This window comes from Pipra filicauda, unplaced genomic scaffold (assembly GCF_003945595.2).
Source record: "Pipra filicauda isolate LSUMZ 115617 unplaced genomic scaffold, ASM394559v2 scaffold119_size3216105_pilon, whole genome shotgun sequence".
Classification (NCBI taxonomy): Eukaryota; Metazoa; Chordata; class Aves; order Passeriformes; family Pipridae; genus Pipra; species Pipra filicauda.
In genome coordinates, this window is record NW_024103651.1 from 850,436 (window position 1) to 991,465 (window position 141,030).

General features: G+C 44.7%; 5 protein-coding genes and 2 long non-coding RNA genes across 16 annotated transcripts in view; 3 read left to right on the forward strand and 4 right to left on the reverse strand.

Moving 5' to 3' along the window:
- Nucleotides 1–4,649: 4,649 nt before the first annotated feature.
- On the reverse strand, nucleotides 4,650–13,943 carry LOC113988674. Its single transcript, XR_003540994.2, has 3 exons — nucleotides 13,914–13,943; nucleotides 6,348–6,658; nucleotides 4,650–5,211 (listed from the first exon to the last, which is right to left on the reverse strand). It is a non-coding gene; the product is annotated as an uncharacterized LOC113988674 (long non-coding RNA).
- On the forward strand, nucleotides 13,374–37,212 carry SEPHS1 (selenophosphate synthetase 1). 2 transcript variants are annotated; one of them, XM_027722495.2, is made up of 9 exons: nucleotides 13,374–13,430; nucleotides 16,536–16,797; nucleotides 19,867–19,970; nucleotides 24,222–24,329; nucleotides 25,207–25,361; nucleotides 26,174–26,264; nucleotides 29,494–29,593; nucleotides 31,099–31,311; nucleotides 35,861–37,212. In XM_027722495.2, the coding sequence occupies exons 2-9, from the start codon at nucleotides 16,605–16,607 to the stop codon at nucleotides 36,073–36,075; spliced, it is 1,179 nt and encodes a 392-aa protein (XP_027578296.1). In that variant the 5' UTR covers nucleotides 13,374–13,430; nucleotides 16,536–16,604; the 3' UTR covers nucleotides 36,076–37,212. The 2 variants fall into 2 exon arrangements, with proteins under 2 accessions (XP_027578296.1, XP_027578297.1); XM_027722496.2 differs by lacking the exon at nucleotides 13,374–13,430 and adding an exon at nucleotides 13,814–14,220.
- A 6,319-nt stretch (nucleotides 37,213–43,531) lies between these two features.
- On the forward strand, nucleotides 43,532–53,842 carry PHYH (phytanoyl-CoA 2-hydroxylase). 2 transcript variants are annotated; one of them, XM_027722501.2, is made up of 9 exons: nucleotides 43,532–43,644; nucleotides 47,027–47,082; nucleotides 47,241–47,351; nucleotides 47,468–47,633; nucleotides 47,928–48,009; nucleotides 48,998–49,179; nucleotides 49,930–50,079; nucleotides 51,076–51,207; nucleotides 52,832–53,842. In XM_027722501.2, the coding sequence occupies exons 1-9, from the start codon at nucleotides 43,558–43,560 to the stop codon at nucleotides 52,883–52,885; spliced, it is 1,020 nt and encodes a 339-aa protein (XP_027578302.1). In that variant the 5' UTR covers nucleotides 43,532–43,557; the 3' UTR covers nucleotides 52,886–53,842. The 2 variants fall into 2 exon arrangements, with proteins under 2 accessions (XP_027578302.1, XP_039242063.1); XM_039386129.1 differs by lacking the exons at nucleotides 43,532–43,644; nucleotides 47,027–47,082 and adding an exon at nucleotides 44,444–46,770.
- A 5,409-nt stretch (nucleotides 53,843–59,251) lies between these two features.
- MCM10 (minichromosome maintenance 10 replication initiation factor) lies at nucleotides 59,252–79,025 on the reverse strand. 3 transcript variants are annotated; one of them, XM_027722497.2, is made up of 20 exons: nucleotides 79,003–79,025; nucleotides 78,129–78,181; nucleotides 77,035–77,355; nucleotides 76,152–76,256; nucleotides 75,424–75,558; nucleotides 75,047–75,215; nucleotides 74,173–74,338; nucleotides 73,275–73,442; nucleotides 71,513–71,629; nucleotides 70,285–70,484; nucleotides 69,242–69,342; nucleotides 68,115–68,216; nucleotides 67,883–68,000; nucleotides 66,738–66,969; nucleotides 65,701–65,860; nucleotides 64,925–65,043; nucleotides 63,967–64,080; nucleotides 62,765–62,910; nucleotides 62,509–62,551; nucleotides 59,252–62,132 (listed from the first exon to the last, which is right to left on the reverse strand). In XM_027722497.2, exons 2-20 carry the CDS (start codon nucleotides 78,133–78,135, stop codon nucleotides 62,049–62,051), a joined length of 2,607 nt encoding a protein of 868 aa, XP_027578298.1. In that variant the 5' UTR covers nucleotides 78,136–78,181; nucleotides 79,003–79,025; the 3' UTR covers nucleotides 59,252–62,048. The 3 variants fall into 3 exon arrangements, with proteins under 3 accessions (XP_027578298.1, XP_027578299.1, XP_039242072.1); XM_027722498.2 differs by lacking the exon at nucleotides 79,003–79,025 and adding an exon at nucleotides 78,715–78,779; XM_039386138.1 differs by lacking the exon at nucleotides 79,003–79,025 and having other exon boundaries at nucleotides 78,129–78,222.
- A 4,228-nt stretch (nucleotides 79,026–83,253) lies between these two features.
- On the reverse strand, nucleotides 83,254–100,057 carry OPTN (optineurin). Of its 6 annotated transcripts, none has more exons than XM_027722483.2 (14): nucleotides 99,984–100,057; nucleotides 99,131–99,310; nucleotides 97,229–97,431; nucleotides 94,955–95,110; nucleotides 93,767–93,843; nucleotides 91,594–91,728; nucleotides 90,397–90,478; nucleotides 88,740–88,855; nucleotides 87,923–88,072; nucleotides 86,858–86,951; nucleotides 86,029–86,187; nucleotides 85,211–85,341; nucleotides 84,385–84,464; nucleotides 83,254–84,216 (listed from the first exon to the last, which is right to left on the reverse strand). In XM_027722483.2, the coding sequence occupies exons 2-14, from the start codon at nucleotides 99,294–99,296 to the stop codon at nucleotides 84,095–84,097; spliced, it is 1,671 nt and encodes a 556-aa protein (XP_027578284.2). In that variant the 5' UTR covers nucleotides 99,297–99,310; nucleotides 99,984–100,057; the 3' UTR covers nucleotides 83,254–84,094. The 6 variants fall into 6 exon arrangements, with proteins under 6 accessions (XP_027578284.2, XP_039242095.1, XP_027578285.2 ...); XM_039386161.1 differs by lacking the exon at nucleotides 99,984–100,057 and adding an exon at nucleotides 99,892–99,908 and having other exon boundaries at nucleotides 99,131–99,307; XM_027722484.2 differs by lacking the exon at nucleotides 99,984–100,057 and adding an exon at nucleotides 99,892–99,907.
- Nucleotides 100,058–115,704: 15,647 nt separating this feature from the next.
- Nucleotides 115,705–120,736, reverse strand: LOC113988667. The gene is made up of 3 exons (XR_003540990.2): nucleotides 120,612–120,736; nucleotides 117,994–118,113; nucleotides 115,705–115,941 (listed from the first exon to the last, which is right to left on the reverse strand). It is a non-coding gene; the product is annotated as an uncharacterized LOC113988667 (long non-coding RNA).
- A 7,188-nt stretch (nucleotides 120,737–127,924) lies between these two features.
- Nucleotides 127,925–141,030, forward strand: part of CCDC3 (coiled-coil domain containing 3) — a 37,655-nt gene continuing 24,549 nt past the window's right edge. Inside the window, exons 1-2 of the mRNA XM_027722486.2 lie at nucleotides 127,925–128,731; nucleotides 129,709–129,883. Of these exons, the coding sequence (XP_027578287.1) occupies nucleotides 128,319–128,731; nucleotides 129,709–129,883 (588 nt within the window). The 5' untranslated portion in view covers nucleotides 127,925–128,318. The remainder of the gene's footprint in view (nucleotides 128,732–129,708; nucleotides 129,884–141,030) is intronic.

Here is a 141,030-nt window from a genome sequence, read left to right on the forward strand (position 1 = left end):
CCTCTGTGTTTCTCTGCTGCAGTCCACCCATCCCACATCCACTGCTCACGCTCTCACATCCACAGCAGCTTTTGCAGAGCCACACAGATTAAACTAACCCACAAGTAAAAGGGAAAACCCCCATTTTTTCGAGCCCACATCTATTCCCTGACCCATCACTTACACCACAGACACAGACAGTGCTAAGAATATTAGTCATAGTAAGGTTTGGCTCTACAGCTTGGATTAAATAAAAAAACTGAGTTAAAAACAACACTCAGACTTGGCTCTTCTATGACTCCTTTGGGCTCCACAGGCATCACTCAAGCAAGCAGCGGACAGGGCTTGGGGCAATGCTTTGCCTTTGGGAAAAGCAGCTCTTTCCTGCTGGTTCACTCTCTGGAGTGGAGTTGCATTGGGGCAGGTGTTAATTGCATTTCTGGAAATCAAAGCAGCCACTGCTGAGGCTGTTTGTTGGTCTTTGCTTTGCTGCTCCCCCAAGCACCTTTGCTTTCCCATCTGCATGGGAAAATACTTCACCCAGAGGGATGCCTCTCCCCAGGGATCCCCAAGCCGCTCCAAGCATTTGCCCCCTTCCATGGCCCTATCCCACTACCCCAGTGTGAGGTCCTGCAAAGGTGCATGTTACTGTAGAGAGTTTACTTAATGCCAATCCTGGGCACAAATCCTGGGAAAACATACTTGAAACTGGTTGCACAGGGAGAAAGGGGGGTGGTGGGAAAGGAAACAGTTGCAGGGGATGAGAAATAAATGGAGAAATTGGAAGATTTGATGGGTGATCATTGCTCTCCCTATCTGTTTTGGTGTTTTTTTCTTTTAAATGCTGGAAAAAAAATCCTTTAGGATGATGTGGAGCACCACCCTACAGTGCTTCCCACTACTGCTGGTCTCGTCTGCTGAGCACAGGGCTGAATTTGGGGGTACAGAGGCTGCTTCACCCTCCTCCATCCACCCCCACGTCCCAGCCAGTCCCACCAGAGGGGTCTCACCTCCTGGCAGTTCCAATATCAGTCATTCCAGTGAAACAGCCTTTGCATCTCTTGGTGCATATAAATCAGGGGCTTTCCAGGTGTTTCTTGGGGGAGCCGCTGCCTGCGGGCTCGGCTCTGCAAACCCCACTCTCCCTGCTGGCTGGACGAGATGCAGGACAGATGTTTATGTTCCTCCTCTGTTATGAGACTCTTATGGCAACATGCTCACATCCAACCCCTCAAGGACAGCAAACCACCAAGGCGTTTGGGTTTGGTTTATTTTTGCTTTTCCAAAGGGAAAAATACACCACTGCACAGTGGTTATCCCTGAGGAGATGAGTGGTTGCATCGGGTACACCTGGGCTCTTCCAGGGCACCTCACCTGCAGCCCTGAGAGTGCTTTGATGATGTTACACCTGTTTCCCAACAATTAGGTGTATAAACCTAATAGCTTTTCCTCATTTGCTCAAGTTTGGGTGCCTAGCTGGCACATTTCCAGGTGGGATCCAGCTCTGTTTCGGCAGACAACAATTCAAGTGTGTTTATTGGATCCGGATTAGATGCTCATCTAATGGGTACTGCTGGGGTGGAAGAAGGACCGGGGGCAGGGACAGACCTGGAGGGCTGTGTGTCACTCTATGGAGGGGAAAGGGAAGCTGGGGGCAGCAGCACCCATTACTCCCACCCCCTTCCTTTCCCACAGGCAGAACAGGCAGGGTTGCTGAGGTCATTTTGATCCTTGCAACAGCTACCTGTTTTCCTTGGGAGCTGCTTGTTTCTCTGCTCCTGTGTCCAACCAGCCTCAGTTCAGCATCAATGCTTCAAAACCCAAGCACCTAAAGCAAGACAGAATCCAAGCTGAGGCCTTCAGCCTATCAGTGCTGGAGGAGAGGAGCATGTCCCACTTGCATCTTGATGGGATCTGGGCAAACTCCTCTGGATGAAACCCCAGTGCCACTGCATCAGTCCTGCTGCCAGATCTGAGAGGTCTTTTAAGCTGAAAGAGAGTAAATTGAGATTGGACACAAGGAAGATGTTTTCTGTGATGAGGGTGGTGGGGCACAGGAACAGGCTGCCCAGGGAAGCAGTGGATGTCCCATCTCTAGAAGTATTCAAGGCCAGGTTGGATGGGGCTTTGAGAAACCTGCTGTAGTGAAAGTTGTCGCTGTCCATGGCGGGGGGATTGGACTAGAAGAATTTTAAAGGTCCCTTCCAACCCAAATCAGTCTGTGATTCTACAATTTCATGGTTTAAACAGCACATTTCCCTCTTCTGTGCTTTGGCAGCAGGACATTTCCCCCATGGATCCACCTAAACTCCCACCCACCTCCCTCCACCAGCAACAGCATAGGGCTGGCAGTGGTGAGAGGCACAAAAATCCTGGATGGAGAGCAAGAGAGGATTCCTTGCCAAAGAAATTATCTGAAACAGGTGGTTCCAGCTCGGAAGAACTCAATTTATATTCCCAAATGACATGCCGGGAGCTGCTCACAGCTCCATCAACAGGCACGATGCAGGCAAGGCAGATGTTTCAGCGAGTGCCAGCAGCTGGAATAGGATTGCTGGCTCAGCTCGGCTGCACCCATCATTCCAGACAGTAATTTGGGAAGTCAGTGTTCAAGGCTTATCCCAAGGGAGCCTGTATCGGGTGGCTGCAGGTCTGGCTGGCGGGATCGCACGCTCGTTGTGAAACAAAGCGGGGTGGCAGCGTGTGGAGCCGAGCAGGAGGTGAGACTCCTGGATTATTTATAGGCTGCAGCCTTGGCAAGAATCTTGGCACAGGAAAGCACAGGGTGTATGGGCTGTGCATGGGGCTGAAGCAGCCCCGTGCTGGTGATAATGGGGTTGTGCCAGTGCCATCCACGTGGCAGGAGCGGCTCTGCCCAGGGCATGTCCCAGCCACAGGAAGAGGCAAATTTTTGGGGATGCCCAGGCGCAGTGAGATGGGATGTGTCTTGGGGAAACAAAGCCTTACAAAGGGTGAGGGGCACAAGGAGAGTGCTAGCAGGCAGTGCGAGGCACGAGGCTTGTCCGCCAAAGCAGGTGTTGTCGGCACAGGTGAAATTCCAGGTCTGGAGGGGGAAGGAGGTGGTTCCTTTGAGGGCTGGGCAGCAGTGCTGAGGGGAGCGTGGCAGAGGCTGCTGCATCAACCAGCCCTGTGTGCTTGTTTTATTTTCCATGTGGTGATCAGTAAGAAACAGCAGCTCTTCTGTGTCTGCTGCTGCCCCAGCCTGGCAAAAGAAAGGGTGTTGATGAAATGTTCCCCAGGTGTGACATGGCAAGGTGTCAAACATGCCAAGACAGCAAAGGCAGGGGTGGGAATACCAAATCCAATGTAATTAAGGAGAGATGTGGGTAAGGCCAAGGGGGATTCAGCAGAAGTAACCCCTGATGCTGCAAGAGGCCATGGGAGAGCACACGGGCACATCCCAGCCACAAAGTGCCACCTTCCCAAATTGCCCACAAGGCTTCCCGGAGCCAGGCACACTCTCACCTAAGGTGCAATGCAGTCTGCCTGCCCCGGGGAGAGCCCTCACCACTCCAGCCCAGGGCTGATGGCTGTTCATATGAACCATGTATATGCCCAGGTAAATAAATAGGTAGAAACTGGGATGTGGACTTTCCCTTGGGGTTTTCAGGGTGGCTGAGTGCAGGAGCAAAGTATGAAATGCTGCAAAAGGGATGAGGAAGGGAAGGACATAGCGAGGGTGTCTCTTCATAGGAAGGGTTAGAGCAGATTTACAGCACCACAGCATTTAACTGCTGGTGCAAAAGCACCCAGTGGCTCCTGGCCATGCACACAGCAAGAGGAGAACAAGCACCAAGACCCCAGCAGCATTTGTGTACACACCGCTCTCCCCACCTCACATCAGCAATCTCTGGGAAACGGGGTCCAGGTGAGTCTTGTCAGACCCCATTGATCATTCATAGCATCACCCTGTTTGAGTGGTTTGTGGTGCAGGTTGGTTAGGGCTCCGTGCTGGAGCAGCATCCAGGACACAGCCCTGGACAGGACCTCTGTCCATGGGTGCTCCCTCCACGGCGGATGCTCACCTGGCTGCAGGGGATAAATACCACCTGCAAAAAGACAGAGGAAACTGGACTTCCTTAAATTGCTGTAAAACACGATGGGAACGTTTAATAAAAGCTAAGAGGCGGATATCCTTTACTTGGCTTGTGATAAAATCTCACATTAGAGGCTATTTAAGGCACCTTATCAAAGGTTAAAGGGGCAAAGTCCCCATTTGGAGACAGAAAACAAAGACAGACAACATCTGCTCCTGGAAGCAAAAGGGAGCAGACACCAAGGCACAGCAGAGGTCACTACTGGCATCATTATTATTTAATACCACTTGTATATTAATGAGATTCAGGAAAAAGACAAAAACAAGGCAAAGAGAGCCAACAATAGCCCAAACTTGCTTTGCTTTGTCAAAACAGAAAGAGGTGGGGGAAAAGCTGTGATGTGAGACGTGTTTCACATGAGAAATTAAATTGTCACGCTACAGTTAAGAGTTTTCGTATCAAAAGCGTATGACCAGCCCCACATGCCAGTGGAAGTAGTTTCAGTGCATTAAACCTTGTATTCAGCCCAAGTGGAGCTGATCCAGCTGGTCCCATTTTACCAGCCACTTCATTGTGATTCTGCAATGAAAAAAAAATCACAAACACTTTCACTGTCATTTCTTACCCTGGTTTTAATCAGCGATATTTCCTCATGCTCTTGTGATGCCACAGTTTCTTGGTTACAAACATTGCATTGTTTATTAAAAGAAAAAAAAGTTTCTGCTGACATTTAAGGAAAAGAACAGGAGAGTTCAAATGTTGATCATTTTGTAAACACCGAAGACGCAGAACCAAGTCAGAAGCCTACATGGATCAGAAATATTGCTTAGATTTAACCCGGATGTGTACACAACAAAGCACTGTGGCCAAAGAAATCCGAGCTGCTAATAATCCATGCTCCAAGTCACCCAAGGAAAAAAGACCGATGAAATGCAGGCCCTGCACCTGTAAAGGCTACAGACATCTGTCACATCCTCAGGTCAGCACAGGAGGCAGCTGCCTTTGATGAGTGATCAGGCTCACAGAGAGCTCACAGAAAGCTCTACCCTCTTCTCTTTCTCCTTTTTGCACGGCCTAAGGTGTGCAGAGCAGATCGTTCTCATGGCATGGGACGAAATCACTCCAGATCTTGGAATTTCTGCTGGAGATTCTGCACACAGATGGCAAAAAAAGCCTTTGGGGAGAAAAAAAAAAAAAAAAGCAATTTGATAAATTTTCAGAAAACCATTACTTAACTCTAGGAAAATGTTCCATGAAGCAGGTGGTTCCAGCAGTGTGGGCTCTGCCCAGGGCTGTTGGATCCATCACTACTTTGTTAGGGTTTTGCTTATGATCCTGCATCAAAAGGACATTCCCTGGGTGCACAGGATTCCCCTTCTGATCCCACACGTCCTCCAGCAGCTGTTTCAAGCGTGGGGCCCCTGCAGAAGCACGGGGTACATGTGTGCTGGTGTCACAACACCGACCTGAAGCTTCAGTGGAGATGTGGCTGCTCCCTCTTGGCTTGGTTTTTTTGACAAAGCTGCTTTCCTGCCCACCACCTGCCCATGCACAGCCTCAGCCCAGCACAGGCAGGAGGGACTGGGGCACATGTCCACTGGGACGCGTGCAGATCCATCTGAGGATGCTCCATCATCGCCCATGCCAAGAAGTTGCTTTTAATAATCAGGGCAGTCAGTTATGCACAGTGCCCATCTCCATACCCCGGTCCTGTTTAGCTTTAGCTCACATCCACACAGGTACTAAAGGGCTGCATGGATACCCCTCCACGTGTTTTCCTTCTTGGAGACTCTTTCCTACAACTCTGTCTTCAGATGTGACCATCCCACCCCCAGAAACCATGGAGAAGGACAGGGGCAGCCACTGGCATGGCATCCACAATGCAAGTGCCTCTCTCCCACTCCTGAGTGTAACACAGGACACATGGCAGCATTGCCAGACTTCACCACCTTGGCATGAATTCCATGTATTCATATTTTCTTTCAGTCATGTTACCACTTGGAAATCTCAATTTATTTTTTTCCCCTCTCTATTAAAGAAATGTCTAGTCCTCATGGATGTGGGGCAAAAAAAAGATGAAAATATGATCCAATTCCCTCTCCCCTACAAATACATCAGAACAAAAAAACCTGTAAGTCAGGGCTTAAAATCAGCAACATTCATCTTTTCTTTTATCTCATGGTTTTTCTTATGTTTCATGATTTTTTTTTTAATTTTTTTTTTAATGAGGTGCTGGTGGTAGAGGCAATGGCTAAATGCTGGAGAAATGTGAGATCAGAGCATCTGATTTCCAGCTCTCAGGATACTCACAGGCTTTTTTTCAGACTGAAATCATCTCTCAAAGAGCATACAGACACAATACAAGGCCAGTGCTCAGCAAATCAGCTGGATCGATGGCAACCAGAAGATCCTGAGATCTTCCACCTCCCCTCCATCCCTCTGGGAGGAGGGAGAGGCACCAAAGAGTTCAAATTCCAGGTCATGACTGCGGATGCCACGTCCTTGATTCATCTCTGCTGCCTGCTGTCGAAACCACCAGCCAAATGCCCCACAGCTGCTCATGGAGAAACAGCTTCTGTGTGTCGAGCTTGAAATGCTTGTGGAGAGCAACATGGAGGAGTCTGAAAAGCAATTAATTATACAAATATTAGTGACTTCCTAAATATGCTCAGTGCCAGGAGCTCCCGTACACCTCTGGTCCTCTGCACCACGATCCAGGGGCACTACGTTCACTGGGAGATAAAAAGAGTAATTAAAATTAGGCAAGAAAAGCAACATTTTAATTTTTTCTCTTTCTGCTTGCTTTTAGGCAGCACTTTTTCAAAGCCAGTTGCACAAAAAGCAGTCTTTGAATTAACAAGCAATTACCTAATTAGGTACTTAACTGCAAATTACATGAAGCAAAGTGCCTGTTTATCTATTTGGAAACGTAAAACTGGGCCCTGTGCTATCCCTAACATGGAAATTCCCTCCTTTGTGGGGAAAACTTGTCTGGCATGTAAATCAAGACAAGTCTTGAGTGAGAATCATCTGACTTAAATCAGTTGGGGAAAGGGTCTTTAGAAGCACACAAAGCACTTTCAGAGAGGAAAATGAACTGAGAAGACACTGGAAATCAGACTTGTTAAAGATATGTCAGGTTCCAGTGATTTATATATTAAATGCATATGAAAAAACGGGATGCTTTGTAAATCAATGGTGGAAAAAGGTTGACTTGAGCAAATTCTCTGGGGCAAGGGATGCCCTGGCTATTAGGTACTGAAACACAGCACGGCTTTTATAGTTGTGCTGAACTCATCACCACCTGCTGCAAAACAAGAGTATGTTTTTTTCTGAAGCATGCTCAAAAACAGATTTTGGTTAACAAAAGTCACCACTTGATGCAACTCAGCCAGGTTGCAACACTCCTGATGTAGTACGCACAGCCCTCCATGGGCCACACATCAATGGAGACCTTTGGAGGTGACACCTGAGGGAACCTCTGGCTTCCTGGGGTGAGGAGAATGAGAAATCCGATTGGGAAAGATTTCAGGCGTGGAGAGACATTTATGGAGCCTGAATGGACTGTCATTCTACCGGACTGATCTGTTATCCCCCATTTTAATACCAGTTTCATACCCAGTTTAGTGTACCCTAATGTTATTCCGCTTGGTCCCTCAGATTTTCCCTCCAAAAGTTTATTCCCCTGTTGTCCCCTGCTTTTCCACTCCTCTGTCACTGGTTGGCTGAGAGTTGCCGCAGTGGAGAGTGAGCCCCCATTGGTCCCTTCCCCTGGATACCCATAAGTTACACCCACCTTTCCCATCTCCCAATCCTGTCTCACCCTTGGTTGTCAGTCCCATGCAGCTCCCCAGTTATGAATCCTCCCCTCAGACTTACCCTATATAAGTCCCTGTGTTCTCTTAATAAACTGGCATTGCACCCAGACCCTCAGCTGCATCTGAACCCTTTTGTGTGGTGCCCGTCCCCTTCCCTTTTCCCCTCGGGCCGTGGCAGATGGCGCCCAACGTGGGGCACAGTTGAAGGTCTCTCATATTGAGAGAACTCCTGCGTCCTCACTTGGGCTCAGAGGTCATCAGGAGTGGTGATCATCCCTCTGGTCCCCCCCAGCTGGATTTCTTCAGGACCTGCGCAAAGTAAATGAAGTCCTAGAGCCAGTGGGAGCCCTCCAGCAGGGAATGCCTTCTCCATCTATGCTCCCTGCTGAATGGCCCCTAGCGGTACTTGATATAAAGGACTGTTTTTTTCATATATATCTCAATCTGGATGATTCAGCTAAATTCGCGTTCTCAGTCCCGGCCATCAACGCTTGTGAACCCCATCGCAGGTTCCAATGGAGATTGCTTCCCCAGGGGATGAAAAATTCTCCTACACTATGCCAGATGTTTGTGGCAAAAGTGTTGGAGCCAATTCGGAAAAGATTCCCGCAGTCAATCATCTTCCATTATATGGATGATGTATTGATCAGTATCAAAACAAAATTGGCAGTTGAGCAAACTTTAAATTCAACAATTTCGGCTTTAAATTCTAAAGGATTGGAGGTATCCCCTGAAAAAGTGCAAAGGGAAGCACCATGGAGGTATCTCAGACTCCAAATTATTTCAAAAACTATTAAACCTCAGTCAGTGGTAATTGACAAGAAAGTCCGAACTTTAAATGACCTCCAGAAACTGCTGGGAGCAATCAATTGGATCCGACCAGTGCTGGGGATCACAACTGGTGATTTGCACCCCTTGTTTGAATTTCTCAAAGGAGATGCAGACTTGTCCTCCCCCAGATTTTTAACATCAGAAGCAGAACAAGCCCTTTCCACAGTTGAAAACAAAATCTCAGAGAGACAATCTTACAGAAAGATGGAGGGACTGCCATCTTCCCTAGTTATCGTCAGGGAACAACAATAACCACTGGCCATACTGGGCCAATTTACAAGTGATACAAAGGACTTCTGTTTGTGGGAGTGGAAATCCTCCCACATCAATTTTCAAAAACTATTGTTACATTGGCTGAAATGATTAGCAAATTAATTTTTAAAGGATGCACCAGGTGTTTGGAACTCAGTGGAGAGGAGCCAGGTTGCATTTACCTCCCACTGACTTCAGAACACCTGGAACAACTGATGCAGAATTCCATGGATTTTCAGATTGCCATTGGAGGCTACCCGGGAGAAGTCAAATTTCACCTCCCGGCATGCCAATTTTTGCAGAATTTATCCCAATTCCATTAAAATTAAAAATTATGCAATCAGACCTTCCAATAAAGAATGCCAAAACTATTTTCACCGATGGATCTGGGAGACCCGGAAATGAGGTAATTGTTTGGCGAGAAAAGGGCAATTGGCGACAGAATATTCATAAAGCTCAGGGTTCTCCACAAATCGTGGAATTGTCAGCAGTTGTTTGCGCCTTCGAAATTTTCAACAGTGAACCAATTAATATCGTATCAGATTCGGCATACATTGTGGGCATTGTCAAAAGAATCGAAAATTCGTATTTGAAAGAAGTATCTAATGAAAAACTTTTTAATTTGTTAAAAAATTTGCTATTCTTCATTCAAGACAGGAAATTTGGCTACTATCTTGTCCACACAAGGTCTCACACTACTTTGCCAGGTCCTGTGGCGGAGGGGAACCAGATTGCTGACCATCTAGCAGGTATGGTTGTTACCCCCAATTTATATCAGCAAGCGAAAATCTCCCACAAATTTTTTCACCAGAATGCGTGGTCTCTACAAAAGCAATTCGGCTTAAAACTGGCTCAAGCAAAAGAAATTTTAAAAGCGTGCCCTGACTGCCAAATGGTCGCTCCACTAGTTCCAGAAGGAACTAACCCCAGAGGATTAACCGCGTTGGAGATTTGGCAGTCAGATGTCACGCACATACCAGAATTTGGTAAATTAAAATATGTGCATGTGTCTATTGACACATTTTCAAAAATGATCGTAGTCACCACGCATCCTGGTGATAAAAGCAGGGACGTGAAAAGACATTTCTTATCTGCATTTGCTAGGATGGGTGTCCCTAAGCAAATAAAAACCGACAGTGGGCCCTCCTATGTATCTGCAGACACCAGAAAATTTTTTGAAGAATGGGGGATACACCATACCACTGGGGTCCCACACAATCCCACAGGGCAGGGCATAGTAGAGAGAGCACATCAAAACATAAAAAATTTACTCAAACAACAAAGAAGGGGGAGTACAGGTATGACTCCCCAAGAAAGACTGGAAAAAGTGATGTATGTTCTAAATTTTTTAAATTTATTGGAGGAATCAGAAACTCACACAAACAGAAGTCCTGTTGACAAGCACTTTAAATCAGATATCATGCAAGGAACTCAGAAAGCAAAAGTAATGTACAGAGACCCTATAACAGAAATCTGGACAGGCCCTTTTCCCCTAATCACATGGGGGAAAGGGTACACCTGTATTGCAGGTGACACAGGACCTAAGTGGGTCCCAGCGAGAAGGGTACGGATACATCAGGACTCGAACACGAGATGTGGACCTTCCACACCTGTGTCATCTTCATCATCACCTTAGAACTGACTCACAACATGTCTACCTCATCTCCTTTGAGAGAATGGATGAAGCAGCCGACCGAGAACCTGTGGGTAATGCTGGCCAAGGCCGCTGGAACAGACACTTTGTGCTTGGCCTTGTCCAGCACCGGTAACCCTTTTCAAACATGCCTGATGGGTATTCCTGTGACTCCGGGAGAGGAAAGGAACACCTTTGTATCACAAAATCGGAGTCTGGGATCCCTGCCACTAAATTCTGCTACACTAGCAAAGGTTGTTTCCTGTCAGGTTTTCACTGCGGATCCACCCCAAGAAATTGACCTCCATGGTTCTCTCCCCACTAATAATTGTATCTTATTTCATGGTTACACAGAACCAAACCTATTCACACCCCTTAATTATCCGCTAACAAGCCAATTTACCAGGAAACCCCTTCGCTATGATGTAACAACTCGATTGCAACCACAGTAGCTACAGAACATGTGCCGAGAAACATGAGACTTCCCAAAGGATTTTTCCTTCTGTGCGGGGATCGGGCATGGCAGGGTACTCCTGCCTACCCAGAAGGGGGTCCCTGCACAGTAGGAAAATTGGCACTTTTTAACCCAGCGAAATTCAAATTATTGGATCAATCTTCTACCCCTAAGAATCGAGTTAAAAGATCCCTATCCTTTGCAATGGGCGCACCGCTTAGATTTCCTAAGCCAAAGAAAACAACACCACCCACTACCAGCCCAAAACCAAAAATTACTAATCCCCTTACCATTGCGGCATCACGTGTGGATGCTGGAATTGTCACTCTGCCACCTCCCTTACCCTTCCCTGCGGATTGCGATTCCAACATCCACATCTGGTCCCGCATGAAAAACTTCTGGGCTTCCTTCCCGATCCCGGGGATAGGAACAGCCCATGCCCTATCCCTATTGACCCACCTTGGTTGCTGGCTGACCAAGGAAGCCAATGCCACCACCATAATGATTGAAGGCCTGCTAGCGGATACTCAAAAATTAAAAGAAAACAGTTTACAAAATCGTGCAGCCATTGACTTCTTACTCCTGGCACACAGACATGGGAAGGCATGTGCTGCATGAACTTTTCAGATCATGCGCAGTCGATTCATCAAAGTATCAATCAATTAAAGAATTTAGTTCAAGGTATCCACCAATCCCGCAGTGAGGGGTTGGATGCATTGTTTGATTGGCTAAACCTTCCCTCACTTCCCAAATGGTCAAGAAAGATACTAATCTGAACCCTTTTGTGTGGTGCCGAGTCCCCTTCCCTTTTCCCCTCGGGCCGTGGCACTGGGGCCACAGTCTTGCCTCTGCATGCAGAAAAACCTAATGTTGGCCAAATTTTGCCCATTGTCAAGTCCTCTTGATTCCTGTGGTTTCCTTCTTGACCAGTTTATGGTTACTACATGGATCAAATGAGACTTTCTGTCCAGTTTCTGGGCAAAATTCAGCACAGGTGCGCACAGCTGTGCAGAGTCTACTCTGCTCCAGCTAAATTCCAGCCCAAATTGCTCCCAATCCCAACATTTTCATTATTGAAGGAGGCCATCCCAGAGCAATGAACTCTACAGGCAGACTCGTAATCTTCAGAGGAAACCTCAGAGTTTGGGCAGCAGGCTTTGTCCATCCCAGGAGCTCACATCCCACACACGCACCAAGCACTCCACAAGTGGAATGCAATGAGGACCTGTGGGAACAGCCCCCGTCCTTGCTCCCACAACACTAAAATCTCTTCTGAACCCACTTAAACCCCGCTCTGCACCCTGGAGTGGGTGACCACTCTCTGTGAGCAGGATTTGTTCTCCCACACATGCTCAGACCTGTGGGGTTCTCGTGGCTTACCACCCCCCCACACACACACCTTGCAAGGAATGAGGGAGCTGGGAGTGTTTAACCTGGAGAAGAGGAGGGTCAGGGGTGACCTATTTGGTCTCTACACTCCCTGACAGGACGTTGTAGCCGGGGGGGGGTCAGTCTCTTCTCCCAGGCAACCAGTGACAGGACAAGAGAACACAGTCTTAAGCTGCGCCAGGAGAGGTTTACATTGGACATTAGGAAGAATTTCTTCACGGGAAGGGTGATTAGACATTGGAAGGGTGATTAGAAATTGGAATGCAATGCCCAGGGCAGTTGTGGTGTCACTGTCCCTGGAAGTGTTTAAGGAAAGACTGTTGCCCTGGTCTGGTTGACAAGGTGGTGTTCAGTCACAGGTTGGACTCCATGATCTTGAAGATCTTTTCCAACCTAATTGATTTTGTGATTCTGTGGCTGGAGCAAATGTCCTTAACCTGAGACTGGAGATTCAAATCAGATATGAGAAAAAAATTTTTTCACTGTTAGGGTGGTCGGGCACTGGAATAGAGTGGGGGAGTCACGATCCCTGGAAGTGTTTAAGAGGCATCTGGATCTGGCACTGGGTGATGTGATTTAGGGGTTACAGCGGTGGTGATGGGTTGGACTGGATATTAAAGGTCTCGTCCAACCGTGATGATTCAGTATGAAGGGACCAGACCCCCACACACACCCACACGTGCAGAATGGGTGGTGGTGGGGGGGAATCTGTGTCGCGACAATCGCGCCGCAGCAGCGCGCGCGCCCGCGCGGAACGCGCGTGGGATGCGGTGTTTGGGGGGGGCGCAGGAGGGGGGGGAAGCGGGAGGGGGCGGGAAGCGCGGAGAGGAGAGGCGGGTGGGGAAAAGGAGGGAAAAGGGAGGAAAAGGGGGGGGTTAACCCCCCCGTGCCCGGCGGCGGCGGCATTTTCTATTCAGGCGGCGCTGAGGGAGCCCGGCGCGCCCGGTGCATTGTGGGACCGCGCTGGGAGTCCCGTTCGCGGGAGGAGGCGGAGGGCGAGGAGGCGGCGAGAGCCGGTGAGAGGGAGACCTGAGGAGGGAGGAGGAGGAGGAGGAGGGGGGGGGGGGGGGGGTGCAAGGCGGGGAGATTTAAAGGGGAATTCGCCTCCGCCGTTCCCGCGCGGCCGGGCGCGGGTGCCCGCCCGGCCCGGGCCCCGCCGCCCTCCCTCGGCCCGGCCCCGGGGGAAGGGCGGAGGAAGGAGCGGGAAGGCGGGGGGGGGGGGGGGGGGTTTGGGGGAGCGCCTCACCGCGATGCGGCCGCTTTAAAAAAATCTGGACGCCGGCAGCGGACGGGTTAAATTTTTCGCCCGCCGACATATTTTTTTTTTTTTTTTTCCCCTTTTCCCTCCTTTCTTCCCCCCCCCTCCTGCTCCCCCCGGCTTTTCTCCCTCCCCATCACGGAGCGGCGGCGGCGGGGGGGGGGCGCGGTGTAGGGGTGCCCGACATCCCACCGGCCGCCCCCGGCAGCGAGGGGCGAACCCCGCCCCGGTGACACCGTACCTGCACGTGGGGACACGGGGGACACGGCGGGGCCGGGCACCCGCGGGAAGGGGCCGCCGCCGCCGCTCCGCTCCGCGCAGCTCCTTCCTCCTCCTCCTCTTCCCCCGCCGCCTCCTCTCCGTCTGCACAAAGAGAGCGGCAGCGAAGGCCCCGGGTTCGCCTCTCAAGGCAGCGGCTGGAAATTTAAGGTGTCCCGGAGCCATGCCCGCCCGCAGCCGCGCTCCCCGGGTCGATGGGTGTCGCGGCTCCGCGCCTCGCGTGTCCCGGGCGGTCGGGCTGGCGGCGGGTGCTCGGGGGGTTGCGTTGGGTATGTACCTGGATCCACTTCTTCCTTCTTCCCCCCCACCCCGTCTCCTTTTTTTTTTTGCTCCTATGCTCTCCTCAGACTGCTCTTTAGGGAGGCAAGGGTTAAACTTTAGCTTTTAATATTTATTATGCCGCTCTTTTAAAAGTAAGGAACGTCTGGGTAACGGGGTGATTCCTCCTGCGGGGGAGGGATGATTGTCGCTCGCATCGCGTTTTGCTTGGACTGCCGGAATCGCAGGATATTCCAAGTTGGAAGGGACTCACAAGGATCATCGAGCCCAGCTTCTGGCCCTGCACAGGGCAGCCCCGAGAATCACACCATGTGCCTGAGAGCGTTGTCCAGACGCTTCCAGAGCTCTGACAGGCTCGGTGCTGTGACCACCGAAGTCACCAAACTTCGTCCTACAGGGGAGGTTGCTCCCCTGGCAGTCTGCAAAATACCCAACTGCATGCAACTTTAATCAGATCTGCATTAAGAAGTTACTACGTTCTTGCACTGCGGGTGTTTGCCATTAAATGAAATCGACTTGTTTGTTTCAAGATTTGTTTTCGAATGAGGGAACTGTGTCTTTGCAGTTCTCAAGGCTGCAGAAAAGTTCCTGGTGGGCTGTGGCCTCCGCATCCATCCCTGTGTAGGTAGACAGGGGGTGCTAAGCTTTTTGCAATTACTAGTTAGATGAGGGAAGATGTTTTCCTTGTGGGGCAAGCTGCTTTTTATAAATTGCTGGAATTAATTAGAACGAAGTGTTAAAAAAGAATGGAGGGAAAAAAAAATCCCCCTCCTCGAAAAGCTTTTGTCTCCTTTTTCTGTTGACAGGTTGTTTTCCAGACACTTCTTTTTTTTTTTTTTTCTGGTTGCAAGTGCTTAGTGTCTTGCATTGGAAGACAACAGCTAGGAACTGAATTCATTGCTCATCCAAGACACGTTCTTGTAACTAGAGTTTGGATTAATGCCCGAGCCTGGGCTTTGGAAGATTTGTTTTAAATAAATGCCACACCTCCTGGGGAAGGAGGGAAAGCACTGTAAGGGGGAGTTGGGCTCCACATCAAAAGTTCTCAGGGAGCTTAAAACTTCAGCTCCTACGAATAATAATAAATTAGTAGACTTGAAGGTTTATGGAACAGATGTACTTGTTAATAAGTGCTGTATAGGGGAGATACATCACAGTCTGCAGATTTACTTTTCATTTAGCAAACTTGAACTTGGCAAATACCAATCACTTGCATTTGTTTTTTTCTTTTCAGCTTAACCTTGTTAGGATGTGACTGTTGGTATCAGATTTTGCCAGTGATGCCGCTGATCTCTGTTGCTGTGAGGCAGGATCCTTGCTTTCTAAGAAAATACCTCAGGTTGTTTTTAGTAATTCCTGAAAACTTCTCTGAGAAAGATGAATTGCATTTTATCACAGCTATTCCTGTTTAGAAGTCAGTGTCTCGGTTTAGGCCTCTTATTAGTTTTGGAGTGTGGTGGGATGTGAGTCAGAGTGGAAAAACGTTCTAAAATTAGACATGCATTGTTAAGAATTTTATTAAATGAGTTGCATCAGTGTCTTTTTACATTACCATTTTAATGGGCAATTCTCTGTATTCTCAGTATCATTAGTTGACTAAAAAAGGGCTGGAGAGGCAAGAAACTTTTCAGCATTTTTATGTCTGCGGACATGCCGAAAGGTAAACCGGTGTGTTTGTAGGCGGACCAGTCTGCTTAAATACGGCCTCTTTGTTCTTCTGTTACCTGTACTAACAGAACACCAGGATTGTGTTTTCCCCCAAGGAGAACAGGTGTATTATGGACTTTCAGCTTCTTACATCAGGACTGAAGCAGAGCCAGTATTTGAAAAGCATCTTGTTTTGGAGATTAATATCTTAGGGGCTAAAGTTGTGACCCCTCACTGAGCGAGTACAAGTAGATGTGTCTGCTGAGCGTGTTGCAAGATCAAGGCCCAGGCTGCCTTTTGGAAGCTGGCCTCTGTGCTCTGGGAACTAGTCTTTCTTTTGTAACCTCTGTGTTAAATGAGGTTGGTAAGTGTGTTAGATTCTTTTTTTAATGAAAACCTTATGCAGCATATCTGGAAAAAAATTTAATTCTCTGATTCTGGCACAGTTATAGTTCTAAATGTCAGAAGGTAGGGTGAGGAGTCATTCCTTTGTAGTCTTAGGGAAATGAGTTGTGTGAGATGTGCACACCTGTCTTAACAGGTGAACAACGGTATCGAGTGCTTTCTCTTTTTTGCTCCACGTGGAAAACCTGTTGTCTCGCAGGTCCTAGGAATTTCTAATGGTCCCAATTTTTTTTTTATTTTATTTTTTAATAAGACTGATCAGCAGAGAAACTGATCCCGTTGCTGTGGGGTGGGAAAGGCCGGCAGTCTGTGGGAGAGAACCATGTCTGTCCGGGAGTCGTTTAACCCAGAAAGTTACGAACTGGACAAGAGCTTCCGCCTGACCCGATTCACTGAACTGAAAGGCACAGGCTGCAAAGTGCCGCAGGATGTCTTACAGAAACTGCTCGAATCTCTACAAGAAAACCATTTTCAGGAAGATGAACAGTTCTTGGGGGCAGTTATGCCCAGGTTGGGTAAGTAGCTGCTGTTCCTGACGTGTGCGGTCCTTCTGTTTGGTGTGCCTAGTGACACGGTCTCATTTGTGGCTTGTTTAATCAGTTTGAAAACTGTATGTTGTGTAATGCATGCACAGCATCCAGAAAGCTGAAGGATGAATCTCATGCTGTCACTTGTTGGCATCTGGGATACAGGAATATTATTTTACTTGTTTAACATCCTGCAGTGCACTCAACTACAAAAGAAATACACTCAGGAGTGGCCATCATGATAGGCACGTGCTTAGGTGTTAATCTGCTCCTCCCTTTCCCCAGTAGATGCTGTGCAAACTGAAGTCCTTTCAGTTAATTTCTGGAATTTTATATTGATACATTTGGAAATTTATGCAATGAATGCAATGACTTTTATGCAATTAGATGACTTGCAGGTGAAGTTCCCCTCTTCCTCCCCTCTCCTCTGTTCCTGGGTCACAAAAAGTGAACAAGAGAAAAAATTCCTTGCTTCAGCTGACTGGGAGCAAATTGTTTCACAGTTGTCATTATTCCTTTCAGTCCTTTCATTGTTCCCCACTCTAACTCTTTTGCTCACCTGTAGAAGCTGCCTGGGAAAGGCTGCCTTTCCAAGACCTCTGTGTTCTTGCCAGCTTCACTTTCTCTTTGATATTTGCACAATGATGCAAGCAATAAGGGAAAACAACCTGCACAAGCCACCTACATGGGGAACAGGGCAAACGTAGGTATTTTGATACCAGCTACTGTACCTAATATTGATATAGATAAATTAATGTCGATAATGTGTTTAATGACACTTTTAATTCTGTCTGTCTGTTTACTCAGCCCTGCATATTCAATCTCTATTTTGCAGTGCAGAATGATTTTTTTTTTTCCTTCATTTTAGGAATATCAATGGAGCATTTATTCTGAGGTTATTTAATTATCAATTTAGTGTTCAATAACCTTATTTAAAATTATTTTAACATTGCTGTTTGTCTATTAGCAGGCTGACAAGTCTCAGACAATTATTCTGTTCGAGATTGAATTCAGTGAGAGATTAGTAAGGGACCCATGTTCTTGCTTAAACAATGGGGATCTTTGTAAGAAATATCTAAGCAGCAATTGTGTGTGAAGCTGGGGTGGCACTATAATTTAATAGTCTCTGCTGAAGGACACTTCCAGCTTCTTTTATCCCCAAATTGCTGTTTATATGTATTTTTCTAAATTAAATAAATTGTTCACAGCAGCGTTTCAATTTGGCAGTTTTCTAAAATCAGTAATAGTTTGATTTGGATTTTTTTTCTCTTACAAACTTACAAGCTCTAAACAGTAATGGAACTGCTAATACATTTTTCTTCTCCAGCTATATGAAAAGGTAAAAAAGTAGATTTATGCCATCAGTATGTGAGTGTGATACTATGTAACAGGAAATCTGTTAGTAATAGAAGGTGGAGATCTCAGGTCTCTTAAAAATATGCTCTTGTGGGGAGTATCCCTTTCACAAATGTGTCTTTGGATAAGTTTGGTGTGATTTGCCTTTGATACCTTGTGTTTAAAAGGTATAGACAGATAACTTTACCACCTGTGCATATGCACCATGCTTTTGAGATGCAGTCAGGAGGGAAGTTGCCAATAGCAGGCTCAAGATCACTCCTTTTTAGTTCTGCAAGTGATGTTACCCAGAGCAATCTTAAATGTGGCTGTAAGTAAAAAACTGTTTAGTTAGACCTGTCTTGGTGGAACATCAGTGTAGCCTCAGAAAGACCATCATAGCTCCTTGGGCTGTCTGTCAAGCAGCACTTCTGCTGCAGTTGTGGAAAAATGCACAAGTGAAGTCAGTCTTGCAGCATTATGGCATGAACAGGTGAACTGAGGGCAAAACAGCTCCTGTACATGGGCCACTTCTCTGTAACTGTGTATGTGCCCTTCCCTGGAGACACTGGACATCACACAGAGTGGCTTGGGATCTTCTGTGGAGGATAAGCAGCCCTAAGTTACTGCTCATGAGCTTCTGTCAGTATGTGTTCTCTTCCAAGGCAAGATCTCCTACCTCTGTAGGCAGGAGAAGCAAGAACCTCTCCACCTGTATACTGACTGCCTGACACACCTTCCCTGTCTCCTTAGTAAAACCTCAAGTGACAGCAGATAGTATGTTTGCATAGGAAAGGCTCCTAAGTGACATCTGCTTCCTAAAAACAGGCTGTTTTGAAGACTCTTGCCCTGTGAGGTATGCAGAGTAATTCCAGGTGGCTTGCTGCCATCTCAGGTTGGAGATAAACTACCTGCCATTGCTACAAGGATACCCACAGGGAGTGTGGCTCAGCCAGCATGTTGTGATCTGTCACCTGCCCCTTTACTGTGGGTTTTTCCATCACAGCAAACGCTGGGAGGTTTTTAATATCGCTTACTCTGTTTGAAATACCCATTGTCAGGGCAAAGGGTGTGTGCTCAGAGTTGTGGTTTTCTCAAAGAAGTTCTGTGTCTATCAGGTTGTCTGCCACCTTCGAGCCTCACAGGCATAAGGCGAGGTTAACACAGTTGCAAGAGCTCCAAGTGTCTGAATCATCTCTCACCAAGGGCTGTGACTTGTGGCTGTGTTCTTCCTCTTGAAGTGAGGGAATAATGTCCTTTATGAGAGGCTGTGTCCTTTTAAAGCTGTCACTGTGTTTTTATTGAGATCAGAGTGACAGGAAAACTATTTACTTTTGACAATATCAATGCACGTCGTTCCTCTTAACTTTAAATGTTTAAATGTACTTACATGCAAGCACAGATGTTCTTGATGCGCTGTTATTCTGCTGCAAGAGAATAAAGAACATTGTAGTTTACTTCCATTGTAGTTCTTGCCTTCAGCTATTTATGCTTATGTTCATTGCCAGCCAGGAACTTGGTTTTTCCTCTTATTTGCTTGGTTGCTTGGTTTTTCCTCTTATTTGTGCTGTGTGCTTTCTCTAAGGAAGGAATTTGCCATGTCTGTTTAGAAAGTGTTGCAAGTTGTATTTCACAGACATGTTTTATAAGTAGTCTTGTTAAGAGCAACAGATAATTAAAGGCACAGTTACTCGCCTCACTCATGGATTTCTGTCTTTGCAGGAATTGGGATGGACACTTGTGTTATTCCATTAAGACACGGAGGTTTGTCATTGGTCCAGACGACAGATTATATTTATCCTATTGTGGATGACCCTTATATGATGGTAAGTTGGCTAAACTTAACTCTTGTCTCTGTTGCTGATTTCAGCTTCTCACCAATCCACTGGCAGTTCTGACTGTTTCTTCTAGATGTGCAGTGCTAATTGTGTGATTAGTTGCATTCAGAGGCTTTCCTAAATAGGCTTGAAGAGAGAAAGGCATCATTTCATCCTGTAGTCTTCCATGTTGGCTGGGAATTCTGCAGTGCTGCTTTCTATAGGTGAAAGCTGGGAGAACTGCCACCTTCAATTCAAATTTCCCTTCATCTCTTGTTCTGTGGAATTTGGCTTGTAAAGTCCAAAAGGGGGAAAAAGAGACGCCTGTGAAGCAACAGAGAGTAAATTCCACTTATGAGCAGAACCACATTGTAATTGGCCTTTTTTGAGGTACTGAAGTAACCAGGTAACATGTTAGAACTGGAAATACCTAAATATCTGTAGCTGCCAATAGCACCTGGCAACTTCAGAGTGCCTTTGAACACCAGCCTTCCTGTTGCACTACCCCCACTTGAACATGGATACATTGAAATGACTTGTTGGAAGTTGGGTGCACTTCGGCTTCAGTTGCTTCTGTGTCCCTATTTCATTCAGTCTGTCCCAGTAGAGATTGCTGTGTGGAGGTATGTGTGGCAGTGATCAGTATTAACTTGAAGAGAAGATCACGGAGAAACAAATTAATTTAAAAAAAAAGACTTAATAAAGCTGTAAGGAAATGTTAAATGAAAGTTAAGAAGTGCTAGAATTCATGGTTCCTGTGATTTGGATGTGACTCCTTTGCATGTTTTTACTGCTGTTGGGGTGCCTGCATGCTTTATTTGCTACTGTGGGTTTGTTGTTTGCTCTGTGAGACCTGTCTGGTAGGTTTTGGACACGCAGTTTGAGATTGGGACCAACTTTTTTCTTTTTTTAGCATGCTTGACCAGGTGGTGTGCACATATGCAAGCGTAGCTCCTTTGATTTCTGTTCCAGAAGAGCTCTTTGCAAACTGAGCAGCCAAAATCTCAGGCTGGCCTCTGGAGTATTGGGCTGTTGAGCTCTCCTGAGAAATTTGATTCAAGTGGGTTGCCTCAATATCATGTGGCAACTCGTCAGGGACCAGAGGGGGGAAAAAAATGTTGGAGATCTGTGTTCAAGTTCATCATCTGAGAAGCTTTTTTTTTTCTCACCTTGTAACAAAAACTCACGAGGGACAGTGGTAGAGGCTGTGGTGAAGGGGGAGGGTTGCTTTGCTTGGAGATACAAAGGGTTTGAGATGCCGCAGGAGTAGATAGATGAGCCTGTGCCCAGATAAGGTTTAGGCCTGTGTGGTTGGAGTGAAATGTAAATTTGGCCTTAGGCCAGCTTCAGTGTTTGCATCATAGTCACAGTCTATGCTGTGATCCACATGCACCAGCAGCTGTAACTTTGGTGCTGTCTAACTCTCAAGTCCTTCACTTTTCATTCCTGAAGGCATTCATTTTAATCTGGTGACTGGCCACTTTCTAATCTGTTTACAGATGTGTATTTCTTCCTAAAAGCTCACTGAGAACAGGGATTCTGTCACAAGCCTTCTTGCTGGTACTGGCAGTGATGATCCAGCAGGATTAATGCTGCTGGACCCTCTACTCAGACCTCTCTCTCTTGAGGGCTAGAGTACCTCAGGGGGCAGTATATATGTTTTCTTGTGTGGACCAGCATTAGTTAGAGGACAGTCAAATACAACCAGCCACAGGGTTTATGGATGGTTGTTACAAACAGAGGAATGGTGAGATGTGGGAAGTTTGAGTTTGTGTCCAGGCTGTATAAAGGAGTGTGCTGTGGACTCCTCTGTTCAAGACAGGCTGCTGCTGACCTGCTTCTCCAACTGCTTCTTTCCCTCATTTAAGTCTGGATGTCCCCTGACCCATGCCTGTTGTTACTACTCTGTGACCATTATCACTCGTGTGCAGTCCACACTTTCCTTGCCCTTCCCCTCAGTCTCCTTACCAGGTCAGTTCTAGTCTGGTTTTGAGCAGGTATTCCCTGTTTTAGAGCCTCTTCCTTTCTCTGTGCACAGGGCTTACCTGCAGCTCCTTGTCTGCTCTCTCTTCCTAGTTGAAGGAGAGGGAGCAAAGAGGGAAATCCAGAAGTGCAGATGAACTCTAAGCTGGGTGCTGTGACAGAAGGGATTAGTAAACAGCTGAGGGAAGCAAAACTGTGTGTGGACTCAGCTGAACTTCCGAATTCTGCTTCAGAAAACAGATTTCTCTCACTCTGTCACTGCCTATTTTAAAACTAAGTTCTGCAGTTATACGCAAAATCATTCTTCCTTCTTTTTCCCCTTTCTCTTTCTATTTGTCTTTGAAAACACTCAATCCATGTGCAGAATTATCCCTAGGATGTACACCTGTAAAATCCATATCCAGGAGAGGATTTATTCAGCTTAAATGGTTTATTAGAAAAGTTACAAGCAATTGAAAATAGGTTTCATAATAAGTATCAATCCACTGGGAATAGGATTGGTTCTGGCTTCTGTTGTGGCACTGTGGAGACACCTGTTTGAATACAGGAGCAGGGAACTGTATAGTTTGAGAGAGCATGCCCTTCCCCTTCCATTCCAGGAACCTTTTTGTTGCTCTTTTAAGAAGAACCTTCGCTTAGGACTGGAGATGGGTGTCTGATTCTTCATCCTTTGCCCTTATAAATAGTTCTTAGTACTGCACATAGTCCCCCTGAAACACAAATACCCGAGCAAGCAGGCGGGTAGCCTGCAGGACTGACCCTGTTTGTGAGTCCTGTGGTGTTTGTCAGTGTTCACAAGCTGTGTATTGTTCTCTCTGCTGCTTCAGACTTGAGACTTGTACTGAATTTTTTTCCACAGTGGTTTTGGCAGTTGGCAAAAGGGTTGTTAAGACTGACCTCTGACTATCAGAGCTGTTGTCACTGTTGTTTTAAAAACTTATCTCTTGGTTCCTAACAGGGCATAAACCAGCAGCTTGCTTGGTAAATACTGAAGATAACACAGAATGGTTTTAGTTCCCTTCCAGAGAAGGGGAATGGTAGGCATCTAGAAATTTAACAGCCAATATCCATCAAACCATGCAATACCCAGCTCACTCTTTTCTTAATAGTTTAAGATATAAATGACTAATCCATATTCCAGTTCCAAATGTAAGAGATTCCCCTGGTGCTACTGGAAGCTCTTGAATGTATGAAAAACTGGATTATATTTAATTGTGTTTTGAACATGTTATTTTATGTCATCAGCAAGTGAGGTAACTGCCTGAAAATAGTACTTTTTTGTGAATTGTGCAAATTTTGTCAAATAAGCATGCTGTTGTTTTTTATCACGGTGGTGTTGCCTGTGAACCCGATTTAAAATCATAAAACCAGATATTGGTTACCATTCTGCAGCTGTAAACCTAAAACAATTTTCATAGGATGCATGGAGTTTTCCAGGGTAACACAACAGGATTTGTCCTGTATTTTGAAATATCTTGCTGTCCCCTGGGGCACATCCTCTGTCAGGAAGTTCTGCATCTTCATCAGGAAACTGGATGTCTCATCTGTGCTGGGTCCATACCCCAGAAGCTCTGACTCAGAACCATTAATTTAGTAAAATTAGAGTAGCTAATTTCATGTGACACAAGTGATGGCTTCTCAGTGCTGTCAGCTTCCTGACTTCTTGGCTGTATCCTCCGGGAAGAGAAGTACTCTCCTAAAAACTGAAGAGTGTAGACATGGCCTTCAGGGTAGTGCAGAGGACAAACAGCTTTCTCATCAAGGTCCCTGTCTCCTGTGCATTCTAATGCAGAAGAGGTACAGCAATACAGCATTTTGGATTGGCTTCCTATCAGTTGTGAATTCCATGCTATGGTCATCTCCATCGGGATGTACAGTTTTGTGCTGGAATAAAGTTAACAGGAATGTATCAGATGAAGTAAATTGAGCTTGTTAGCAAAGACAGACTGTCGAGCTTAACTTCAGCCTCTCAGACTGGACATTCAGTCTGAACTCTGGGATTCCTACACAGTCAGTGAGAGAGAATGCTGAGAAAGACAGCTGGGATGAATTCTCCCTGTTCCTGTAAAAGGAGCAGATCCTGGACTTTTAGATGGACACGTAGCATGAAATGGATCGTCCTACATCTGTGGCTGGGTTTCTTAATGCTGGAGCCTGTGGAATAAGCAGCTGTGTCAGAGTGCAAACCCATACTGGAAGCTTTGTTCCTGGCAGGTGTTTAAACATTCACCTACAGTCCTGCAGACTTTTTTTCTTTTGTCTTTCTTTCTCTTTCAGGGCCGGATAGCGTGTGCCAACGTCCTAAGTGACCTTTATGCCATGGGGGTCACAGAATGTGACAACATGTTGATGCTCCTTGGAATCAGCAATAAAATGACAGATAGGGTAAGATTTTTGATACTTTCTTTTGATGGAAGACCTGAACAGCTAAGTGTGCTTAGAACGTATTTACCTTTAGTGTGTTTTCTCCCCAAAGTTTGAACCCTTTTAAAGAAGAGATGGTTTTGTTGAATAGCTCAGTTCATAGTATGGCTCTTGCCTCATGAACATTCTGAGGTCAGGTGCTAAAAGTTCAGTTTCCTGTGGCATTGTAATCTGCTGCCTTCATCCCCACCAAAATGAAGTCCTTCCTTCTGTCACTTCAGGACAATACTGCTCCAAGGCCAGCATTTGATTGCCAATTCATAGATAATCCTTGGTTGGTTTTGCTTTCTTTTTATTTTTTATTGGGTTTTTTTGGGTTTTTTTTTTTGTTTGTTTGTTTGTTGGTGGGGTTTTGGGGTTTTTTTTTTGTTTTTTTTTTTAGTGGAAGCGACCAGCATGTATGTTTGTTTTGCTGTAGCAAAAAAAAGGATGTATATTCTTAGAAGGATGTAAGTTGAAACTTTGCTGGTTAGTAGAGGCCAAATGTATCTTGATTTAACTTGGCCTGATTGCACCGGGCTGCTATGGCTGTGCCCGATTAGAGCAGATGGATACTTTGTCCTGAGTTCCCAGAAGTCTGGTTACTTTTACATGACCTTTTGAAGAATGTTTCCTCAGTGTTAAGTGTCTTTCCACCTCTTTCACGTGGAGCTGTAAAACCATAACTGTATGGGATAACATGCAGGTTTCAGGAGGCCAGACTCTTCCTAAGGCTGGCTTGTCTGTCTTGAACTATTTGCCATGAGGGCATTTGGCTTGAGTGATTAAAGCCCTGCACGAGTCTTGAAATGAAGAGCACTGCTGTGTATGGAACTCTGACTTCTGTTTTGATCTCTAGGAAAGAGACAAAGTGATGCCTCTAATTATCCAGGGTTTCAAAGATGCAGCAGAAGAGGCAGGAACATCTGTTACTGGTGGGCAAACAGTGTTAAATCCCTGGATTGTTCTAGGAGGAGTGGCCACGACAGTCTGTCAGCCTAATGAATTTATAATGTAAGTTAATCACTAAACAACCAAAGGCACTGGTCTGAAGGGGTACAGTAAAAACCCTGTAAGCACCGTGTTGTGATGTTGTGGTGTGTCTCTGATGAATAAAGCAGTGCCTTCTCCTGCTTGCATTTGTCCTCAGCACTCAACAGGTGCCACAACTCTTTTGTCCTATTTGCTTTTTTTAGATAGGATGTCCTCTTACTTCTCCCCAACCCCCAGTACCTTTTGATCCTATTCTCCTTTTGACAGGAGACTTAAGCTTCTAATTTTCAAAGATATTGGAGACTGTTTTGAACATAAATTTCTGTCACATTTATACATAAGTTTCTAAGCCATCTCCCAATTATCCTGTTAATGGCTGTAGAAAACTACAGAATTCTCGTATTTACAGCACTCTGTCCATTTAACAGAAGCTGATCTTCAATGTCCCTCTGTGGCATGTTATACTATACAAATGAGTTTGTTCATGATCCTAGTATTGGGTATCTTACACCCTGGGTAACAAAGGCCAATTTTTCCCCCATCCTCATTTATGTCTCCAGTAAATTGACAGAAAAGATGTAATTTGGTGTATGTCTGACTGCAAGCATTGTTCTATTCTGAGAAAGAAGGATTAGCACTTTTAAATAAGTTTGCAGCACTTTGCTCAATAATATTGCATGGCAGTGAATCCCCAAGGGTAATTCTGCAATTAGTCAGTTTTTTAACTGTGCAACAAGATACATGGGTCTGTGAAAACGTAATTATCAGCACTTGTTCCTAATGACGTTTGTGAATCTTTCTATGTAATTAATGTACGAATTCTTTGTTTTCAGGCCAGACAATGCAGTGCCAGGAGATGTGCTTGTATTAACTAAACCCTTGGGAACACAAGTGGCTGTAGCTGTGCACCAGTGGCTAGATATTGTGAGTACACTACAAAAAAAGAAACAGGGAAGAGAGTTGTGAGTTAAAGGTGACCTCCCTTATTCCTTCAAAATGACAAAGTTCAGCTCATGTGGGAGTGATCTATCACCTCTCATCCTTCCTCCTTGGTGTCTCAACTTTCCCTGCTTACATGCAAAACTATCAGAATCAAGGCAGTTTAATATTTTGTGCTTAGTGAGCCCTTCTTAATTGCACCTAATTCTTAGTTATTTCTCAGGCATTGCTGTAATAAAATTGTTTACTAATGGAACAACAGACTAGCACCCTGGGTAAAATTATTCCCTACTCCACCTGCCAAAGTAATTGGCAACACTTATTGATGGCAATTAGGCCAAGAGTGCTGTCTGTGCTCTTGGGCTTTCTGCTTGTGTACATGGAAATATATCTATGTTTCACATGTATTGCCCTGTGCATTCAATAAGAATATTTCTAGCAGCATTATGTATGTAGATATACTTCCATCTGTTTCTTCAAGCAAAAATATAACTACTGAACTGAAAAGTGATTGCAAAATTGGCATCTGCTTATGTTGTCTGGCTCTCACTATGTGTCTTCAAAATTATAACTGCTCAGTTTACACTTCAAAAAGATGCATCTTTTCTACTTTTGGGACTACTGAGCCAATAGACTGGCAGAGGAGTGAGTTGGAATCTACTTTGGTTTGGCTGTTGGCCACTGCATTGTCAGATGAATTCTAATTACTCAGCTAGTGTTAGAAAAGTGGGAGAGAACCAGCTTAAACTTTCGTTGGAGTCTGAAGCGTGAGCAACAAGAGAAAAATATTTTTCTCCTTCTGTACAGGATCTGGCCTAGTTCTGACCCCTTCAGAATCCTGTGTTTTTTCCAAACAGCTATAAGGATCAGGGCCTCAGATAATCTTGATATGAAAATGGAGTGAAACAAGACACCAATTTTATAGTATGTTTTCTGGCCATAATCTTACTTCTTAACTTATTTGTTATTGTACTGACGAGCAGACTTGAAAATTAAGGATATTCTGAATTTCTACATATTTCAAATACTACTAATTTCCTTGACTGTCAAACAGAAACACTTTCAGTCTGAAAAACAAGGACAGCAAGGAAATCAATCCTCCTATTATGTGTAAACAGAATATAACTTCAGTTGTGTTAGGAAAATTTCTGAGCAGCTGTGCTGCCTTTTCTTTAGATTTGTTTTATGAAAAAGTAGGGAAAGGGAAACTAGAATTACCCATCACAAATCCATCTGTAAATGAAATTTTGGTAGGGAATTGGACTTTGTATGACAAAGTGTGTGGGAGAAGCTATAGTACATCAGGTTTATGCATAAGGAAGAAAGGAAAAGTGGAGTGTAGAGATATGTGACTGAAACATAAATTTTAAAAAAGCCCAACAACCTAAAAGCTGAGGTATTTAAACGGGGCAGAAGTGAGCAAGTTCCTGGTGACAAGTGAAAGGAAGATCCAAATGAAGGTGAAATTTGTCCTTCTTGCTTGGTTGCTGCCAGCGCTGCTGCAGCCAGTCCCAGCTGTGTTTCTGGGAAGAGACTGCAGAGCCTGCAGGGAGCTGGGCTCCATGGGCCCCAAGATCAGGTCAGGGATGTGCCAGGGGTGATGGAGCCATTGGCTGTGGCTCTGGCAGCCAGGCTGGTCCACAGCTGGGAACTGCAATCCTTTGCTTTTTCTCTTTTAAATGCATGAAAGCAGTTGCTCTGGTGTGCCCCTTCAGAGAGGGTTTTCTGGCCTTGGTGTTATATACAGACCCTTCAATTTGGAAATCTAAGCTTGCTTTTAAAACTTTTTTGGGAGTTTTTGTGAACTTTTCTGCCTTTGTTCCCTGTTGACTAACCCCGGTATTTGATTACTGTAGTGGAGAGGAATTTGCCTCTTTGTAAGCTACCTGTGTTTGTGGCTCTTACAGCCTCAACCTTGAGTTCTGCTTCCTCATAGTTCCTGATTTCCATTCCCATCATCTGACTGGTTTCCATCCCATGATCAGCCTCAGAACTTCGTTTTTGAAAACTAAAGCAGAGTGATTGCTCAAGTTTTTCAGTCATACCCAGAGTAAGAATAATCACTGTTCTGTCACCTCTGTAACAGACTCATTTTATTTTTTGACAAGGTCTCTCATTTATGTAAGCAAAAATGCTTTTCTTAATTAATTAGTAGATCCAGTTCAACCTAACTTCAGAAACTCTGATCCCACTGCCATCATTCCTTGCTCTTTCCAAATTTATTTATTTCAGCTGACCAGTCTTTCCCCATTTTGCCATTTCTGGATTCTCTCTAACACCCCTTGAAGTCAGTGTCCATTTGTTAAGACAAGATCCTCCACCAGTGCAGCATCATGTATTGATTCTTAGTACTTTTTGCACCTTTGGTTTAGTAAGAGGTTTGTTCTGTGCATTTACTCTATGGAATGGCAGTGTAGGCATTGTGGCTTCAGAAAATCCTATGTTTGTTTACTTTCAGTTCTCTGTAATTTTTTTTCATTGAAAAGAAGTAAATTAGTTTGTAATGTTGCTCTTAACAGTTAAATAGTTGCTTTGTTTCATTCTGGATCTGGAATCCCTTCAGCTTGGAATGAAGCAATTGCTCTTTATAAAGGTACCACTTGCTAAATTGTTCTGAAACCCTTCTGGGATAAAAAGCATTACTTGGAATGTGATGAAGAAATGAGTGCATACAAGACACTGGAGAATGGGTGGAAGGGGATGCTGATATTAAACTGTAAAGCAGACTAATGAAACTGCCTTAATCCTAAACCAGAGTGATAATATCCTACTTTAGCATAAATTCCTCTGACTTGGACTGGTGAATATCAGTGGTGTTTCCTGATCAAGGTGTCCAGGTGTGAAATCAAGAATTTTTTCTCTTAAAAAAAAGAAGAAACCAGAGATTACAAATCTCAACTTCCAGCAAACAAGTTCTGTTTATTTGGCTGTGGGGATTCAATCCAGAGAGTTGCCTTGAAGGAGTTTTTGCCCTGGGGTAGTTTATTCCACTCCACTAAGCTGCTGACAGCAGGATTTGAAGTGCCTAATAGATCCTGGGTACAGCAGAGTAAGGCACACACCTCTGACTGTCGACCCTTTTGCCTCACTTTAACTGAGCTTTTTAAAAAGTACATTTTTGATTAGGGATTTTTTTTTTAAAAAAAGGGGTAAGGGTATGCTTTAAAATATAAAGCTGAAAATCTAAAAGAATCATCTTTATTTCATCCAATAGCCTGAAAAGTGGAATAAAATCAAGCTTGTGGTAACGCAAGAGGATGTAGAACTCGCATACCAGGAGGCAATGATGAACATGGCACGGCTGAACAGAACAGGTAAGAAGGGGAAGGGGGTTGTGGGTTTTTCCAGTTCCATACCAAATTTCATTTCACTGCCATGGGGAAGTGTGACACAACCGCTTTATCCTTTCCTTCTGCCCCATCTTTTTGCTTGATCAGTGTTGGTGAAATAAGCAAATTTAAATCAAATGCCCTCCTTTAATTACACAGCAAAACCACAAAGCTGCTGGATGCGATTATGACTCGTGTGAGTAACATCCCAGAGAGTTAGAGGATGCTTTAAAGGGACATATATTGGATTTGTTCCTTATCTTCTGTGCATAGAGAAGGCCTGACACTGATAAGGTTAAAAGAATTTGAAATAGAATAAGAAAGGAAAAGCTCTTATGTTATGTAAGCTTCAATTTAAATTTTGGGTTTTTTTAATTCAGTCATGTTCTGTGCTTCCCAAAGTGTGGAATGTGTAACACATGGTCTCTTTTTTGTTTGTTTGTCTTGTTCCTGTTTTTGTGTGTTGGTTTGCATTTTTTTCTTCTTAATTTTGGTCGAGGGAAGGTTCTGCTCTTACACTAGAAATTTTATTTCATGATTTCCCTTATTTGTTCAAAGTATCTTTGACAGAGTAGAGAATTGAATTATGTGTTTTCTTACTTACTTCTCACTTGAAGAAACGGGGATAGTTAAATATCTCTTTTTCCATTCAGCTTTCATTTCTTATGTCATCCCACTGTTTTGGTTTTTTTTTGTTATGTCACAAAGCCTTCCAGGAAAAATAAATGACCAGGGATTGTCTTATGGAAAAAAATTCAGTCCTGCTCGTGTATTGGGAAGCACCAGAGAAGTGCAAAGCATTCTTGGTTTTGTTTTTTTTCCACTCTCTCATCAGGCACCTTTAACAACACTTAAATATTCTTAACTGGGCTATTGTCCTGCATGCTGAGGTGCCCTTTTTCCCATCCAGAAGTTCCAAATGTGCAGGAATTTCATGAATGCATAGGTGGGGAGGCTGGGACCCTTCCCCCACAGCCTGCAGGCTTTGTTCTTAAGCTCTTAAACTTTGAGTGTCCAGCAATTAATTTGTGATGTCACCAATTCCCAAGTGGTAGAGGAAGAGATGTGAGAAAACTGACCTGTGTCTGGTCCTTGCCCTTAGTAAAGCAAAGCTGAGCTCAGAACCTCTCTGGCCCTCAGCTAGATTTGAATCTGAAGCAAACCCCTGTTTCTCAGACTGCCAGTATAAATTAGTAGCACATGTCTAATAGAGCATGCCCATAAATGCAGCTTTGATGACAGATTTTCAGCATGATTTAATATCTTAAATACAAGTTGATTTTTTTTTAAGTGTTACATGCAGTATTGGTGAATTCCAGTTCTCTTTAAGCATGATTTTATTTATTTTATTAGTTTAACCCAACCCTATTTGGATTAAAGGTATTCAGCTTCATTCAGACTGTTAACAATACTGCTGAAGCATTGCTTTTCCTCATAATTTGTTTTTTTTTCTGATTTGGTATTTTTTTTCCCCCCTCCCTCTATTGTAGCTGCTGGACTCATGCACACTTTCAATGCACATGCAGCTACAGACATCACAGGATTTGGGATCCTGGGGCATGCACAGAACCTTGCCAAGCAGCAGCGAAACGAGGTGTCCTTCGTGATCCATAACCTTCCCGTTCTTGCCAAGATGGCTGCTGTCAGCAAGGCTTGTGGAAACATGTTTGGCCTCATGCACGGGACTTGTCCAGAGACTTCAGGTAGGTGACAGTTGTGCCACCCTCTTCCTTCCCTGCACCCCCACCTTAGAATTTAATATCAAATGTACAAATCGTGTGCCTTGTGCATTCAGCAGCACGGTTGGCTTGGCAGGTAGCCAGGCTAATGAGCATCAGCCACACAGCTGTTCACAACTGACTTCTTCAGCCTAACTTCCAAACCACCATCCTGTTCTGAATGCCTTCTACTTCCATATGGAACACTGTTGTAGAAACCCTGGGTTTGCAGTTAGAAGTTTGTGATGGTTTTAGGTTTGTTACTATGAAAATCTGTGAAGTTGAGTGATGAATGGGCCAGTCTTTGTGAGTGAGGCTTTATCTGTCCCCAGCATACAGACATCCAAGAATATAGATTTTCTCCCTTACTTTTATGAAATTGGACTATAAGGGACTATGACTAGCAGAAAAAAAAAATTGGTCTCTGACCCTTTCATTACTTGAGTTGTCTGCTTAATAAAGCTGCCACTTGCAGTGACAGTGAATACAACAGACTGTACAGAGGATCTGGCTGTGGACAAACATTTACAGAGTTGTTAAGTTGCTTTTTAAGAGTAGGCCACTTCTCTGATGAGCACAATCACTGTCCTCTGCTAGAAGTCTTTCTACTTCACTTTCCCCTTGAATCTTCTGTCCTGTTCTGTTATGTTTTTTCTAATTTAATCTGACTTCTGTTTCTCTTTGGGAAATGGAGAAAATGTAGCACCAAATCTGTCTTTTTCCTCTTACCTCATTTCTCCACCCTCTTCTGGCTCTCCAAAAGTATTATCCAAGTTCTCTGCAGTTCACAACGGAGAGGGCCCCTTGAAGCTAAACAGTCTGAAGATCTGGAAAGAAGCATCACAGTGAGAGCCATAAACTTTTCCCCTGGTGAATACACAACTTACCCCGATCTGAATTGTCCCTTGGCCATCTGTGTTTGAGCAGACACTCTGTCCTACATAGACTGTGTGGCTCAGATGATGTGTAATAAGATATGGGATGTAAAGCCTTTGAAGAGTTCAAGAATCCAGCATCAGTAAGAAGGGACCAGAAATACCTGGTGGCAGCTTGGCAAGATGTGTCAGTAAGGTTGGTAGCACCAGACAGATTCTCACTACCCAGAGCCCACCTAGCCAGAGTGCTGGTAGCATTTGTTATCAGTTGGAAAGAGTCCAAAAAGTAGCTGGGACACAGAGCTGGAACTGCAAGGTGCTCTTTCGGGTCAGTGGCTATAGCAGAGGTTTGAATAGCAGTTGGTGTGGGAATGGTTTAGCTGCAAAGTCTTCGGAGCTGCCCATACTGCTCCCTGGGGATACCCAATTCTGCCTTTTCACTGAGGGAATGTGAAGCAGTGCAGATGGATGCACTGCTGGGAAGTGGGAAACGCTTGACTTCAGAATCTCTTTTGGGACTTGAGAGCAAGAACTGTCTTTGAAATGCTGAGCAGCCTGTGTTTGGCAGAGATGGATGATGATGGAAAAACCAGCGAGGCTTATCTGGCTGGCTGTGAGCTGTGGGTGCCTCAGAGCTTGTCTGTTTGATTTCATCACAGCACTGGGTTTCTCACATTAGAGGTGGCCACAGGGATTTGTGAGAGGGCAGTGTCTGCCAGATATTCAAAAGATCTGTAGCCACGTGGACACACCAGCCCTGCCCTGAAAGCTGTGTAACCACAGTCACACAGGCTTTGGGCTTGCACTGCACAGCCTGACGTGTCTCAGCAGTGTGTGAGCTCGGGCAGGCTGTGCTGGGATGGCTCCTTCAGACCCAGGCTGTCTGCACACCTCGAGTCCTGGAGTTGATTTATGTGAAGGCATGGCTCTGCCTCCCTGTGCCTGATACCCAGCTGTGAGGAAGCCTGTTGGGGGCTGCTCAGGGCTGTTCATACTGTAATACAGACACTCTCCTTCTCTGTTGGCTTAAACTTCCAGACACGCTCTGTCTGTCGCTTCTTCATCTGTGAACAGATGTTTTTCAGCAGACTGGGCAGGCAATGAGAAATTTACTGGAAAACTATTTGAATGGATTTTAAGGTTATTATGGGATTTTTTTCCCCGTGTGCATTTGCTGGCCACCTGTTGACAAAAGTCAGCGTTGAAAAGATCTGTTACATCATCTCTTCCATCTTCCAGGCACTCTTGCTTATGGTGTATTTTCTTAAAATTGCACTTTACATGATTTTGTGCTTTCTATTAGGTAATTCTTTGCTGGTGGTTAAAGTTGCAGTCAGGCAGTTGGTTTCCAAAGAATTAACTCTGTTAGAGTGGCTGCTTGCAGAGATAAGTCACAGAGTTACTCTGTATGGGACGCTTATGCATGTGTGTATTTTTGCCATCCTCTTCTAATAACTTTTGAACCTGCTGGCTGGTGTCAGATGACTTTTTTAGCTGTAGTAGAGGTATCTCAGCATCTTGGTGTTTGTGCACATTTGGTGGAAATTGGCAGATGGGTAGAAAAGAAGGGCTGTGTCAGTGCCTGATTAGAGGCAGGGCTAATGATCTCATCCAAGTCATTGTGGGAGAAAGCCATTAGCAGGGGAAAGGACACTTGCTTTTGATTCATGAACTGTTTGTATCTCTGCTCTTAATTGCAAAGCTTTGTCTAGCCTGCTTTTGAAGTGTTCTATGTCCACTTCTCTGCTTGCAATACTCTTAAAACAACAACACTGTTCAAAACCTCTTACCAAAAAAAAAAAGCCTTTTATTTTTAAAAAGATAAGCCAGGACAGATACCAAGTATCTGCATCCTTTCAACTCCCCAAAACCAGAGCAGCTGGGAATACCAATAACAAACTGGACTAGAATAAACAGTAGGGAACCTTAAGGACTTACCCAAGGCTTAATGAGACTGGTCAGTCTAGCAGAGAAATAAATATAATCCCTGCATAGAGGAAACCTACTGTTGGCTGAGAGTAGCCCATAGCATTTATTAAGGGTTATTGATTAAACTGTGGGAAGCAGCCAGCAGGTGGGGAGCGATTTTTCACTGGAAACTGGGGTTTTGTACTTGTGTTTGATCTTGCCAAAGAATGATAATGGACTACAGGTACCAGTGATACAAAATTCCAGAAACAGAGTGTGTGTTGAAAAGATAATTGAGTGAAGATTACTTTTGTGCTCTTTCTCATTTCCTTTTTTGCCATACTTGTACACCTCCCTTCTGGCTGGTTAGTACATTCTCTGCACTCTCTCTTGTAAACCTCTTCCCTGACTTGCATCACAATGTAAGTTTCTCTTCAATTTGATTTAGAGCCTTCCATGGGAATGTCACATAATTCCTTTGCAATTGATTTGTCTGTTATATCCGGAGTAGTTTTAAGTGCTGTCATTCAAGCTTATGGGGGTTTTTTGTTGTTGGGTTTGATGGAAGTACCTGGATGTTACTTTTGAAATGTCAGAGAGGTGGGCATTTTCTGGCTGGCACACTTGTTTTCTTCATGTAGAATCGAAAAAATTGCTTTTGCTCTTCCATTTATCCTTATCATTAATTCCTCACGTTCAGTAGCTGCTTCTTTGTCATGGCCTCAAATTAAAAATGTCTTTAGTCACCACTGAGAGGACTGACTGTGTGCTTGGAAAAGCAAACATAAAGGTGGCTAAGGTCAAACATAAAGGTGCCCAAGGTGCCAAGGGCCTGTCTGGGGGCTGTGGAGCAGGAGGTGGCACTGAGCCCAGCTCAGCAGGTGGCCCTTTGCCCCAGGGTTGGCCAGAGTTGGTGGTATAACTTGTGAGGGTCAAATTACTCTTTAGGAGTAAGTGAGCCTCAGCATTTGCCCAAATTTCTGTTTGTGTCAATCTACTCTCTTGCCTGTGTTCTCCAAACATTTTCAATTCACTTGCTAAGCTGCCTTTTTCAGTGCTTTGGGATTCTTAGAATGGAAGTGCTCTGAGGTTTAATCGTGGAATGGTGAGCTTGCTAACTAGTTAACTGTGCTGCTTCTGAAAGCATTTTTTAGTAAATAAAATATTTTCACTTGTGTCTGAGGAAAAAAAAACTTAAATGGAAGGCTAAAAAATTTCTCAAACAAAGGGGTCACAAGGACTGTCACAGGGAGCACTGGATCAAGCCTGTGTTTAATGTTCTGCCTCTTGCATTCTCAGCAGGGCACTGGTCCCTGCTTTGATGAATGATTTCATTGCAGGCCATGGGATTACTCACAGAATCAGCTGCCACCAATATGTGGTTACAGGTATCTGCACATGACCTTTACCCAAAATGTTTCTGTGTAAAGGCACGTTGCAGTCCTCTGTGGAAGGTTACAGTGCTGGGGTTGTTTCAGTATGTCATTTGTTGGCATCAGTACCACGTCCTTTTGCCAACATCTTTTGTGTGTATTTGGCTTCATTTATATGAAACTAAACACTGAATTCAGGCACAAACCTCTTGCTGCAAAGCAAGAGCTTGGATTTCCATGGTGTCTTCTCTTGGAATCGCTGGATTTCATTAGACTCCACTGAAGTCACCAAGTGCTTGTCCAAGTAGGGCTTTGGCAGATGCAGGTTTGAAGTGCTTTGCAAACAGATGTCTGATGCTCTGCTCTCTCTCTTCCCAGGAGGCCTCCTCATCTGCTTACCACGGGAGCAGGCAGCACGATTCTGCGCCGAGATCAAGTCTCCGAAATACGGCGAAGGGCACCAGGCGTGGATTATCGGGATCGTGGAGAAGGGCAACCGCACGGCCAGGATTATAGACAAGCCACGGATCATTGAGGTGGCACCACAGGTGGCCACTCAGAACGTGAACCCCACGCCCGGTGCCACCTCTTAATAGAGATCAAATAGCTGTTTGTTTTTTTGAATAGATCTATTCCTTTATCATCCTACAATTTAAAGAACTGTAAAAAAAAAAAAAGAAAAGAAAACTTGTTGTGTCTGCACATCTGGTGGCCTTAGGTCAGTTTATGAGTGGATACAAATAATAAAATGAAATCCATTGCCTTTTTTTCCTGTTACATTAACTGAAGATGCACCTAATCTTGAGGCAGCTTCTGAGTTGAGAATTATATTGTTATCCAATACTGTTGATTCATTTTGAATCTTTAGACACTTATCTCTTGCCGCATAGGCTCTTTTTAAAGGTGCTTTCACGTAGCACAGACATTACCAGTAGTAGTGTCAAATAGCAGTTCGTGTCCTTTCATTATGTGTATATTTATCACGAGTCTAATTTTGATGCCTTGAGTGATATTCCAGAAAGGCAATAAATTGAAAAGCGACACAGTGGGTTACCCAGTAGTAAGATGGTTGCATGATTGCATTCAATCTTCGATTTATTTTATTTTTTAATTATTTTTTTTTGGTAAGGTTTAGTCTTACCAAGAGCATCTACGACCCTGGACTTTGCTTGGTAGTGCACTCAGTTTAAACAGCAAGTGCTGACTTTTTGCATGGAAAGCGCTTCAGAGTCGAAGGAGTAATTTTAAATTTCATTATTTGTAGACCTGACAATATTTACTGTATTATCAATGATTGTTTTCTTTATTGATAGTAAGGACAAATAATTCTTTTTTTTTTTTTTCCTTTTGCAACGTGATTGGATGTGCTATAGTGCAACAAAGGTTTTTCAGACCAAAAGGAGGTTACTGTATAATATTCATTTACAATTCACTATATAAATAACTACACAAATAATTTTTAAATATAATCAAACTAAAATAAACCTCTGTTCTGTGGATGGTAGTGTTTAATACATTTTATATTTTGTATAGTGATTACAAGCCTTTTTTGTTTCTTTTAAAATCAGCAGCTGTTTAGTATAATTCTTAGTATTATTTTGTTCTTTGCTCAAATACATTTTTCTGCACGCTTTTGTGATCTGTGTTTAAAACCAACATTGCCAACATTGCAGCTTGAACTTAAGCTTGTTATTCAAAATAAATATTTAATTTTTTTTATTGCTCTTGTATAAGTGCATGAACTTTTGATTCCTAGCTGAATTATTCCCTGGAAAGAGGAGAAATCCTCAGGCTTTTTTATTCTATTGCATGTATGATTATATTGATAATTGTGATCGCTCCTTTAATCAGTCCTCCAAGCTGTGATGTCCAGTGGTAACCTTGAGTAAAGCTGGGGGCAAGCAGGTTACCTTCAAGCATATTATCCACTCTATTTTGTTTATTTTACTCACCAGCGCCAAGTAGGCAACATTTTGAATTGTTTCCTCTGCAAGTGCTCCTGACTGTGCCTGCTGTCAGCAAAGACGGGCTCCTGAGCAGCCCTGTCCTGGAATGCTGGATGCTGGAGCCCATTTCTTCCCATTGCAGCAGCCTCACAGCTCACCCTGCTCTGCTCAGACGCACCGTGCCGTCCTTCTTCTGAACTGCACTGAACCTGCTCTAGTGAAGCTTCTCCCAGATTCTGGAATTCGCTCTGTGATATTCGGGCCAGGAAGAAAAAAGTCTTGGATAACCATTACTGCAGCAAGAATTAAAAAGGCTTTTGTCTACGAACATTGAGTCACTGGAGCTGAGCCAATCTCGTGCATCATGCAAGGTTTAAATTTCCAGTCTTCCTCCTAATGGCATCTCTGGCAAAACTTGGCTCATTTTTTTTCCACTCAGGTTCTCAACCTTTTCAAAGCTAGAATTTTATTTTTTTTATTTTTTTTCATCCCCTCTTCGGGAATAGCTTAAGCCACGCAGACCCTCACGCTCCTTTTCCTCAAGATGAAGTCCAAGAGTTGCTTGTTCACCACAAAGCCTCAAAGCAATAACCAAGTTTTTGACTTTGCTTTGAGGAAAAAAAGTTGCTAGGTTTTTCCCAGCAGTCCTGAAGCATCAAAAACCAGTCGTGAAAAAAATTCATTTTCCTTTTTTCCCCCCTGCTGTTTTGTGACATTTGTTCTGTATCCTGATGTGAAACCATGGACCTGACTTCTGTTCATTTGCTTTATTATGGTCATGGACAAGACACTACTTAAGGGTTTTTTTTTTAAACTAATAAAATCACCTAAGTAGATCAAATGGGTGCAGAACAGTTGAGTACTTCTGCATGAAAGTGCTCGTTACAAAGATCTGTTGTATTTTAAACTGGCACTGGATGTGTGTCAGTTCACCCTCGACAGGAAAAGGGCCTGGTTGGTAGATACTGCTGGGCTTTTTTCACTTGTTATGATGGTTAGTTCATGAGCCAGGTGTGAAAACATTTCTCCTTCCCTAGAAGTGACTTGAATGGCAGAATGATCATCTCCAAGGAAAGGGTGTGTGAAAAGGTGAGTGGAAATCCACAGCCATCAGCAAGAACCATCTGGACTTTTGGAGGAAGACTTCCTGTGAGACAGATGCAAGTAAAACCCCGGAGAAGAATCAGTCACTTTCCATACTAGTGTAGGCATATGATCTGACTCAGAAGCCTCTCCTGATGCTCCCCAATGGCTGGAATTTACATCCCAAAGTGCTTCCTGGCTTGGGTGATGAGTTGGGACGTCCTCTGTGAGCACCACCTAATCACTTGGGGTGTGCAGTGAGTTGTGTAAGAGGTTTAATGATTCGTTTCGCTAAATCAAGGATTGTACACCAGGAATGAGGTGTAGGAGAGTGTATTGTAAGGGGCTGGCAAGTCTTGAGTCCTGCACCTTTAAGCAAGACACAAGAGATCTCCTCTTAAACGAAGATTTTTTTTGACATGCTGTCATCAAAAAGCTGTGAGAAAGCAGCAGTGAACAGTTGTTTTTATTAGCCACGTCCAGTCATTTACACACATGTAATGTACTTTTTTTTCATACACAGGTACCTCTGTGTGCACCAGCTCCCATCCCTCGGTCTGTACGAGAAGGCTGCCTGTGAAACTCCATCCAAGTTGTGAAAAAAGAAAAACAAAATTCTTTCTTTAAAAAGAAAGAATTTAGTAATTGAAATAACCACTAGCCTAAACAATATATTTGTTAAGTAGCATATATTCTTGGAAAGTTAGTATCTGTTATTACTCCTTAAGATGTTGGTTTCCTTAGCCTTTTGCTTTTCTTCCTGTATGAGGGAAAAAATAACACTCTTAAAATCTGCAGCAGTATATAAAGCCAGAATAGTTTCGTCCTTCTTTTTTTTTTTTTTTGAAGTTATTTTGATTTCATGCTTTGCTAGGAATTCAGGACTGACCCTTTTCTAATTAGGAGATTATGAAAATCAGCGTGAATGCTGCAGTGAGAGGACAGCAAACCTGAGTCACTGTGGGGGAGTGGATGGGCACAATGGCTGATGCTTAGTGTTTCACTGATTTTTCACTGAATGTCTGGTGAACAGTTGGGAAGATTCACCTGGGTGCTCATCCATATTCTGACCATGAGATGTGATTGGCAACCCCTGTGGCTGCTGCTTGAAGAGGGGAAAGGAATCTTGGAATTCAGCAGAGCCCAGGAACTAGAGCGAAGCGCAGGGCAGAGAAGTCATTGAGACCCTTGACCTTTTATTTGTCACTATGTCCCCCTACTTTGTTCTCTGTTGGATCCATGTTTCCCTTTTCCTCCTTTTCACTGCTAATGTGTCCACAGAATCCTTCCTTGAATCTTCTGATCATGAGAAATGAACCTGTGCGTTGGCGGCGGTGGATTTTGTTTTTCTTGTTATTGTCTCATCTACATCTGTTTTCCCTGGCATCTCAGTTAAAAAAGCTAATTTTGCTGAGTTGGAGCAGCTGCCACTTCCCACCATAGTAAATTAAGCTTTCAGAAGACCTCATCTTTGGAATTACAGTTCTGATCATAATGTGGATTTTAATAGTCAATTGAGATGCTTATTAAATTATAACACTGTGCATTAGGAACGTTCATGTGCTGCTGGAGAAATCTCAATCGTTTAGGTTTTATTAGTTTCGTGATTTAATGAACAGAAAACATTAAAACTAAAAGCCAAATGCAAACCAGCTGTATAAAAATGTTCTATAAAATTCAGGGAACTGACAGACATAGCTGTAAAAGTACTTTGCAAAGACACAGCCTCTCTTAAATGCCATCCATTTTAATAAAGTGATTAATGCCACCATCAGCTTTCTTAACAAAGAAAATTTCTCCCTTGTTTCTTCTCCCGTGTTCATGAGATTCAGCTGTACTTAGCATGGTAAGTGAGGCTTATCGATTGTTTGAAAATTACTCACTCTGGGCTGTTAAGATGCAAAGGGTGGTATTTTTCACGTGTCCACACACTTTTGTTCTTAGGGTGAGTGGCTACACCACAAGCAGCCACTCAGTGGCTGAGTTAGTGGCTGTCACTGTGGTCCCCAGAGCTGCAGCCCTGAGTGGTGCCAACAGTGCCTGAGATCAGTATTTTGCTGCGTTAAAGTTCGATCCTGGGCTGCATTAGCAGGAGGGTACAAACAAAGGGCAGTCACCTCAATCACCCACTGCTCACTGCCATTGTGGGTGAGGTGTCCTGAATCATTTTGGGGTGTGATATAACACAACAGGGTGGTCCAGTGACATGGGAGTTACTGGTGGTATTATCAAGATAACCAGAGAAGCTGTAAGTAAAAAGGAATAATTGTGTTCAATGCACAGAGAGATGAATTTTTTGAAGCTCCTTTTTAAAAATGCATACATTAGGAAGAAGGTTCTTCACTCAGAAGGTGGTCAGGCACTGGAACAGGCTCCCCACGGAAATGGTCACAGCACCAGGCCTGACTGAGTTCAAGGAGCCTTCGGACAACACTCTCAGGCACGTGGTGTGATTCTTGGGGTGTCCTGTGCAGAGCCAGGAGTTGGACTGATGGTCCTTGTGGGTCCCTTCCAGCTCAGGATATTCTATGATTATAAATATATTTATGCAGGGATGTATTATGTATGTATAAAAGCATCTTAGTTCTCAAACTCCTAAATCAGTACAGCCAAATCACTACTTCTTGTTCATTTTTTTCAGGTATGAAAGACACCTTTGCATAAGATGCTGTCAAACACCTGTGGAAGAAATACCCACATTGCAAACAGGTCCCTGCCAGAATAGGCATATGTAGTATTGTTCTGCTTCATCCTTTTGATGGGACTTTTACCTAAATTTTGAAACAGATGATGATTTATTGAGGTTCCTATTTCAGTTTGGATTGTAAAGGCAATTGCAGTGTATATCTGAGTTATACATAGGCTTTTCAGTGCAGTTATAATTAGGACTTCAGTAATAAAATTATTACTCTGAGTTTTCTTAGTTTTTTTTTTCTGTTCCCCCTCACTTGAGTTTGATTTGAGGGACTTTATTAACTTTCTGTTTACCTATGAGTAAGAGTTTTGCTACAGCTCAGGAATCAAAGGTCTGGTTTCCTTGGCAATGATGGACTGGGTGCTGTCACTGCTGTTGCAACTTGTCCCTTCACAGTGCCTGTACTCTTGGCTCTGTGACTACACAAAATCGTTTAGAGACCTTTTTTTTCTGGGTTCCTAACCTGGTTTGTCCCACTTCTATGAACAGCATATGTGGAACCACTGACCACGAGAGCCACAAAGAGGAATGCACCCTAGATCAGGCAAATGCCACAAATGGAGTATGTTAAACCTGCTCTGGTACCTCTTCACTTAAATCACTGGGAGTTTTGCCAGAGTTTTCAAGGGAACCAGCTTTTAGGGCACAGGTTATGTTCAGGAGCTCTTCCTATCCATACCTTGGCTTCTGTTTAACTGCGGCACTAACATGAAGCTTAGTGTGTTGACAGCTGACATTTTGATCCATCAACAAGTCACCTCGGATTCCAGCAAAACCTGTTGCAGAATGGGAGTTAAGCTTCCTAAAGGAGTTGTGAAGCAGAGTTTTGGTTCCCACCCTGTGATCATGAGACCGCTTGGATCTACAGGGGACTCATGACGGTGCCTCTCTGGAAGCAGGGCCTGGATTGCTCATGAGTGAGGGGCAGGTGTGAGATCTATTTTCAATGCCGGGTTAGCAAAATAATGCAAATTCTTGATGCAATTTCCTTCCAGTCCTCATAGCGCAATGCAGTTTATGACAGTGTTTTTGTTACTGGGTTTGCTGCCCTCAATTTACCATTCCTCTCTCTCTCCTGGCTTTCTTATCCAGATCCCCAACTTCTCCATCTCCTGGAAGAGTAGCTGGAAGAGCATCTTGCAAGGCTGGACCTGGAACAGGCAGCACACTGCCTTCCTCCCACCTTCACCCTCCTCAGAACTCTTAATGTCTGTCCCCACCTCTCTACTCCATCCTGGTCAGAGATGAATCTCCTTGGCCCCGGGACAGGGGAAAGATGAAGCACAGCAAACTCCAGTAGGAGACACCCCACCTTCCAGCAGCGTAGGGCTTGAAGAATGAGCTGACTGCCACAGCGGTGTTACAAACTGTGACACGAGGGGGCTGAAGTCCATTTTGCAGGAATGGTGAAGCTCCACAGTGCTGTGGGATCAGGGACACATAAAAAGACAATGAAAATAATCTTCTGAACTCTGCTGCAGGTCTTAGTGATGGGTCTGTTTTCAGCCCCTTAATATTCTCAAGTGTGTCAGTCTGAGGGAAATGATACAACTTTGTTGATGCACTCAGTGTTTATTAAGGCAGATGAGAGGTGTCCTAAGGTGTGCTTAGGACAGGGTATACTGAATATGTCACTTTTAAACATATCACAGCCTCAGAGGAATATCAAGTCTCTACAGCTGATTTTTTTTTTTGCCACCTCTATTTGCAGCTGCCATTTTTAATGCTTCTCCACTCTCTCCCTATGCCAGGTTTCCTCCCCCGGGCTTTTTTCCCCTCCTCTTCCACCTTCCCAGGTGCTGCACTGCAACACCTTTTTGCTCCTTCCCCTCTCTTTTCTTACTCAAAAGCCCCAAAAAGCAGCAAAGAAGGGTGGTCAGAAGGGTCACCCAGCACAACCCCCCGGGGCGGGGGAAGCAGAGCCTCCCTGAGCGCGGGTTTGATGCACCACGGGCATCGCAGATCCCCGCCAGTGCCACCGGGGCCACAAACGGCAGATGCACGGAGGGTCGAGGAAAGCCTCCTTAGGGACAGGAGATAAGGAATCGATCCATGCCGGCCTCAGAGAGCGGCACAGGGCTGACGAAACCCTTGCAGCTGGCAGAGAACGTGAAAACCATGGGAAGCGGGCGGACGTGCAATAGCAGGGGCCGGGCTCCCCCCAGTGCCCTCCCCGGCCTGCACAAGCCCTTCCCACCCCAGGCTCGGCCTTCCCCTGGCTCCCGGCGGGATGTGGGCTCTGAGCATGCACGGCCCTGCCCAGCGCATGCGGCCGGGGATCGGGATCGGGGTCGGGATCCCGCCCCGTCCCGCCCCGAGAGGTCGGGCGGGCAGGGAATGCTGCGGGCCCCATGGAGCAGCTCGGGAAGCGCTCGGCGGCCCGGCTGGACACCGTCCTGCGGCACCTCTGCCCGCGGCTGGGGGCGGCCCCCGCTCCCGTATCCTTTCTGGAGTGGGCTCGGGAAGGGTCCGTGGTTTGTCCTGCAGGGACACTGGCCTGGGAAGGACACCCAGGCCGAGTCCCTGCCCTGTGTCCTGGTTGTGGGGTGGAGACGTGCCGGGGGCCCTGCCCTGTGTGCTGCCCTTGCCCTGGCAGCCCCGGCTGGGATTTTGAGGACAGCACCCGTCCCACCCCAAAACCCTCCTGCTGCCTGTGCTTCCTCCCTGAGCTCCAGCCCTGCAGCCCGTCGGGATGTGCATCTGATAATCCGTGTCCTCTGGGCACCACCCAGTACAGCCCCCCAGTACCGAGCAGGGGCTTCCCTGCAGCGAATTCCCCTCATGGAGATTCGAGGGTTTGGGGGGAGATAAACCCTGTGTGACTTAGAAGTTGCACAGCAAGTCTCAGGCTTTGTTGAAAGCTGGTACAGACTTGACTGGTAGAGCATTAGCAGGAAAAAACATCAAGGTTTGTTTTGCCAGTGGGATCTGAGGTGGAAATGTTGGAGGCTGCCAGCTTTGTGACACATCAGACAAAGGGAACCAGGGCAGGGAAGAGATTTCGCGTTGGTCTGTCTCAGGGTTCCAAAAATTAAATAAAGACTGCTTGCTGAGAGTATTTTTAAAGTTGCTGCCATAAATCTTGCTTTTTAAAAAAAAAAAAAAAAAAAGCTGCTGTTTCACAGTGAGAGCTGAACACTGACAAGTTACCTTGAATTGTAATAAATAGGAGAAAAGGATGTGATCAAACAGGATGTAGGAGCCTTCAAATATATATTAAAAATATGAAGACAGATGCCATAACACAGAGATGCAAGCAGGAACACAAAATTAGAAATAAATGCTAGGAAAAACACCCTGATTGTAAAGAGAGAGGAAGTAAGAAGAGGTGATGCACAAGCTGTTTTTAAATCCAAGTCTTGATGCAAAGAGCTTTGGACAAAAATAGGACTAATCTGGGCTGGAGCAAGAAAGGTGTATGGATAAAGTAAGTGACAGAATGTATTAAGAATAGATTTATTTGATACATGGTACATCAGTTTTGTTTTAATCTCTGGCTTGGGTGATTTGGATGGGACAGTCGCTTTTCCTCACAGAAAATGCCTCTTCTTTGACAAAAGAAGTGTCTTGATAGCAATTCCAGTCACCGCCAGAGACACAAAACCTCCAAACCTCCCAAAGCCCGTGAGGTCTCTGTGCTGTCCTGCTGGGGGGCAGTGTGTGTGCCCACCCCTCTGTGCTGAGTGAGCACCTGAGGTTTGCTGCCTTCTGCCACCACAGCACAGGCTCTGACCTTCCCAGGATCATCATCTTCTCTGTTTACAATTAGGGCTGCAGAATAGAGAGTTTAACACCATCTTGTACACGCCCAGTTTCCTCCTGTAGTTGCTTTTAGGGTTTAGTATATTGGAGACTGGAGTGTTGGTTGTGTGGGTATGTTGGAAGATGGGTTGTTTCTGCATATCACTGGAAAAACTCTGCCTTCAGATGGCCTCAGAAAGGAGAGGAAGGTAAAATGTGGCAGATTTTTCTTTGGAGATTGGTGTAGGAGCCAGAGGGGAGTAATGCACCAGTAACACCAGCACTTACCTCCTTAAAGGAAAGCAACTGAGAAAAACCCACATTCCAAGTGCCTTTGGAAGACCACCATTCCTGCAGCTGTGAATTCAGCTTGAGTGCTGCCTGGTTGGGGACACCAGTGAAAAATCAGCACACCAGCTGTAGAAGTTGAAGGTTTCCTCAAAATGCAGGAAAATGGGAGATTCGAAAAGCAGCTGCACCTCTGGAGTGATTTGGGTGTTTGACTTCTGATGCTTCTGACAGAGCTGGGGCTGTCTGGCCAGGGCCATCTCACCAGGGGCCTCTGAGGGGGTTTCTGAGAAAACTGCACAGGTGTATTGTGCAGGATATACAGGAGTCTGCAGCACCCCTTGGGGCACTGCAGGGAGGTGCTTTGGAAAAGCTTCTGGGGACATTAAGCCTTGCTGTGCCTGTGCTTTAGTGTCTCCAAAAGTGTTTATTTGCTTCTGAGTGGCTCCAGGTTATTACATTGCCTGCACAGCTGGATAATGTGCCTGTGAATATGTTGTTCCCAAAAGGATTGTGTGAGGGGAAAAGGGGAAAGTTTAAATGTGCCTTTATGAAAATGAGCTGCTGGAGCTGGCAGCTCCTTCCCAGCTGTGCCTCTTGGTTTCAGTTGTCCAAGCAACCCAAACTTGTCCTCTGAGCATTGCAAGGTGTCAAGAGCAAAACCAGTGAGAGAAAGAGGCAGTGGAAAGCCTGGGAGGAAGGTGTCAAAGGGAGCCCAGCACTTGGTGGACTTGTCTGCTGCTCCCCCAGTTCTGGAAAGTGGAGGTGTTGAGGAGGCCACCACAGCTGGGGCTCAGCCAGTGTCTGTGTCTCCATCAGCTGTCTGTGGACATTTAGGAGCCCGAATGCTCAGGAGTCCCATTTTCACTGAAGTTGGCCCTGAAATGTGGTGTGTGGAGCACTAGTGCCCTCAGTTGGGGAATCCCTTGCTCTGGGACCTGCTGTGGTAGTTTCCACCTGGTCTCCCCGTGTCTTCTTCCTTCCCTCTCTCTTCCATCCAGTTCTCAGCACCTTTTCCTCCCTCTGGCTCATTTTTGCCACACATTTTTGCATGTGCATTGTTTCTTCTCCTACTGTATGTGACTCTTGACCAGATAATGTTTAAGCTTCCTGGTGTGGGGACCATAAACACAACTGTTGTGAGGAAACATATTTATTGTTCCTGAAGCATTTGTGGTTTTATGGCACATTTGTAAGGCAGTGGTGAGCAGTAGAGGAAAGTCAGTGATTTACATAAAAACCTGAAGCAGAGGTGCATGTGGAGACCAGGAAATCTGCACAAAAATGCTCTTTTTTGTCCTTACCCCTGGATGACAATTCATTACCATACACAAAGCTCTTGTGAGGCTTCTTTAGCCAGTAGCTTTTAATTGCCCTGTTGATGAGAATGTTTTTCTGCCTAGGAGAACACAGCTGTGTTTATTTCAACCTGTTGAAATTAATTGATGTGGAGGACAAGCCCATAACTCTCCTCTCTTCCTGCTATTCCTGTCAAGCTTGGGAGGGACCAGATCTCTGTAGTAACTGTAGAGAAGGTGAGGGTTTGCATCACCACATGAGAATGTGAAATCCCAGGTTCACTCCTAATGTTTTTTATTATTTTAATTTTTTTTTTAATTATAGATTTTCATTGTTATTATTTTAGAAGCAAAATAAACAAGAACATGAACCGAATGTCCAGGACAGTAACTTCCTTTAAGATGAACAGAATTTTAGGATCCAGGACTCATGTGCATAGATGATGTTCTGCACTATTTCATTTGATTATATATTCCTTAACTTCCATCCCAGATAAGCATTCCTACTTCTGCCCAAGTCAGTGTTGTTCCTCATTCAGGGGGGTTTTGGTAAGATCTGCTTTCCTTTGTAGATACAGAGATTTTCAGAACTCAGTTCTTTATCCCTACCCCACATGTCGATTAATAGACATTGCACAGCCTTTCACTTTGCAAGGATGTCTCCTTTGTTTAACTGTAGTTTAATGTGTTTCTCCTCTGTGTCTCAGCTACACCCTGGACAATGATCTCCTCACCACTCAGCAGAGGCAGTTCTATGAAGACAATGGGTATCTGCTCATCAAGAAGCTCGTTTCTGATGAAGACATCGAGCGCTTCAGGTACGGGGCACTTGCCAAGGAGTTGGGGGGCCTGTGTGCAGCAGCATCCCAAGGGAGCTCTGGGAAGATGGAGGCAGATGGATTCTCCCAACATGGACATTCCCTCTGCTTTGCAGGAGGGAGTTCATGAGGATCTGTAAAAGAGAGGTGAATCCACCAGGAGCTATGATTATGAAAGATGAGTCCCTGAGATCCCAGTTTGGTCAGTCTGAAAAAGTGGTTAATAAAGTGCAGGACTTCCAGGAAGATGAAGAACTGTTCAGATACTGCACTCTGCCAGAGGTAAAACAGAGTTAAAACCCATCAGAAAGGGGGTGGCGGTGGAAGAGCCTGTGTGAATGTATCTGTGCTTTAATGCTTATGTGAAAAAGCTTCCAGATGTTCTGTCTTGGTCTCCTCCCGCCATCCCTGTTTGTGTGCCATGCCAGATCCTGCCTCCTGTCCTTCATCCCAATCTCCTCCTCCTGTACCCTAGTCCTTAGCCAAGCATCCATCTCCCAGTGCTTCCTCAGCCACCTTTCCTCTTGGTTTTCATGTTTCTAATATTTTTTTTCCCTAATGTTTTCTTCCCTGTAGGTCCTCAAATATGTTGAGTGCTTCACAGGGCCAAACATCATGGCAATGCACACCATGCTGATAAATAAACTTCCAGATTCTGGTAAGGAAAACTTGGATAAGAGGAAAATAGATAAGTTATTGTGCATATGCTGTCTGTCTGGCCAAAATTGAACTTATTGTTTCAGAAAAGCTATTTGGAAAAAAAAAAAGGACAAATTAAAATGAAATAACTTTGAAAATTTACAAGGCTATTTTGGTAATAGCTTGTTACCTGGGCTTAATGAGATAACATGAGAAAACTCATGAAAGTTTTTGAGGCTGTGCAAAGTCTAAGTAATATGGCAAACTAGGCAGGCAGAAATACCCTAACTGCATCTATTTAAGGAGCAGAATTAATGACAAAGTAAGTGTATAAATCATATATAAAAGGCTCTTTTGGTGTGGATGATGTGTTTCCATTTCCATGAGGGAAAAGAAATAACAAACAAAGCTTCAAAAATATTTATTTTTGTTTAGACCTCATGAAAGAAAGCCCCCGGGGTGAGGGCTAATAGTGCTGGGTAGACTGCCTGGGGAGGCTGCAGTCCATAAATTGAGATTTTCTTCCTTTTTTAAAGAGAAGGCTAAATAAACATGTACTAGATGCAGCACAGGCAGGGTTGATTCTGCTTGCAACATCCAGTGCCTGCAGATGGCTGTTTGAAAGTCTTTGTACTGGGGAGGTTTGTGCAACATGGTGCTGGCTAAAGTTCACAAAAGTGGAGAGCGGCCAAAATGAGTGGTGAAAACACGGCGAGGGGTTGGTGGTGGTGAAGGCCAGCAAAAGGAGCCATCTGAGGGGTCACAGCCAAACAGTCTCAATGTGTCCCTGTGCCATTGCTGACTCAAGAGCTGCCACTGTGGTCCATTTTGTGATGGGGCAGAAGCTCCCCTGCTTGACTTCCAAGGCCGTGGTGGGCTGGACCAGACACTGAGGACACCCAAGGGTCTCCAGCAGCAGCTCCTTAGGATGTGTTACAATGGTTAGACAAGAAGGGAAAGGCCGTGTCACATTTGTTGAGGCTGAAGGTTTTGAACCTGTGTTGCAGACAAACAGACTTTTCTCCACCCCATGCATCAGGACCTGCACTATTTCCCGTTCCGGCCCGCGTCCCGCATCGTGTGCGCCTGGACCGCCATGGAACGGGCCGACCAGGACAACGGCTGCCTCGTTGTGCAGCCCGGGACACACAAGACCACCCTGAAGCCTCATGGCTATCCCACGTGGGAGGTAGAGTGTCACAGAGGGCTTGGAAAGGGCTGGGAAGAGCTCACTGTGGGGACAGGACTTGCAGGTCAAAGCTGAGGTTTTCAGTGATTTTTTTATTTTTCTGTTTATGCAAATACTGATGTTCTTTTGGGAGAGAGTTGCTTGGTTGGCCTCACTCCATGTGACCTGGATAGATTTGCTTGCCTCTTTTCCCACCTTCACCTAGAAAATGCCCAGCATGTCATGGCATAACAGCATAAACATGTGCCACTGTTTTCCACTGCCCCTGCCAAGTCTCTGTCTCCTCCTGTGGATTTGTTCCTGCCTGGTAGCACGTGCACTATCCCAAAGAGAAAAAATTGGATAGTAAGCAGCTGGATGCAACTAAATATCAAGTGGTATCTTCCTCTTAAGAATGGATGTCTCCTGACCTGACCTGGAGTTGGTGATGTTTATACTGGGAGCAGAAAGCTGGACCCCAGCAGTGGCATCAGGCCACACTTGTGGGATTCCCCGGTGCTCTTCTGTATTCTCCCCAGCTGAGAAATCTTAATTGTCCAAATCCAACTGCAGAAGATACAAAAAGTATTATTTTTTTGTACCTCAGGCTTGAAGTAGAAAGACTAGTGGGCAAATAGGCAGGCTTTTAGTTTGGCATATGGCATATGCTGCCCAGGGGAAAGCAGATCTGTAGCTGTCCCTGCTGCCCCTTGTGTTGAGAACCAACACTAATTTTAACTGAGTGATTTCAATTTAGCCTTTTTTTCCTAGGGTAAAACCAACAAACTTTTCCATGGGCTGCTTGATGAGGATGAGAAGACTCCCAAGGTTCACCTTGTCATGGAGAAGGGAGACACAGTGTTCTTCCATCCCCTGCTCATTCATGGCTCTGGGATAAACAAGACATCGGGTTTCCGAAAGGTAGGAAATCATCTCTTGATACAGTTTTTTATATTCCTGATTTTTAAAAAAAACTGACCAAACTATCCCCCGCCTTCACAAGCTCATGAATATGTGATTGAATGTTTTAATGAGTTTTTATTTTCCTAATATATTTTTGCACACACTTTTTTAAAATTTTTATTTTTTTTTTTTTTTAAACATCTGTGTCTTCTGGAAGCAGAGCATGCTGTGCAGCTGTTTGAGAAAAAACCGAGCAGAAGTAAAAATTAGATATTGAATCTCTGTTGGAAGCCTGACTGGCTGTACTTGCTTTACAAGTAGATCCTTTTCAGCAGTCCCAAATATCTGGAGCTTCTCTTTCTTCCCCTGCCTTGTTGGTATTTCATCTCTGGATAACAGGATTCTCCATCATCCAGTAAATAATATTTATTTATATGGTAACACAACCCATTTTTCTATTAACAATATGATTATATATCATATTTTTTTATCATGATTATTTAACTGAAACAGGCTAAAGTGCCCTCCTTTGGAGGCCTCACCCTGTCTCAGAAGGGATTCACCCAGGCACTCCAACACAGAGTGCTCTCTTTTTATTTTGTTTTACCTACTACATGGCCTGTTCTTTCAGCCCCAGTAGCAGCTTATTGGTGATTTCAAAGTACATGAGTTGTTGTGACTGTCTGGGTGCAGGATGTAAGAACCCTTACCGAACCCACGGATCTGCTCCAGCCCTGACTTTCCCTATTCCTGCTCTAGTTGCTAATGTTTTGAGACCAGGTACTACAGCTCATGCTGGGAGACTGTTTGGGAGAGAAGGGAAGGAATAAGAGCATGTCAGCAAGCAAGAGTATTTCTCAAAGGGGACACTCTCAGGAGAGAAGGAGGGCTCTGAAAGGAGAAAGGAATTTGCTGGCATGATCTGTAAGGAAGGAACGAGGTGTCCACAATCTGGGATCCAACAGTCCTTTGTAATCCATGTGACAGTGAGTGATGCCCCATTTCCTCACACAGAGCATAAGCTGTCACTTTGCCAGCTCAGAGTGCTACTACATTGATGTCAAGAACACGACTCAGGAGCACCTGGAGAAGGAACTGCAGGAAGTGGTCCGCAAGAAATACAACGCGACTTCCGTGGAGCTCAAGGTAAGACTTGGCTCAGTGCCGTTTGTTACAAACCAGGCCAGTTCCTTTCCAGCTCTTGTGTGGCAGGTTTGTGCTCTTTCCTATGCCCAGTTTGGCAGATCAGACTGTGCCAAGCAGAGGTGTTTGGCAGGATAAAAGACCTGATTTTCAGAAGACGACTTGTGTGTTTTTTGGGGGCCTTTTTCCTCATAATGCTGCTTCTTGCTATGGTGGAGAAATGGCCTTGCTCTCTGGCAGCTCTTTCACATCCCTTGAGCTCTAGAAGTTCCTCCTCCTGCTCTGCTTGTCAAAATGGCTTTTTTGAGCACACCTGGATCCTTTCCAGAGTGGCTGCGTTGGTGGAAATTAGATCAGCATTTTGTTGTAGCACAAGCAGGGAGGATCCTCAGCCCCTGCTGTCATGATGGCTCAGCTCTGAGGCTGCTCACACACACTTCTTACAGCATTTGAGAGGCTCTAGACTTCATAGAATCATAGAATTAAGGTTGGAAAAGACCTTTATGATCATCAAGTCCAACCATTTCATCCCACTGGGACAGGATTAGGGTGAAGTCGCTGCCAGCTCTGCCCTTCACTACATCTCCTGGTTCATGCTTTATTCTGGGGAGTCTGAACCAGACTATTTGCTATTCTATTCAGACTGCACAGAGTGAATAAAAAGATGTGGTCATTTGCCCCGAATTTACAAGTATAAGAAGGTGCAATAAATTCAGTGCTTGCCCAGTTTATATGTCCACAGTTCTTGGAGCTTCCCCACCCAGTGTTGTGTGGATTTTCCTTTTAAAACAAGTAGCCACATCTGACTGCAGTAACAGACTGATATTTTTTTTTTTTGTTAAATATAATCCCACATCAGTTGTTTAGACTTGAGGCTACACCAGGTTTGTCAGCAGTGATACACATCTGCCTCAAAGAAAAATAAAATGTGGGACTAATGGACTCTCACTGAATAACTGAAACCATTGAGTAAAGCAGAAAGCACATATAAATTCTTCAGGGATCCAGCCACTGAAAGAAAAATAAACCTTGTTACTGGGGTGAAAGTGTTTGTATTTCTTAATCCACAGCAGTTCCCTGATGTGCACAGCCAGTGTCGAAACAGTAAAGTCTAGATGTAATAGGCAACAATTTTCTTTTAAAATCTACATATTTTACAGTACCTAGGGCTTTCTGGAGGAGAGGACTTTCTTTTTCACCTTTGGGGTTTTTGTTCTGCTTATTTTCCCCCAGTGTGCCTGGTTATGGTGAGGTGCCCAGCTGTGCTTTGCAAGCCTGGTCTTACAGGTCTGTAAAATCACAGCATGCTTGGCTTTAGTTCCTGGGGTTAATTAGGGACACTGTGAGATCCAGAGGGATACATGGTGAGGCTCTCTCCTTCTCCTGAGTGGCAAAGAGGTTGTGCTCATATAAACCTCAGGGAAGAGTCTGTGCTTTCATGTAGCTTTAAACTTTTTTTTTAACCAGAGTTGGAACTTTCTCCCAAAGGAGTGCCCAGCTCTTATTTCACCTTCACAAGGTGCTAAGGACTAAGTAATCCTCTATTTCCATCTCTGTAAACTGGAATCTTGGTCACTGTTTTTGCTGACCCTCAGGGCTTTTGCTTTGTCTCATTTTTGTTTTGAAGGATATCTGGAACTTCCGAGCACGGCTTGTGCAGGGGGAAAGAATTAACCTGTAGAAGACCCTCTGAAGAGCAGAATGGAAAACAAGTGCCTGGGAAAGAGCTTCTCTGGGTGGGGGAGACTGCAGACCCTGCCTGGGCAGCCAGAATTCCATGTGCTTTGTTGGCCTCTTTAGTGGTAACTCAGCCAAATGCTGCATTGCAAAATTGTTCTATGCTAATACAGAATAATTACCCTGAGGTTGGACAGCAAGGAAAACCTAATCTAGAAAACCAGATTTGCTGTGGATGTCTTAGAGAATTGAAGAGTTAAGGTCTTGAAAGAACACTTTGATTTTCCTGATGTTTTCTTTCTTGTTTCTTAAATGTTTCCCACATGACACACCTTTGGAAAGATGCTATACTAACATGAGAAAAATTTCCAGCGTTCCCAACTTCCTTTTCTATGCAAAGAAAAAAACAAAAAAAAAAGAAGAGTTTCACAGAAGCCTGACATGGGAAGTTGTTAGTAGAGCTGATAAAGATGGGGGTGTTGGTACCAGCAGAACCAATGGTGTAAGGAACTACATAAAGGGAAAGCAGCAATGACTCATATAGAAGAATGGGATTTGTGGGCAGGAATATGATTGCTGGTAGAGTTCCTCAGACATGGCTTGCTGTGGCATCGTACCTGACCGAGCAGTGCTGGCACAAGTGAAATATGTGTCTGATGGGGTTGGGAGATACTGGGCCAACGAACCAGCCTCCCATTGGCCTTGCACAACTGATCCAAAGCTGTGTCAAGTGAGGGAAGTCCTCCTTTGAGACTGGTGGGACTGGGAAAAGGTGCCTTTTGCTGCTGCCAGGTTGAGGAGGTGGTTGGATGCTCCTTGGGACACAGTGGTGGCAGGGTGGAGAGATGTGCACTGAGATGATCCTCTCACCTTTGACAATGTTTTTTCTTGCTTTCTGAAAGATCCTTTCACTTTCAGAATCTATTTTTTGAAATACAGAATAAATCAGAACCAAACTGCATTTGGGGGCTGTATTGTATTATTTCTGCTGCTCAGAAAGTGGTGGTGGATGTGTCCCCTTTCCACCCAAAAAAGTGCCAAAACAGCACCAAAGTTTTCACTGACAGGTACTCATGGCTCCTTCTGCCCTGTTTGCTGGTTCTTCCTCTGGCTGCAGGTTTTCTTGTGCTGTTTGTATGCTTTCTAAACAAGGTGAGGTTTGAGCAGGGTTATTGCATTGATCCTGAACCCTTGGTGGTGGGGTGAGGTGTCTGGGCTGTGCTTCCCACCTGGAGACAGACATATCCTCTGGTTTGACCACCATCCTCTGGTTTGAACACCAAGAAGTCTGATGAGTGGGGAGACTTTAGGACAGACTCCCAGACCTGCTTAGTGGGTGACTTTGAGTATCCTGGTTCCTGCATCTCTTCCCAAGCCTTTATATAACCCTGGCACTAATCCAGCTCTTGGGGAGGGCATGGATCCAAGTGAATGATTTCCAGTGAGTTGGAGACCCCGTCTGCTGACTTTGCTGAGCTCTGGCTCACAGCCTAATGGGGCTTTCTTTGGGAGTTTTTGTGACGATTTGGTCTATCCCATATGGTTCATGGCACAGGATTCACGGAGAGACTTCAGTGTCTGGTGTTACTGGTGCAGCTGAGTTGGCTGCGGAGGGAGCTGTGACCATAGAGAAGAGCTACAGGTGTCCTTCAGATTTCCAGACTCTGAATTTCTCTTGCTACAGCTGGGAGAGAGAAGGAAAGTAAGAACTTCAGCTTCGTTTTTAAAAATTTGTGCATGTCTGCAAATGGATTTAGGCTTGAATTCCCTCTTTCAGAAAAACAAACCCATCAGAGACCTTGGATATCATCTAAACTCAGCAGTTGTCCCACCTCATGAGAGACTTGTTTCCTCACTCTGTCCTATGACAGCAGAGCCTGGGGAGGACTAAGCTTAGTAAGATCCCCTTGACTGTGTGCAAGGCCTGCTCTGCTGCTTCCTAGCAATGCCAAGGAGTCTGATCCCTGCCCCTGAAATCACTCTGGGCAGAGCCAGATTCAGCAGGGTGTCTTGTCTCCTTCTGAGCAAAGCTACACACTCATGAGAGCAGGACCATGTCCCTGGGAGAGCAGGATCTACAAGCACTTCCTCGTGTGATATGTGAGCAAGAGCTGGAGTCCAAAGGATTCTCCATCAGTTCATGTAAATGTGACCTCCTGTGTGAGGGATCGACCTGCTAAGTCTTAAAGTGTTTCTGTTCCCAGCCAGCAGAGATTCGGCAATCCCAGGTTTCCAAAGCACATGCCCCACTAGTGGAAATTCATGGCTAGAAATTAATCTCAGTCTCCAGCACTTGGTTTTCTGTGTAAAACAAACCCACAACCCACCCTAGTCTCCTAGGGTTTGGTTTCCTGGCAGTACCATGCCACTGATTTGGGTCACTGCAGGGGGAGAGCTGCAAGGTCTCACCAGCCTTCAGGTCCAAACTCCCTCTTCTTTGAATCACCACCCTGGCAGAAGGAAGGGGAGGAGGAGAGGAAAAGCAATAACTAACCAAGTCACCTGGGTTTGTTTTGGTTTTTGTTGTTGTTGTTGTTTGGGGGGTTTTTGTTTGTTTTTGTTGTTGTTTGGTTGGTTGGTGGTTGTTTGTGTTTTTTTTGCTATCCTGTGAAAAGTTCATGTGATAGAGGAAGAGCCCTGAAAAGAGAAGGACCATGTTCAACCTCTGGCCTCCACCTTTTACGGAACCAGAATAGGCTGGAGGAAAGCTGACTCCAGGTTGCAATGAGGACACACTGCATTCACTCTGCTCCTGGTCCTTGCAGCAAGTGCCTTGACCTGCAGGCTGTGATGTGGTGAGGGCACATTCCCAATTGCCTTGGCAAGACCTTCGCTCTCACTCCTGTGAGTTCATCCCCAGCTCTGAACTGAGCTGGGAGGAAAAGCAGCATTTGGACTTGGCTTCTCGCCTCAAACTGCACAGACACCAGGAGGCTCACCTGCTGAGGTTTGAGAGTTTGACTTCCACGGGTTGATGTCTTTCTCTTGGTTGGCTGGGGTGAGGAGGTTGTTTGGAGAAGTCTGGATTTCCTGGATCCTTTTCAGGTTTATACTGAAGGAGTTTTTCCTGCAGAGCACAGGAACCAGGAGGAGATAAATGGATTTGGAGAACTAAAAATTACTTGTTAGAACAAAGGTCTTTTTGATTTTTAAATTTTTCAATGTTCCCAAGCATCCTGTGAACGATAAATGAAGTTATTTGAATCCTGAACCTTGCTGTGAAGGTTGCTCTTGAACCTTGTCTCTCCAAAATGTTTGTTTGCTTCTGAGTGGTGCTAGGCATAACATGCCTGTGGATATACTATTCCAAAAGGGTTGTGTGAGGGGAAAAGTTTAAATACTCTGTGCCTTTACCAAAATGAGCTGCTGGAGCTGCAAGTGCCTCTTCCTCCTCACTGTCCCAAGCATTTATCTTCTTAATCTCCCTCCTCAGCTGCTCCTCTCACCTTTTGCTTTCCCTTCACTCACCACTGTTGCATTTGCACAGGCTGTGTCCTGCTCACACCCTGTGTGACTCTTGACAGGTAAGGTCTAGAGTTTCTCTGTGTGAAGCTCCAATCCACGCACAAAGCAGTTGTGAGGCTTCATTAGCAAGGGGGGTTTACTGTCCTCTGGAGCAGACTGTGTTCTCTCTGCCTGGCAGGACACAGTCCAGTTTGTTTAAACTTGTTGAAATGAATTCCTGTGCTTTCCCTGTGAAGTGTTAGGAGAGGTGTCATTTCTCTGCAGTGGTGTTTTCATACTCTATTGTGCTTGAGTGAATACTCCTTAGTTTATACCCCAGATAACTGCTTCTGCTGCTCAGCCAAAAACGTTTGGGTAAATTGTATCTTCATGTATACAAGAATCAAAAATTTAATTTAAATTACTACTTAATTATTTTCTTCCAAGTGCCCTTTGTGTCTGCTGTGGGAAGGGTTTCTTGGCAGTTCTCCCTGGGACACAAGGAGATGAATCCACCAGGAGTTCTGATAATGAGACGAGATCTGCAGACCCAACTTCATTCAGTCTGAAAAAAAGTTGGTAAAGTGCATAATTTCTGGGAAGATGAAGAGCTGTTCAGATCCTGTACTCTGCCAGAGGTAACAAGCCAAAAGGGGACACTGGTGGGAGAACCCAGCAGAGATTTGTGAACGTATACATATTTTGATGCCAAGGTGAGGGCAATGTCCAAGCTGGGCAGGTCAGACTAACCCTTCTGGAAGGTTACATGATGCTCTAATACGTGCTCTGTCCAATACCAGATGGATTTGTACTTTGTGTTCATGTTGGGGTTGTTAGCAGCAGCAGATTCACATCACTTTTCATACAGCAAGAAACTGTGTTAATGTATGTAATGGGCAGGTACAGTTTCCTCATGTGTTGGCTTTTCTTGGATTCTGGCTGACAGATAAACTTCCTGATCCATTATGCAGAGCTCCAGGGGGAGGGAAATGCAGAAGCTGTTAACATGCCTGGGTCACCGTGTATTTAACTGTAGCAGCACTTACCCTCTTAGAAAAGTTGCTTGAATTGAATTGAATTAGAAACAATTCTGAAAATATATTAAGTTGTTATGGTATTAGTGTGGTTTAGGTTAGCCCTGGCTTGGTAAGATATGTTTCTTGTAATTTGGTTTGCAGCAGATGTTTGGGTTCACATGTTGGAGGTACATGCATGTACCTAAATACCTAAATTGAAGTGCTGTTGTATGTAACAGCATGTTACATCCAAAATATTCTAATTTAATGTTTCTGCAGTTTAGGTCTCTGCACCATGTTAACCATGCCTTGCCTTTTTTTTGTTGTTTCTTTTTTTTAAAATGAGTTTTAAAAAGGAACATGTAAAAATTAGACACCCAGCTGCTTATTTGTCCTTCTCCACCTGCAGCCTCAATGTTTAAGACACCTTTTTTTTATTGGCCTTGACGTTTCACGTGTTGAAAACAAGGGCCTTCTGGAGCTTGGTAAAAGACAATAAACACAGCGAAGATTCTTTGCTTAGAATTTATGTGCTATTTTCCAGACTAACAGTTCAGAAATGTCAGATTTAGTCTGACTCCTGACCTTGCTGACAGCGGTTGCACGCTCAGCGCTTTGATATGAAGACGCTTGGACAGGTGCCAGAGGAAGGATTTTAGAATCCTGGCTTTGGCTTCCAGTGCTGTAGATCAAAGTCATACTTCATGCAAGAGAAACTGGAGGGGGAAAGAAAGTTTAATTAACTACATTACGATTTTTTCTAAGTGGATTTGACTTTTTATACCCTTTTGTGGTGCAGCAGAGCTGAGACTGGAGCTGTTTTCTGCTCTGAGGTGTCTGGCAAAAGCATGTCAGCAAGGGAATTTCTCCAGGAAGGGTATTGCTCCAAGGGGACACTGTCAGGAGAGCAGGAGTGCTTGGAAAGGAGGAAGGAACTTGCTGACAGGACCTGTGAGGGAGGGTGGGGTGTCCATGATCTGGGATGCACGGTTTTTTTCAGCAATCATTTGTAATGACAGGGGCAGTGTAAAGGGGCAGTGAGTGATGCCCAATTGCCTCACAGCTCAGAGGGCTACTACACTGATGTTAAGGACATGATCCAAGAGCAGCTGGAGAAAGAAGTAATTGAATTTGGACAAGAAAAATATGACTTCTGCTCCAGACCTTGTGCTAATCTTAATTCACGACCTTATCTTGTAACTCACAAGCATTTTTGGCTTTTTTGCTGATAAGGCTTCTTGCTGCCTGCCTGTGCTGGAGAAGTGCCCTTGCTCCCCAGGCAACCCCTTCAGATCTCTGGGAAGCAGCCAAGGAGCTCTGCAAGTCCCTCCTCCAGCTCTGCTCATCACCTTTCCCACCTCTGAACTGCCAAAATTTATTTCATCCACGTGCCTTGGTATCTTCCAATGCAAATCAACCCAGGTAGGGCAAGCTTGTGCCAGCAGCTCTTTAGGTGACTATAAGTGAAATTGCAGGAATAGGAGGGCATTGTTTAGAGAATGGTTTGGGTTGGAAGGGACCTTAAAGATCATCTGGTTCCAACCCCTTGCCATGGGCAGACAACTTCAACTAGACCAGGTTGCTCCAAGCCCCATCCAACCTGGCCTTGAACACTTCCAGGGAAGTGTTGATCTGTGGTGTCACCTCTGTACACCACATCAATCCAACGAGCATTTGGTTTATGACAAGTGGGGTTTTATGTGTTAGAATTTTTATTTCATTTAGTGTTGTCTGTCCTGTGCAAAGACAAAGACTGAATCTTTAAAGTGACCTCTAAAGACTAGGATGAAAAACATGCCTGAGCATCAGCTTCTGAGGAGTCAGATTTATGTGCTGTTTGCCCTCTGTGTAAAGAACTTGTCCAAATGCTGCATTACAAAAGCATTTTATTCTAATACAAAATAGTTGCAGTGAGGCTTAACAGCTGATGGACTTCTAGGAACACCTGACCTACAAAATCAGGTTGCTGCAGTTAGTTTAGGTAATCAAAGAAAAATTATGATGAGTTTGTGCATTGCTTCTTGATTATTTTTTCTAGTCTCTCTCTTGATATACTTTTTGGCTGATGCTCTATTAATGAAAAGTTATTAATAATCTTAATATACTCATAATTATTATAGTTAGATGAAATTAATAGTAATATAAAAAATCTATGCATGGTTATGTTTTTAAAGCTTCTGACATCCTTTTTCCATTCAAAATAAACCAGCGAATCAAAGCTCACATGGAAGTCATTGGTATAGCTGATGAAGACGTGGATTTTATTTTTATTTTTGAAATAAAAATTAAATTAGGGCAAAACCATGTTCTGTTTTGCATTGTGTTTCTATGGCTCAGAAATTCTGCCCATGGGTGCATGGCTGTGGTTTGCAGGACTGGGGAGCTGTTCAGAGATGACTCTTCTTTATTCCAGGACATCCTGCTGTAGTTCAGTTCAATGCTCTGGGATGCTGAGATGTAGTTTTGGTGTGCAGGGCTGGACACCCTCTCCTGAAGCCTTCCAGCCCTGGGGGAGTTTGGTTTTCCAATCATTACATTCTCCAAAAATCATCAGGAAATGTTAATGAGTCCCAGGAGCTGGTAGGTGCTTCCTTGGCACCGTATTTCAGCGCAGTTACCATGGTTTTGGCCAACATTAACATCAATCTCCTTGTTGTGAGCTGAGGCTATTTTTTCTGCTTTTAAATCCTAGCAGACACTTCATGACTCTTTATTACAGCCTTTGCTCACAGATATGGCAATGCCAAACCCATTTTGGAGACAGCTTTGGACAAACCATCTGCCAGTCTCTCTTCATCTCCTCACTCTGTGACCATCCTGATTCCAGTCCTTGTCTTGGCTTCCACGTTGTTAAGAGCCAAGTGCTCAGGAATCAGCATAGCAGTGTAATCTCTGGCACAGGAAAAGTGTATAAAAAATAGTGAGGCACATAAAATCCAACCCATCAGTCTCCCCCACTCCTTGTTTACTGCTGGGTTTTAAGCAAAGCAATGGGCCTTGGTTTCTTCACCCTGTTTTTGCATACAAGCATGAACTCAGTATTGCTTTCACTCCCACATACCTTTGCTACACATCCCAGTCCTGGGGGCATTTATGAAGATAAAGCATTACCCCCACCTTTGACAATTTAATTTCTGCAGAATCCCTTTTCCACTGGCCCAAAGGACAGGAACTGGAAAAAGTCTGAAGCTTTCAACTTGCCAACTAAAGGCTGATATTGATGTGGAATTGATGGTTTTGTGGGCTCCAGGTTCGAAACTCCTGAGAAAACTGTGTGGCAGCTGGAGTCGTGGACCACAAACCAGCTCCTCTTGGCGATTCGGCACCGAGCTCGTGGGCAAACGAAGATGTTGATGAAGCAACTCATCCTCCTCCTCAGAGCAATGACACCATACAGACCCAGGGAGTGTTTATTGTGCACTCTATTTATTCTGGATGAGGAATCCACGGGGGACAGTGACATATTTAGTCACCTACCAATGTCACCCCACCTGTCAAATGGTACCGACACAAGACTGAAACCGATGCAATAGGCCAAGCTGCCCAGTAAAAGCACCAGTAAGAGATGAGGGATGCACAATGCTGAGGTGAATCTGTCCAGTTGCTTCAAATGAACTTATTTCTCTTCAAATGAAGCAAATTATTTCTCTCCCAGCCCCTGTGCAAGCAAACAAGAGGCACTGACAAGGCCACTGGGACTGTTGGTGGCACTTTGATCAAATCACTGAGGTTCTAGTGGTTTTAGGCAGTTAAAAATGTCCTGTGATCCTGTTGGGCCTGGGCTAGGGACAGCAGAAGGCTCAGGTCCAGGAAAAGCTCATCAAACGCCCCAGGCACCCCTAGAGAGATGTGCTTTCAGAAAAACACCTGTATGGAGACAGCCCTTCTCAGGAGCCACCCCTTGGAGGGAGATCTTGTCCTGCTTGGTCTGCGACAGCCACTGCCCCCATTTAAAATGCCAGAAAATGGGTAAAAGCTTTTAAATGTAATCACTCAGCTGTTTAAAACCACTCACAAAGTGGTCCCACATTCATTAAAATGCTTTTCGAAGTGGGAGTTGCAGGTCTGTAGCCCTAGAAGTGCTGTAGTGTGGATGGTGCTGGGAACATGACATGGACTGTGGGACAGGGAGCTCCTGAGTCTCCACTGTACACACCACTGGCTTGCAATGCCAGAGCCATGGAAGGGTTTTGTAACACGTAAGCCAAGGAAAAACTTGGAAACTCTTTCTGTTCCTAGGGGTTCAAAGTGAGTAATTTTTAAGCCAATAGAGAATGGCCTGTGCCTACAATCCTCTCACACCCCTTTTAGGCCAAGAGCTGAAAAACCTGACAGGCTGGCATTTAGTACTAATTGCATCACATCACAGTATTAATTTCACAAGTGCTTAAAGAATCTACTGTCCCTCCAGTTCATGATGATTCGTCACATAAAAGTCTGGTGAGGTCACTCTTGTTGTGTTAGTTGGAAAGAACAGGCACGAATGTGCATTTCACATGCAGCCTTATTCAATCAATTTAAAAAAGACCAAAGCTCAATATCCATGCAGTGGCCTGGTGGACATCTTTCAGATGTCCTTTTCATCAAGAATTGATTCCCCCCCTCATACATCCCTAAAATCTGAATCCTCTTGGCAGTCCAGTATAAATGTGTGTTTCAGGTACAGAAATCCATCCTTAGGTTGTGAAAAAAAAAATCAACTCCAGGTCACTTAAGACTATTGAGAAATTTTGGTTGTTCCTCTCCTCTTGGTAAAAGTGTTTCTCCACCAATCTTCGGACCTTTTTTCTCCTGGAAACATGAATCATGGAGAAAAGAAGTTAAGCATAGATGTCTCCCAAACACTTCTCTGACAGAAGTTGTGGTAGGGCTAAATAATCTGATTAAATATGGACAGACACTCTAGGGACCTTGACATTTTGAATTCTTACAACTTTGTTAGAAAGCAGATTCCCTGGTTAAACGAAACAAAGCTTTGAGAACAAGAAAGCAAGAGGAGGAAGTCCACTAAAACACAGCCTGCAGGTCCCTGCGTGTCCCTGACAAAATGCAGAGCTGCTTGGCTTTGCCAGAAGCTCATAAGGGCGGGGAAGCAAAGCGGGGGACAAAAGTACCAAGGGGAGCAGCCAGAGTGCTGAGGTGCTCAGGAACTGCTGCTCACACTTACCTTTAACATCCCATCTCGCTCCCACTTGTAGAGGCCACAGGTACTGAAAGATGAAGATGGAAGGTGAGGACCACTGTGGTGTGTGTTTGCTGCACAGTATGAGGGAGTACAAAACTAGCCCCACACCCTGCCCACGCTGCCTAGCACAAGGGCTGATGTCTCTGGTTTAGGACATGGTTATGCGACTCACAACGTGTTATTTGTGAATGGACGGTACAAAAGTCCCAGTCACTATTTCATGAGGCTTCTTTCTTACCTGCAGTGCTTTTTTGGGAGCCTGTCAAGGGAAATAGCTCTGCTTCCACAAGGACATTTGAAAAATCGCTTGATGGCATCATGCCAGCAGTAGTCGTGCTTTTCCTGCACACACGTCTCCAGAGGCTTGAAATAGGTGTAATTACACTGTCAGAGAGGAGAGAGAGAGAGAGCTGTGAGTGCTTCACCAGTGTGAGACCTGTTCTGTGGGCCAGCAACAGCTGAATGTTCAGAGGGAAGCAGCCCTGTCTTCTCCCATCCTGAGGAGCCCACCAGTCAGATCTTTCACAGGATCACAGAATATCCTGAGTTGTAAGGGACCCACAGGGATCATTAAGTCCAACTCTTGGCCCTGCACAGGACCATCCCCAAGAGTCACACTACATGCCTGAGAATATCATCCAAACACTTCTTGAACTCTGTCAGGCTTGGTGCTGTGACCACTGCCCTGGGGAGCCTGTTCCAGTGCCCAACCAACCTCTGGGGGAAGAACCTTTTTCTAATATCCAACCTAAACCTCCCCTGACACAGCTTCAGGCCATTCCCTCAGGTCCTGTCACTGGTCACCACCCCAGGCTTCGTCACTGCTCCTTTTAATGCCATCCTTCCTTTGCCACCACCCTGTGGCCCTGCTCCCAGCACCTTATGGGGCACACAGTGGCCCTCTGTGCAGCCCCCAAACTGATAGGGAAGGCAGCAAAAGGGAAAGTTCAGCAGGGGCTGAAACTCCAGGAATGGGAGACAACACTTCCCTTTCTCTCAGCACATTTGGGAGAGTCACAAAGCTCCCCTCCCCTTCCTGATGGCAAAGTCCCTGGAAATGCAGATAGAGGATTCCCACCCACTGATAATGTTTTCAAGTCGCTTTGCTTATTTTGTTGTGTAATACGGGGAACTGAGTGTCCTGGTATGAAGCACTTCATGGTAGAAACTGAGAAATATTTTCAGGACACCAATGCCCAAGGAACCCACTGGCATAAACACCAAGCTGAGATGTTCAGCACAGCACTAAAGTCTGCCTTGCCATGTCTCAGCCAGTGCTGCTCTCAGCAACAGGCATAAGGAACAAAACTGTCTCCATCTGATCCCTGTGCTGGACCACAGCCAAGAGAGTGACAGATGGGAGTCTGCAGGATATCCAGCATCATTTTGTACCATCCATGCTCCACTCCACTGCTGTTACCCTGGCTCCCCTTCCCTCACCGTTTTACACGTCACAACTCGACATTTCACTGCTTTGATGTTCCTCATCTTCTCTTCCAGCTCTTCCTTTTTCACCAGTGGCTGAAAGTATTGCTCCTGCAATTCAGCCTCAGCCTGGGGGGCACAAAAAGAGGGTTGTGGGGAGACAAAGATGGGAGAAGCCACTCCATAAATGGCCTTATTACCAGGCCTGCTTGAAGCAGATTGCAGTCTGGGAGCAGAGAAACACCAAATCTCTTTTGCTTCAAATAATCCATACTGTAAACATGCTACACCAACACTGCAATGAGCCACTCTGAGATGTACGAGTGGGTGGGTTTAACAACATAAAGTACAGAAATAAGGACATGCCCATGAGGACAGTGCAGAGAGAGGGCAGGTAGGCAGATGTAATGAATGGAACTGGTTCTTAGCCAAAATATTACTCCTCAGAAGACCTTAAAACAACTATGACTTCATAGCAATACATGTCTAATACAATAGTCTGTGGCACTGGAGATGCTGTATCCCTGGGAACATGCTCAGCAAAGACTCCAATGGGAGACACCCAACCTCTGAGCTCCTCAGGGCAATTACTGGCATGTCACAGGCTCCATGACTGACATGAGTCACACAGGAAGGTGGCAGATGGCTTTATGTGGCCAAGATGTCAAGAAATGAGGGACAAAATAGGCATGTGACTGTTTTAAAGCAGAACGATTTCTTTGATCACCACTAATCAGGAAACTTCACTGATTCTTTCAAACACAGGAAAAAACAAACCCTGATGGCAACTTGGCCTTATTATGGCTATGGCAGTAGTGCTGACCTGCAGGCACTGCACCCTGTGTGCTCAGAGACACCTGACCCTTTTCATCAGGAGGATCTGGTGCCTGTGACATGTTCCTGAAATCACTATGAGGAGTCCAGTCAGCTCCCTAGTTCTGTGCCCTCAGTCATGGCTGGATTGAGGCCATACCTCTTTCAGGACATCTGTGTACTTGGACTTGGCACTCAGGATTTTCTGGAACTCTTCTGACTCCAGATAGGCCAGCTGCTCACGCCGTTTCTTTTGGGCAGGCTCCAGCTCATCCAGATCTAGGGAGACAAAAAGGCTCAGTCCTACAAAACAAGGTTGTGATTTCTAAGCATGATCTCTGCAGGAGTTTTTGGAGGTCTCAGGTCTCTCAGGCAGATGTTCAGCTCAAACAGCAGCCTTTTGTAGTTCAGGAACATGAAGCCAAGTTCAAATATGGCTTCAGAAAAAATAAAAGCATTTTTTTAAACAATGTTGCATCTTCTCTCAAAGCACTGTACCAGGAATTTTCATGTTAATCCCAGGAGAGCAAGCAGTGTTGCCTCACTGACTGATGGAGAAGCTTTAAAGGGAATTAAGCAATTTATCCACAATCACACAGTAAATCACCAGCAGGCAAACTGAAGTTCCCACAGAAAATTCAGATACCTTCCAAGGTGGGATTATTTCTTGGTTTTCCTTGGTTATGTCAGCCATGCATTGCAGATGGTCAGGTGCCAGAAGGGAATAGAGGTGAGGACAGGGAGCTACAACAGATTACATCTCACACTCTCTCCACACGGTTAGAGATTGTTTAGTCTTTGCAACAAACCTCTGAAGTTTCAAACAGACCTAACTTGGTCTCTCTTTAGCACAGCAATTAAGTCCTTAACCCAGCAACTATGCTCTGTTCAGGACAGAAGCACATTTTTTCTGTTCTGGAAGCTAACATTACATACCATTCTCTGCTTCTGCACCTTGTGGCTGAGCAACATTTTTCTCAACTCTTTCAACAATTTCTAGGACACCATCAGCATCAGCCCGTTTCCTCTTGACACTGTTTGGGTCTGTTTTAGCCAGAATCTGTCCTTTTGCTCGCAGTCGGTGGATTGCAGCCAGCTGGAAAACAGGAAAGAGCAAGGAAAGTGTGGATGACCTGTCTGGCTCCCGTGTTCCTACTCCCAGAAGTAACAGAGGAAGGCTGTCAAAACTGAGGAGACAAAATCCAGTGGTCTGAGCATGGAGCTGGCTGGAGAGAGGCCCAGCAAAACTCCCAGCTCTGCTGTACATCTAATTCAACACATCACCCAACATCTCATGACTTCCCAAACCATAAAATCAGTCCTGCATGGGTGTCACCAGGCCTGGTATCTCTGTAGCTGTGCTTTACCTGCTTCACAAATGAGTAAGTTTTCCAGAGAAATCAAAACACTTGAGATTTCTACATAAATTGACAATAATTTGGAGCTAACAGAAAAGTGCATACAACTATTCCTTTTAATTTCATTCCCAGAATGCTAAAACTCCTTCCTTCTTGCTGGAAGACAAAGGTTTCTTTGACAGACTTGTGAGCAGAGTTTTGCCAAGCAAAGATGCAGTCTGTTCTGGCTAGAAACCAAAATTATCCAAATTCATGGCACAACATAGCTAAACCAGTTTAGTTCACTGTTGCTTACCTGGAAAACACTCACCATACACTGCACTAGCAATGCCAAAGAGCAAATAGGCAGAGTTTAGCACTCTAGAGATTTTCAGCAAATCCCTTGCCTTAAGGGATTGACTACAGGCAAGATGGTAGCATGGACTTTGGCACTATCAGGAACCACAGGTTTCCTGTGTGCTGGAATATAGGCCAGTGTGATCCCAAAAATCATAAGCTTCACTACCATCAGAACTGAGCTGGCCCATATGTGACCAAAGACTCCTCTACTACCACAAACCAAATTTCCCTTAACCTCTACTTCTTAATACTTAAAAAGATCCAAAGAGCTGGTACCTTTTTGGCTTCAGCCAAGCTGTCCAGCTTTGGTCTTGGAGGAGGTGGAGATCTGTCAAAGAAGAGGATATCTTCTCCTTCCGAGAAGCCAGTGCCCAGCCTGGGCCTCTGAGGAGTGGACATTTTTGCATCTTTGGGAAACTCTGCCCCAGCCACTGGGGAATGGAGGGAGGTCTGTCTGGAGGAGGATGGGACAGCAGGACTGCTGGCTTTACCTGTGCTCTGGAGAAACCTTGTAAGACAAGAACAATTCATTCAATTAGGGACACAAGCCAAAGAGACAGAAAAGCTTAAGAAACAAATAGGAGGAGATGCAGACTGTGATTTTCACTAATTGGCCTTTTATTGCTAAAAGAAACATATAGCAATTTAGGCATTCAGAAGATGAAAACAAGGCTGGTAAATAACTCACTGAGTCGCTGAAATCAAGAGTGACTTGAAGAAGCCACCAGAATGAGTGAATGACCAATTGCTTCCAAAACTAAAATCAGAGAGAGAGGCATCAAACAAAGCTGGGACGTGGGAAGTGAAAGCACTTGGAAAAATGGGCTTCATTGCAGAACAGGTAGTTAAGCAGGGGGTTCTATGTCCCAGGAGCCACATAAGTGTTTGTTTATGTAGGTCACAATGGAGGTTGAACAGGTTCATAGGGAAAAATTTCCTTCAGAACTATTGTAACAGACATCACCTTCAGTTTGTAAAGTCCCCCAAATACTCGCTGTTGTAGGCTAGAAGAATATATGGGGGAAATATCATCATGATTGTGGCTATTATTCTCCTTTGGGTTCTGTTTTGGTTCCTGTTGAGCCTTTTGAGGCTACTTGGCTGCATCAATCTCAGCCTCATCCAGGATGGCTCTTCTGAGGTTCTTCTTAGGTTTGTTAACAACATATGCACAAAGCACTTGGCAAATCCTAAGGTTCAGAAGACCCTTGCAAGCCAGCAATGAACAGAACCAGGACTCCTGATTCCAGTTTCTTACTCTAATCAGCCTCTTCCCATCATGCCTTCCAGCTGCTGGGTAGTGTGCTGGAACATTTGGTTCTCCACTGAATGCTAGGGTATTTCTATTTAAACGAAGTTTCTATTAAAACCCTGTTATACTTAGGGCTACAATAACAGAACCTTTCCTGTGAAAGTCTTACCGCCTCTGAATTTCTTCAGATCGCTTTTTTCTGGCCTCCAGCAATTTCTGTTTCTGTTGCTTGAGCAATGCTGAAGCAGAGATAGACTGGAAATTGGCCCCTTGCTTCTTTTCAGCATCTGAGAAAAAAAACCCAACAAAACAACAAACCAAAATAAAAAACCACTAATGTTTGTTCAGAGTGTGTAGAGTGATTTCACAAGTGGGTTTTCCTTTAGGCTAAAGGACAATACCTGCTTTGGTCCAGTGTTTGCAGAGGTTTCGTGCTCCAAAAGTTGGCTGTGCCAGCAGTTCCTTGAATTCCTCAGAACATTGCATGGGTCTCTTTGCTACACCTGGAGTGGAAGGGGCAGAAATACAACAGACTTGGAGCCAGAAAGGGAAGCAGGCCTGGCTTTAGAGATGTAGAGTCATCTAGGGTGGAAGAAACCCCTGTGGGTCACCTGAGTGAGCACTTCCCAAAGCAAGGCCCACCTCTACATTATATTTAGTTGCCCAAGGCCTTGTCTTCATAAAGCACATCACAAAGACATTTCTATGCTGTCAGCAATTTCGTCAGTCAGTTTCTCCTCAGCCTTGGCTGTGTTACTCCCACTGTTCCCATTTTTGGAATGCTTGAAAGTCCTGAAGACTCCACACCTTATCCCTGGAGAATTAAGAGCTGCTGAAAGCTGCTACGGACATACACTATGTTGCCTGAAATGGAGGCAACTGATGGAACTGCAAGATGTAAATAAGATGTCTAAGTGGCATTATTTAAACAAAGTTTAAATAATCTGTCACCTGCTCTCCAGTGAGCACGAAGAGGGTATAATATTAAGTGCTTTACAGAAACAAAACAGAGGCAGAGAAGACCGGTGACATCCCAAAGGCTATGGAAGGAACATGCTTTGAAGATCACAAAAGAAAAGGACTAGAAACAGGGCGGTTTCTTCCCTGCATTGCAGACCAGACTGATTTATACTTAGTATTCCTTGGAAGCTTTCAAGGTTGACAGAAGTAATTTATTTTAATCAAATAAAATAAATCCTCTAGTTCAAAGTTCTTAAAACTTCCAATTCCCATTTATCTGGCAAAGATCTTCTGTCACTGTCCAAAGACAGAACAGGGGACTTAATTCGTGGGCACTGATGAAAAAAGATCCATGGAGCTACACAGTTGCTTAGTTACATTTGCCCTGCAGCTGTGATCTCAGGAGGGAAGAGGGGTTTTGATCAACTGAGAAAGCAGCCAGCAAAGGGCTATCTCTGCAGCAAACTGACTGCCAGGTTCATTCAGTGACTAGCAGGTCCTGGGACACATCTACACATTGAGCTGGAAATATCTAAAGGGTGAAGAGACTACATGGGGAAGTGGGTACCAATTTTCTGCTTGGTTTCCTGGACAATTGCATCAGCTCCTCTCACAACCAGGTTGGAAAGAGTGGTTTGAATCTTCCTTTTCGGCACTGCAGCTGCTGCACTGGAAAGAGGAAACAAAACCAGAACATCAGAGTTTTCCTGTGCTTAGAGCAAGGACAGGAGCCTGAATTCTAGCCCAGTGCTTCAACAAAACTCCAGCCACCCTGAAGTGTCATCTGTCTGTCTTTGAAAGGATGTGGACCTAAATCCAAATTCCAGCACAATGTTTAGGATCTCCCATTTCTCTCTGTGTTGAAAAATGTATTTCCTATGCATTGAGAGAAAACTAAACATAGATCATACCTAAGCTTTGCTCACAGTTAGTTGCAGAGATGGAAAGGAGGTTGGAATTGCTTCATTTCTGTAGAGTCACACCAGAGGTATCAGAGGGCAGTGATAAGGGAACAAAAGCTGTGTCCAAGCACAGGGCTTGATCCAGCTGTGACTCATCTTTCCACACTTGTCTTCAGGGGATTTGGATAAAGGACCTGGCCCCTCCATGCTAGTTATGAGATGCATACTGATCTTGGTCACTCCTGTCTCTTTATTAACACACAGTGACACTCTATTATTTCAGCCAAGGAAGAGAGGAGGAAACACAGAATACACTGTGTCTGGGATTAAATGCAGTGAGCCATTACAAAATACAGTTACACTGAAAAATACTCCTCTGGGAGACTCAAATGCCTGGGATCTCATGATAAAAATTAATTTCATCTACTGAAACCCAATGCTGCCTGGTTTCATCACAGTATTAATTTAGAGGTAGGAACACCCTTTACCACATCTTAGCAATGGCTTAAAATTTTCCTATCAAACAGCAGCTCTGTTACCCCATGGGGCCAGGAGGATTACTTGAAATGTGGGGTAGTTATTCCTATTTGGTGAATGCAGTTAAGGCAAAGTGTTCTCTAACGAAATAGACCCCCCCTAGAGATAGCTTCAGGCCCCCTTGGGAGGGAAATTCTGTTCAAAAGCAAGACAAATAAGTGGTTTATCTTACACTGAGGCTGCATATGCTGCTGAAGAGACTCCTCCGTAGTAAAACCCATCCTGACACAGCCTCTCCTTCAAAGTGGGATTTTTCCGACCGACTCTTTTGGGAATGCGGCCGCCAGAGAAGGTGGACTGCAGATCCGCCCGCTTCGAGCTGAGCTTCTTGTACTGGGTTTGTATGTGGTACTGACAGTATTCACAGTCATTCTGGAAAGAAATGGGAGAAGCCTGTTACAGAACACCAGCTACTACAATTTACTTCATTCCTCTCACCCACTAAAGCGTCCTTCTGTGGCTAAACCAAAGGAACTGTAGTACTCCAGCACCTGACCACCTAAGCCAACACATGCCCACACTCCAGCAATGATAAACAAAGCCACAGTTGCCTATACTAATCACTGGAAACAACCCTGTGCCTCAAGGAATTTTAAGGCTACTCCTTGGCTGAAGTGAACTCACACACCATCCAGGACCTCTTGCCCAGATTCTGTATTCTTGACTCTGAACTATACACAGTTTTATGTACTGTATGCATAGCCACCTTCTGGAGCGGGTCTGCAATCACAACCTTGTTTTGCTACAAGTACCTTCTGTATTTGTCTTTCTCACACTCCACACACTTTGAGCTCTTCCCCAGTTCTTCATTCCTTCATTTTTTCTCCTCCTTTTAAGTACTACCCTACTAATTATAACTCTTCTGACTTAGACAGGATCCCTTTCAGGTATCACAGCATCACCACAGCCATGAAGTGACATAATCCACAAGTCCTTTAAACTAGTACAAGTCAGTACTGTCCTAAGAGAAGGATCCCAATACCTCTTCCTCTCATCTCCAGTGCCCCACATTCAGGTATAATTATTCTAACAGCTTGCAGGCACACTGGACCAGGGAACTCATTGGGTTAAAACTATCCCGAAAAACAGCCATTCCCAAGAAAAATCTCCTACTGTTTTACCTTGGATGAGTTTTCTAGTGCAGTACACTGGAGCAAAGGAGAGTGAAAGGGCATGGCAGAGATAGGTCCTTTCACTGCAGCACCTGCTTTAGGGAACTCCCCTGCTGCTGCTCAGTGACAGCACAGAAGCAGCTTCTCTGGCTTTCATTTCTCATTTTCTCCACCCACTTTAGTTAGCCAAGATCCAGAAACAAGCCAAAAAGTCAGAGCATCAGTACAAAATGAGCAGCCAGATTTTCACCAACAGCTTAATGATGTCCTGACTACTGAGATACAGACCAGGTTCACAATCTGGGCACAAGGATCACCATTCTTCTTCCTGGCTTTGCAGGTGCCCATGTCCAGAGCTTCCCCCATGAGCAGGATCTTCTGGGGATGATCCACAGACAAACACACCTAGAAAGAAATCAGAACATGCCTTGAGGAGGACTGGATGGGCTTCTCTCTGGACGGGAAAAGGGGGAATGGCTTCAGACTGAAAGAGAGTGAGTTTAGATAGGATATTAGTAGAAATTTCCCTACTGTGATGGTGGTGAGGCACTGGCACAGATTATCCAGAGAAGTGGTGAATGTTCCATCCCTGGAAGTGTTCAAGGCCAGGTTGGATGGGGCTCTGATTAACCTGGTCTCATGGAAGGTTCCCTGCTGAGAGCAGGGGGGTTGGAACTAGATGATCTTTAAGGTCCTTTTCAACCCAGGCCATTCCATGATTCCAGATGTCACTGGTTTGGCTCTGGTCTAATTTGGTACCTCTGGTATTAACGATGCAGTTTTAAAATGCAGGCCTAGTTTAAGAAAGCCATGTGTCCTATTCAGACTGAGAAAAGGCTCAGTTAAAAAGAAAAAAAGGGAATTTCTCACAAAGAGATTAAAGACATTGGATTTCTATGCTCGGTGCCTCAGGAAACCAAGGACCAGCAAAGGCAGATCTAGTTGTGCTGTAAATGGTCCTGTAGAGCCACTTGGCTCTGATGCCATGATGGCACTCATATCAAGCAGTGGATGGGAGCAAGAGCTGTACTAGAGTTCTCTGTCCCTCTCCACATGTCTAGGTTCCATCAAAACTGACTCCTGCACAAGAAGAATGTCTGCTTCACACAACCAAAGATACCAGGGATTGTGTCTGTAGCCAAGAAACACTTTGAGAAGTCAGTTTTAATGTAGTTCTATATGTGAACATTTTAGCTAAGCAGAGCCATTTTTGATAAATGCAGCCCTTCCATGAAATCTGGTGTGCCTTTCTGCTCACCAACAGGACTTTCTACTGCTTATTCATGCTAATTTAAGCAATTATGTAGCTTAATAGACAATTAATGAGATCCTTAATTTTTCTATTTGGAGAATTTAAAATGCAAAACACTACATGATCAACTACTAGACTGAAATTCCCCTTGAAAGAAGTCAGTGGGAATGGTTTCCATTCCAGTGCAATTGATATGGTATTAAAAATATATTAACTTATTAGCAAAATCAAGCCACCTTAAATGTTTTGATACGTACAGAAAGGTAATTCGTCACGTTCTGCATTTATAAATAATCAATTAGACAAGTGAACTACTATGTAACAACTGACATGCACTTACATAATACATTATTTGTTTAATAAATCAAACATTGCTTCTTCTCAGTTCAGATTTTGGAATCACATCTCATGCTTTAATTAGAAGAAAGAAATGAGCTTCTCCACCTTTTTCAGCTTTGAGAGACCTCTAGGCTGAAATAGGTGCTGCACTGAAGTAGCTAAATAAACTGAAATGAAATGAACATACACTCCCCACATTTGTGGAAGAGCCAACTGCTACAGAGAGATTAAACACTGGAATAAACTCTGGGTTTAGATGCTTAATAGGACTTCTTGAAGTTCAGTCTTCCAGGAGCAAATACACACCATGCAACTCCCTGAATGCAATTCAAACTGTTGGGCAGACTGTTGCAATTTCAACCTTAACATGTGTTATAAAGCTAAATCTCAAACAGATATGAAAAGGTTCACCTATGGGTTTTCATCTACAGCTGATGGAGAAGTGAAAAATCCTCTCACCTCGTCTGAGCCTTCTTTAGGTTTCATAGGGTTGGCATTGAGCAGCCCAATGACTGTGCCTTGGTCTGTTTTCCAGTGCTCCTTGTGGACTTCACCGAAGAGGAAGAGCGAGACACACTGACTGAGATCCTGCAGGTCGTTCAGCCGCCAGATACTGAAGGTTCTGCCCTGGAACAGACGTCCCCTTTCCTTTCAGCCCTTGGTACAGGGACGCTGACTGCATCCCCTCTTGCTGTTGCTTTAAAAGAGTTATTCTGATTTCCCCCCTCCAAGGTTTTCCTGATTTAGAAAAGCACAATTTGTAACCCCAGTAAAGGTTAGAGAATCTCCAGCTATGCCATACTGCCAGTTCTGGGATTCTTCAAGGCCAAAACAGCACAATATTACTGCTACCATCAATCTTTCTGATATTAAAGCTGGACAGCACACTTGTTTGCTGAATAAAGAGCACTGAACAGACAAAACTGAGGCATATCCAGATCAGTTTCACCAATGACTTTCTATAGGACATGTACACCATGTAGGGAAATGATGAGAATAGAATGTGTTGGCACATTTAAAACAAGAGGCTGTTGAGAAAGCCTGAGAGCCACAGTCCCTTTTTCTACACTGAAATTTAACATATAGCAGAGGATGAACATAGTTAAAACAGATTTATGCTATGGTTACATGAGCCATTGCTACTGTCTGGGGCAGTTGCACCAGAAAAGTTAAGGACTTACCCTTAGGACTAAAAGCAGCATTACTCCATGAAACCAGACAAGTCAAGATCTTTAGTACAGCAGCTTTTCACTAACTACAGAGTTAGCTGATTAAGTTGAACACCTAATTGGTTTCTCAGGAAAGACTACCAAGCATTTCACTTGAATTGGACAAGTGATACAACGAAGTTACTTACATTATTTGCACTCTGAGGAGTGACCTTCTTCACTATGACTCCAAATGTTACCCAGTCTATTTCCTCCAGATTTTCTGCAGCAAGTTTGCTCTTCAGCTGGGACAGTCGGATGAGCTTCCTATTGGCCATCTTCCTGTCCATTTCAGCTGAAGACACCCGGGGTTTTCTACATCAAGCGAAAGCGTGTAAAAGAGAGTACATCCATTGGCATAAATGGACAATAGGAACCATCCAGTGTTCTCCTTAGGAGACTACATCTTGCTGCAAAATGCCTCTGTGCCTTACTTCACCCTGAGGTCACTTGAAACAAAACCCCTTGTTCAGAGCACTGTACAAATATCAGAAAGTTACTGATCAGGTTGTTTTTTGTCCAAATAGCTGCACTGAAACTCAGCCCAGAGCCTGCACTAACTGTTCATTTCAGGAATGACCAAGTATGGCTGACTGAGCTGGGAATCCAGCAGGGTTCTGGTGAGGAGAGACACCGTGAGGATTCAGAGTCCTCTTGTGGCCACACTGAGTATGGAGACGGCAAGTGGCTCCTGAGGCTTCTCCTTGTGGTGCAAAAACCTGCTCAACTGGAGCACAGTCGGGCTTTGCACATGCCCACTGTTCCACCACTGAGGATATCCCAGGGAAGGCAGAGCTAATGAAATTATAGCTTTTTTGTTAGAAAAGAGCAAAGGTGAAAACAGAAACATGGTACTACGCCAAAAGTCAACGTTGCCTAATTACTGATCAACCAGCCAGTGCTGTGGCTTTGTGTTACGTCCTCTAGTGACAACTGACTAATCTGACATGGTTAAACCACATACATTGCTTTTTCTCTCCTATTATTGGAAGGGTTGAGCCCAGACAGAGCTAGGCTGCTGACCTTAATCTCAGTCCTGAGAAGGTTTCCACAGACACTGGCTGAGTTGTTGCAGTGGAGCATGTAGGCACAGTCTTCTCTCTGACCACCTTACTGGGTGTGTTCCCTGTGGCAGACTGGAGAGGCTGGAACGCCAGACTGAGGACTTGCCGTGGAGGAGGACTCTTGTTCTCTTTAGCAGAAAAAAAAAAAAGGTATAGCACCCATTAGAAAGAATACAATAATTAACTGTAATAAGCTCTGAGCTGCTGTGATCAGAACACTACTGGTGCACTGAACACTGTTAAACTATCCTGGATAGATTCACACCATTGCTGGAAACTATAAGCTTTCGACAAAAGCCTGGAGTGCTCCAGTGAAAGGCAGACTTAGAATGGTACCTGCTGAGGATACTTTTGATTTCTGGAGTCCTCGCTTGGCTGGTGGCAAAGGATTGCCCAGCTGGGCCGAGAAACATGGTGATTCCTGCACCTTCTGAACTTTCCTTTCCTTTAAGGGTAGACAGGGAGATTTACCTGGCCAAAAAACCAAAAAAATTATGAGTTCTCAAAATCTGGACTCAGACTCTAAAAATTGCTCCAAACTCTGTAATTCTTGAATAACAAGTCCAAGTCAGGGTCCCACATGGAAACCCTTCAGCTAAGTTGACAACATCTGAAATGCAACATGGATGGAAAAGTCCAAATGACTCTTCCCTGTGACAACCTAAAACTTTGGATGTCACTGCAACCTCAAAGATGTGGAAAGCAGAAACATCCCCCTGCTTTGCAATTTTCCCATGTAGTTTCATTACTACAACCAACATGCTATAGCAACAAAACACAGCTGTATTTACCAGGTGTACCAACATCTGCCAAGAAAAAAGGACACTTCCAGAAGAGCCTGGAGCACTTACTCATGAAAGCTGTCCAATGCAGAATTAATCCGTGGTGCAGACACCAAAACTCATTTAGTCTCTAGCTGCAGGAAACAACCTGGGTGGTAGTACATCAGACCAACATTCCTCCTTGCTGCTCAGTGCCCCACTTCAGAATTATTTGGAGTCCTGCCTATAAATTGCACGTTGGTAAGCCAACAAATCATAAATCCATTTAATTAGTCTCATTACCAGGGGTTTTCTTCTCAGGGCCTGAACTGGATTGTTGCCCAATTGCAGTCTTCTGCAACTGCTCCTGTAACGTCTTCATCTGTTCTTGCAATTTTCTCAGCTCAGCTAGGAAAGAAAGAAGAAAAAGGATAATAATGAAGACAGCAGGAAGCCAGTGCAAAGAGGGATTTATGAGATCCCTGGAAGTTTGGCAGTTTTACTACATCATGGGAACTTAAAACACAAAGACTCAAGTCACAATACAAATTTACTTGATACTACACAGCTTACAGTGAAGGGAAACTTTTCCACATAGCCTGGAGCTGGCTCCTCTCATATAAATATTTTACTTGATCGTGGTATGTTCCTTGCCACGTTGCATAAAACTTTCCTACCGAGCATAAGACAATTTAATGGCTGATGGTTGCACTCCTTAGCATAACAAAATACTCCCAATATAATCAAATACATGGCCTGGACACAGGAAAGCTCAGTGGACACCTCTCCTTCCACACTGACTGGTATGGCACAATGTCCTACCAATAAGCCCTGAGGGGGAAGGGACTGCTGTGTGGTCAAAGATGTCAGGATGACAGCCCTGAAGACTGAAGCAACATTGCTCTTCATCAGACAAGGCACAGGTACACAGGCAATCTTCCCTATCCTGCTTACCAGAACTAGGTTAGTCTCCCTGGCTTACTTAAGTCCTCTGTCTTTATTTTGGGAGAACAGGTTTGGGGAGTTTGGCAACTGAGCACTGAAAATTGGACTGAGAAGCTGTCACAAGAACTTTCTGTATTCCCCCTCTGGGCATCATCCTAAGAAGCAGCAGGCACTGTCTTCTGCCCATTAGCCCTCTAGAGACAATATATCCAACAAAACAGATCACAGATGCTGATCAAACCTTGCAGTTCTTCGTTGGTTTTCTCCTTTGCCTGACTGGGAGCTGAACTGGGGGCAGCTTCCTCTGCCTCCTCCTCTTCCAGCAGGTCATCTACATCTCCAAACAGTGCAGCCAGGTTCTCCTTCTGCTCATCAATCATGCTGTCCTCAGCACTGACCTCCTCGGTGTAGGATGCATCATCTTCTGCATCAAACAGCTCATTGTATTCATCTGGCTCTCCCCCCTCATCCTCTGGGACATCTTCCTCCTCAGGAGAATTCCTCTCCTCAGTTGCTTCACTTTCTTCCAGGAGGGAGGCCAACATATCCAAGTCATCATCAGCTAAGGTAAAAATTAAACTCAGAGTTATTCCTGCCCAGTTAGAGGAAAGCTGCCCAAGAATAAAAGGATCCAAGACACTCTAACTACAAGCTAATGACAACCGAAACTAAATCAGAGCAGCAAGCTGAGAGCAGCATTTTTAAAAACCACTTCAGCTTTGGTTAAAGGAAGACAAAGTAGCTTCCTGCTGTCAGGTCAGGTGAAAATGTGGTTGCAGACACTCATCCTGTGATACAGCCTGGCCAGTCAGCAGAAAACTGATACTCAACACCAGCTTTTCCTCCTATGCAGCTACCTGTACAGTACTGTTAAAAAGAACTGGAACCTGTAAAGGTGTAGCCAACAGACACCCAGGTGGCTTTTGCCAATGGAAAGGGAAGAGGAAAGGCAGGCAATAAAGTATATTCTCAGATATAGCTTGCTCATGGAAGAACATAGAGAACAAAGAAATATGGACCAAATGGATGAATAATGGGAAAAAGACCATCAAGTACAGAGAGAGTAATGGGACAGACAGAACTGAAATTTTAAGCAAATCAAGAAACTGATTTAGCCTTTGCTGCTGAGGAAAGCACCAAACCAGGGAAGGCAGGGAGCAGCCTCATGAGAAAGTGACAAGGAAGGTTCAAAGGCCTCTGCAAATGAAGTCAGTGCAATGTAGTGCCTTTTGCTAAAACGTTTACCAAGTTTTCTGAACACTTCAACTTATTAAATAACATACTGATCAGAAAAGAAGTTTCCTACTGAAAGTAAAGGAGCACTTTCCCCCTTACCGTCCATGATTTCACCGGGATTTCTTCAAGAGTCCCCCAGGGAAAAGTATTCTCTGTTATGGGGAGAACAAAAGTGATACTGTTAAAGCATATAAGGTTTATCTAGAAATACATATTGTGTTCAAGATCCTTCTTTGAGGATTTTCAAACCACCAGCTTGGTTTTGTTTACAGCTGCAGATGAGGAGTCCACTAAATTTAAGACCCTCATGCACATGTTCTACATATAAAGTCTGACCTGTGCTGAACTCGCTGCAGCATAAGGGCACTACTTTTAGAAGAAAGCCCATAACAGACACAGAATTTAAGAAATGCCAACCACTTTCCCATAGTAATAACCATTTCCACCTCACCAGTCTTGCACCATAATGCAATTAGCATTTAACTAGTTATTAAAATTTTTAAGTTATTATTCTTAAAAGTGTTATATTCTACATTCCTCACAGCTCCTCCATTTCATGGATAAGTGTCCATAAAAAACCAAATCATCCCAGGAGGACATAAATGGCCGAGGGAGGTTTCGATGAGAAGAGATGGGAAATCCACTTTGTGAGGCTGGACGACTCACAGATTCTAACTATGCTTACGGGTCTTCCGCAGAGACTTTTGTTCTGCCCGCAAAACTCCGCTTTTGATAGATATTCATTTCCAGCAGGGAACAAAACTCCAGGACTCGCACGAACACGGCCAGCGACCCCCGCGGATCCCGCGCCTTTTCCCTCACGGTTCCTCTCTCCTCGCTCGGCCGCCCCCGCACCCAGGGGAACCCTGACCTCCTCGCGGGCTTCCCCACGGCTCCCCGACCCCTGACGGTAGGATCCATCCCCCCAGGATCGTTCCCTTTGCCCCCGGTCCCCTCACACATCCCCACTCACCGCCGCGCGCGCTCCTCGGCACCCGCCAAAATTCCAACCCGGTCACGCCCCCCCTCCCGCGCATGCGCGCCCGCGCCATCCCTAGTACTGGCAGAGGCGCCCGGCGCCATCTTGGTTGTGGGCGGGCGGAGGGGAGGGCGAGGGTACCCCAAGGTGGGGGTGAGCTGGGTGGTGTCATGTGTGTGACGTCACACGGAGAGTGACGTCAGCTTCATACAGAGTCCCTACACTGCCCTTGGCTCTGGGTGAGCCCGCTAAGCCGCAAAGGGCTGCCCGTGTCTGGGCAGAGTGGCCTCAGGGAAGGGTCACAGCAGTCGCCATCCTCACCTGGATAACCTAAATAACGTCAGCCCTTGTGCTAGAGCAGTAAATTCAGTCCCCGTTATTGTCACGTGCAGTGGGTAGGATTTTGTAGTCCGGTTCGCTATTTCTTTGGTATGACTACAATTCTGTAAAAATAGTATTTTGGAGTATGTACAAACTCATTGCTCTAGTCCCTCACTCCGTGCATTACTTAGAAAGAATTCAGGAAGAATATCTTCACTTCAGGAAGAATTTCTTCACTTTGGGATGAATTTCTTTACTGAAAGGGTGGTCAAACATTGGAGTGGGCTGCCCAGGGAAGTGGTGGAGTCACCATTCCTGGAAGCATTCAAGAAACAACTGGACGTGGCACTTATGGTTTAGTCAACAAGGTGGTGTTGAGTCAAGGATTGAACTCAATGATCTTGAAGGACTTTTCCAACCTTAATGTTACTATGAAATCCTCCCAAAATTGCCCCAAACCATACAGATTTGAGCTCTGATCCCAAGGCTTTTGCACTAAATCCACTCTGCAGGATGATGTCCAAAGAGAGCATGTTGGTGGTGTTCAAAGGCCAGCAGCACCCGTGTACTGGGTTAGGAAAGATGAATTAAGGACAGAAATTCTGTGGTAGGTGAAGGAATCAAGAAGTTTCAGCAGACAACAGGGAGAGATGCTTCACTGAGCAGTTGAGATGCTCTGCTGAATAGTTGTCATCTGGCATGTGTCACATTAGACTTTCTTGGTTTGGAGTTTTCTAACACCACATTCCTAGCCCAGGCATGCTGTGCTAACTCATTCTGAATGCATCTGACTGCGTGATGCTCATGCAGAGGTGTTCCAGGGGAGCCGGAGCAACGAGTAAATGACAGGAGCTGGGGAGGAGTTTGTGGGCCAAGGGGACTCCTCTGTGCTGCTGCTTATCCATGATGGAAACAGGGAAACACCTTATGCCCATCTTGGCATGGGTGTGAATCTGTGGGCAAACATCAGGACACTATGTTTCCCATTTTCTCTTCTTCTGGCTGCTAACTGCCACTGTGGCCCAGGCTAATCACAGAGTAACACCAAGTCCCCCCACTCTCCATCTCACTGGAGTAACGAAGTAATGAGCTTGCCAGCTCCTGTGACTTGGTTTGCAAATCCAGAGATACCTTGCAGCTCAGAAATCTCAATCCCACCTGACAGAAATATTCTGGCCCCTTCCTAGACTTGATTTTAAATCTGAAATGGAATTAAATGCTTCTGGCTCCTGTTCCACATCAAGTCAGGGTACTGATTGTGGGACACACTGCTACACTAAGAATGTCCTTTGTTAAAACAGTGGACAAGTAGCATTTCATGAACCCTCAGCAGGTTTGCTGATGACACCAAGCTGTGTGGTGCAGGTGATATGCTGGAGGGATGGGATGCCATCCAGAGGGACCTGGGCAGGCTTGAGAGGTGGGACCATGCAAACCTCATGGAGTTAAGGCCAAGTGCAGGGTCTTGCACCTGGGTAAGGGAAATCCCAAGCACAAGTACAGGCTGGGAGGAGAATGGATCGAGAGCATCCCTGAGGAGAAGGACTTGTGGGTATTGGTGGATGAGAAGCTCAACATAACCTGTCAATGTGCACTCACAGCCCAGAAAGCTCTACCATGTCCTGGGCTGCATCACAAGTGTGGCCAGCAGGTGATTCTGCTCCTCTACTCCACTCTTGGGAGACCTCACCTGGAGTGCTGTGTCTAACTCTGGGACCTCTAACATAGGAAGGACATGGACCTGCTGGAGTGAGCCCAGAGGAGGCCACGAAGGTAATCAGAGGAGGGAATACCTCTCCTATGGAGACAGGCTGTTCAGCCTGGAGAAGAGAAGGCTCTGGGGAGACCTTAGAGCATCTTCCAACACCAAAGGGGCTCCAAGAGAGCTGGAGAGGGACTTTTATAAGGGCATGGAGTGATAGGACAAAGGGAAATGGCTTTAAGCTGAAAGAGGGCAGGTTTAGATTAGTTGTTAGGGAGGAATTCTTTACTGTGTGAGTGGGGAGGCACTGGAACAATTTGCCCAGAGAAGCTTTGGGTGCCTTGTCCCTGGAAGAGTTCAAGGTCAGGTTGGAGAGGGCTTTGATCAACCTGGTTCAGTGGAAGGTGTCCCTGGTTCCTTCCAGCCAAAGCCTTTCTATGATTCTGTGACTCTATGTAGTATTCAGTCACCCTAAAACACAAGTAAATTTTATCTTTCATTCAAGGGAAAACAAAGGGGATGCATTCTTAAACCTGTGCTCGTTACCATCTGCTGGCTGTGCTCACTTGTCATGGCAGCTCATCTGCCCTCTGGACTGCATTTAGTGATGACAACAGGAAAATAATCCTCCTTGTTGTATGGACAGTTCTCAGTGTATTGTGATTTTATTCTTTGGAGTTCCTTGTCCCTCCTGATTTGTACTATTAGACCTACTATATTATCTTCCTATGAAGACCTACTTCAGCTAATGCCCATGTTTTCCTGTTAGTATTCCTGTGCTAAGGTCCCCTCTCTTTCTGAAACCTCTTAAAATTATTAATTTTGACTCAGTGAATGAATAAGTAATTCCTCCTTTGGCCTTTCATGTGGATTTTCTGTGTTTTCATTAAGGTGAATGCTCCCCAGATGAAATCAGCTCTATTATCATTCTATTAGTTTGTTTTTGGCCCAGTAGCATTTCCATCAGGTTTTGATCATTGCAGAATCCATAACTGTCACAAAGCTCCCGTAATAAAATTGGACTCAGGGTAAAAAAGCCCATAAATCCTACTGTCACAAGGAACCAATTAAAAGCCAATAAAATATTGCATCTGCTGGGAGTGCTTCTAATTGATGAAGAAGGTTGCAAGGAGGCTGATGAATATCTCTTCACAAAAGATTTTAGTCAGCTCTTGCTTTACCTGAAATTATGGATGAGGCTATAATTACAGCTATATGAGCTGCAACAGAAAATAAGAATCCAGAGTCTCCAAGAGATAATTAGAACAACAGTGACAACGAGTAAAATAAAAAACTCACTTTAATTACAGTGGCAAAAAAAGGATTGTTTCTCCGGGTATTGGTAGCTGAGAATTCACTGACAGCATGACATGAAAAATATGCTGAAGGAAGGTTTTCTTGGGCCCAAGAAACAGGTATTTTTGTTGTGTATATTTTAATAATATTCATCTGTTGAGTGCAAAACATAAATTTTACACTACTGAGGCCTTTGTTTTGAATTAATCAGCTCTAGAGTAGTTTCTATTTCAGGTTTGAAGCAAAATAATGACTAAAATATTAAGTCACCAAACTTTTTATTTCTGTGACTATTTTCTCCTCTGTGATTCAGATCTTCATCCACAGCACAATTTGAAGAAGCATTTATTTATGGAAGTGGGTTGACAGGAGAATTTGTCACAAAAAAAAATTCTGAGCACTGGAAGTTTACCCAGAGAGGTTGTGGAATCTCCTGCCCTGGAGATATTCAAAAGCCACCTGGACACAATCCTGAGCACCCTGCCCTAGGATGACCCTGCTTAAGCAGGAAGGTCTGACTAGATGACCTCCAGAGGTCCCTTTGTAGCACAGCAGTGGCAATTGCTGTCTCCATTTCTGGTGTATGTGGAAAACAGAAACACCAGATTTTAGGACTAAAACTATTGTTAAGAAGTAATAAAATGATATTAAAATGTTGAGCTTTGATGTTCAGGTTGTGTGCTCATCCTTCCGAACACCCAGCTCATGATTTTGGTACTCAGAAGGAAGTGGACTGTCACCTCTCAGTGACCCCAACAGACCTACCATAGAACAAGATGGCACAGATTTAACTACTGGATTGTATTGAGTCCAGGCATATTTGCTTCCCAAGATTCAGTTTTGAACAGTGAAGGAAAAAGATAAAGATTTTTGCAATCCTGTATCTGCAATCCTGTTTCAGCCTCCAAAGTATTCATAGGCATAGATAATTTTATAATTGTTATAGATTTATTTTGGGATATGAAAATCCATTATAATTTTTTAAATTAGGATACATCCATCTCAGTGCTTTCTACCACAATACTGTACAGGTTCAAATTATTTTATTATAATAAACAAAAGTCAAGACAACACCTTAAAAATTAAGAGTTCTATAAAACCAAGTGACTTGAGTACATCAGGAGCTACATGTATCAGACCTAAATGATCTGTTTTAAACCTTACCCACATCTGGCTAAAGCAAGAAGTTACATAAGCCATCAAAAATTTAACATCAGATTAGTATGGTCACAAGGGCAGCAATAAAACTGCCATCTGGAGAAAGAGCAGGGTTCACTTCAAATGCTCAATGAATACAGCACTACTCCATTTTGCTGAAAGCTTCTCAAATAGCTTTTTCATGTATTACTTTCCTGGTATATAATATATGAGAGAGAAACAGGCTCACTGTTCTTAGAGTTGATCAGCAAATATCCCATCGCTCTTCTGACTTCAGTGAGTCAACCTCGTTCTGCAGGGCAGCCATAGGGCAGAGCACTTCAGGGGAATGTTCCTGAAAGGTTTCATAGCAGCAGACACACTGTGAGTTCTGTAGCACTTCCATGTTGTTAACCTATGAAAATTCCTTCCCTAAAGCAGATTACAACAAGATTAGTGACTACAGGGCAGGGGAAGAGTTTTACTGTTTTCCCACTGAGTTAAGGAGAAAACCCCCGAAAACCTCCTTCATAGGATGTAGAATTGAGCATTATTTGAGCAAGAAGTAAAAAAAAACCCAAAGTATTTGGCAGGTGAAATTCCAGAAGACGAAGAAATGGAGGGCAGCACTCAATTAATGCAGTCCATGACGTGAATCTGCAGTGTGTCCAAATCAGGTAAAATTTCTTCACATTTGGGACATGAATATATTGAGATATTCCGCTGCTCTGGCCAGTCTTGACTACCAGTTCCTGCAAGCAGAGAAGATAAATGATTACCTGTTATATTATCTGATTTTGCTCTCTCCAGCAACCCAGTTTCAGAATGGCCACAGGGAGGCTGCCTGCAGCCAAGCAAAGCTGGTTTAACCTGAACACAGCAGGGCTCGGCCCGTGAACTGGAGAAGGTGCTCTCAGTACCTCTTTGGACAAGGCGAGGTGAGTGTTCCCGATCCGGCACTCTGGCTCCGTGGCGATTCTGCATCTCTGCCAAAGAGCTTCTGTGGAGAATAAATAAGGTAAGGCCTCTGAAAATAGACTCATGTCAGCTGGTCATGCATTTAGTTCACAACTGCTGCTCAGAAACAGGATCTAGAAATGTTGCTGCTTTGTGAGATCATGCCAGGGTCCGGCTGAAATCACGGTCACACAACTGATACCAGCAGGATGTGGACAGCCACACACCTAGGGATCTAGGGCACACTCCTCTGGAAAACTCTGAGGACCTCAGCTATTCAGGGCAAACTGCAAATTTGATTAAAGCAGAAAAGCAAGTTACATTAGAAAAAGGGCTCCGTATACAGGTAATGTTAAATGTAACTTGATTCAAGTATCACAGTACTTGAAACAGTGTATTCACTTACCACTGCCACCTCCAGAAGCGGCAGATATCCCTGGCACATAAGCAGCAAGATTAGCTGCAGATTCACTGCTAAAATTGAGGCCAGAACCCAAGAAACTCACATGAATCAGCAGCGAGAATTTAGCAAGTACGAATCATCCTAGAGTGAAAACTTGCTAAGGCACCCAACTAAGAACTAACACACCTTACAGAGATTCTACTAAAAAATTAAAATAAGAAGTCTGACAATTAATTCTTCTCCTCTTTTAAAATTCAAATTAAGCAAGAAATGTCTGCAAAGTTATTTGCCTTTCTACTGAGATGCTATCAAGACAATGTTGGTCAACTCCAGTACACAGAGTAACAGGACAGTCCAAAGGCAGCTCAGCCAAAGTCTGTTCTCACCGGCCAAGATCTTCAAGGTTTTGCTGCTCCTTTAGCAGGTATGCCAGCTGGACAGCCAACTGCTCCTTCTCCTCGTGGATCTTCTCTCTTGCTGCCCTCTCGGCATGGAAATCAGAACAATAAACCTCCATCTGATCAGAGAAATGAAATCATGCTGAGAATTTGTAACTTTGACTGAACCACATTCATATATGACAAAATCACAAAACTGTGTCATAGCCTGCATATACTCAAGACATAGCATATACTCAAGACACCCACACGCTGCAAAGCCAAGACCTGCACTACTCACAAGGTGAAGAAGACTCAAGAGTTTCTGGATTCTGCACAAGACACTTCAAGTGTCTTACCTGGGGACACTGCTATTGCCTCTGCTGTACAGAGGCAGAAACGAGGCACAGACAAGCAGTGAGGACGTGATTCAACCAATGACACTGACAAATCTGTAGCACAGACAGTGGAACCGGGCCAAGGTGCCAGTTCCGTGCCTTAAACGTGAAGCAACCCCTTTTCAGTCACTGTTAACACATGCTGGTTTGAGTGAAATCATCCTAAAACATATGCAGTGATTCTTAAGCCAGTGGTTTTAAATACGCATCCGTTCCCAAATTCTGTTTGTTGTGCCAGACTCTAGCATACAGTTCCTCTTACAGACACCTAGGATATGGTGATAAAGGCTCTGCAGGTACCTGCAAGGCAAGCCAAGTAAGGGAATTATGCTTTGGAGTTGAAGAAATGTATTCAGTATTCCAGAGTAAGCCATCAAATACCTCTTGGTTTCTGAATATTGGGTGGGGGAAGTAGCCAGTTTCTGATACCTGAGCACGGAGCACAGACATAGTTTCAAGGTCCTCCTCTTGCTTAGCAATTATCTGCTTCATTTCATCTATCTGGAGCTGCTTTGCAGCAAGAGCTTGTTCTGCCAAATCCACCTTTGCTTTCAGTTGTTCCACCACAGCTTTATCCACTCTGTCCAGCTGCAAAGAAGAACTCATTATGAGATGAACTCCGAATATGACCCTGCTCGAAGTGAAAGTTTGCTTCTTCCTTCTCCTGCCCTTGAAAAACTTCAAATTTTGGTCATCAAAGGAACTTGGACTAAGACATCAGTGGTGACTGATATTTTATCTTAAAGATTAGTTATGAGCTTTCAAATTGCATTGTATCAAGTTAAAATAGAACTCCCTAATGGACACTGCAAAGGCTGTTTTTTCCTAGTTTCCAAAATTTTACAGAAGAATCTGGTACTTCCATGGAGATTCAGTTATGAACAAGACCCCACTGTGGCAGGCATTCTATTGAAGAATACAAAAATGTTTAGAGATCTACCTTCCTACACTTATAGACAATGCTGCAGGAACAGTGATGTGCCTTTGTCCATCACTGCTCTCTAAGGACTGGACTATGTACTGCACTGCAGGTTAGACCTTACTTGGAAAACACCATGGAAGTTACTGATACGTGGATAAAGTTTTCTCTAACTGACAGCACAGGATCTGTGTTTATCACAGCAGTTCTGCTACGGTGCATGTTATTATGTAGAAGGGATGACAACTGGTTCCTGCCCAAATTTGATCCTGGATAGATTCTCCCATCCCTTCCCGCTCCTCTCTAATAAGTTATGATTTCTTCTTGTGATGAGTTTACCTCTTTGAGTTTCATTTCATCAATTTGTTTCATTGCCTCAGTGAGTTGAGGAAGAAGTTTGCTATATGAGTCCTGCAGGCTATTGTATCTTGCCCTGTTTATGACAAGAAAAGAGGTGAAAGTTTGAAAAACTTAATTCTTTGAAATCTATATAATGTTAGAACTTAGAAAAAAGCCACCCCAGCTCCTTGCAAATCAATCTGCATTTCTGATGACAAAAAAATCATGATCCATGTCTCAACATCTTTCTTCCAATGAACTGTGAGCTCCTCTATCTGTGGATTGAGTGTGAATGTACATCCTTACTGATCATCTGCCTTTTGTATTGAAGAATCCATCATCCAGTATTTTTAAATCAAGCTCACAAATTCTGTTCAAAATGTAACACCTCTCTTGGGAAGGCATCCAAGTCTTGGCTCAGAGTGCAGGAGAAGACAGACTAGACACAGACTCCAGAGATAAGGAGCAGCTTCTCCAGCAGCTGAAGACATGTCCTTCAGGAAGTTCAGCCTCTCTGAACAGCTTGGACTGACACTTTCACACTCCTTACACAGATGTACATGAAAGGGAGCGGGGAGCCAAGGCGAACAGTGAGTCTCTCTACTCTACTCTCAGCTTCACTGCACACTTCCCTCTCCTACTGCAAACATATTGTAGTAACCATAGACCTTTTCATTAATGTCATTTTCCCAGCACTGTCATCACCTGACTTGTCCCTGCCCTTCAAGATGTGTCCCCATTTACCCCTGCTAGTGAGTGGCACAGCTGTTGTCACTCCTCTGCTTCCTCTACTTGTATGTTATACCCTGTTCTATTCCACCTTCGACTTTGTGATTAAAGGAAGATGAAAGTCCAAGCTGACAGCTCAAGTATTCCTAAGTGAGGGGTTCAGTAGATGAAAGACTACAGTCTTCTAGTTCATAGGCTACAAACATAACATGGTTTCAAAGGCTGCAGAACACAACTGCAGTATTTCCAATTCAATTCTCCTTTGGCCAGGCTCCCTTGGACTTCCCTTCCTCACTGGCAACACCTTCCTGGAATACAAAACCAAGTCACACTCACTTTTCTTCATGCGTCTTGGCTTGTTCCAGCTTGACCTCTGACTGCATGCTCTCCACCTGAAGTTCCAGCTTCTTGACAGTGTATATTAGCTGCTGCTTCTCCTCCAATTCTGATGCAGCAACCAAGCTTTTTCTTTCCAGTGCTTGGCACCTGACAGAACAAGGAAAACAGGTTGATCTCTCCTGTTCTGGGTTTGGCACACTAGGCATATAGCAAAAAGAATCCTTGAGTGGTTCACTTTAAAGGCTTATTTTGATGAGGAACATGGAAAGACAAAGATCAATCTGTACACAACCAGCAGAAAACAAAGATATTGAAACCAACAGTTACTTTCTTACTACTATAAATCTCAAAAACCTGGAATTTGACAGAAAACTAAGCAACTAAAGTGAGAGTCTTGTAACCACTTTTATAACCTACACAACTGGTCTTCAAAAGTCAAGATAGTTCATGTGAAAAAGGTCATAACCAGGTCCCTTGGCTTCTTCCCCTAACGCTAGAACAGGGATTGATTATGTGAAGTGGTGAACAGGAAAAGATTTGCCTTTACATCATAAAAGGTTAAAACCCAAATCTTAAATTTCAAGGCACTGAGGTTCTATTTATGGAACTAGGTTGGCAGCTCAGATTTTCTGACAATTGCTGTATTTCTGTACTTTCATCTCCACTTACAAAGCAAGAGCAATCTTTTACAGTATTTCTATGACACAGACATTTAAGTTGATATTTGTAGAGCTGGTGAGCTTCCCAAGGTGGGTGTTTTCTTACAAATATGTACTGAGTGCCACGACAGAACTTTTGTTCTTCTGAACCTTACTTTTCTTGAAGCTTCTTCTGAATCAATTCTGCTTCTTTTAACTTCTCATGGGCTTCCTGAAGCTCCTTAAACAGAGCACAAACTTGCAAATTCAGGGCTTCTACTTCACTGCCAACCTTTTAGAGAAAAAATAAGGAAAATTTCATATGGACAATTCAAGATAGCAAAGCTGCAGGCTAAGAGATCTAAGCAGGAAGTTATCAATCTTTCTCTAGAGAAAACAGACTAAGTCAGTCTGCACCATTACACTCTATACTCAGTAATAAAGCCCCATCTACAAGGCTTCACAATTATTCCTAAATATGGCAGAACTCCATTTTGACTTAACCCTTTCATAAATTCCAGGTAACTCAAAGACAATAAGCAGCCTCCCAGGGAGGGCAGAGTGGTAACTGCAGTGGTGCTTTCAAATGACTCATCTCTGGAGACCTGGCTGAGTGTCCAGCTGCTGTCTGGCAGAGGATGAGCTCTAGCCTCTTCTTCCCCAGCCACTCTCCAAACAGAGACAAAACAGGTTTGAAAAACTTCTTCCTCTCTCCCAGGATGTCTTTGAATGCAGAGCCCTCAAAAATAGCCCCCACTGCACACCCCCCATAGTTCCAATAAAGATCTATGTTTTACAACAGGGGCAGGTAACATGAGCTGTGCTGAGCAGAGCCTCTGCAGAACCCCAGCAGCGCACATGGAATCAGCTGCCATCACAAGCACATGAGTGCTGACCTCAGTATCAGCACTTCCATGAGGAGCATTTGGCTCAGGCTGTAACTCAGGCAAAGCTGAGATAAGAACACTGGAAAGAACTAACCGAGACATCATTTGCTTCCCCTAGAAAGGGCATCTCTTGGCCTGACTGCAAACTGGTCTCATTTAACCAATCCAGCCCTGGCCTAAAATACTTGTCTTGGCCTTCAGAAGAGCACAGATCTCCAGCAGATCCCACAGCATATACCACCTCAGATAACCCAGTCTACCTCATATATAAGCACTCTTAGTTGCCTGTATTATGCAGTTGCACTGAACTAGAATGGATTCCATGGCTATGGGACATTGCACGCTCACCTCACACAGAGAGGTTACAGCTGCAGGCACATACATTTAGGTGTCTGACTCTGGAGCTGAATCTCAACTCCAACATCCTTTCAAACCCTTACTTTAGAACATGAGGACTGAGGTTTTGCCTGAAACTTTGTCTCAATCCAAGATAGTTATTCCCCCCCATTGCAATACATCCCACTAAAAACACAAAAAACCCTAAACCAGGTGCCATATGAGCTCCATATTTAAAGTCTGTTTTAAAGTACGCTGTCATAGGATTCTGATCCAAAAGCTGACCTAGGCAGCAGCCAGGAAATTCACCCAGTCTGGACAATTTCCGGAGCTAGAAGTGTCTGCATCTCTCTCTGTTTGCTGGGCATGGCCAGGGTAATGAGGTATACCTGCAGGTATTCTTGATCATCAATCTCACCCCCCTGGCTGGTGTAATTTGGAACCACCTCTAAGATACATATTGGAGAGTTCAAAGTTCACTTCCATTCCCTGTGCAGGATAATTGCCCCTTGCTCCCTGAATGCAAGTGGAAATCCAGGCCCTGAGGCTGCTGACCTCAACAAATCAGCTGCACACTGTTAAATCTTGGCTCAGGAGGACAGGTACTTACAGCCTCTGAAGTCTCTTCTTCCTGTTCAGTTTGTGTCCCACTGTCCAGGCAGTTGCTGGTTTCCTTCTCCAGCTTTGACAGTCTGGAAAACAGAAGGAATCAACAATGACGTATTTGGCCTATGTTTAAGGTGAGATTGCGACCATTCAAGGATTTCATCCATGTGATGTACTCTCTAACATCACAGCCATAGATGCGAGGCAGAATGAAAAGCATAGACATGCAGGAAAGTCTGCACAACCATGGGAGTTCCTGAAGAACACAGGACACTGAGCATGTACAGTTAATTAAAATGGATGTGTAAGTCTGCAGGTGCAGTGAAGGACATTGACATTCAGTCCAAAGGGATCAATCTTTGGTGCAGTCCAGAACTGCCAATCCTTTGGAAATGGGTCAGTCTTTTTGCTGAATCCAGTGATTAACATTGCCTCTCTTTTCCTGTGGTATTTTCAGAGGCTAAGGTTTCTAAGAATCACTTGGTTATGGCTCATTACCTCTTCTAGGAAGACCACGTAGAATCAATTACTGTGACACCAACCTTTCGTAACAGATCATGTCCAGGAAGTCTTACTCTCTCTATGAAGTGGGGATCTGGAACAGCTACTGCCTGGGCAATTTGCCACCCCTGAGCAGTTGTGCTGCTATAACTGAGCTGGGACAGACCCTCATACAGATCTCACTGTGAAAACTTCCTCTCTTAAACAAGTTTGGAATTAAACTTACTTTAGACATTTCTAAGGAGCTTTTGCAAGCTCACATACACCAAATGCAGCCTGCCGGTATCACGAAGAGGACTGTGATCCCTGTTTTAGATATAGTGATGATTCATACAAAACCAAATAACTATGGAGAAATGAGTGGAGAGAACATCCTCAACTAGTCATCATATAATTCTGACATAACCTGGGGAAAGTTCAAACTCAAGAGGCAATGAGTAAATTTTTCTTGAACTGTGACACTATAGAAAATAAAAATAAAACAGAAATTCTTTTGCTCATGTAAGTTTATCTTTTTGCTCATGTGGTTTATCTCTATAAGAACTACCACAACATTAAGTTATTACTGCTGAGTGCTCAGGAAATTCCCCACCAAGTCACATTGTTATTTTAAACCTGTCTCTGATCAGCCAGAGGCTTGGTAACTGCAGGAGCCCTGAAAGAAAACGGCTTTAAATGTTACAGTGCACCTACTTCATACCTCTCTCTGTGATCCTGCAGCTCCTTCTCAAGTTTTTCCCTCTTCTGAGTTTCATTTCTAAGGGAGCATAGCAGCTGGCTCACAGTTAGCTCCTCGGACTCCAAATTCTTAGATTCATCTGCAGATTTGCTCCTGCTTCAAACCAAACCAGATATAAATAACAACAGCCACAACTTTACCAGAGCATTCCCTTATCCCTGGGATCCAATTTGAGATGCCACCATTTCACAGAGTGATGAAAATCAGTGCTCTGAGGAAAGGGCTCATTCCCAGTTCCCAAGAACCAAGACCACCAGCCACAGCCCCTGTGTGTGCAAATAAAGGACTCAGACAGTCGCCTTCCAGCTGAGGGAACAATTTAGTATTTAGCAAGGAAAGCAAAAGCAGTCATGACAATACAAACCCCAACGCACTTATTCTGACCTATTTTGCAGCTCTTTCTGCAAAGTGCTGCTGTCTGTTCCTAGAAATAAAATTTTTTTCCTCAATAAAACATGGAATGTTTCTTATCTCTGTCTCACTCCCTTTCAGGAAAAGAGAGCATCTTCCACTAAAAATGGTCATCAGAAATCACCTTCTTTCTCAGAGATCTCTTCAATGTTTCACCTCCCTCACATCCTATAGCTCTTTTCAAAATAACATTATGCTACTGTAAAGTGAACCAGAACAAACACAAAACTCTGAAAAATAGCGTAGGTGATAAAACACTATTACCTCCATTTTTATGTCCATCTAGACAGAAAGTCAAAATCCCCCAACTACATGGTAAGATAGGCAGGATATATACTCTGTACATTTTAGCAGCTCAGCTGTAAAACAGTGTGTGGTTAACACTTTGCTTTTGTAGTTCACAACAGAAAGCAAAGCAGAGTCTTCTCTGTGCTCCTGAGAGCTGGAAATCTTTGGTGAGCAAAATTCAATACCCCAAAGAAAGTGTTCAGCCAGGATATTTTAAGTAAATAACTTTTATCAGGGGATTTTTAGTGCAGTTCTACTCTTACAGAAATAAACCCGTCCTGGGTGGATCGCATTTCTCTGAAGGTGTTAACAGCACCAATCTAAGGTTTCAGTGCTGGACAAAGACACGTGGTGACACTGGAAATATTTTAAGAGGTATGTATACTCCCTGTTCTTGTAGATGTGGGCCAGATACTCATCCAAAGGTAAGCAAGTCCCACAGGGAATGTGTTCTCATAGTAAATGTTCTCACAAGCCACCACTAACAACAAGCTTCATACTTGCAGCCTGGGCTGTGGTCAGCAGCTCTCTCAGTTTCATCCACAACTGTAATAACACCTTTTTTTTCCCTCCCCCTTCAACTTCTTAACTGCATGCTGAGGGCCGAATTTCTTTGTCATTACACTGTTCTTCCTTGCTGATGTAAGGAGTGACAACTTGCATATGGAGCACAGCTTTCTGGCCTGCTGTGTCCTTAGCATTTTCCATATCCTTCCCTTTCAAAAGCAAAGGCACAAACTAAGTACAAGAGTTCAGCCAAAACCAACTGGCTGCTAAACTGGGCAGTATCCAAAACGGAAAGTTTAACAGTATCAGATGTCTATGTCCACAAGGAGTAAAGGTTCAGCCAGGGGCAAGAAAGTCCCTTGTTTCCTGGAGCTGATACAAAGATCAAATTTTGAGAAGTAACCTAAACAGAATGCTGGTATCCTAAGCCTGGTAACCTGAAAAGCAAGGACTCTTACACTGTCAGCCTACCCCATTGTGATACACTTCATACCAAGCACACACAAACAGGACAGGCAGGTTCAGATCTGAAAGACCGCAATGCCTCTGACTCTTACCAACATCAGTATAATTGGGTAGAGCACAGATACTCTTAGATGGTCTCCAAAGGCTAGGAAGGAGTCCCTGCAGCCTCTATCTTTATCTTTTCTGTTTGGCCTTCCTAAAAAGCCCAAAGAGTTGGCAAGTCAGCATGTCCATAAATGCCTGGCCAACTGCCTCTTGTCAGCTAGTGAAAACTGGGAGGAAAAATGTCAGAGAATTGAGGGTCTTTCCAATATGGCAGGAAGACTACTGCAATGGAGGGATGCAAAATCACAGAAAAATAGAATATTCTAGTGCATTCCTCATAGAAAGAAGTTCCCTCACACTGACAACAAAACATATTGGAGAAGTCTGAATCACACGCATTACACAGGAACCTACGTACATGTAGACAGCAACATTCCCGGTCGTTTCACCACCATTCTCTTGATGTTCCTTTGCAGTTCTATTTATTTCTCCTTCCTAGGAAAGAAAAAAGCACTATTAGCTTGGTATTTGGACTAAGCAGGGCAGAGCTCTATTTGTTTGAGTTAAGGAAGGAAGAAAACCAGTGAAAACTACTATCATAGCAATATAGATAAATAAAAAACAAAACTCCTACAAGATCATCTTCATGTTTGGAAATTCTTCACTTCAAATACTTCACATGCCTTTCCCTGTATCTCTTCTGGACTGATTAGAGAAGAGACACAATAATGAGATTTGCCCTTCTCCTTTCATCAGCAACTTCCATGGCCACTCTCCCCTATAAAGATGACTGGGCACCACACAGCCAACATCACTGCAGGTGATTTAAATCTAAGTCTAAAAATCATTCTGTTGCCTCCTAAAAGAACCACTCTTCTTTCCCACTACAAACCTCACTCCTTGATCTTTGTAGCCCAAAGGAGAATCCTTCCAGAAAAAAAAAAAAAAAAGGAGAATGCATCCCTGAAGGTTTCCTCCTGCAATCTGAAGTTTTCTCTGACAACACCAAACAAATTTTAATTAAATTAATCTAACTTCTTCTTGCAGGTCTCCTTTCCAGAAAGGGGATGTGGGGGTTATAGGGATAGCAGAGGCTTGCATTTTCACATTTCACAGTTTGCCTGTGAAGATTTTTCAGAAACAATAGTAGAAAAAGTACATTTTTGTGCCTCTAGGGAATACTCTACAGTTTTACACTTAGTTTTGTTTGCCTGCATCCCTACGTGTCTGCCAGCAGAGAGACCCATTCTCAAAAGAAAATGCCCGTCTACGCACAGGTATTGCCCCTTAACAAAACATAGTACTGATGTTCCCAGAAATTCCAACTAAGACAAGACTTAACATTTTTAACTACTCTGAAGTAATTTGATGGACCGTGTTGTTTTTTCCAGAGAATATTTTTAGTGCAATAGAGGCTACCTATGAAATTAATTTACTTTGAGCATTAAAGTGGAAGGACAGAAAAAAATTCCAAGTCCTTTACCACTACATCTTGTAACACACAAGTGCTCCACGGCAGGCAATCTAAGAAACCAAGGAATCATGGAATCGTTTAGGCTGGTACCTGGCTGCAGGTTACTGTGTTCTTTTTATTCCCTTTACTTACAGTCATCCCAATCTCCACAAAGGAATCCTCTGCTGACATGTTCAGCTTGACTTGCAGTTCTGAAATGATGGCAACCAGATCTGCCTTCTCAGCCTGGAGCCGCTGCACCTGGGATTTCAGGTTCCTCACTTCCTTCTCGAGAGCCACGCAGCCCTCCTGGGATAAACAAACCCTGCATCAGCCAAACAAAAGGGAACACCAGCCAAGCAGCACAGAGTCTGAACACAACGGTGTCCTGTATCCCTTCTTCTCTGTTTAGGCTTGCCTGGAAAAGCCCATTGTACACGTTTTGGTTCTCCAAACAGCAAGAAGTCTAAATTGTGAAACCGAGTTAATCCAACACTGGGCATTGTGCTTCTGCAAAACATGGGACTGGTTCTCCAAATGCACAAATAATTAGGATGTAAATTTTTCCCTAAATCTATGCCTCTCACTACCACATAAGGTATCAGCCAACATACAGAATTATTGTCCAGAATCGCTGTATTTTTTCACCCATATCCTTATTACTCTTTTCCCAAATCTAACCAAGATTCTAGGGAGAAAAGACCCATGGGCAAGGAGCTTTACACACACCCACAAACACCATTTTCAGTCTTTGCCCACCACACAACTTCTCTGTACTCCATCTCTCCCTGATTTCCTGACCTTCACACAAAGTCCTGTATCCCTTCCACAAAGTCTCTCTTCCTCAGAGATTCTCCCCAAACTTAATTCCTCCTTCCAATAATGACTGTCTCCTTCACTTTCTTTCTATTCCCTTTCCCCGGGATCCTCAAAACCCTCTCTTAAGCCTCTACATAACCAGCAAGTCTCATTTTTTTTCTCACTTTTAAATGTCTCTTGCCATTATGAACCTTTCCCTGTGAGTTTTTTTTTCTTTCTCATTTTGTAATCTGAGCCTGCCAACTCCTGATAATGCCTTTATTACACCACATACCATCAGTGTAAATTCTGGACAATTCCTGGAGTTTGAATTACATTCTCACCTATGATTATGCCAAATCTTCAAACTCTCTATGCTGACAGTGTCTCTCACTCTACCTCCTGACTTGCTGCTGCCTATGATTTTGTGCTTATGCTGTAAGAGGATTCAATCAAGAGTCAGCTCCAGTGAAGGAGAGAGATGTTAGATTCTTCAAGCAGGTTGGAAAACTCTGGCAATAACGTGCTTTTAGCATTCCGAGAACAAGAAGTTCTACAACAGACAAAAGGAGAATAAATCCCCTACTTCCCCTTAAAACAATATTCCAGATTTATGAAATCCTGAGGTTACCTGACAATCCTGAAACACAACTTTCAGCCTGTAAAGGTTGTGCAAGTGATACTTACACAATCACACTATTTAAACTTGACTTTCTCCCCCCTTGTAACTTCTGAGCTTATTGGCCAATTTTGACTTACATGCTGAAACATTTCTTACAGAGCTCCATAAAAAAGGCAGGAGAGGAAAAGAGAAAGGTTAAGAAAAGGTTAAGAAAAAGCCTAACACACTCATCCTTCATCAAGCAACACAGAATCCACATGGCTTCTGTAGGTACCAGGATGCATCAGTTTGTCTCTATGTGGACCTTCTTGTTAAATAACTTTTCACATGACCATGTGGGACACAAAGCAGGTTTTGTTTAAATAGGCTTTGCCACAGACGCCTTCAGCACCACCTGCAAAATGTTTCCTGGCTGCAACACAACCACCTGCAACATTAGAAATGATGTGTTACAGAGCCAAAAGTTGGACAGAGGGAGGAAGCTCAGCCAGACTCAAATGGGGCAGCAGAAGCACAGATCTAATCTGAGCTCAGTAAAAGAGCTTCCGTAAAAGAAGACTGATATAATAAAAATAGATGGCATGTCATTCTTTTGTTTACTTGTCAACTTCTCCCTGGAAACACAAATACAAAAAGCAATTAAATGATCATGAGAGACAGATAATCTAACAAGCAAAGGGAGGGATAAAGTCAAGAGATATCCAAGAGTAAACAAAATAAAGAATGAAAAATTAGCAAGATATGCTGATTTTTTACTCCTTATGTCAAGAATGTTAATTATTATTGTTTATTAAATGTTAATGAAAATGTAAATTATCTCAGGTGTGGCATAATTTTCAGTTACTACACTCTGAGAGGCTTCACTTTATAAAATAAGTTACAGCTAAGGATAAAAATGGAGATGTTAACCAATCTCCAAGTTTCCCAGTGACATGAATCATAAAAGAGAGTGAACGCTCCAGACTTTCAATTCAAAAGCGTGTCAATCCAAACAATTCCTTATTTACCATTTCAGCTCCTTCTTCTTTTTCCTTCAAGCTCTGAAGTTGTTGCTGTAGTTGTTCATTTTCAATGCACTTGGCCTGCAAGCACTGCTTCGCCTCCTTAAACTTTGACTCATAAAATTCTCGTTCTTCCTTCTGCTTCTCTCTCCAGATGGAAAGTTCCTCGTATCGGTCCTTCATAGCTTGGTTATGCAACTTCATGGCTTCTAAATGGTAGCCAGAGACAAGACATTGATTCACATTAATACTCTGTCCATGAAACAGCAGATTTCCACTACACTGAGCTCAGCATTCCTCGGTATCAAATGGGTTGGCAATAATTGGGTATGAAATGTGAACCTCCTCCTCACATACCTTGAATACCAAACCAAAACTAAACGTCCCATAGTCCCTTAGCACTATAACAAATAGCATTAAATCCTCTCCTGAAATCACATGCCTACACTCTCTGACTTCTTGACTTTTCCCTAAGCCAAGAAGTACAAGTCAGAAGCATTGTTCACAAGAGGTACTTGGTATTTTGCTGCGCCTGTTATTGACATGATCAACCCAAATGAAGCTGATGAACTGAGCTTCTGAAGCTACTGAGACTTGGCAGGGAAAACAGGCAGCCTAGACTGGTAAATTACTGCATGGAAACAGATGCTATCAAATAAAATGTCTCAAATATGCCCAACAATGCTCCACTTGAACATTTGGTTAAGGCTTGATTGCAAGCATTGAAAAAATATACCAAACAACTTAGAGCCCAGTTATTTCCTCATATGTAACAAAGTCAGTGAGTAGCATCAGTCTTACTATTACAAAATGCTTACAAGATTTTTAGGCAGAGTCAATGAAATTATTTCAGACTTGCTTTGTTTAAAGTAAACAACTCAAAGCAGGTTGCTTAAAAATATTTTATACTTATGTTTTCCAGTAACTTCCATCATGTCCTGATGTCATATTATAAACAGCCCATAAATCCTTCAGGTTATGTAAATAATTGTAATCTGGAGAAGGATTCTGCAAGTTATGAGTTCCAGCTGCTGTAAATATGTCCCAGAACATTATCTTATATGATATAGAACCTTTTAGCAAAATACCAGATGTACTTCTAGAAAAAACTTTCCTCCTAGATACCCATGAGACAGAGCACTCGGACCAGGTCCTAAAATGATTCAGGAGGAATTTAAACAATAATGTAAAATCAGAACACAGGAGATATGTGACTTCATGCTCTGCTGTCATATAAACAGTGAGATACCTCTGTCTTTTACACAGAAAACTCACAGATCCCTTAGGTTTTATTCCAATCATTTAAAGGAAGAAATATCTGGCACCTAAATTCCTGGGATCCAGAGACAAATCTATCTCACCTGAAAGACTCAAATTATTAGGAATTTTCAGGGAAAGCTATTAGTTTCTCCCAGATATACTCTGCCACAGCCATCACTTCTTTTTGAAGTACAGAAGGTGCAGTACCCACCCCTCCTGATGCAGCTATGACAAAATGTTAGTCTGTAATGAAGCCAACAGTCTCACCATACAAACCAAAAAAGCTTTTAGAGGTTGACGAGCAAAAAGCATATCATAGGAAGAGATTTTTCACCTCACCTCGTAAAATACACAGCACTATACTGCTTATATATCAAATTCTAAAGCAAGTAATTGGGCTGTTCTCTCCCTACTCTTCCATACCGATTCAATTTGATGAGTCCTATCAAGCATCTTATTCATGAGTCCTATCAACTGGCCCTGCCACTTGCAGAGTCCTTTATACAGTGAATACTACCCAGGTATAAAATGTTATCCACCAAGGGCAAATGAGCACAGAATTCATAGTCACAACAAAAAAAAAAAAACAACCCTTCAGATGAGAGTTGGGGCTTTTGCATTTCAAAACCAGCTCACACGTGCCTTCACCTTTTAACTCGTTGTTCTCAGTGATTAGTTCTTTCATCTGCTGCACCATCTCCTCTGGGGTGTAGGTACTAAGGGCAGGGGCAGCCCCACTGTCCACTCCGTTTTCCATTTTACCCTTGGGATGCTCTCCATTTTCAGCAGGACGGCCTTTCAACTTGCTGGACATCTCTGAAGCAGCTACTACAAGGTTTGGAAAGAGAAAATTCTCAATCCCTTGCTCAATTATGAAATAATTATAATCATGCATTCACTGTACTATGACAAGCAAGGCTTTGTGTCTTGTCACAGCACACAGGCTCCTTCAATCCCTCTGACCCCGTACACCAGAGTATCCATGAGCCTCCATAAAACATTAATTTCCCACGGGGCTAAAACATAGGATTCCCAAGACTGCTCTAGGGCTAACCAACCCTCCCTCAGGAGCCCAATCCTCTGGGAATGAAACGAGACCTCCTGTCTCACCCTTTCCCTCCCCAGCCCTGACAGCGCCCGGGCCCCGCCGCCCGCCTGGCCCTGACAGCGCCCCGGCGCTGCTTTTCACGCCCACATCCCATTTCCGCTGATTTTTAACTTTCATTTTCGCTTCCTCGTCTCCTTTTCCCCTTCTCCGGCATAACCCCGGAGGGGTTCCCGGGAGGCTGGGGTGCCCGCCCCCGCCGCTGCCCGGGCACGGCCACCCCGTCCCGGCCTCCGGGAGCCGCAAGCCGCTGTTTCCTCCGCTTGCCCTTCCTCCCTCCCTCCCTCCCTTCCCGCAGGCCCACCCCCGATCCGCCGAGTCACCGGGCGAGCCCGGTCACAGCCACCGCCGTCCCCCCGCTGCGGGCTGGCCTCGGGGAACCCTCTGCCTGCTCACCCCTCACGACGCGCCCATGGCGGCGGCGGCCCGACTCGGCTCAGCTGACTGACTGCCCGCCCCGCCGACCCCGCCTCCGCCTCCTCCTTCTCCGACTCCGAGGGGATTTCCCAGCCCCGCGCCTCCCAGTTCTTGGGCACGAGGTGTTCACTTCCCTCACACATTCCCCCCGCGGCTACCCCCCTCACACATTCCTGAGAAGCCAGGAATTCGCCAGCCCAGCGGGAACCGGAGCAGCAGAGTCGTGTGGGGATCATTGCCCCCCAGGGGGTACAGCCCTGCGGGTCCACGGAAAGAGGAAGACTGGAGTAGATGAGGGATCAGACAGCGGCAGCAAGAGGGATGATGAATCGCAAAATCATCGTATCAGTTAGGTTGGGAAAGACCTCTGAGATCATCGAGTCCAACCTGTGACCCAACACCACCTTGTCAACCGGACCGGGGCACTGAGTGCCGCGTCCAGTCTTTCCTTAAACACCTCTAGGGACGGTGACTCCACTGCCTCCCTGGACAGCCCATTCCAATGTCTAATGACCCTTTCTGTGAAGAAATTCCTCCTAATGTCCAAACTAAACCTCCCCTGGTGAAACCTGAGGCCATTTTCTCTCATCCTGTTTTTGCTTGCCTGGGAGAAGAGCCTCATCCCCACCTGGCTGCAGCCTCCTTCCAGGGAGTTGTAGAGAGCTATAGGATCACCCCGACCCTCCTTTTTTCCAGGCTAAACACCCCCAGCTCCCTCAGCCATTCCTCATAGGACATGCGTTCCAGACCCTTTCCCAGCTCCATTGCTCTTCTCTGGACACACTCCAGCACCTCAATGTCTTTTGTAAATTGAGGGATCCAGAACTGGACACAGCACTTGAGGTGTGACCTCATCAGTGCCAAGTATGGAGGGAGGAATGGCTTCTCCAGGCATGAGACCTAAAAGGCGGGATCAAGAGGCAGATAGGAGGCAAATGAAAGAGGATGCTGTTGCCCAGGGCATTTTAGTGATCATTGCCACAGGATCAAATCAATTAGGGGGGTGTTTGCCATGCTGTGGGGATGTAGCCCGTTAATGCCTGTCCTATGATGTGGTACCTGGCCCTTGAAGGCCTTAAATGCCAGATTCCAGGAATGGGGTTAGCTGAGGCAGTTCATCCTGCACAGTCCTAGTGCTTTATGACTGTCCTTATCAGGAAGCAGGGCAGTTCTTAAGTAATAAAGCCAACTATGATGTTTTGGTTCCTTTGGTTCTGTTGTAGCTAAAATGTCAGTTTTTCATGAGAAAAATATCAATCTTTCATTAAATTACCTCATGGCTTGAAAATAAACTATTTTGATTTGACAATATTGCTTTGCTATGTCCTAGAAGTTGTGAACTGTCTCCTGTTTAATGAAACTGAGCCTTTTCATGAACTAGTCTTCTCAGCTGCCCTCTAAGCATCGCATCCGGGGACCCCCCAGCATGAGGGAGAGAGATGCACAGTGGATGGTATATGCTGGAGGGGAGCAGCCCTTTTACAGCTGAGGGACTTCAACATTCAAACTTCAAGAAGGGTGCAGCTTAAAAATCTCCCTAGAAATAAAACCAGCAAACAATTGCGAGCACCTAGGTGGTACAGAACAGGTCTGGTAGCAGATTTATGCATACTGAGCCTGTAATCCATATGCTTTCTCCTTACACTGCTAATGAACAGAATCTGTCTCCTTGTAGGTGTGCTGAGATCTTCTCTGCTAGAGGGAGTGTGATCTCGGAGTTACTGTCATCTCCCATCACTGCATCAGTGACTGGATGTTAGACAGGAGTGTCTGGGAGTTAGAGGGGTGATAAAGGCATCTTCTGTGAGAATGAGGAACTAGCAGCTTATCATGGCTTTTTATCTGAGCTCTGAGCTAAGTTCTTGCAAACAGAAAGACCTTACTGCATGTGCAGCAAAGAAAACTGAGTTTTACGTGTCAGAGGAGTTTAAAGAGCATTTGCTATTTTATTACACTTCTGATGACTGTTCCCACAGAAATCCCACGTCTGGTTTTAGTACCCAGAATTAATTTTTGGGAACAGATCTTCTTTAGACAGCAAATACCCAATGTATTTGGGTATCTTCTTTAGACAGCAAATACCCAATGTATTTGGGTATCTTCTTTAGACAGCAAATACATCTATGTATCTCACAATTCTTTGAGGAGGTCCAAATGCGAGAACGGTCTTTGCTTGTAGTTGTAAAACGGAGGTGGTGGGTTGCCTGGAATCAGAAGTGATGTATCTGATTCTAATTGGAATGAAACACTTTGCTTTTCAAAAGCCAAAGTAAAATTAGAATCCTTGTAGGTATGGAAAGGAGAGAGATAACCAAAGTGGCCTTGTGAAAAATAAAAAAAAAAAAAGAGACAATTCAATTTATTGACATAAAAGGAAAAACTGCTTTTGTCTAAGGAAGATAAAAGTGTTTGCACAAAACTCCTGTTGCACATTAGCATTGTGGGAATACAATGGATAAAACAATTGTTTGGGCCCACCTCTTTTATTCAGACACTTTTTTCATCACAGTTTCTCATGTGGTGATTGTTGTTCATTCTGCAGGTTGTGGGTAGCACATAGGAGTGAAATGTGTGGGCTCTGTGAAGGAAAGAGATCTGTTCTAACTGTCCTGTTGAGTGGTCTGAACTGCTGGGCTGAGATAGGAGTAGCTCACCTATCTTTGCTTTACTGAACAGATAGTAGATATTTGGAGGTAAGAGGTATAAAAGTGTCCAGCTTTCCCCAGACCACTCCATAACATTTGTTTGTGAAAATAGACATCGGTCAGCTCTGGGTCTGAGGGCTCGGATTCAGTCGAGTTACTTAAGAAATTCCCTTGCGGCAGCTGAGCCATGGAAAGAGTCTTTGTGTACATACACCCTTACTCCCTAGGAAATGTGGGATAATTCAGTTTAACTTAGTCTGAAATGATGGAGGATTGTGCTGAATTACCTTCGCATGGCCCTGGGCTAACAGCTTGGACACTGATTTTGCAGTTGTCCAGGAGCTGAATCCTGAGAATCAGCCAAAACTGGGGCAAAGGCTTGAACTTGGGAAAGCTTTAGTACAAAGAACTATGAATATCTCTGCGTATATACACACAGGGCTTATGTTTTATCCATCTCTGTATCTGTTGTGCATGTGGAACTCATGCTGCCTCTGACTCTCTTACACTGGCTTTACTCTTCCTGTCTTTCCAGTCTCAGCATTGCCCTCTTGCTCCTGACTGTTGCTGTGGTAGCTGCAGGAAACTCCCGATTTTGGCCAGGATCCCACAGATAATGTAAGACATAGCCCAAAGACTGCCTTCTCTCTCAGGACACAAGGAATATACACTACACCAGTCTGGATCGCTTCCTCTGACCAGCTCAGGTGCCTAAAGAGGCTTTGCTTTATTCTGCCACAGAGGTATCTGCAGGTCTGTGGAAGAACTACTAACCTTGATTAATACCTGGGCCTCTTGCCAGCGTAAAAGCTGCAGTGTTTGCTGTGACTTCAGATTTGCTGATTCAGCTTAATTTCCAAATGACAGGTAATTTGAAAACACCATAAAGATATGTTCTTTGCAGACTTTGAGCAGATTAAGTGGGGTAGAGGGGGTATTATGAAGCACATACAACTTCTGCAGTCAGCAGTACTGTGTGATGAATGTCACCATAACCTAGAGAGAAGTAAGATGATGAAATGCATTTGTTTCTTCCAATGATTAAATGCTACCATGGCCTGGACAGGGCTCAGGGGCAGGTGGTAAAATTTACATTAAGTGGCATCAGGCTTTAGATTATCACTTACAGTAAAACGGCTACAAAGAACATCAAAGTCAGATGTATGATCTGAATGTTTATCTGCCACTGACAGATGGTATGACATGTTAAATCAGGGATCATCATGGATTTTTGATTATCAGTCCAGTATTGAACCTCTTGCTATTGATACTGTTATTACCTTCCAAGGAAAAATCATAAAATTAGAAGTCCAGGAAGTCAAGAAATGACAAAAATAAAACAGAAGGGAAAAAGCACCCCAAGGTCCTGTTTTCAGTCTGATAACCCTGCTGTGGGCAGGATATATGAAGGAAAGGCAGTGCCAAAGAACGTTTCAAAATAACTGCTTTTGGCCCGTTCTGCACAGTTTAATCCACTGTGTCATGTACCGCTTTCTCTCCCACATACAGCCCAATGGATAACTTCTTTTACAACTGCAATTATATAACACCCCTGTGCAATGACACAGAAGAGTAAAGAAGCTATAGCACAGCTTTTAGATGATCTAACTCAGAGCCTGCTGGTATGTAGAGAAATTGTAATGTCACAGTTTTATTTTTCAGGTTTTTCCTTCCTCAAGTGAGTTGCAGTTTGCTTGTGCCAAGTTGCTGGAATTCCTCACCAGCGGCTCTGATTTCTTTCTTGAAACAAACCCATTCTGTCACCTGTCAAAAATAATATCTGTAATTTTTTTTCTAATAAATTTAGTGAGTTGAGTCAAACTGACAAAAATATCCCCACTTATCCTCTGTCTAGCAAGAGCAGAAAAGAACCATGAAAAGTACCCCACACTATTTCCTCTAGGTACATGGCCCTGCATTATGAGATCTGATGACAAAGTAATTTTCTGCCTGTCAGTAAGAAGCTTTAGAGTTTTTGCAGAGAAGAAGAGCAAAATGTTAGCCACAAGTCTGGTGCTTTTGTGATTTTGTCTCTGTCAGTGCAGAGGAGATGAACTGACTCATGTCTGTGGAATAACTGCCACTCACGGCACTACAGGATCCTTGTTTGGGCTGTCTTCTCCCTTTGTGACCACTCAGCAGGTACTGCTGTTGACTCAGGATGCAGTACATGTCACTCAACAGCTGCCATGCCAAAAATAAGATGGATAAATGTGCAGGAAAGCTAAAAGCCAAACTGACGACCGTCCTTATTTTCTCTTTCCAATAGGTGGCACCAATTCCCTTTCCAGATCATCATCGGTTAAACAGGTCAGGAGCTCCAGAATACCACAAGAGTTTAAAAACATAGGCATCTTTGCCCTTTTCTTTTGCTCTTTCTGAGTGTGAAATTTGCACCAAGAAGGCAGCAGACTGAGAAAATGTCTGAAGCCCTTGGAATGTGGCACTGCTGCCAAGTACAGCTGTGCCAGGAAAACACAGGCAGATCAACCAGCAAACATGACCCAGGGCTCAGAGACAGGGGAGGGAGGTTTACTTTTGCCTAAGGATGGTCAAGAGTAAAAGTGGGACTATTTTAGGATATTATTGAGAAGGAATTGGAAAGCTGTGGAGAGAGGAGAACGGAACATGAGAATTCCAGGTCAGATAGAGAAGCCTTGGACAGCCAAGGAGCAATGACAATGAACCTTGTGAAGGGAGAGCAGTGGTCTGTCCAGCACAGCATACTCCACTTGGAAGAAGTGACTTCTTAATTTTCAGATAAATCTACAAGAGGAAATTAAACCGGAACGAAGCTGAGGAAGCCTCTATTCTGAAATTACAGTGACAAAAATCTCTCAGAGATAAGACTGTTTTCTTTATCCTGAAATACACCCATGTTCATCATTAGAAGAGAACAGTGCCTGCAGCTCCGTTCCACCATATGGGCCATGGGGAGAGATGAGCCAGGCTCACGTCACGCAGTATAACATAAAGGAAACATTGTTTCCTGGCTGTAGAGAGTTGGTCCAAGTAAAAAATATTTGGGTGAAAGCATAACATTATTTTAAAGGGTATAACTCTCAACTAAAGCCTGGAGGCAAATGAGTTCTTCCTTAATTTTACTACTTAAATCCCTTTTTAAAACCCTTTCTAATACTGTCAGTCATACACAGCCCTTATTTTGTTTTTACCTCAAATGTCGTGGAATGATTTTTGGTTGAATGGCTCTTTGACTCTACAAGCTGCTTTCCTACCAAGTGTGGGAATATCACTCTGGTGGGTTGTGTAAGTGCACTCATCACTATTTCCCTTTTTACGCAGTCTGGGGGAGGGAAATTCTGCTATCCCAGTGAACTGAGCTGCACTGGCATTTTTGATGGGACCACTAAGAACACAATTCCGGAACTGTAGCAATACAAAATTTGGATACCAGAAAAAGAAACTGCTGGGCCTCAGCAGAAAGCCTTAGCTGGGGAAAAAACCTGCGTTTGAGGACCAGACAGTATGTCACCTGTTTGGAATGTCCTGCCAAGATACAGAGACACTGTGCTGTGATGTTATCAAGCCTCTGCATAAAATCCATTGTTGTTTTCCCCTTCCCTGAGTATCCTGTGTATTCTGTAAACATTGGATATGTTTACATATACCCCATGTAAATCCTAAAAAATGTAAGTGTTTTTTCCCCATGATGTTAGTGCTAAACCCAAAAGGTGTAACTTGGGTTTTTCCCTTACCTCGTCCTTGTAAAACCCCTTGTTCATAATAGCTCGGTCACCCTATGAATATGTAGACTCCAGACCCTTAAAATATCAGCCTGTATGTCCAATAAACCATTCCAGATTTTGCCTCCAACTGGGATCGTGTTAGCATTATTGACTCCCACACAGAACGTTATGGAGGTTGTGACAGTACAGATTTTCCCAACGAGAGACCCCAGATCACACTCCTGGTACGAGCTACCTGAGTTTTTTTCTGGGACATCTTCTGGCTCTATGAGCCATGAATCCTAAACAGTGCTCCAGAGGACACAGGACCATATCCTTATCTTGCTCTTGAGATATAGTGCCTGCTACAGGGTGGAAATGAAGCTTGAGAGAACGTCTCACAAATTGCAGCATTTCTCTGATCACTTGGAGGACATTCTCATGTTGCAGTCTTGGCTTATCTCTGTGATGATTGTAGGAATACCCCACTATGCTGGGAATGTACCTCCTGCAAGGAGGCTCGGGGTGCAGTTTGTATAATGTTAAAGCCTGTTTAAGACAGCACTGCTGTTGAAAGAAGTGCAGGTGGAGACATACAGACATCCAGATCAGAGTGAACCAGACCAGAGATTTTAACCTGGATAAGTATGAAACTAAATTAGTTTCCTTTGTGCAGGCTCACCACATGCTCACACAACTTTGGTGGAATATTGTGAAGTGGCCTTTGGAGAGGTCAAGAAGAAGGCCATGAAAATTAACAGAGGACTGGAGCACCTCTCCTGTGAATTCAGGCTGAGAGAGTTGGGGTTGTACAGCCTGGAGAAGAGAAGTCTCTGGGGAGACCTTATTGTGGCCTTTCACTACTTAAAGGGGAAAGACAGAGAGAAAGACTTTTTACCAGGACCTGTAGTGACAGGATAAAGGGAAACAGTTTTAAACTGAAAGAGGGTAGGTTTGGGTTGCACATAAGAGTAATTTTTTTTGCAAGGAGGGTGGTGAAACACTGGCATAGGTTGACCAGAAAAGCTATGGATGCCCCATTCCTGAAAGTGTTCAAGGCCAGGTTGGACGGGGCTTTGAGAAGCCTGACCTAGTGGAAGGTGTCCCTGTCCATGGCACTAGGAGAGTGGTGAATACCAGGAAGAATTTGGTTTGCGAGAAAAAGTAGAGAAGGAAAGTTTTTCTGAGGCTGGTAAAGGCAGTAAACAGAGACTTGAAATTTTGGCAGAAATCGAATTGCTTTTCAGACAGCTGAGGGCGCTCAGCACTTCTTAAGTGAGGTTGGTGTTTTGCAGGTTGGGCCTTAAGATACAGCACTAAAATGCACTGATGCTCGAATCAGAGATAGTGCTGCTGGTGAGCAAACTTGGGTAGGGGCTTAGACTCCAATGTTGCCAACAGCTGAAAAATAAAAGACCCAGAGTTGGTTAACGAACTGCTTATGTGCTTCAGTACAAGTATAAATTTAATGCCTTTATTTTAATGGCACCTTGAAAGAACTCTTTGATCACAGATTTCCCCTTCTGAAGCTGCAGGGTTTCATTTATTTATTACAATTTCAAGTATCTTTTAAAAGTAGAACTGGAGGAAGATGTTAGACTAATATACATGGTTATTTATTTTCTGATCATCTTGCAGTTTTCTCTCATCTTGGTTTTATCCTTGTCTTTGGGACCTGCTTCTTGGCATGACACACCTTTGCCAGAATCACCACCTATATCTCTCCTGAATTTCCCAAGAAATTACCTGTATTGTGGTGGGATCTGCATTGTGGGCACGTCTGTTCTGTTCTGGAAAAAAGACACACCGACTTCATTTCACCCAGACCAAGAATGTTTTTAGGGATTTTTTATATAAATCAGATTTCTCTGGTTTCTCATTTACCTTCCATTGATTTCTGTAGCTCATTAAAACTTCTTAAAAACCTTCTGTGATTTTTCTTTATCCATCACTTTTTATTAAAAAATTCTTAATTCCTTAGTGCTTCTAAAGGTCCTTAGGATATGAAACAATGCTTTTGATTTGTTAACTGTTATTATTACCACTAGTGGTTTGAATGAAAATTAGTGTATTTTGCTGAAACACACTTGATACGGACACTTATTTTATTAAAGTCAAGTAAGTACTGCTACTAAAGTCTTGCTTAGTTGGATAACTCATGTTTTTGAGAAGAAAGATTAATCTAGTTATTGTGGCAGTGATTTCTGTAATTGTTTCAGCTCTAAAGGACCATGTTGGCTTAGAAAGTTAGGGATTTTTATGTCAGTCCATTGCCATGTTTGTCATCCACAGAAACTTTGATTTACATTTTCAAACACTGGTAATTAAATTAAAGCACCTTTGACTTGCAAGGCCTTTTGACATTGTGCACTTAGCTCATCTCTCTCGGGTACACGTGTGTGTGGTGAATTCCCCTCACGTGGAGATAAATTGTCTTAATTTAGGGTTCATGTATGTCAGCTTGGCTCCTAACTTGAGCTGTGCAGAGCCTCATAGGATGGGCTGGCTCATTTGCCTCTTTTACAAGTGGCTTGGCACTTAAAACTACATTGTGTTATGAAACAAATGTCTTCCTTTTTGTCTTCTGTGCCCACACAGCCAGGCTGCAGCTGGCTTGGGCCCTCTGGGTGGGATTTCCCTTTCACCTCTGAGCTCCTTGCTTTCCTCACTGAAGCTCAGTGCTGCAGAGCTCTCTTGACTGAGAAAACATCATTTCTCGGTAGTCCTACTCCGGAATTTGCAACCCATTTCAGCATTTCCAGTGAGATAAGAAATTGGCAACACTTAAATTCCTCATGGCACAGCCAGGCAGCTCAGGAACCATCTGTTTTCTCTACAGAAGGAAGTGCCTGGGTATTAAAGGGAGAGACGTTGATGCATGTGGAAATCAAGTCCAGTTTCCTGATGAGGTGCAGACTGACACCAAGATGTCAAATTGTAGAATGTTTCTGCCTGACAGCTCTGCTAGGGGTTGATTCAAACTGGATTTATCAAGGGGTAGCCTGTGGATATCCTCAGTAGCAAGTGATCCCTCTAAGACATCTCCTACTTAGTATATTGCCTATCTTTAGCCTTCAGGTGTCCCTGGCATCATAACTCTCAGACCCAGAGGACTGTTTGAAGGGCATGCACTTCTGGGCAGGTCAGTATCTCACAAGTGTAACCCATGAGGACTGTGGGATGCAAGAATACAAGACAGAGGCATTTTATCACTCCTGCCAGTCTTTCTGACTCCCTCCACAACTTTGATATTCTCTTTTCAGCCAGGACCAGATCCACGTGGGGTTGATGGCTGGAGGCTCTCTAATCAGACATCAGCCACTCCACTGGAGCCAGACTGTGCTTCCTGGATCAGGCAGCGTTTATGGCAAGTCAGGGAGGGGATGGATACCACAGACAGCCACCACCCTAAATCCTTTCAAAAGTGACAGCCAGCCAAGGAACAAAGCAGATGAGGGAGCAGACCTTGTAATCAGGTTTACAGTTTTATCAATTATTATCATAGCTGCAATGAACTGTTTACAGAGATGGGAACAAGCTAGTGTTACAGAAAGCCAGGTATAAAAAATATGTTTCTAGACATGGTGAGTTCTGTGAGGAGACAGCAAAACAACCTGTTAAAAGATCTTGTTAACATGTAGGTTGTAGCCTCAAAGCTGTTGCTTGCCTCATACGTGTTTTATTTTTCTTCCTTGCTTTCTTGTTTAAAGGAATATTGTTTTCTTTAGGTAGATTATTGGAGAACATAGTGTACAGAAGGTAAACACTTGTGGTTACTTCTGCTTGCTCCTCTCCCTCAAGGTGAACAGAATTGTACAGGGCATGATGCAGACCCAAATGGGAACTCAGGCAGTTTCTTTGCAGTAATTCCTATCGTAGAATCTGAGAATATCCTGAGTTGGAAGGGAAACACAAGGATCGTTGAGTCCTGACCCTGCACAGGACAACGCCAAAAATCTCACCATGTGCTTGAGAGCATTGTCGAACTCTGTCAGGCTTGGTGCTGTGACCACCTCTCTGAGGAGCCAGTTTTAGTGCCCAACCACCCTCCTGGTGTGATGCTCACTGTTTCACTTGCAGCCATCTCTTTTAATCTCTTCTTTTTTTACCCTGGCTGTCTGCTATTTCTGGCTGGCCATTTATTTAGAGGGTACAAAGGAGAAGGGATACTTGACCTCAACTGTATGCACAAGAGTCAGTCTTGTGCTTGATTGCATTACATCATAGCTTCTGTCTAATAATTTATGCAAGAGACAACGAAAGGGGAAGGATATGCAAAGATTTTTAGGGACTTGCTTTCCCTGAAGTGTTTGGATACTCATTTAAGATATTATTAGCTTGACATGTTATTTTTACCTTATGTATTTTTTAGCATTGCAGTGTCAGAATAGGGCTCAAATCACAAACTTCCTGTCTCATTGCTTTGGTTTAGCCTATTCTTCCCCAGGAAAGGAACCTGTGACAAAATCTGAATCAAGCCCAGTGTCAAATATCACTAAGGCCTGGCAGCATTCCCAACAGGGTTTCTGTTTAAGAGATTGTTTCTACTTGCAGATTTTTCTATAGTGCATCACTATAGGATCTGGGCCCCTCCTGATATCATGGTAAAACCCTATATAAAGACAGTTGTGACTTCTGTAAAGATTTTTTCTTGGCCTGATAACTTTCCTTCTGAAACCATCCTCTCTGTTTATAGGCTGTGCTCTGGGTGGGGATTTAGTACAAATCTCTTTAAAAGCCCCAGTAGTTCCTCCTCGAGGCCAAATCTGGGCTCTAACACAGCTGCTGCTGTCCCAGCTGGACATGGTGGATCTTGGCAGCAGAAGTGTGTTCCAGAGTAGAGAGACCATGTGGGAGGGTGCTTTATGGTCCTGGAGGATTTTTGTGTAGGATGGGTGAGCTAGCGGGTAGCTTAGGGCTGGGGTGCAAGAGCTCATGAAGGTAAACTTCTTAAAGGGCATTTTCTCTTCTTTATTCTTTGAAAGCAAATCTAAGGTTTCAGACTGCCTGAAACTCTAGCTAGTAAAGTAAATTTTGCGATGGAGTGGGGGAAGATTGTCTTTGAGAGCGAGAGTTGTGCTAATTTATTGCTTTGGTTTTGTCCCTTGTTTTGCTTGTAAGCACTTCAGTGTGACATCCATGTACCAAATCTCAAAGAATTTCCCAGACTGCAGCCAGTTCCTGTAAAGGTACTGTTTGCCCAAAGACATTACCCCAAAACATCTCATCCTTGAACCAGGGAAATGAGGAGTCATGTTGAGTGAAAGTAACTAGAGGAATTTGAGAGAGAAAAAAATAACTTCTGTGGGAATGACTTTTCACAGGTTAACATATTTCATGGGCCACTTGGATTTCAGGTGACTGAACCGTGTTGGAAGCAGATGCTGTTTTCTTCTTGTTCCTGTGTTTGCCACTTCCATTTTTCAGCACTTGTTCTCCACTAAGCTCAAAGAGGCAAAATCAATAGTGCTCCAACATTAATAATTGAGCAAAGCAGGCAGCCAGCTGAGTAAACCCCATCTCACTTGAAATCAGAGCAGTTACTTCCAGCTTGAGCTAATATATCTGAGAATTAGGTGCAGACTGAGGTGGAAAATGGGATAAAACCACCAAAATAAAATAAAAAAAACAAACAGCTGGCCCCCCCTTGTGCTGTGCTGTCATGATTCTCACCAAAGGAGAGGCAGAAGTGAATAAGGATTGCTCTCCTGAATCATTCTGTATCGAGGTGCAATCAGGCAGAATGGTTTGAAAGCATCTTTAGTTTGTAGGAATGAACTCTCCAGGGGTCTGAGTGCTATTTCCAGGTTTCATCCTAAAGCTTAAATCATGCACTTATTGAGAGGTGGTCATATAAAGTACATGAAGAACAACTGAGTCTGACAAATAGCTTTTAGCTTGAAGAGTGGAAAAAAAAAAAAGTGGAAATAAACATTCTTCTGGAAGTGTTTCTGAAGGACATTTGGATACTCTCGCAATGTAGGGTGAGAACCCCACTAGAATATGGTGTTCCACAGCATCCCCTCACTGAAACGCTGTCATCTCTGGAAAAATCTGCAGTAAACTTCCAACACCTCTGGTGAAATTACACAGTGCTTAAGGGACAGGGTCTCCTAATCCCAGTAAATCATCAAGCAGTAGGATGGCTCCACTACCCTGGTGGCTTCTGCAGTTTATGATGAAAGTTGCCCACAAGGTGCCTTCTTTGAAAGTACTGTGTTTGGAAATATCTAGATCAAACCTACTCATAAATATTCAGACCAGGGGGTTTCTCTGAGGAATAGTCTCATTTTAGTGGGGCAGACTGTCTATTGATGGACTTGTCAGTAAAGGCATAAATCATATCTCAGATATCAGGATATAGCTGGCAAAGGAATCCCATGAGGATTAATGCCAAGATGTCAGCTATCCAGGAGATACATGATAGCATCACTGCAGAGCCAACAGACACAAAATACTCTGTAAAGTTTTTCTTCCTTTCATGGGATCTCCAGGGTTCCTTCTGCAATGAGTCCAGGAGAAGTGCTCTGAATCCTAAGCAGTGTGAGGAGGCAGACAGCCCGATTTAAAGGTTTTTAAATGTTGCTGAGGGATGGGAGCATCTGCAAGGACAGCACTCCGGGATGATGCCGAACACCCTCCAGCTTAGGGCTTTTAGGTGCTGTGTTGAAGGCAAGCAGTGTGATGCACCAAAGCAGTTATCCCAAGAAGAACTGCATGCCATTTCTGTAAGGAGTAAGAATGGTGTGCCATTTCTGTAAGGCATAAGAATCAATAAAACATTATGTACTGGTGTGTGGGGAAATCGCACTACTGTGTATCAAAGTTTTCTTGAAAGGGAAGACACAAGCTCCAGTTTTGGACCCAGTTTGTAGTTTGGATAAAGCCTGTGAGTTTCCTAGAAGCTCAGCTAGTGCTGCATTTCAGCAGGGTGGAGTTTGCAGCCTTTCTCCTGAACAGCAGAACAAGATCAAAGCCTTTAATTTTCATGACTTGCAATGTGCATTTTAATTATTTCTTTTCAATGGCCTGCAACACAAGAAGAGTTGTAGCATGAAGAGATCATGATATTCGTAAGCAAATGAAATGAAAGCTTTGCTAGACCCATCTGTATCTCCTCTCCCAGCTCTATCTTTCCCCTGTGGCTTTCTGAGCAGCAGTTGGCAGTATGTGTGAATCCAGTAAAGCCCTGCAGAGCCAGGGGAAACCCAGGAGGCAATTAATTAATCTTGAAACAGCACAGCCTAAACAGTCACCAGTGACCTGGAGTGTCTGTACAAGAGAGTTTAGGTAATTGTGCTGCCAACTTGCCATCAGGGCAGAGTTTTTATGAATAATTTTTTGCAGTGAGCAGCAAATATTGTCTTTAAATGTGTCAGCGAAGGAGCAATTGCATGGCTGTCAGCTGCAGCAAGCATTTCTGGTCTTGTAGGTGCTGCCCATCAGCCTTTGAGACCAATGCGGCTCCGGCAGAGGCCACTAGGTTGGGTAAAAACCTCCAACCATGAACATGAGGGCCAGAGGAAAGAAAGGAAGAGTAGAGGCTTGTTCGTCCCTGATAATCCACTCGGATGTGTGCAGCCTGGAGGTGTACAGCTGGGATGAAAAATAAGACCATATAACATGATTCAGCTGATCCCAAGCAAAGGTTAGGGGCGAGGAATTCCTACGTGAGCAGAGGGAAGCTTCTCAGGGAATTTCCCCTGGCTGCCTTTCAAAGTTCTGGCTGCTGCATCGTGACCTGTGAGGCATTTGTTTGGTTTGGCTTTTCTTTTCTTTTTTTTCCCCCCCTCATTCTTTTTTTCCTTTCAGTTCTTGTCTGTTTTGTTTCTGGAAGAATGACATCCTGGCCCCTCACATTTCTGGAGGCAACACACACATTCCTTGCAGCTCTGTGTTACCAAGAGGACAGAAAATATTCTTCATAATTACACATGATTTGACCATTCCAGCATTTCCACCTCTTCCCAGAAGTTTTATTATCATAATTAATTTCTCTGGCATCTACTTACAGCTCTAGGCATTTTCCCAAACCTTTAAACACACAGTTAGCAGTTCTGAACATTTCACTACTGTATTTCTTTTCCTCAATTTGCTAGTTATAAATTCTTTGCTAGTAGACTTTCCTATAACATGAGCTTTATTGATGGTAGTCCCCATTACTGTAGTATCACGACACTCCAACAAATCTCTGCTTCACCACAGCACTGTGATCAAAGAAAATGGTGTTTTCTCTAGTTACAAATGGAAATCTGGGGTACAGCGGGACGAAGACTCATATTTTTAGGTATTTATTTGGTGACTTGCCCGAAGTATCACAGTGTGAGGAAAGAGAATTACACTCTGGTATCCCAACTCCAAGTCCCTACCTCCTGGGCCAGCTTGGTATTACTGTGTTTCAGTGCATTTCTATTTCATTTCAGAAAACATTCTGCAGTTTCCAGTCTATGTAGGACAAATCACTTTCTCAAATGGCTTTAAGGAAAGGTGAACCAAGAGGAAAGTGATTTTAGGAACCAAGGATTCCTCTTGGGAAATTATCTTCTACTACTTCTGAATATTGCATATAAAAAGATCTTTTCCTCAAGAGAGATCTGAACTCTGATCTGAACCGTGGAGAATTAATCATATCATATCTATGTGTGATTGCACTTGTCCATAGTAAATTTCTTTGATCTCAGAGGGATGTAAGAGAGATGATCTCAAACAATGTTGGATTTTAATAGCCAACCCAGCTCACATTAAAAACATCAGTTTCAGCCTCCTGTTGATTTCTGTGAGAGTTAGTAGATTATTGAAATGAGAAACTCCAAGCACAACTCTGGGGTGATTCAGTGTAATCCATCAGTCACCACACAACAGGCAGAGCTGTACATTAGCCTGAACTTCTGCATGTCCCCTGGAACGGCCATGTACAGCAGAGGTGGAATTCATCCTACCTCTACCATTACAAATTCATTGCATAGGCTGCCAAAGTCTCACAAATTCTCACTTTTCATCTATTTAAGCCCAACCCCACGTAATGCTCTCAACATGACTCACAAGACCCACAGGTATCCTCAGTCTGAATGCAAGCCACCCGTGTCTGGAATGGGAACAACAGTCTCAAAAGCAAAGCTGCTGATGGAGATACCAAAATCTTGTCAGACCAAAACTGAGCCAAAAGTCAGGTTTCAACCTATGCAGAACTTGGCCAAGCCTTACTATTAATTTGGCTTCCAACACAAGCAGCGCAGCACTGTAATACAAAACTCCCTTGGTGGGTAAACCATTTTCCATGTACTCTTGAATTATAGCTGAGTAGGATTAGAAATGTCCTGGTGTGGGCAGGTTTCTCCAATGTCAGAGAGAGAGCAGGTTCTCCTGGCTCAGCACCATGAGTTCTGGGGTGGTTCAGTGTGAGAAGGTGCTGAGCAGCCTGGTGGGGTCTCCAGTCCTATCAGGCTGTGCTCCCAAAACTCTCACAGAAGTGATCACCAAGTCCATCACGCCTGGAAAGAGCAGCTTGCCAGGCTTAAACATGCTGACTAGTGGTACCCAACACTGTCCTGAGTAATTTCACTTCATTGACTCCAAATATGGTTTTAGCAACTAACAGGACAAGGACTTAAAACAAACAAACAAACAAACAAAAGAATCAGCCTCAAAAGAGGAATAAAAAGCACTTCAAAGCATTTTGCTTACATTAATTAAGCTATATGTCTGTGTCAGTCCATGTCAGCAAACACAAATTCAGCAATCCTTATCTCTGCAGCTGATAAAGGTCTAATTGCCTGAGAAATGTACAGCCCTTGGGACTGCAGTGGCAAAAGTAATTTCCTTCTGCACAATGGAACCTTAACGAAAGCCCCTCCTGCTTAATGAGAGCAGGAGAGATTAAGGGACAAAGGTAGGGATGTGGAGCTGGGCTGCAGCCAGAGGGGGGCTGCATGGGGTGGGTGGGGGCCAGAGGAGCCCCAGGCAAGCCAAGAGGTGTCTGTGCCATCCCTGCTGGTCTGGGGGACCCTGCCACATGCCCCAAACACGGGTGCCACCTTGGGGCAGCCTCCAGGATTCCTCAGAGCTGTCAGTCCTCCTGGGGGGCAACCAGGTCATTGCCAGCAAAGATGAACTTGGGCCCCACCGCTGCCTCCACTTGCCTGAACAAAATTTGGCCACTTGTTGCCAAGGCATTTGGGGATGAAAGTGCCGGGATTGAGGAGAGAAAAAGTGTTAGCAACAACAGTGTTTCTTTGTTTCAAATATAAGAGTCAAATTTAATGCAGAATACAAAGCTGACCCTGGGGTGAAAGACATCACTGAGCGTCCTCAGAGGCCCTCCCACGCCTGAGCCCAACCCAGCAAATCTTTGATGCATTAGCATTTAAAAGTGAGACAGAGGGAAACTCCCTCCTCACAAATTGATCTAGGGAGAGAATAAAACAGCAGAAACAGCAAAGGGTGCTTAATGTGGATTTTGCAGCAGATATTGATACGGGAAAATCTCCCCATTTCCTTTCTGATTCAGAAATAAGACTTCATGGACACAGAGATAGTCCTGAAAGAGCTAACGAAGCATAAAGCTGAGTGAGAGGAATCACGTTTTGGGGCTGTTTGCAACAACATTTTCTCCTTCCCCCACCCCCCAATCAAAAAAAGAGGAGTTAACACCTGGGCTTGCTTTGCTATGCCATTTTTCACCGTTTGCAGTTGTTCTCAGGGGAATCAAAGTGACAGATTTATGCAAAGTTGCAGTTTGGATCTTTTCTTGCCCTGGAGCAAGGCTTTTATCGGATACTTTTCTCCCCCCCTTCATGAGGGGATGGTGAAGAGGAGGAATGCATCACACTTGGGAACGACAAAGAAAAGGACCTTTCACAGCTGTTTCCAGCAGCCAGGATATATTTAATCTGAACTAGAGATTAACATGCACCTCTGTGAAAGAGACATTTTCCTTCCCTCCGTGGTTGTTCTCACCTGTGCAGCAGATGAGGCTTGGTGATGAACCTCAGCAGTGAACTTGTGGTGAGGGGATGGAGGGCTGCCATGGGAAGGCTGCAGGCAAGTGACTCAGTGCTCTTATTCACAGAAACTCCTGCAATGGATTGACCCTCCAAGAAATGTGGACAACTTCTTTGGGCTGTCTGCATTGTGAATGCCACTCCTAAGTGTTTCAGAACCTCAGGCTGTGCCTGTGCCCAGCTCCAGCTCCAGCAAGCCTCTGCACAGCAGGGTTTTTAGCAGGGTATCTGCAGAAAGCAGATCTTCTCTAACTATTGCACTGGAGATGAGATGAGCAGAGAAGGTGTTTCCTGGTGTCTCAGTGCTACGTGAACATGGATGCAAATGAGCAATGGTAAATCTTCAGGAGCAGGAGAATGCCTGCAGTCTCCTAAACCTTCCTTCAGGGCGGTGAGCCAGGAGCAGCAGTTTGGAATGTGCCCTCCTAGAGAGCAGTTATGTTTTATCTCCACTGCTCAGTGTGCAAATGCCATGAAATCCCCTCTCCTTGAATCTGTAGGTATTTGAGAGGTAAAACTTGAGAGACAGAACTATTAACACTGGTATAGGCTTTCCTGTGATGCTTGTCTCCACATTATCTGAGTGCCACACACACTTTAGTGGATGTAAAGTCACAATCCCTTTATGTAGTAAGAAGCTGGTACCTGTGTGACCTACCAGGCCTGGCATTTTTGTCCCCAAATCTTATTCTTCCAGTCAATCTCTGTCTCCATCCTTATGTTTCAGTCCAATATGAAAGTCTTGCCTCTACTCATAGGAACAGAGTCTTCTACACAACTAGAAAAAATAAATTACTCTTTAGACTGCCCTGGTGAAGAGACCATTGAAACCTTTTGTGCAAAAATCTTACCCAAGACAAACATGTAAAATGTGATATTTCAGCCTGAACACCTAATGCAATCCAAAGAGGAGCCAGGCAGCTTTGCTGACATGTGATATAATACAGCAAATCATTTGCTTTGGCTGCTGCTGGACCTTGTAGCCTTCATTGGCTCCAACACCCCATGCTTTGTACATGTGTCACCAACACCTCAAATGGTAGCCAAGGGACAGCTGTCCTGGCTTGACATCTGACCTCGTGTGCTGCTGTGTGTCTGCAAATGCACCTATCTATGCACAGCAGTGAAGCAGTTGGGCTCTGCCACTGGGTCATCAGCAATGGCATGGATGAGTTTCACTTGGCAGAGACAGGTTCAGAGGTGGGTCTGTGGTGATGCTGTGTGTGATAATCTCATTGCCAAGGAAGTCAGGAGCAGGACTAAATGACCAACAGTTACCCACCAGCAGCACTGCCCTCATTGCTGGCCTTCAAGTGAATCCTTCATGAATGTTGGTGGCACTGCTAACCCAGCTCCTGAGAGAAGCAATTCCCCTGAGTCAGGAGGACAGTTGTGCTCAGCAACAAGCCAGTTGATTGCCATGAGGAGAAGGAGCAACCTCTGGTGTGGGAGCTGGATCAGAGCCCATTTCACTGCCTTGGCCATGTGCTTGGGTTAACTCACTGGGTTAAGAGTAGTTTTTTTATCCTTTGGTAAGGGTAATTTCTAAAATCCAAACCTTCCGCACAACAGCAGGGGGGATGTGCTTTCACATCAGCTGCTCTGTGGATAGAGTGGTCGTGTCAAAGACCTGCAATACTCTGTTCTAGAGCATACCAGAGAAGAACAAGACCTACTTAAGGCAGAAAAATACAGAACCCCTATGCTAATGGAGGAGGGCCTTGACCCATTTTGTAAGGTTGGTCTAGACGATTTGATGCCCTCTCAGTAGCTGCTTAAGAGAGAATCTTGCTGCCTGGTGGTTGGGGAATAGGTAGTTCATGGGGAGTGGACACATCTCATGTAAGTGTTGCTGGATATTGGTGGGAAGGTTATGACCCTCCACTGTCAGGGACACAGCTTATAAGGCCACCCCAGACAAGAAAATCCACTTTTCTCCTTCTCTTGGTACTTCATTTGAAATGACCCAGAAACAGAAGTAGGTGTGGGGATGCCCATGAGACAAAAGGCAGGGGCTGATGGTGGGGCCGTGGTGGGGCAAGCAGAGCAGCTCTGTGGCTTCAGGAAGGTCAGGAGCACAGGGGGCAGCTGAGAAGGAGGGCATGGCACTCAGGATAGGCCCAGCTTTCTGCAGGACAAGAGGCAGTGCAAGCTGGCCAGCACGAGACTGCTGGGCAAAAGCTGGCATTACAGAAGAGCTCCTGTGGGGACGTGCAGGAGTCTCTGGTGGTGTTTGTACTGGACACTTCCAATCAGTGACCAAGGCAAAAAAAAAAAAAAAAAGGCCTAGGATTCTCATTGTTCCTTCTTTCTTTTCTTGTCCCAGTTTCTCAAGTTGTACCATATACTGTTCAATTAGTTAATTCCTTCATTTGCTCCTTCTTTGCGTAAAATTTTCCTTGACAAGCTGCTTCCCTCACTGCCCTTTCCTTCCTGTACTGAGTCTCTTCCTTCCACTTCCTCTGCCTTTTTCGCAGTTTCTGACTTTCTCTTGGGCTCTGCATCCCGGCATCTGCCTCATCCTCATGTTATTTCCTATCCCTTTATCTGTGGGACTTCAACGCTTCCATCAACGCTGCCTCCACACAATCCTAAACATCCACTGGTCAGACTATGTGACCAACACATCTGTTTTAGAGCAAGCAACTGTCACAAGTATTGAGGCCATGTTGCTGAGAACACAGCTGTGATGGGCAGGGCACATCTCCAGAATGAAGGACCACTGCCTCCCTAAGATCCTGCTCTATGGTGAACTTGCCACTGGCTGCCGCAAGAGAGGAGCCCCGAAGAAAAGATACAAGGACTCCCTGAAACAACATCTCAGCCTTGGCCATATTGATCACCATAACTGGTCTACTCTGGCCTCCAATCGGGAGGCCTGGAGACACACCATCTATAACACTGCTGATGCTTTTGAGAACACACGCAGGATCACTCTTGAGGAAAAAAGGCAATGCAGAAAGATCCGTATATTGCAGAATACACCATCTAAGGAATCTTTCTGCTGTGCCTTTTGTAATCGGATATGTTTGTCACGTATTGGCCTCATAAGCCACCAGCGTGCCTGTAACAAATGTGGATAGAGCCTTCCCAAATCTTCGTTTGCGAAGCCTAGCCATGATGATCTGTGGGACTTCATGGGGTGCAGGGGCATTTCTAACCCCTGTAGGACTCTACAGTAATCTACCACTAAGTAATCTGTGCTGCCTTGCCCCTCTTTCCCACAAGTCTCCCCCTCCAGGTGTGCATACACATCTGTACACAAGGCATACGTACCCCCAGAGCCAGGAGATTGAAGTCAAACACAGTTCAAGGAAATACCAGCTTCAGTGGGATTCCCCCTTCCAAATCCAGAGCTCCTTGGGTGTTGCACGAGACATGGATGGCACACAGTTGTTTTCCTTACCACATCCCTGGAAAACAAAATCAGGTACTTCATTGATTAATGCAGTTCGAGAGAAGAGAACGATGCTGAAAATTAAGCATCTCTTGGTTTATAATGAAAAATATTTTAAGTAAAAATGCTTTAAATTACATAAAGGTGTTTTGTAAGAGAACTGTCATATACCATAAGACAACTTCACGGGAAAAACATCTGTAATGAGAAACAAATCACACTGACCTTTGCTATAGGGCTTGAAAGCAGGGTTCTTTGGGATTGTGGAGACTCATTTGCCCTCCAGCAGTGGAAGAATTAAGATGTTATGTTTAACATAAACAAGAGAGGTTTAATCCCAAATCCTTGTGTGAGAGCACTTTGTGTTCTCTTAAAAGTTCAGTAATTCCATAAGCAAGATGGACAGTTGGGTTATTTTAGTCTCAATGAAAGCAGGGGAGGGACAGAAAGGATGTCAAAGGGAATTAACTCATCAGAGTAAGAACCCAGTTGTGAAAACTGAGCAGAGTGTGAGTTCAATTACATTAACTATACATGGTGCCAAGGTCTCTCGTTATAAGATGCCCTTTTCCCCTTTTTGTTCTATCCAGGCAAACTGCAAGAAGAAAGGTTCATCTGCATGGGATCATCCCGAGTCAGGGCTGAGCAGCCTCCTGGACACATGTGCCCACTGCTGTTGGGTCAGTAATAGCATGAGAGTCATGATTCTCATTACCTTGTGGAATCCACACAAGATCCTCTGAGATCAGATGCTGATCAGTGATGAAGGAAAGGTAAGGTGGTTTCTGCAGACTGAAAGGCCACACAAGTCTGTGTTGACTCTGGTGACCTGCCTCTTCTGGATGTACCTGCACTTCATCTCTGCACCAGCAAAGACAGAGTGGCTTTTGTTTGGCAGCATCTTGGCCCTTTTGAAAGTCAACCCCTTCCACAACTCAGGGTTGTCCTCCCTCTCTTCTGTTGGGGCACAGAGGAGAGGCAGCCCAGGCAATCTGTTGCCATTCAGCAACACTAAATTAATTTCAGAAGACCGTGTCAAACATGTCTTCTGTGTCAAACATGCCAAATGTGACTCAAAAGTTCAACTCTTTGAAAACATAGGAGAGATAGGATATAAATCCAGAAAACTTGAGATATTAAAGCAAAACCAAAACATTTCACATCTCCATCCTTTTGTCCCGACAAGAAGTCAAAGTCCTATGATATCGCTGTTGGATTAGGACTTAAACACGTGGCATCACTTTCTTCATCACTCCCCTGTGATCCTGCAGCTGAAGAGACCAGTGTGAGTAACTGGGTGCTGGAGGGATTATTGCTCTGGCCTGAAATCAGGCCAGAATTGCATTCACTTGGTGGAGTTAGGATTGAAGTGCAAATTGTACTTCGCTAGTACGATTTTTCTTCAGGAGTGACCAATGGAAACTGCTCCATACTTCTGTAAGGCTGGCCAGTAGGAAAAATGTGGTTCTTGGAAAAGGGAGCAGAAAACCAAACAGAAGTGGTGGCATTGCCCACTCCCTGGCTCTTTGGAGACCAGGCTCTATGATCCTGAGTTCATCTCTGGTGTCTGCAGAAGAAAAGGTTGCTGAAAATCTGGGGCAATCAAGCTACAACAATGACTGATAGTCTGGTCATCCTGCCACCAAGTGAAAGAAACTGTATTCAGTTTATTCAAGGGGATATCTGATTATTGGATTATAAATGTCAAAACTGGGTGAGAATTTCTAATAAAAGGGTTCTTTTTTCACATAGCAGACAACAGCGCAAAATGAACCCATGGCTGGAGGATGAAGCCAGGCAGATCCGGATTGGGATGAAGTATAAGATTTCAGTATTGAAACAACTGATTAAGGGATGATCTAACTTCTCCACCACCTGAGATTTTAAAGTGAGAGTTATATGTCTTTCTTCCACTCTCTTGTTCTAAGTTCAGTTATGATCATGACACGGGAGTCCCTGGGTGGCATCATCTAGCCAGAGTGGTCAGATTAGACTTTTCTAACAGCCCCTCTGCCTTTAAAGTCTCTGATGTTTAAGAAGTGCATTTACCTGAACCAGAGTTCACCCCAGGGACAGGGGAATTGAGACATCTTTATTCATTTCTCCCCAGCTGTGGGAATGATCTGTTTAGATATTTTTCCCATCGTCAGTTGTGTCAGTGGTATGTGTTATGCAGATGTGTGTCCACTGGGAGCTGCGCTCAGACAGCGCAGTTCACATTGATTTATGAACAGACTCACGAGCGCAGAAACTTTTGGCCTCTGCTGGCTTGGGCTGGAATCAGCTTGCATGTTGTTGCTATTCTTTATTCTTGGACCTGCAGCCATGGCTCATGAACCAGATGCTGCAGAAATGCAGAGCTGAGGAGGTCCTTGCCTCAGAGCTCTTCAGAAAGAGCCTGGCATGAAGCAAGGGGTGGATGTTGGTTGCCAAGGGAGTCCAGGGAAAAGATGGGTGGTAAACATGATCAGTCATGATGAGCTGGAAAAGCAGTGGATGTGGTAACAAGTTGGGTAGGCACTGGTGGGCCAAGGCTGGGTTTGTCCAGAAAAAGTTGCTGCAGGACTCAAGCCATGAGAGGCAAGAGCATTTTTGTTGTGTAAGTGATAGGAAAGGCACATGTGGGGGAAGCTACAGAGAAAGTGTCTAGACAACTTTGAGAACAGAGAGTAAAGTCTAAGGTGAGGATGACATCCAGGTTGTAAGTCCAAGTGATGGATAAGAGGAGGTGATAGTGCCAATGATTACGAAAGGGATAAAGGATCACTTGGAATGAGAAAAACAGTTCACCTTCAGCCATGATGGGTCAGATGTCCCCAGATGTCAGGGAGCCAGAGTAAGATAGGAGTTTTGGTTTGGAGACAGTTAGCAGGACAGAGGTCCAGAATCAAAGGAAACTGCATTTGAATTGTTGAGATTTGTCACAGATCAAGGAAAAGGAAAAGGAGAGCCACAGTGATGGCGGGATGAAGAAGGGATATTGGCTTCAAACTGAAAGAGAGTAGGTTTAGATTAGATGTTAGGAAGAAATTTTCTACTCTCAGGGTGATGAGGCACTGTGGCAGGTTGCCCAGAGAAGTTGTGGATATCTCCTGCCTGGAAGTGTTCGAGGCTGGATTGGATGGGGCTTTGAGCACCCTAGTCTAGTGGAAAGTGTCCCTGTCCATGGCAGGAGGTTGGAACTTGATGATCTTTAAGGTGCCTTCCAACTCAAACTATTCTGTGATTCTTTGAAGATGGACAGGGAAAAGGGAAAAGGCCAGAGGGGGGCAAGAAAGGACATAAAAATAGAATGAAAGTGTAGGCAAAGATCCCCATCTATACCAACTCTTTGATCCTTCTACTCACTTTTTCATTCAAATTCTAAGTGGTATTACAGAAAGTCTTTTTACTGCTGTACATAAAGTAAATCTTTCCAAACTCTTTAAGACAGCAGTATTCCCAGCTGATCCCCAAAGACAGATCTTGTTTCTTCACAATCATAATTACTTCAAAAGAAAAAGATATAAAGAACTATGGCCAGGGAATGTGATTTTTTTTTTTTTTTAAGTAGAAATCACCCAGCCCAGCCATTGGTACAAAAATAGTTAAATATGATGGACCAAATATCAAACTATGACAAGAATGACTCGAATTAGAGAAGCATAGATAGGAGAAGCTAACAAAAACATCTCTTCCTGTGGGGACACTAACACAGCCAAATATTCATCTTTGTAGGTCACCCAGTTTAAAGAGGGATGGGCAGGGGGAAAGAAATCTGGGTTTGATATTTTGTACCCTGGACTACAAAGGAATAACTGCGAATATATAAATAAAAGACAGCTGGGCTGAGGTTTCAGATCACCTACACCCATCAGAAGGGCAGCCAGACGTCGAGCACAGTGCTCTCCTGTTTGATACCTGGCCTAATGCTCAACTCTGTCAATACTTTAAAGGCAAAGAGAGAGACAGAGCAGAGATATGTTTTATTAAAAGGCTTAAATCATGTGCATTGCCACAGAAACAACAAAGAAAATGACATAGCCCAGAGGGAGAAACCTTTGGTTTAAATATCTATAAAGACGTTGTGGCCTAAAAGGAAGAGCTCCTGCCTGGGAAAACCATGAGCCTGTCATAAAGCCTACAAGACTACCTAAGAGGAGGAAGTGAATGAATGACTGTGGCACATGGATGAGTGGCTGAAAGTGCAGCCTGAGCAGTAATTGGCTCTATTGGTGCTCCTCTGATTAGCTGGTTTTGGCTACAGCACTCATCAGACCCACGCTGAGTTCACAGCACAAAAGTATTCACTCTGCACTGAAGAACATCTCGGATCAGCCAGTGGATCCCTGCAGAGAAACAGCAAACACAGATCTGAAGGATGTGGTCTCCAGAGAGGGTTTCCAAATCTTTACTTCATGTCACTAATTCCTTATCCAGAGCTGGAAAAGAAAGGACTCCTGGAATGGATTCCTGTTACTTTTCACTACCTCAGAAATGAAGGAAGAGATGAGAAAAATTGATGATTCTTCTGTGGAGAGAAATTTAAAAGCTAAATCACATTAATTACTGTGATCTGAATGTAGATAGTTCAAATTCTTTACCAAAATACTGAAAGTTGCTAATGAACTCAAACAACAAAGGGATCAGCTTGTTGGGATGGGATGGGTTGGGCAGGTTACACACTGCTGAATCTCCAGAGAGACTCCTAACAGGGAGAGGTCTCAGTTGAGGACATCTCACAGGGGGCACAGAAGAACATAAGTCACTCCAAGCCCTTACAGTGACAGTGGGCACAGCACCAGCAAACACAAATGGAAGAGAACAAGGAAATCAGGTATATTCAAGTGAGAGTTATTTTTATGTGCAGACCTGCACACCTACTGTGTCTACTCCAGAGTTATGGCTAAGATCTCTTTTTGGCTCATCCGGCTCATTCAGCTCTGAACTCAGCTCTGTGGAGTCCTGCTGTATCCTCAAAATGCCAACACAACTCAGCAGAATGATAGAGAAATTCCACAGAACATTAATTATTTGCTTCCACACTGTGGTAATCACCTCCAAAAAGCAAATTGGAGAGGATCAGCCAGCACCAGCATATGCCAGCAGATGCTGTTGTGTTTTCTGAGCTGGCCCACTGATTCAAACACTCTGGTCAAATAGAAGCAGTTTAGACTATTAATAGTAGCATAAGGGAAAGGCATCTCTATTTTGCTTGTGAGCTGCCTGTGTCCCTCCCTTTCTCACTCTGTCCTCCTTCCCAGCTGTTATGTGGTGGCTAAATTAAACATGAGGAACAAGCAGAACAGGTCACAGCTTACATCAGATATTTCCAAAGTGATTTGAGGACAATTGACCATTATGTACCTGCAACACACAGTAAGCAGACATGAAGGTTAAATATGAGGCTTTTCTACCCGTAAGACACCAATCTTGTATGTATACACAGAAAAAATAGCAATTGCGTTTCAGACAAGCTAAGAATTTGGCTCCCCAGACAGAACCAACCAGCCTATGGTTACAAACACCTCATTTGCTTTCTGGGGGCTCTACCTCCACAGGAGTGGCACCGAAGTAGTAACACACCTCGATGTCGTTGCCCACACTCAACACAAGATTCATGTTGCTGAAGCTGCCAGGCTCTGACACCAGTCATATACCTTGGAGAGACATCGAAAGACCGCCTTGGATGGGCTGAACATCTCTCCCATCTCTTTTTCTTCACATGACCCCTATGTCTTTGCCAACATCTTGAAGGACTCAATAGAAACCTGAGGTTCATACAGGATTGCACAAAATGCCCCCAGACCTGCCCCATCTTTGTCTGAAGTCAACATCCACCTGAATTCTTTGTATTTCTTTATATTCCTTATTTACATATCTAAAAACTGTTGAATGAGGCTCTGAAACCTTCTCTACCACAGTTTAGTCCCTTCAGGTCCCAAAGGAAAAAGCAGTTTTTCCCAGTGGTTAACATTAAGGAAATTTGAGCTGGTTGGTCTGTTGGGAATTCCCTTCAGAATTGTCTTTTAAGCTTTTTTCCTGAAAGTTGGAAGCAATTTGTTGATCTTCAAGAAGCAGATTATAGGAAAAAAAGAGTTAGAAAAACTCTATCATTCTGAGATTTTTGTTAGGAAAAAAAAAATCAAAATCTGTTTCTGTTTTAGCAAGAACCAACTTTGCTGTTCTTGCATAAAGCTATGATGAAGTACATTGTAGGATCAAGACATCATGGAACATGAATATTACTTTGTTAAACTCTTCAGCACACAGCTGAGTCTGATGAAACTACTCCAGAAGGAGACACTTGTCACTGAAGACATTTTGTCTCACTGTTACAAAGTTGGCTCAGCAATATTTAACTGATGACTCATTATTTTGCACATTATTTCGAACCCTGGTCATGCACAAGGACCCCCATAGCAGGCATAGCATGAACATGGAACAAAGAGGCACCTTCTGCTCCCAAGAACTCCTAGTCCTTGTAGAGGACTGGAGGGGCAGATGGAGACAGACAGAGGGTGAGATTAAAGGGACCAGACAGGACATGCTGTCAAACTTTGAGTAACCATCACAGCTAGGGAGAGATCTAACTGGGACTATGAGTCTATGATATTCATATAAAAAAAAAACAAAGCTCCAAAAGATTTTAAGCATCCCGTGCCCATTCCACACTATTATTCCGAGTGAGATCAAATGTGGGAAAAGGAGATTACTGAAATAGAAAGAGGCTCTTTGGGGCTGTGAATGTTGCAGTGCCCCCAGGGATCCCTGGGAGAAGCTCTACAGAAGTTCATATGTGGGGAGAGGATCAGACTTTGAGCCATCAGCCAGAAATCCGGAGAAGCTGAAGCTGCCTCAGTCAGTTCTAGGAGGAAACAGTGGGAAGTGAAAATATATCGAGACCTGACTTTTCACTTTTACCTTGCTCACCAGATGTATTTTGGAAAATGATTGGAGGAAGAGCTGTTCTCCCAAAACCCCTGGGTGTCACCAGTGCCCACCCCGGGGCCAGGGGATCCCTGGCAGTAGCTGCTCTCACGTCGGAGTGTGCCTGCCCTTCGCATCTCTGCTCTTTTATATCTCGTCTCTTGGCACTCTCCGTCCCGTCCACCTCTTCCCTTTGCATTCCTCCTCTTTGCAACTCTGCCTTTGCATCCCTCCCCTTTGTATCCCTCCCTTTTCACCTCCCCCTTTGCACCTCTCTCACTTACATCCCTCCCCTTTGCCTCTCTGCCCCCTTCGCATCTCTGCCTTTTCCCATCCCTCCCCTTTGCATCTCTGCCCCTGCACACCCCCTGTCCCTCGACTCTCTGCATCTTCGCCCCTTTGCACCCCTGCCTGCTCGGTCCTCAGCCCTTCGGGCATCTGTCCCTTGCACCCTCCACTCCTCCCTCCCGCCCCTTTGCATCCTCACCCTTTCGCTCCCCTGCCCGTTCGCATCTCCGCCTCGCTGCCTCCCTTCCCTCTCCCCCCGGCACCTCCTGCACCTCTCCCGCACCCCCTGTCGCCCGCAGCCTCCGGGGCAGTCCGGCAGCGCCTCCGGGCCGCTCCAGCCCCCCTGACCCCCGTCCCCTGCCCTGCCCGCCCGGCCCGGAGGCCCCGCGATGCCGCCCCCGCCGCGGCTGCTGGCGCTGCTGGCGCTGGTGTTGGGGCTGGGTCCGGGGGTCCGGGGGGGTGCCGGGGGAGGCTGCCAGCTGCCCGCGGAGTGGCGGCCGCTCAGCGAGGGCTGCCGGGCCGAGCTGGCCGCGATCATCGTCTACGCGCGGGTGCTGGCGCTGCACCCCGACCCCTACGGCGCCTACAACTACCTGCCCTGGCAGAGGGACCCCCCCGGCGGCCCCCAGCAGGGAGCGGGGGGCCTCTTTTACTCGGCCGAGATCGAGCTGCTGTGCGACCAGGCGTGGGGCAGCATGCTGGAGGTGCCCGCCGGCTCCCGCCTCAACCTCACCGGCCTCGGCTACTTCTCCTGCCACTCGCACACCGTCATGCAGGGCTACGCTTATTTCTTCTTCCTCCGGTGAGTCCCGGGATAGGGGTGTGCGGGGAAGGGGGTGGGATACCGTGTCCCGGCTCCAGGGCATCTCCCCGGGCGGGGGGGATGCGTACCCGCCCCTGCCCGGAGGGTTCTCTCCACCCCGCTACCTCTCTCCTCGCAGCGCCTTCTGCTTTGCCTTCCACCTACAGTTTCATTGGAAAAAAAAACAACTCCGAAACTCCAAAAGCCCATAATATTCCAGTATTGCCGGGCAGCAGATGCACGGGGAGCTGCTGTTGAGTAGCTCCTGGATGCTGTTGCTTTTGTTTTTACGGCGGGACGGTCACGGAGCTGGAGAGAGGCCAGATCCAAAGTTTGGCATGGGAGTTTAAAACCCATCCCCAGATACTCACCCGATAGCTTTCCATCGACTCTCCCGAGTCCCAGCCAAACCCTGACTTTGGGCTCATCGAAAGACTAAGAAAATAAACCACAATGTTGGAACAGAGCCATCACCGTGACCTTTCAATCCAAGAGCGTTTGCGAAATACTACTCAGTGGCTTGTTTGAAATACTTGGTATATTCTTACACTGGGTACGTAATGAAACTCATTTTGATGCTGTCTAGGGCTTAGTCTGTAGTAATGTCTTTAAACACATTTTACAGAAGTTATTTATTGACTGTTTGAAGGAGTACTTAAACTCTGGGATCGAGGGCAAAGTGATGCAAATTCAGTAGGAGCTATGGCTCAAAATACAGATTTGCCTCCTTTACGGGGTTTCACTGGTGTCTGCAGGGTTGTAGGAGCCTATTAGTTCATTACTGCTGCTGTCTGATCCAGTTCCCATGGTGGAAATAGCCATCTTGGAGACTTAAGTGCCAGGAGACCTGAGAGTGATTTGTCAACTAAAAGTCTGTGTGACTTCGGTGGCACTTGTTAAGCCAGGCTGAAGTATGATGGGTGACTTCTACAGGAGAGAAAGTGCTGTTCATTCTCACAGTGCAATTTGTGTTTCAGAATGGATGAGAACTACATCCTCCTGCCTCATGGAGTCAACTTCCAGGAGGCGATTTTCCCCGATACCCAGGAGAACAGAAGGATGTTTGCCAGCCTTTTCCAGTTTTCGAACTGCTCACAGGCACAGCATGTGCTGAGCTTCTCCAGTGACTGGGAGATTCAAGAGGACAACCGGGTAAGGGATTTATTTCATAGAATCATAGAATCGATTGGGTTGGAAAAGACCTCTGAGATCATCGAGTCCAACCCTTGGTCCAAATCCAGTCCATTTACTAGATCATTTGCTCTCCAATGCTTATTTTCTAAGCGGGCCACAGGCATTCCCATGTCTTTTGTGAACATATGTATAAAAATGTAGGTCCCTGATTTTCCTTTTCCTTAGGTGGTGGTATCACTGACAAAGTAACACACTGGTGGGAAGATATTAAACTCTGTTTTCAAAGCTGGCCTCTGTGTTAGCTCTTTAGCTTCCGGTGGACCTGTGCAAAGCTTGGTATCAACTTGTTCATGAAGAATAGATTAAAAACCAGTATTGCTTGTAATCCTGTCCTATTCCACCCAGATAATTCCTGGGTTTGCTATCTCTAGACCCCATTCTTTAACTTCAGCTAAAATGTTCAAGAGCAGAGCTTTGCTTTTGTACTTCTGTGTTCATCTCATGTAGCGAGAGCAGTGCCTGGACCACAACAGACTGTAAGGGATTATTCTTGCCTGACTCCACATAACAGCATAAACATCTACTGAACTAATCGCCCTAAGCTGTCTTTGTAGCTGCTGGGGGAAAAGAGTCTCTTGAGGGCACGTTTCATCTGAGCCATGAGGGCATGGTTTGTCTGAGCAATGCCAGCACTTACTTCTGAACAAGCTGAAAGAAATGTCTCTTTCTCCCTTCAAGGGAGGCCACAGCAAGTAGTTCACCCACTAGGCAATCCTCCCTTAAGAAAGTACAGAAAGTCCAACGATGCCCACTGTTAGTGGCTTCTGAGCCCCTTTTATAGGACTGTAGTGTGTGTAATAATGCAGGATTTTAATAAATACTTATTTGGCAGAGAGCAGCAACCTGTTGTTATGTGCGTGCACGTTCTGGATGTGCATGTACTTTTGAAGAAGTGGAACTTGGGGAGCTGGTTTAGTGCCAAACCTTGTTTTGTGAGGCCTGTGGTTTCCCCTGGTAGCTGAGAACATTATAAGCATCTCTTCAGGTCAGGATGGACAGGACAGGTGTCATCGCTTGTGCCTTCCGTGGCTTCACCCAGGGCACGATGTTTATGTATGGCAGCAGATGCACAAGTGGCTTGTTTGGGAGATGGATGGAGGGAGTTCAGTAGCTGTCGAAGCCCTTTCCTTTCACCAGCTGGCTGAATGCCAGCATACAAAGTTTGAGCTGCTGTGTGGCCATCTGGCTGGTGACACAGCCCCTCTCCTTGGGATGCCCCATGAGTGAGTGTTTTCTCACTGCCGATATTTTGGGGAGGGAGTGGGCAATGGTCCTGTCCCCTATTTGGGGACAGCAGCAGGAATTGATGTTTAAGAGAAAATGAATCATCTTACAATTAGATTACAGAGCTGTAACCCTGACTAGGCAAGAAGGGGGAGGTAAAGAGCCCTGGTCCCAGCCCTGCCTCCTCTGTGCCAGCCCCCAGGCTCCCCAGTGCCCCAAGCAACAGATTTGGCAAGTAAAAGTGCTGCTGCTGCCAAATCCATGGATTTTTCTCCAGGGGAGCAAAGTGGCATTGAGGGACCACCAGATCCAACTGCCAGTGCCTGACTGTGATGCCTCTGCACTGTTTATTTAGTCGTGCTGAGCTCATTGTAGGGGACCTTGATGGGTTGGTGCTCCTTTATGCCAGCAGTGACTCTTGCCAGTCAGATTTAATGGAAATCACAAGGCAGAACCCCCCAGGGTAAGTTGGGGCAACCCTGAGCACATGTATCAAAAGTGCATTTCAGCTGTTGCTCTCTTTGACCCTGCAGCTGTGACCAGACCAGGGGGTCAGCTGCTGGTCCTGTAGACTGGGGCCGGGGGCTTTGCATGCTTTAACACCCACCCATCCAGGGAACAAATTCAGCACAACTGATGGACACTTTGTCTCCCCTTCATAATGCAAAGTAAAAGCTTCCTCTGCACCAGTTAAAAATAGTTCAGGCTGACTGTGCTCCCATTCAGCTCCTGCATCTGTGTTTGCCCAGCCGAGCGCCGGCTCCTCGAGCCTGCGTGCCCCAGCCTGGGAAGGGGATGACATTTCTGGCTTCTATGATATTAGGAATTTGTTCCCCAGATCTTCTCAGTGCAGGTGTCTGTGTCCAGGGTGCATCTCTCTTTAGTGTTTTGCTTCTCTCTCTGCCTTGTTACATCCAGAGGTGGCTTTCCCAATTGGCACCATGTCTACTCACATCCCGTCACAGTGTAAACAATTTCCATTTCCGAGTGTGCTCAGCTGAGCTGCCCCGTGGTGGCTCCTAAGATGAAATCTGTGGCATGTGCTAGCTTCATGGCGCAGAAAGTGAGCATAACTCAGAGCATTATTCTCTAAGTGTTTTGAAAAGGAGGTTCTTCGGGAGCCTGGGGTCATCCAAAGGGGGGTTCTGTGATGGTGTCAAGTTATGGAGAGCTTGGACAGAGAGAGAAGGGTCTTCCGATGAGGCTCACACTGCAGTGAGGAGTCAGGGACCTCACCACCTGTGGTGTACTGACAAAAATTGTGAGTTAAAATACATCATGAATATTTTGTGCAGTCAGAGAGAAAGCAATGGAAATGTTGAGATCCTCAGAGCAGAAGGCAGCTGAGATGAAGGTCTCATTCCAGGAGTTAATAGGTAGGGTCCTGTCTGTGGATCTTGGAACAGCTGCATGCAGGGACACCTTAAAAAGCAACTCTGTCAAAAACCAGTGCGCCTGAGTAGGTCTGGATGAAATCTCCTGTTTACAGCTGGATCTCATACTCTGAAAGACTTTTTGAATCCCTGTATTTGCTTATGGCCCTGTGCCCTGGCCTTGATATATTTCTGGGGTGGTCATTTCAAAGGAGACTTCAACTCTGTGCAGTTGCAATGAATAATTCATGTTGGTAGCTCTGGGGTGCTCAGCCAGAATGTGAGAGAGCCCTATGATGGATGAGTGTCTTTGCCTCATGTAATGCTGCTCCCAGCAAAAGGTACCTTCTGCAGGATGTTCCTCAGCTGGCCACAGAGCAGGTGACCCAAAGGTGACCACTGACATGTTGTCCTGCTTGCCCTCTTCTCTCTGCAGTGCTCCTTGTTGCAGCGAGCCTTGTCTGGGCTTTCACAATGGGTAAAACGAGGAAAATCCTGACAGCTTTTTTTCCTCCTTCCAGCAAATGTGTCTGATGATGCAAAATAGAATAAAGAGATGTGCAGGAACTTTTTGATGCACTGGGATATGCCACCTGCCTTCTCCCTCACAGGCAAACCTTTACAGTTTTCAGAAAGCCCCAAGGCATGTGGTGAAAGGAGGCCAGACCCAAGGCACATCTCACTGGGGATAATACATTCCTCATCCTGAGCCTGCTGCTCTTGCTGGAAGCTAATCACAGCTGCCTTTTTAAGCCCCTTGCAGTCTGGGCTGAGGGCCAGATGCTGCTTTCCACAGTCTTCCAATAATCCCACAATCTCATAAATTCACTCAGGTGCTTGTTATGGCCACTCCAGAGAGCAATGATAGCTCCTGCTGTCACTTCTTTTGACACTTGCATTTTGGCTTTGGCATTTGCAGAGGCAATAATTAATTGAGCCCCATCTTGACTTTTATCTCAGTTCCTTAGAGATCTTTGCAGACCTCCTGCTTTACTCCATCTCATTGCTGCAGTGATTTCCACAAGATTGTTGCTAAAACATGAAGGTCCCACCAGGCTTGGGGTTGGAGCTGAGTTTGTAATGAGTGGCCGCAACTTCTTGCAGAGCGAGGGGCTCCTTCTTGCAGCACATTGCAAGTATCTGGGTCCCAGGTTTGGTCCAGTCCCAGAACTGATGTTCATGGAGGTGATAACACAGGAACACCCTTTTTATTCTCTTTCAGGATTACAGTTTTAGATGATTTTTCCCACCCTCTGCCTCTGGGAGAAATGCATTATTTACCTATCCAGGGAACCTTGCAGACAGCAGTTTTTATTAAGGTGCTTTTATTAAAGAAAGAAACAATTAAGCAGCAATACAAACCTAACTAAAATTCTTAGAAGTTCCATGTTTTAGCCCACATCTCATGTCAATCCCTGAGGGAAGGCCTGCAGATGTATCAAGGGATTTGTGAAATGTGACAGTGGCCGTGCCAGGCTTTCCTATGCCTGCCAGCATGCAGATTCCTGCCTCAGGAAACCACTAGACATCCCTTTATGTTTTCCCCCTTGATTCCCTCAGTATTCCTAAAATTTCCCACAAGTCCCTGCATGCCACCCAGTTATTCTTTTGTGCAGCTGTTAGTGCTGATGTTTCATTGCTGGTACTTTTAGGGAGCAGCCTTGTGACCTTTTCTTGCTCAAAAGGATTTCTATCAGTGGTGCAGGGATGGAAGGGGGGAATGGGAAAGTCCCAGAGGCTCAGGTGGCACCCGCATATTCCGATACCTCTTTCTCACAACACACTTTTCATATGGCTGAAGTGATAAAGGACATTTTTCTACATGCAGGGGATCGATTTCTGCTTGCTCAAGCTGGGGAGTGGGAACTGTCCGTGTTGTTTTATCTCTCACAGTGCCTGCTGCCAAGCCTGGGGATGATGCAGTAGGTTGGGATTGAAATCTTGCCCCCCCACCAAGAGTTTTTAGTGCAAGTTTGGGGGCTGTAATTTCTCCTCCTGACTTGGCCTTCTGCAGAGTTGTCTGGTCTCATAAAGACCTGGTTGCCCTTCCTGCATATGAGAGATTACACCGAAGTGACTTGAGGTCTGGTGTCAATAAGGGCCATAGAAATGTGTAATAGCACTTGTAGATATTTATTATTCAGGGGGGCTTTAACTCCTGGTTTTATCAACAGCTGGATAGGGAAATGTGGTCTTTTGGTCTCCCCTTTTATTCATGCAGGAGCATTGCAAAATGATCCCAAGTGCATCAAAACAAGGGAATAATGGCAGTGTCCAACCAGTCATGAGCAACAGCGAGAGCCCTAGCGCTGAGATAAAGCCCATGGAAATTAAGGAACCCAATAACTTCAGCTAAGCTCGGTGAGGTTGCAGGGGGAGATTATAGTTTTTATTAAGTTTTTCTCCGTGCATTGACTTGTCTCCTCTCAAGCAACAGAGCCACAATCATGCTGTTACCTCAATTGATTTAGATGAATGGACTCGCCTTCTGAGAGACCTCCAGAGCTTTATCTGGGTAATAACAGAGCTATTATGAGAGTAGTCTGTGTCCCAAATAAAAAGCAAGTTAATTACTGGGTTAGTCTGGCAGTCTACAAATATCTGCTCAGCATCTTCCAGCCTGGATCCTCTTCTCAGGTGGCACTTTGGCTGCTGTAACAACCTGATGACCTGATTGGGACACCTGTAAGGTTTTGGAGTAGCTGAAAAGGGGACCGGATGAGAAAAGCAATTGCATAAATGGTCTCGGCATTATATGCAAAGCAAAAATCAAATTAAATGGCATTCTTACTCTGAGGAAGTAGAGGAAATAGTTTCAGAACTACTTGCGTTTCAGCAACAACCGTGGGGGTCGGATCCTTGAGTCCATCTGTAGGCAGCAACATATTTGCTTGGTATTGGTCTCAGCCTGTCTCTTCCCTGATGCTCTCAACCAGTTGAATTCTAGTGGGTCTCATTCTGTGACACTTCACAGCACCATGAGGGCTCAAACTGTGCAGAAATAGCCACTTACACTGAAGCTCTTTGGGCTACCAGAGAAGAGCTTGTTCATGTGATGTTCGCTGTGGGGTCCTGTTTTGATCCATCTCCCCAGGGAACATGTCCCCGGAGAGGTGAAAGGAAGAAGGAAAGTTGGGGAAATCCCCATCAATTTTCTGCCCACTCTGATTTTGAAAGTGATAAAACAGTATCATATCCAGAGAGAGTCCAAGCTGCCTTGGATGCATGGATCAGAGTTCTTCCTGTGGCAGCTGAGATGGATGTCAGTGAAGGTGAAGGTGACTCTGCTCTGTGAATCATGAAAACTCTAGCCACTAGAAAAAAATAAGCTGATAACTGCGTTGGATTTCATCTGAGATCTCATCCATGTTATCCACTGAGTCAAAATGAAAAAGCAATTTGTTTTTTTCTCTTCTAAACATTAAGAACTTCTGCTCTTTGGAGTTCCCTCTCTGCTCTGAGTGCTGGGAGATGAATTGTAAGACTGGAAAATGGTAGTCATGGAGTCCAGAGCCAGCAGTTTTAGGAGAACTAGTCTGAAAAAGAGTAGGTGACAGCCTGGCTTGGTGGGGACAGTTGTCTTTTATTCCCATGTACTGGTCTTCTGTGTCTGCTTGTGTCATGGGCTGCATTAATCGTTCTCCCTTCTCTGGTCTTAAAGCACTAGGGAAGTAGAAATTAATCTCGGCTAAAAATGGTGGTACATGGCAAGGGCAGGGCAAAAAGACCTCAAAATAGATAGAAGTGAGGTCCAATATCTAGAGGTTTGGAAATCTTCTTTTACATGTGGTTTCTTGCCCTGCCATTTGCTAGAGGGGTTGTTTCTCCATTAGCCTAACACCGTGATAGAGAGTTCTGTTGTTTTCATAGTGATTTACAGCACTTCTGTTTTCCTCCCAGAAACCCACCCATATTGTACCCTCTCCCTATGATCTGTGTTTAATTTGAGTACATGTAAGCAATATTAGGTGAAATGGAGAACTGCTGACAAGTGTCTGGGACACGGGAAGACCATGAGACAGTTGATACATTTGGGTAACATCCCCAAGAGTCTTTTGGCATGGAAATGGCATTGACTCATTTCCAAATCTTCCCACCCAGGCTGTGGTAGGGGATTCTTAGAGTTCTGATTGGCACCTCCCTATCAGTTTTCTGTCTTCCCACATGCACACAGGCCCATAAAATACAGAATAAAAGATCACAAAGGAGTACACAATAGTCTTATCCATGGGATGTTTCCATTGCATATGGTCTTTATCATATTTATAGCACGCAGAAGGTGTTCTGAGCAGCTCTTCCCAGGAGAAAAATGGGGAAATATCTCTGGTTTTTGGTTGTCTCTTAAAGGCACATTATTTCTGCTGGGGGACTTGTTGGCTGTTTGCCATATATAATGCAGGAGGGATGACCTGATGTAGTGTGGGAGCCTTGAATTTGATATCGTTTGTGAACAGTCAGAATTTGGGGTTGAAAAAGGTTCACCCAGCTGAACTCTTGTCCCCACTGGCAGCCCAGACTGGTGAGGAGCTGCCAAGATGCACCCTCCTGGTACCAACACAGGTACAGGATGATGTGAGGGGAGCCCCAAATAGTGTCACAGCTCCTGGTGAACGTGTCTGGACTGACATTCTGTCTGTCAAGTAGTGCAGATTACTCCAGAGCACAGCTCTCTCTGACTTTGTCTCAGGCACATCCAAGTACATAATATCCTTAAAAATATCCGGTTTCCAGCCCGCTGAGCAAGGAAATGCCTAGACAGCCAGGGCTATGTGTGTGTGTGTGCACTGCTGCCTCCTCCGAAGGGCGAAGCAGCAATCCTTCCAGGAATTGGCAGTGAATGGAGACCCACATGGCTTCAGGCTGCTTTTAATTATCCAGAGTCACACTTTAATGAAGTTCTGCCAAATGCATTAAATCATTCCACATTTCGTGGCATGACGCTATCTGCTGCTGTACGTGAAGTCAGTGGTGAACAGGCATCTGACCCCAGCCCCAGGACACCTTTCTGGCTCTCTGTGTGGCTTCCTGCACTGCCACAGGGGTGGGAAACTGCTGGTGGCCACAGAGGCATTTGGTAGTTGTGGGCTGAGCGCTGCACATTGAGAGACACAAAGGCTGCTTAGAGGGATGCTGTTTCCTTGAAGTTTCCAGCCCAGGTGGGGTTGAAAGACATGCAGTGGTGTTGCTGAGCACAAATCCTGCTGCAGTGCTTGCTTAGCTGGCTGAAGAGCTTTTTGGGATCCCCTGACCTTTAGAAGAAGCCTCTTAGCCAAGGCACTGCTTAGGTAGGAGAGGTGGTAGTGACATTGAGCTGGTCATGTTCCCTCTGCTTTAGCACAGAAGTGGCTGAAGTGGGAGATACCTCCCTCTGGGGAGGGCAGTGGAAAGTTTGAAGCCTAGCCCAAACCACTACAGCATCCTCATCTGAAGGTGGGCTGGGAATTGCAGCATTGTAGTGAGAGGTGGATCTCTCAATCATGCCCTCTGGAGATGACGCTGTCATGGGAAAAGTAGCAACAAGAAAACATGAGGAAACTGACTTCAGTCCATTGTCTCCTTCCCTGTGTGAGCGATACTACTGTTTTTCTGCCCTCCTGTTCACAGCCTCCCCAGTGTGGGAAAGTGAGAGGGGACATCCCACCACACATAGACTGCGAAAGGTGAAAGAATGGTTGGCAGGGAAAGGCAGCTGATGTGGACCTGGGCTGTAAAATGAAGGACAATATGTGCTTGAAAGTGCTTGTGCCCATGGCCAAATCACCTTCCTAAACACAGGCTTGTGTACTGAAGGTGCTACTCAGATATCTGGGACCTGACCTCCGAGGGGAAGGTGAAGGGGACAAAACCCAGTTCTCAGCAAAAGGAAATTCGGTAAATCTGAATCACAAACCTTGGAAAACAAGGGCTGACAAAAACCTTGTGATCTGAAGGAGCTGGACCCTTCTCACAAGACCTGTTAAAGTTCTACCTCATGGATCAAGCTTGGCTCCAGCAGAAATCAGAAAGGACTTTTGAGATGATTGTATCAAACCATGTCTAAACCCCTGTAATCCCTCTATCCCCCATGTAATCCTACTAGAAGAAAAATTAACTATTTGGAAATTGCAGTAAAAATTTGTGTAACTCTCCAATTAACATAGGTTGTCCCCTTCATTAACATACAGCCCCAGATGCCTTTAAAATAGTGTTCTTGTGTCCAATAAACTATTCCAGTTTCCCCATACTGGGATCGTGTCTAGCTTTTATTTTTCAGACCGCCACTGGAAGGGTTGAGGCTGGTGTTCTCGTAAGGTGGACATATTATCTTATTAACCTGAGGCAAAATAAAGAAGCAGATCATGGGTATTTTTTGATCCAGTCATGCTCCAGTATTCATACTTGTCCCATGGTGTTTCAGTCTCAGAGAGTGGAGGTACTGACTTAGCCTGGGAGCTACTGGAAGATGCTCAAATATGACTCCTGACATCCTGCTCAGAGTAATCCACTGGGACTATTTCAGTGCTTTTGATTGGGTTGGGAACAGGAAGGGGAAGCAAACATTTGAGCTGGCTACATATGGCTCTTCATTGTTTGGGTTTTCCTAGACCTTGGTTCAGGCCAGCTGTTTTGGGGAATACATTCAGAGTGAGTCTCAGGCAAGTTTTCTGGTCCAAGATCAGCCTTAATAAGGGAGGTCACTAAATTTTGGGTTATTCAACCCAATTATGGGAGCAACCATGCTCCTCTGTAAATCTGTGAGTCTCTAGATGTGTTGGGTGGTTTTGTGCGTCCAAATCCATAGACTGTGTTGGTCAGCTGGTGAGAAGGATGATTTGTATGGATCAGCAGGCCTGGACCAGGATCTATGCCCAATGCATGTGCTGTTCCTACAGACACAGTAGGCAGATTTAGCCTTTGGTTTAGTTACTGGCTCCAGTTGACCTTGAATCCAGGGACAAGTCTTTTCTTTCAACTTCTCTCTCTCTGCTGACCCACCTGTGAGATAGATACAGAAAAAGATGGAGCAGAACATTTATTAAAATCAACAGCCACCAAAATCCATCTGGCAGCTGGCAGACAGGACACCTGTAATGCTGCCTGTAACCAGATCAGCCCTTGTGGCTTGAAGGGAGATGAGATCTTTTAATCTGGGGTGTATTTTCTCCCAGCCTATGCATTTTGGTGGTTTTTTTCACAAATGACAAGCCAAGTTGGCTCTGAGGCAGCAGGAGTTCGAGTCCCTAATGGAAGCTGCAGACGGAGCCTTTTAAAACCCATCCTGCCTCTGCCAGCCAAGTATCTTTCCAAATTCCCCCAGAGAAGTGTCCTTGCCCTGTTGTGCTCAGTCAGAAGCAGCCTTGAGGTGCCAGGCTTGGCTTTGCCACTGGCCATGGAAACACACAGCCCCTTGCAGCAGTTGATGTGAAGTGATAAACCAGAGTGGCTGGTTTTGAGGGACTGGGAACATACAGTTTTGGTGGACCAATTGCAGCTGATTGCTGCTCAAATCACTGCAGGTGCCCCTGGCAGCTAATGCAGTGACTGTCTCCTTTTTCTGCCCCAGTCTGTGGGCTTTTTTTGAAAGAAGGCTGCTACAACTGTTAGTCAAGTTATCTGTAAAATGAATGACAGTAGGGAAAAATACACTGAGGGAGAAGCAAGTTTCCATGACACTGTATACTGCAAAGGGAAATTAATATGACCAGAAAGCCAGGTCTGAATTTCTGCCCTTCCTGAGAAGGTACCAGATAGCATCCAAAGCCCACATCTACCAATTGGATTAAAAAAGGCAACCTGGAGGTGAATTTTTCTAAAAATCACTTGCAATTTTCCTGAGCTCTTCAGAGAGCTACAGGCATGCTGGATGTGAATGCTGATGTGGAAAAAGCCTGTGGATTGGAAACAGTTTTAAGAAGACCCAGGGGAAGGGCTCTTAACACCATCAGTGACTGGGATTCTGCCCTTTTACACATTTTAGGCTCAGGCACATTTTGTCTGAGTTCAATGAACACTTTATGCTCTGTCCCTTGAAATCCTAATTGAGCCTTTATTTTCTTAAGTCTTGATTTCAAAGGGCAAGGGAACAAATGTAATTCTTGGTTCTTTTCCCAAAGGGGCAGAATCATAGATTAAATGTGCCTTGGAAATAATACTATATGCTCAAATCTTTCCCATTGTAATAAAAATGGCTTGAAACCACATCCAGTGACAAAAACCTCCTATATTTAACCTATGTCTAGAAGCAGCTGAACTACTGATGGGAAATGTCCTGATGCTTCCAAGTCACTGGCACTGTGGAGCCACTGGAACGCATCCCGCTCCTTACAGACAGTCATTGCTCAAGAAACACATTGCAGATGTTCAGGATGTGAAGGAGCAGACCCTTCCATCACAGCATCAGGATAGAGTAGGGTTAAAAACAAAATCCCAGACTAGAGGCATCCCTGAGACATTTGCCTGCCTGTTCTGTGTCCAGACTTCAGGATCGACCTCTGGTTCCTGCTCAGTGTCAGAAATGTCTGGAACAGG

Excerpts from the sequence above, each read along its gene's own strand:
- SEPHS1 (XM_027722495.2), top strand. The coding sequence starts at position 16,605 with ATGTCTGTCCGGGAGTCGTTTAACCCAGAAAGTTACGAACTGGACAAG. Across the intron at positions 25,362-26,173 it reads CAGCCTAATGAATTTATAAT|GCCAGACAATGCAGTGCCAG; the intron begins GTAAGTTAATCA and ends CTTTGTTTTCAG. Across the intron at positions 26,265-29,493 it reads TGCACCAGTGGCTAGATATT|CCTGAAAAGTGGAATAAAAT; the intron begins GTGAGTACACTA and ends TTCATCCAATAG.
- PHYH (XM_027722501.2), top strand. The coding sequence starts at position 43,558 with ATGGAGCAGCTCGGGAAGCGCTCGGCGGCCCGGCTGGACACCGTCCTG. Across the intron at positions 49,180-49,929 it reads ATGGCTATCCCACGTGGGAG|GGTAAAACCAACAAACTTTT; the intron begins GTAGAGTGTCAC and ends TTTTTTTCCTAG. Across the intron at positions 51,208-52,831 it reads CGACTTCCGTGGAGCTCAAG|GATATCTGGAACTTCCGAGC; the intron begins GTAAGACTTGGC and ends TTTGTTTTGAAG.
- MCM10 (XM_027722497.2), bottom strand. Across the intron at positions 73,443-74,172 it reads CTCCTCAGAGTGCAAATAAT|GGCAGAACCTTCAGTATCTG; the intron begins GTAAGTAACTTC and ends CGTCTGTTCCAG. Across the intron at positions 71,630-73,274 it reads CTAAAGAAGGCTCAGACGAG|GTGTGTTTGTCTGTGGATCA; the intron begins GTGAGAGGATTT and ends ATTTCTTTCTAG.
- OPTN (XM_039386142.1), bottom strand. Across the intron at positions 91,729-93,766 it reads GGGAATGTTGCTGTCTACAT|CAGGAGCAAATCTGCAGATG; the intron begins GTACGTAGGTTC and ends TTTGGTTTGAAG. Across the intron at positions 86,188-86,857 it reads ATGAAATGAAACTCAAAGAG|CTGGACAGAGTGGATAAAGC; the intron begins GTAAACTCATCA and ends TCTTCTTTGCAG.